General features: G+C 35.4%; 1 protein-coding gene across 1 annotated transcript; it reads right to left on the reverse strand.

Annotated features, from left to right (window-relative positions):
- Positions 1 to 17803: 17803 nt before the first annotated feature.
- On the reverse strand, positions 17804 to 105792 carry LOC131154107 (5'-3' exoribonuclease 4). The gene is made up of 22 exons (XM_058106629.1): positions 105412 to 105792; positions 88468 to 88570; positions 88287 to 88363; positions 84833 to 85024; positions 84532 to 84651; positions 84313 to 84375; positions 84081 to 84224; positions 83792 to 83956; positions 83219 to 83296; positions 62640 to 62726; positions 61789 to 61869; positions 41196 to 41291; positions 26525 to 26595; positions 25910 to 26038; positions 25676 to 25752; positions 25555 to 25595; positions 25387 to 25461; positions 19980 to 20131; positions 19782 to 19886; positions 19635 to 19710; positions 19203 to 19282; positions 17804 to 19054 (listed from the first exon to the last, which is right to left on the reverse strand). The coding sequence occupies exons 1-22, from the start codon at positions 105616 to 105618 to the stop codon at positions 18412 to 18414; spliced, it is 2862 nt and encodes a 953-aa protein (XP_057962612.1). The 5' UTR covers positions 105619 to 105792; the 3' UTR covers positions 17804 to 18411.
- Between the last annotated feature and the right edge of the window lie 38387 nt (positions 105793 to 144179).

Raw genomic sequence — 144179 nt, forward strand, 5'->3', positions numbered from 1 at the left:
ATTTTCAATGTCAATTTGATGCAAACACCAGCCATGAGAGATAGCAATAGATATAATAAGTTGAATGGTGGAGGGTTTTACTACAGGGTTGAATGTGTCATGGAAATCAACACCTGGTTGTTGATGAAACCCTTTTGCAACAAGACGCGCCTTCCGTCTTTCAAAGGAACCATCAGCTAGGGTTTTGGTGCGAAAGATCCACCGGCATCCCCATACATTCATGTGAGGTACAGGCGGTACCAAAGTCCATGTCTGATTCCGAATGAGAGCGTCGTATTCTTTGGACATGGCCTCCTTCCATTCAGTGTGTTTGTTAACCTCAGAAAAACTTGAAGGACCATTTGGTACACCTGCAGAGACAGTGAGACAATTTCTAGTGGAGTGTAGCATGGTTTCATTAGTAAAACTCTGTGGACGAGATGAATTGATGTGGGGTTGAGTGATGATAGAGGAACGAGGTGGGATAAGACAAGGGTTAGGATTAGACAAAGCAGGGGATGAAGGGGGTGTAGGAGAAGGATCAGAGGAAGGGGGTAATGTTGGTGAGAGGATTTGGGTGGAGATGGGGGAAGACTGGGATGAGCTGGGAATGATAGGAGATGGAGGTAAACAAGTGCTTGGATGTGGGCCTAGGATAGAGGAGGGAAGGGTGGGTAGAGGGGCTGGCTGGGAGGTAGATGGGTTAGAAATTGTTGTGGTCCTGGTTTTGGAGAGAGGGAATGAATATTCATTGAATATGACGTCACCAGAAATGTACATGCGATTTGTGTTGAGATCAAGACACTTGTAGCCTTTATGTGCTACACTGGAAGTTCAATTTGTGAGAGGAATATGGTCGAAGGTTGGGCCAACATTCACACCCAAAGACTTTAAAAAACTTGTAGTCAGGCTCTTGATGATAGACCAAGGATTAGGGAGATTTGTTCTTCAGGACAAGAGTGGGTAAGAGATTGATCAGGAAAACCACAATTTCAAAAGCTTCAGGCCAATATGAGAACAGAAGAGATGAATGAGCCAAGAGGGCTAGGCCCGTTTTTATAATGTGACGATGCTTTCTTTTTATGAGGCCATTTTGTTGGTGTGTATGAGGACATGAGAATCTATGAGTAATGTCAAGCTGTTTGCAAAGGGTGGTGAGAGGTTGAAACTCACCTCCCCCATCTATTTGTAAGGTAATGAGTTTGGTGTTAAAGAGTCGTTCAATGAATGTTAAAAAAGTGGTGAAAATATGGAAGACATCGAACTTTGACTTGATGGGAAAAATCCAAGTGAAGTGTGTAAAGGAGTCCACAAATGAAAGATAATATTTATAGTCATTTCGTGAGACATAGTGGGCTGGAACCCATAGGTCGACACATAACAATTGTAAGGGCCTGGTATAATGGGCATGTTTTGATGAAAAAGGAAACTGATGACATTTTTCTAGGCGGCATTCAGAACATTGAAACACATAATCAGTGGGAGATAATGGAAGGTTCTTGGATCGCAGGACTTGAGAGACCAAGGTTAAAGGAGGGTGAGCAAGCCTTCGATGCCATTGATCCATGGAGGTTCGTTCGCCAATATGGGTTGATGGAGATGACGGAATGGTTGTAGTTAATGGAAAATGGTAGAGACCACCACGGATTGGACCAGTGAGGAGGATTTTCTCGGTTGCTTTGTCCTTCACACAAAAATTAGTGGAGTGAAACTCAAAATAACAGAAATTATCAACATAGAATCGAAGAACAGACACTAAATTTTTAGTAATTGATGGAACACGCAGAATATTCTTGAGAAGAAATGAAGAGGAGCTACAGGAGAGGGAGGTATCACCAGAGTTTTCGATTGGAAGGCCATTGCCATCACCACCCGTATGGTCTCACCACCTGCATATGCTTGAAAAGATAAGTTAGAGAGATCTTTTTTGAGATGATGAGTGGCTTCAAAATTAGGGTACCAAATTGATTCAGAAAGTGGAGTCTGAGGAGTGTAGTGAGCAGAGAAATTGCTAGGAGCTTCAAATTGATATGCATGGTTGAATTGTTGGCAGCACTGAATAGCTACATGGCCTGCCTTGTTGCAAACCTAAAAAATCGATCGGTGAGCGATGTAGTGCTGAGAAGACTGAGACGGAGATGACGATCAGCCACCACGAGCAGAGTAGGAGAACCGATTGGGACACGATCTCGACCATGGCATCCTCCATGATTGGGACCATGACCTCGCTGGTCTCGTGTAGACGAAGTGAAATGTGCAGCTGATTCGATAGAGGTAGGGATGGGTCGATTTATGAGAGCCAACCGAGATTCATGGATGAGCAATAGTTGGTAGAGCTCATGGAAGGAAACAGGGGTGGGTCTGGTGGTGATGGAGGTGATGAAGTGTTCGTACGTGGAGCCAATGCCATTCAATAGGTATGTGACAAGCTCTTTGTCAGAGAGAGGGTTATCGGTGGCTACGATGGAGTCGGCAAGAAGACAGACTCTACCAACGAAATCGAAGATCGATTGATCACCTCGAGAGAGATTTGTGAGTTGGAATCCAATTTGGAATTCTTTGGCATGAGCTTGCAAGGAGAACATGGACGAAATTGAAGTCCATAGCTGATGGGAGGTTTTGGAGGCCAAAACGAGACCTAAAATGGAGTTTGAGAGAGAGAGAGAGAGAGAGAGAGAGAGAGAGAGAGAGAGAGAGAGAGAGGGAGAAGAGAAGGATGTTGAGAATCAATTGATCAGTACATCTCCAAGAGTGATAGTCGAGATTGGGTTTCGGGTTCGATTGGGAAGAAGTGGGAAGAAATTTTGAGGGAGGGGCGGACGAGCTGTCAACGAAAGCGAAGAGGTCCTGTCCACAAAGATAAGCCGAGATTTGGGCATTCCACAGTAGGTAGTTGTCGGTGGAGAGTTTGGTGGTGACGATGTGTGAGAAGGATGGCGTAGCAGAGAAGTGAGGGGAAGAGGGAGATGATAGACTTGCTGCCATTGAGGGGGGATCGGAGAGACTAGGGGCTAGGGATTTGAGAAGGCTCTGATACCATGTTGGCAGGTGAGAATTGAAGAAGAGTTGCTGGAATTAGCTGAATGCAGAATGCTATATATTTGGAATTGTTCTCGCATTGTTCTCATTGATAATGAGGGTATATATACACCAAAAGGAATATTGAGTAACATAAAACAATTTGTTACAAAAAGAATATATAAAATAGAAAAAAGGAATAATAAAATGAACATCCATAACTAATTAAAGAGATACTGATTCCTGTTCACCAACTATTTGTGAAAAAGCTTCCTTGTGTGCAGCTGGGTCATATAACTTAATAATAAGCACTAAGAGACAATAAAATAATGGAAGGAATCAAGGACAACGGTTTAAAAGCTGAATTTCATGCTGTTTGACTAACATAAAAAAAATCATATTTTATGTGTATGCTTTGTATAAAAATTTGAAAGCAAGAAAAAGTAATTGAAAGAACTAAAATGATAACAAGCTCAAAATCTGATAAAAAAGACTATTCTTTAGCCTTGACAACTCTCACAAACATCGCCACCTCAATCAATCAGCGCAAAACCCCAATGCCAAAATAGTGTTATGCTTCAAGACTCAAGAGTGCACAAATACAACTCCAAAGTTTGCCCTCGTCTAAAGTTGTGAAGAGAGAAACCAAGGGTCATACTATTATGCTCTTTAGAGGCAGACCAGTGTTTGAGAGGAAAGAAACTGCCTCTTGTGCCAAAAAAGGGAGTTTTCTTAGGTTTTAAACCAACCAGACTTCACTGAATCCAAGAAGGATCCAGAAGCAAACCGGCTGAAGTTAATCTCCAAAATTAGTTAATTCATATTGAGTCACATGTGCATAAATTCAATTTAGGATCAGATTGGGCATATTTTGCGATTCTAGTATGTTTTCTTCACTCCTTCCCATGTCAATAACTAGAATGAAAAAAAATAGAGGAATGTCAACGCATTGGGGAAAAAGCGATTGATCTCAATCAATAAACCCACCAAAAATCTGAATCGTAAAGTATTTAGTGTCGGTGCTGTGGAGAGATATGTTTTTAGATCTTGTAGTGAAATTCCTCCTTTTTTGTAATACATAATAGTAATACATATATGATCAAAAGTATGTAAAATTAAGACTATTTGTATTTGTTATTTGAAACAGTGTGTAGCAGATTGAATTCAAAACAAGGGAGAAAATCAACTTTCTGTTATTTCTCTCTCTGCACGTATTACAAATTGAAGCCTCTATATATATAACCAGAGGAAGAAGATAGAAAAGAAAGAAACAAAAGAAACAAAAAAACAGAATGAAAACCAACTAATAAAACTAACATAACTGCTATATTGTGTTGTAATAATCCCCCTCAAGATGATGTGTAAATATTGTGCACATTCATCTTGGATAAAAGTAATGCAAAAGCTTGATTACCCAAAGGTTTAGTCATTAAATCTGCAATTTGATGAGTGGAAGAAACATGTAAAGTAATAATGAGACCCTCTTGCAATTTCTCACGAACCAAATGGCAATCAATTTCAATATGTTTAGTTCGCTCATGAAAAACTAGATTACTTGCTATGTGAAGGGCTGCTTGATTATCACAAAATAAGAGAGCTGGTTGATGATGAGAATGATACAAGTCAACAAGTACATTTTTTATCCAAATAATCTCACAAACTGTGAATGCCATTGATCTATATTTAGCTTCAGCTAAAGAATGTGAGATGGTTTGTTGCTTTTTAAACTTCCATGAGACAATAGAATCCCCAATGAAAACACAATATCCACTGATGGATCTGCGAGTGTCCAAACAGCTAGCCCAATCTGAGTCTGAAAAAGCTTTTATATGAATCTTTGATGATGATGGAAAAAATAATCCTTGGCCAGGAGCAGATTTGAGATATCGCAAGATTCGCATAGCATCATGTAAATAAGGAATGCGAGCAGTATCTAAAAATTGACTAAGATGATGCACAGCAAATGTAATATCTGGTCTGGTTTGAGTCAAATACAACAATCTTCCTTTAAGTCTACGATAAGCTAAAATATCATCTACCAAGTCACCAATATCTTTAGATAATTTGGTATAAGGATCCATAGGAAATGAATCAGATTTTGCAGCTAGCAATCTAGAGTCTGAAATTAACTCTAAACAATATTTTCTTTGTGATAAAGATATGTCTTTGTTTGATTGGGCTATCTCCATTCCAAGAAAGAATTTTGCAGGCCCCAAATCCTTCAACTTAAACTTAGCACTTAGTGAACTTTTAACCTATTGAAGAAGAGCTAGATCACTGCTAGCTAGGAGTATATCATCGACATACAATAACAAGGCAATGAAAGAATTTCCATTTTTCTTAGTGAACAAAGAATAATCAGCCTTAGATTATGAAAAACCCAATGTAAACAACACAGAAGTAAACTTAGAATTCCACTGCCTTGAGGCTTGCTTCAAGCCATACAAAGATTTTTGCAACTTACACTCTTTTGTCCCCTTTGCTAAGATAACCTGGAGGAGGCTTCATAAAAGCTTTCTCATCTAAGTCTCCATACAGAAATGCATTATTGACATCAAGATGAAATTTATGCCAATTGTGTATTGCAGCAAGTGATAATTAAAACCTTACAATAACCATCTTTGCAACAGGGGAAAAAGTCTCAAAAAAATCCAAACCTTCCAATTGAGTATAACCTTTAGCAACCAATCGTGCCTTGTGTCTCTCTATTGAACCATCATAATTATATTTTGTTTTATAAACCCACTTACACCCTATAGGAGTTTTATGAGGTGGTAGTGTTGTGAGAATCTAGGTGTTATTCATTTCTAATGTAAATAATTTTGTAGACATAACATCTCTCCAATGAGCATGCTGAACAACATGATGATAAAATGAAGGTTAAAAATCAGAAGAAATAGCGATAGAAAATGCTCTATGTGAATCAGATAATCTAGAATAAGAAAGAACTTCAAAAATGCTATGTGTATTATCTAAAACAATAGCAGGATCCCAGGGAGATGATTGAGAAGCAGAAGTAAGTAAGTTGTAATGATATGATTGCAGATAACCAGGCATTCTGTGCTGTCGAGTAGATGTTCGCAAAGGTGGAAATTGATTTGCATCATGTAAGGGTATATTTGTATTAGAAGAAACAGGAGGAACAGATGTAACAGGAGGAATTGTTGATGACAATGGTTTTGAAAAAAAAAATGCTCAGAAAAATCTGAAACTGGCTTAAGGAGAACTAGAACTGGACTCTCTGAAATGGTATTTGACTGAATTGAAATGTCATGTCTAGAAGTCCTATTGAAATCATATGAGAAAGAAAATATAGATTCATGAAATATGACATCTTGAGAAACAAAAAAAAAATTTCTGTTCCAAGTCATAATGTTTATAACCTTTTATTCCAGATGGATACCCTATAAACATACATTGTCTTGGTCTTGAAGAAAATTTTGATTTGGAATGGGTAAGAGTTGATGCATAACATAAACATCCAAAAACTTTTAAATGTTTATATGCTGAAACAAAATTATACAAAACTTCATGTGGAGATTTGTTATTCAAAATTAAGGATGGAAGTCTATTAATAAGATATGTTGCAGTGAGTATGCATTCTCCCCAAAAAATCAAAGGCATGTTTGATTGAAATTTTAAAGATCTTGCTACATTTAAAAGATGTTGATGCTTTCTCTCAATTATAGAATTTTGTTGAGGTGTTTCTACACATGATACTTGATGCAAAATTCCTTTTGAATGAAAAAAAAAAAATTATCATGTTGAACTCTAAACCATTATCAGATCTTACACATTTTATTTTTGTCCCAAACTATGTTTCAACCATATTATAAAAGGCAATAAAAATATTTTGAACTTCAGATTTCCTTTTCATTAAGTAGGTCCAAGTGAATCTAGAATGATCATCCGTTAGAGTAAGAAAATATCTAGAACCATTATGAGTTGGAACAGAAAATGATCCCCATATATTAGCATGAACAAGATTGAAAGAAAAACTTTTATTATATGAATGAATCTCAAAAGAAAGTCTTTTTTGTTTAGCCATAGGGCAAACTGTACAATGATCATTAGTTTTGTCTGAAAAAGTAATATATGATACATGTTTTGAAATAAAATTCAATCGGGACATAGAAGGATGTCCTAATCTGTTATGCCAAACTTTGGAGTTTATGATAGAGTTCACAATATTGGATGTTGGTGAAACCGATTGTTGCAAGATGTATAACCCAGAAGATTTTCTAGCAATCCCAATCATTCTCTATAGGGTAAATTCCTGAATAAAACAAACATCAGGTAAGAAAATAAAAACACGTTTCTGAGATGAAGTAAGCTTACTAACCGAAAGCAAGTTATATGAAAAAGATGGTACACAAAGTACATCTTTAAGAGTTAAACTTTCAGACAGCTTAACTGTGCCAAGGTGAGTAACTAGGACAATGGTTCCATTTGGAAGCATAACAGTAGTGTTCAAAAACTTTGTTATAGAAGTAAAATTATCAACGAAATGAACAATATGGTTTGTAGCACTAGTGTCTATAATCCAATGATGCTGAGATGTTGATGAAGTTACTGAACAATTCAAAGACAAACTAGAAAGTATCATACCTTGGGTGTTCAGTGGAGGATTAGTGGAAATAACATTGGTTGTTTGATGGCTGATGGGTTTATCAAGTTGTGAGTGGGTTAGAGCTAATAATTTATGACAATCCTCTTGAGAGAAAGGCAAATTATTATAAGATTCAAAGGTTGTATCAAGAGGATGGCTTGTAACTTGATTAGCTGATGAAGACTTTCCTTTCTGTCAAGAATTAGTGAATTTAAAACCTGGAGGATAGCCATGTATTCTATAACATTTGTCAATTGTGTGATTATTCAAACCACAATGAATGCAAAACAATTTTGCTTTCCTTGGTTGCTGATTTCCAGAAGCAAACTTGTGACTTGAAAATTTTGATTCTAGCACTTTACTCATAAGAGCAATCGTGTCAATTACCCTAGGTTTGCAAACTTCTCTTTGTTTTTCTTCTTATTGTTTTTCTTCTTAGACCATTAAAGAAAAAACTTTATTTATTTCAGGTAGGGGTTCCATCATTAGAATCTGCCCTCTAATGTGAGAAAAAACTTCATTCAATCCCATTAAGAATTGAATTACATGTTGTTTATCCTGATATTTCAAGAATTCCCAAATGGCATCGCAAGTACATGTTCTTAGTACACCACAAGAACAAGTGGGAATTTGATTATAGTCAGCTAATTCGTTCCATAAAGACTTAAATTTTGTATAGTAATCCCTTACCGACATGTTTCCTTGAACTAACATTGATAAATCCTTTCGAAGTTGAAAAATTCTTGGTCCATTTCCTTGCGTGAACCTATTCTTGAGATCCTGCCACAGATCCGTAGCAATGTTGGAACAAATGATGCTGGCTCCAATCTCTCTCGATACTAAATTGATGATCCAAGAAGAAACCATGTTATTGCATCTTTCCCACATAGCATTTGAAGCATTTGTTGAAGCTGGATGAACAATTGTTCCATTCACAAAACCAATCGTGTTCTTTACTTTCAAGGCCATCATCATGCATCTACTCCATGTATGATAATTTTCCCCAGTGAGGACATTTGAAACTAGTATTGTACCTGGTGAATCACCACTCTGTAAGTGGTATGGATTGTTTTCTTTCACTTGTATTATTCATTAAAATGAAAAAAGTGGACAATGCAGTGATGCTACGCAGCTTTCTTTTCTTTCTTACTCTGATACCATGAAACAGAGTGTGTAGCAGATTGAATTCAAAACAAGGGAGAAAATCAACTTTCTGTTATTTCTCTCTCTGCACGTATTACAAACTGAAGCCTCTGTATATATATAACCAGAGGAAGAAGATAGAAAAGAAAGAAAACAGAAGAAACAGAAAAATAGAATTAAAACCAACTAATAAAACTAACATAACTGCTATACTGTGTTGTAATATTATTTGTACGCAAATCCCTAATTCAAATTGAAATGTACAATAATCTGGTAGATAATATTTTCCTTTTAAACAAAAAAATACGTCCCTTTCCTAAACATTCCCAAAAAAAAATATTCATTTTTTTTTTTAATGTTTGCATCATATTTTATATATGTTCTTCAAATATATAGTATTATATATATAGGTTTTTTAGTATTCTATTAGTATTCTATGTTAAATGATATGGGGAAAAAAAAAAAGGAAGAAGAAATGGCAAGACAAATTGTGTACTCAATGGAGGAAATAATGATGTCAAAAAGAAGACGAGGATTCTCTACAAGAAAGGGATGTAGCGCAGCTTGATAGCGCATTTGTTTTGGGTACAAAATGCCATGGCTTCAAATCTTGTCATCCTTACCTATTACTTATTTTTTTGAACTTCTCTTTTGAGCAGAGCAGTAAGAATGAATCAATTTAGATTGATTAAGGACATAATAATCTTTTCTTTTACGATACCGTATACACAATATGTATTGGGAATTCGCCTTGATTTGGTTCTGTATTGCTATGAATCATATGATCCGAATCCTGAATCACTTGATTCTAACTATGCTTCCATTCAAACTGGATTTTGTGGATCCTTCTCCTATTTGTAGTGGACAAAGTCAGGATTTTATGTTAAGGGGACCAAAATGGATGCAGGCAAGAAGACAATAGTTCAAATTTAAATTGGATGATTAGAAAAACTAGTCTTAAAACCAAGAGTAGGCAGAGAAATTTATAGGTAAACTGTTGAAATTATATATAACTAGCAATTGGATGCACGTAATGCATCTGTAATATGTCATCATTTGACTCATTCATAAAATACATTAATTCTTTAATTTTTTTTTATATTATTTTTTTGAAAAAAAGTTCTATGTGAGTCGTTAGTATTTTATGACTTAAAAAGTGGACATCAGTTTAGGAAGTTATGTGCTAGATATAAGTATTTATATATTAGTTATATGAGTATTTCATATATTTCATTAGTTCTTATTTAACCAATTCTTTATAGGTATGTTTGGTTCAATGATTTTATTTGGGAAACGGAAAAGAAACAAAAATAAGGAAGAAACTCATTTTCTATTGTATTTTCCTTCTATATGAAATACTATTAAAAATGAAATTTTGTTTTGATACGATTAATAATTAGGAAAATCCAAATATTAATGACTTGTAAAATTAAAATTTTGTTCATAAATTTGATATATATTTTATCTTCTTTTTCACTTTCTTTGACAACTAAATATAAGAAGAAAAAAATGTAGATTCCTTGATATTATTTTTTTCTTTTCTTTAATATTTTTCGAGTTCTAAATAGGGTTTATAAGAATTTAAAAAAAAAATACAAAGTAGACGAGAAAATCTAGGAATATCCTTTATTTATAAGAAATTTTATAAATTAAATCAACTATTTTTGTAAATCATTAAGTAATCTCTTTTGACAAGTCTTAACATTATGTCAAATATTCAATATTAAATCAATGCCTATATTGTCAAATGCCAAATCTTGTATATATTATTTTAGAAGTGATCAATATTTTGATATTGCATAAATTGGCAGAAAATAATTCATGTAACCCACTCCAACTAGTGAAACTTGAGGCTTAATTTTATTGTTGTTGTGTTGTTATCAATAATTTAAAGTTAAATTAAAAGATACATATATATATATATATATATATATATATATATTATTATTAGATGATTGTGAGTATGGTTGAGAATTTCATTTGTTGAACATTAGAAAAATTAAGTAAATGATGATTGAATCTAAATTTAATAGCTTAAATTTTTTGAATCGTGTTGATGCTTACCTATGTATCTCAAGCTCGCCAATGATGATTCTCCCAATACTCGTAAGTTTATTCGTTTTTGTCATTGTCTTTGGAATATATATATATAAAATTTGAAAAAGTATATTTTTGAAGAAAAATATTTAAACCTTAAGACTACTTTTCAAAAAGTAATAAATTTTTTTGAAAAAAAAAAAGTTTAGGAAGTTTTTTTTTTTTTAAAATAAATGATTATTGAAGTGTACACAAAACAATACATATTAAAACAAGTCCTTAATTTAAATTTTTTTCGTAATAAGTACTTATTTTTTAAAACAATCCAAAGAATGACTTTACTCTCCAACCTGTTGGGAAAAATATCAACAAACGATCATAGCGGAATAAATCTTCTCCCTATATGCAAGTAAACATAGTGTATCTTTACTTTTATACGTGCTGAAATAATAAGAAAAATAATCAATCACACCAAATCACAAGAACACAAGTAATTTTTTACATGGAAAACTTTCCCAGTGTGAGGAAGAAAAATCACGGGACCTAATCCAGTTGAAAACCTCCACTATCAATCAAATAATAGGTACACCAAGTCTTCTTTAATCTCAATTAGATGCTACAAATATATCTCATCAAGATATCAACAATCTTGACAAATACAAAGAGAATTGGAGAGAATATACCAAATTTGCGGTTACTGTTCACGGGCAAAAATCCCAACTCCCTAACTCCAAATCCGATCTCCATCGTTAAAATTGTAGCTTCTTGAGTCGTGAACCTCTCCTCCAAAGTTCAGCTCGATCGGACCATAGACAAAGCGAGATCGGAGTCTTGATGAAATCTGAGTAGCATGAGAAAAATCACATTTTTCTCTCTTTCTTTTGAGAAGTGACGGTCCCTCCCTTCTCCCCTCTCTTTTTATAACTTCCTTTAGGTTTTCACACTAAAAGGGCTGGGCTTTGGCCTTTTAATAAAGCTCACTTGGGTTTTCTTCCACATGGAAGGAAATAACCCAACAAATCTCCCCCTTTCCAACTATGTGGAGGGAATCGCCATCCCGACGATCGAACAACAAACTTCAAGCTTCTCTCTTGGTAGTAGTTTTGTCAACATATCGATCCATTATCATCTGTGTGAACCTTCTCAAGTTCCAATAACTTAATGTTCAACGCATCTCTGATCCAATGGTATCGTACATCAATGTGCTTCGATCTTACATGGAAACTGGAATTCTTAGCAAGATGAATAACACTCTGACTAACACAAAACAACACATACCTCTACTGCTCGAAACCAAGTTCTCTCAAGAACTTCTTTGCCCATAGCAACTCTTTAATCGCTTCCGTTGCTGCAATAAACTCTCCCTCTGTCGTAAAAAGAATAATGCTCTTCTGAAGTCTCGATTGCCAAGCTATAGCCCCACTAGCAAAAGTTATCAAATAGCCCGAAGTAGACTTACGAGTATCCTCATCCCCAGCCATATCTGCATCTATGTAGCCAACTAACAATGGTTGTCCATTTCCCAAACCAAGTCTCAAATTAGAAGTGCCTCAAAGATACCTCATGATCCACTTCACTGCATTCTAATGCTCTTTTCTCGGATTTGACAAGAATCGGCTAACTACACCAATTGCATAGGCTATATCTGGTCTTGTGCAAACCATTGCATATATCAAACTTCCTACTACTGAGGCGTAAAGAACTCTTTCCATGTCTTCATTTTCCTTATCTGTAGAAGGACATTGCTTTGTACTTAGTCTGAAGTGGATAGTAAGAGGAGAGCTAACCACTTTAGCTTTGTCCATATTAAACTTTAAAGCACTTTCTCAATGTACTCCTCCTGTGAAAAATATAACTTCTTGGCACTCCTGCCATGCTTGATTCTTATGCCAAGAATTTTCTTTGCTGACCCCAAATCCTTTATAGCAAATGACTTACTCAATTGCTTCTTCAATTGGTCAATCATTGAAGCATTCCTGCCAACAATCAGCATGTCATCCACATAAAACAGTGAGAAAATAAAATCACCATCAGAGAATTTTTGAAAAAATACACAGTGATCTGAAATTGTCTTCTTGTAGCTTTGCTCCCCCATAACAGACTCAAACTTCTTATACTTCTGTTTCGGTGCTTGTTTCAAACCATATAGGCTTTTCTTTAGCTTGCACACATAATCTTCTTTTCCTTTCATTCTGAAACCCTCTGGCTGCTTCATATAAATCTTTTTCTCCAAATCACCATGAAGGAAGCCAGTTTTCTCATCCATCTACTCAACTTCCAAGTCAAGACTAGTTGTTAAGTCGAGTACTGTACAGATCGATGACATCTGTACAATTGGAGAGAATATCTCATCAAAGTCAATACCTTTTCTCTGACCAAACCCTTTTACAACTAGTCTAGCTTTGTACCGTGGCAATGAAGAGAACTCATTTGGCTTCTTCTTGAAAATTCACTTGTTCTCCAAAGCTCTTTTTCCTTTGGGTAGCTTCACTAACTCAAAGATGTGGTTATCATGCAATGACTGCATCTCATCTTGTATGGCCTCAACCCACTCTGTTTTGTGTTCATCTTCCATGGCTTCTGAAAAACACTAGGGCTCTCCCCTGTCAGTCAATAACTTATATTGTTCTGCTGAATACTGAGTGGAAGGATGTCAGTCTTTGGTTGACCTCCTGGATGGAATATCTTGTGGAATCTCTGGCACTTTCAACCGCTCATCAGTATCAACATCTACATCACCTCTACCCTGGTGGTTATCCTGAACATCATTCTCAACCTGAGATGAAAAATTCTTCAAAAGAATTGGATCCACATCAATCAAACTGTCACCCTGCTGAGACATAGATTTCTCTACCTTCTCAATATCCTGAATCGTCTAATCTTCTACAAACACGACATCTCTGCTTCTCACAATTTCTTCTCAGCTGGATCATAAAGCGTGTATCCAAACTCATCTTGATCGTAGCCAAGGAACATACACTGTCACATTTTCTTATCAATTTTGTATCTTTCATCTTTTGGAATATGTACAAATGCTTTGCACCCAAAAACACACAGATGATTATAGGAAACATCCTTACCTGTCCAAACTCGGTCTGGCACATCAAACTGTAGAGGAACACGGGGTGTAAGATTCAAAACATGAACAACACTGCTCAATGCCTCCCCACAAAAAGATTTTGGCAACTGGGCTTGTGAAAGCAAACATTTCACTCTCTCAACCAGTGTTTTGTTCATCCTTTCTGCGATGCCATTCAATTGAGGAGTTTTTGAAGGAGTCTTTTGATGTCGAATACCCTCCTGTCAGCAATACACATCAAATGGACTAGAATACTCTCCACCATTATCAGTCCGGATGCACCTCAGTTTCTTCCCAGTATATCTCTCAACTAGGGCTTGAAATTGCTTGAACTCGTCCAACACTTGGTCTTTTGACTTCAAGGTATATACCCATAACTTCCTTGAATGATCATCCATGAAGGTCACAAAGTATCTGGAGCCACCAAGTGTTCTCGTCTTCATAGGGCTACACACATCTGAATTTACCAAATTCAGTATCTCTGACTTTCTCGAATGTGGGGAATTCTTGAAGGAAACTTTGTTCTGCTTCCCTGACAAACAATAAGTACACCTTTACCGAAGTGTACTTTTTAGTCCACATAGTATACTTTTCTTCCCCAATAGAGTTAATCCTTTCTCACTTATATGAGCCAGTCTCTTGTGCCACAACTCTATTGTACCATTATCCTTCATCGCATTAACTATGTCGTTGGAGATCTTTGCTTACAGAACATACAATGCAGAGTGTTTCATGCCTCGAGCCATAACCATAGCACCCCTGGTGAGCTTCCACTGGCCATCACTGAAAGTGCTGCAGTACCCTTCGTCGTCAAGTTTACCTGCAGAAATCAAATTCAAACGAATGTCAGGAATATGCTTCACATCTCTAAGAACTAAACTTGTACCATTATTTGTCTTCAAATACACATACCCAATTCCAATGACTTTAACCAAGTCATCATTTCTCATCTTTATTGTTCCAAAGTCAGCAGATCTATAGGATGTAAATGAATCCTTCCGAAATGTAGCATGAATGGAGGCACCACTGTCAATCATCCAGCTAGTCTCATGGTATGCAACATTTATCATCTCATCATCATAAACAATGAGGAATTCTGCAGGAGTGGTAGTAGCAACTCTATCATCATCATCTTTGTCATCTTCATTCTTCGTTTCCTTCCCTTTCTCATTCTTGTTTTTTTTCTTCAATTGTTTGTAATATTTCTTGATATGTCCCTTTTTCCCGCAATGATGACACTCAACATTTGCTGTTGGACTTGCTTCTGCTATTATATTTGTTCTTCATAACTGTGCTCTTACTTCTCCCCCTCTTTTCTGTAATTAAGATCTCTGACTGTGAAGAGGATTCCTGTGTTTTTCTTCTCATCTCTTCATTTAGCAAACAGCTTTTGGTCATAGCCATTGTGATTACCCCTTCTAGAGTGGGGTTAGACAATGAAGTTCTAAGTGTTTCCCATGAGTCCGGTAATGAACCAAGCAACCATAACCCTTGTATCTCATCATCAAACTTAATACCCATTCCAACCAACTGATAAATAATTCCTTAGAATGTATTCAGGTGATCAGATAAAGGAGTCTTATCCTAGTACCTCAAAGCCATCATTTGTATAATCAGAAACAACTTATTATTTCCAGTCTTTCTAGCATATAACTCTTCAAGCTTACTCCATAGAGAACGTGCATTTGTCTCTCCACTAATATGGTTCAAAACATTATCATCTACCCACTGCCTGATATACCCACACACATGTTGATGTAACAAAATCCATTCCACTTCAGACTTTTTTTTGGTTTTTCAGCACTAAACACCGGTAGGTAATAATCTTTCACACAAAGAAGATCCTCCATTTTTTCATTCCATATGTGATAATTTGAACCATTTAGATTAATCATTCTACTAGTATTTGCTTCCATAACTCAAATTGTCAACCTAACAATCTGTCAATCGGGCTCTGATACCACTTTGTTGGGAGAGATATCAACAAACAATCATAGCAAAATAATTATTCTCCCTATATGCAAGCAAATATAGTGTATCTTTACTTTTATACATGCTAAAAATAAAAATAAAAAATAATCAATCACACCAAGCCACAAGAACACAAGCAATTTTTTACTTGGAAAACTTCCCCAGTGTGAGGAAGAAAAACCACGAGACCTAGTCCAGTTGAAACCTCTACTATCAATCAAATAATTGGTACACTAAATCTTCTCTAAACTCAATTAGAGACTACAAATATATCTCATCAAGATATCAACAATCTTGGCAAATACAAAGAGAATTGGAGAGAATGTATCAAATTCGCAGTTACTATTCACGGGCAAAAATCCCGACTCTCGAGCTCCAAATCCGATCTTCACCGTTCAGATTGTAGCTCCTTTAGTCATGAATCTCTCCTCCAAATTTCAGCTCGATCGGACCACAAACGAAACAGGATCAGAGTCTTAATGAAATCTGAACAGCATGAGAAAAATCACATTTTTCTCTTTCTTTTGAGACGTGATGGCTCCTCCCTTCTCTCCTCTCTTTTTTTATAACTTTCTTTAGGTTTTCACCGTAAAAAGGCTAGGTTTTGGGTTTTTAATAAAGCCCACTTGAACTTTCCTCCACATGGAAGGAAATAACCCCCAAAACATGTTATCTTATATTAATGCATTGTGGGATATGTGTCTGGGGGCAAGCCTTAAAACTAGCACACCTAAATCTAAACACAAAAAATGTTATGGTTTGGGCCGCGCAAATGCTATTTCTAATAATAGAATAGTTATAACCCAATAATTTTATATACTGTTTTCAAAATGATGTTAATATCATAAAAGCAAATGATAATTTAAAATTTTTTTGTGAATTCATCCAGGAAATAAATCAAGAATTTAGAGAATGTGCATTCACTTCCTATTCTATTCTACATTAGATAAAGTAATAAGAAATAGATGGCAGCAAATATTATCTCAAATTTCTGAACTTCTCACCCTCAATTTGCGTTTATCATATCTCCCCATAGCAAAATGAGGATGCGGGAGGAGCAAATGTTCTGCTGTTTAAACAAAATTGAGAATCCTAGAATAATATTTGAATGGAAAATGCAATGCAGCATTTTTTGACCTGGTAGGTAATTTTGGTTGGCAACATAGATTAGGCTCAGAATGAAATCCTCATAGTATTGAGATATAACAGCTGCAAAGAAAGCTTCCTCCTCTTAAATCAAATCATGTAATATATCTTTAACATTGAATAAAAAAATAAAAGAAGCTATTCTCAAATTTTTCATCATGGAAATATTTATTTTTAAATTATTCCATGTTTGATAATAATATAATTTTTTTTTCTGTAAACATTCGCTTGACCGAGCACCTTGTCCTTCCCATTTATGGCAATGGAGAAAATGTCATTATAGTAACAAGGCTGTAACTTCGTTACAGGTTCGAATCATAGTTGAAACAAAACGTAGTAATAGTAAATGAAAAGGTGATAAAAATAATAATCTATTCAGTTGCATAAAATAACTTATTTATTTTTTATTTCTTGATAATTATAAAGTCTCATTATTTTTCAATTTTTTTTACAAATTATATAAAAATAAAAATCTAAGAATAATAAAAAAAAATACTTTTTAACTCCTGTACAAATTTTAAAAATTTAAAACTGAGATAACACTTTTATAATTATTTTAAAATCTAAAAATGACAGTAAGGGTGTTTCTCCACTACCATTTAATGCCAAAGCTCTTTACCATTTTCAGGCTTTTTTATATATTAAATCTTCAAACGAGTGAAACTAGCATGATTACACATAAGGCGTGGCGTTATATTTCTCATTGCATTGCATTGCAACTGTACTGTCAATTTCATTGCCAATCCACCTTACCATAGCGATAGCGCCTGCGAGCACAAAACCCCATCAACAGCAAAAGTGCCTGTTAGACCTTGTACACCTAAATAAATCAGCACCACTTATATTACACAGCATCATATGTGATATACCCAATAAATACTTGGCCCTCAATTTTTTTCGCTGCAGGCGGAGCATGGCTTTGTTGTTCTCTCCAACATTTAAAAATAAACTCAAATAAGAGAAAAAATATCTTACACAATTGTCTTCCAAAGCTTTTATTGAACTCTTTTGCCCTTCCACAACCATGTTGAACCATCACTGCCAGGAATACACAGTATTGTCCAACCAATGTAAGTCTCTGCCAATAGCCAACATGAAATCTAGCCGAGGTTGGGTCGACCTGGTTCTACAATAGTCTCTGGCCCCGTGCCTCAATGGAGCTCTGCGGAGATGGCCTCCAACAAAGCTTCACTTTTTCACCCAAAAAAGAGCGCTCCACACAGATGGATTGGAATAACGAGCTTCACCTGAAATACAGTTACTATCTCAATCTATACGGCAAGCTCTCATTATGAACAAACACGGAATGCATGCAAGGAACTTTATTCAACTCCTGCTCTTGTACGCATTAGCAGTGGGGAGCTAATAGCTGGGGGCTGCATCCTCAAATAGAATAAGTATTGCCAAATCCAACTAAAAGCCACAAGATTCACTGCTGAAGTTCAGAGTCTGGAGGACTCTGGGATACCCGAGTCTTGATCTGATAGACTTTTTTCACCTGCTTTTCGTTGGAAGCAGTTTCTGGTCTAAAATACATTCCAGCACTTCCAGTCGATCTATTAATCCACTTGGGAGGTGGGGAAGGAAGTGGACTCGTATTCTGCACTAACTGTGGACGGAGATTTGGCAGTGAACCTGAACTTGGCATCCTGGGAGATGCTGTTGTATGTGGTCGGGTTCTAGCACTATCTATTGTCAAAGCAGACATCCCAACCCTTGCATTGTGGTATTGTTCTTCATAATTGTGGTTTTGTTCTTGATATGAAGATCTGTATTGTGACCTGATATTTTGTCGGTTGCCCTGAATTTCACTTGGAGATGGTGGAAATCTAGGGCAACTCATTATGCCTCGACGATTACTGTAATGTCCATTCTCATTAAAGCCCCTTTCGTATCCAGAGGGTCCAGCTGGTCTTGGTCTATGAACCGTATGATTGACTGGGGCAGTTTGATACGGTAGTTGAGCATGCAGTGCAGGGGAGAAGGAATTTTTTATATTAAGTGTATTCTTGAGGAGACGGTGAGCTGCTTCTCCCAATAGAGGACCAGAGATTGCCCCAGGTACTTGTGCCCTGAAATAGCAGATGCGTTATATACCGAACACTGAAAAATACAGGAGGACCCTCTCTCTCTCTCTCTCTCTCTCTCTATGAACCCGAAGCCCAAAAGGAGGGATCACAGAAATTGTAGGTAAGTGATGAAAATGCATTCTGTTTTTACCTCTCTCTGCCTAGCTGGCGCCGTCCATTGTCTTCATGCCACAACATGGGGAATGGTTTTATGTCAGAAAGTTGCAAGACCTGCAAATGAACTAAAATATCTTACAAAAAACCACAGCCATTTAATGAAATATAATTCCACTATCTTCAACCGAAAAAACAATACATTATTCACATTGTCACAAGAAACAAATGTGTTTTCCTGTATTGTACCCAACTATTTAAACAAATGCAAACCACAGTAACCCCCACATTTAAACAATCTGCAGTACGTTTCACAATTTTATTTTTGTTTTGTACAAGGTAGTTTCCCACTGTTACGAAATAGGAGGGACAAACTACTGTACTTGCATGTCCACACTTTCGCCTTCATGAAGTAATGGTAATTTGTAAGGATCATAAAACATCATAAATGACATGATTTTTAACATACCTTCCCAGGCATGGTTACCCCCTCAGGAGGTTCTGGAATATGCTTATGATGTGGAGGATTAACGTAGGTAACATTTCTGAAAAACATAAAAGTACTTAGAAAATGAGACTTATCCCCTTGAAGCAACAATGGCAGGAGGATACTCACAAGACTTTGTTAGACTCAATGTCAGGCAATCCACTGAGAGGAGAAGGAACTGTTTCCCTCCACTCATTCCTCTCACATAACCAAAGGAATCCATTCATTCCACCACTGAAAAAAGTCAGGAACAGAATAAGGTCAAAGCAGCCTACATTTAAAGAAGCCAAAACATGAAAACTTAACACTAAATTTAAACCAACCAACCTCACATTTGTGTCAATTGACCAAGCATATCTTTTATCTGGGCTTAACTGATAATAGAACTGGTAGTATGAGAATATTTGTGCAGCCAACGGATGATAAGAAAAAACATACAACAAATCAAGCATCACACGGTTCCGAACCATTTCTTCTTCCTGCTTATACCAAGTCAGAGTGAGCAACTTGAGGCTTGATCATGTTAATATAAAAATGAACAATAAAATTAATGCTAATGCCATTAATTCTTTAGATTATAATACTCCAACTGATCACAATTAGATTGGATTTTTAGGGAAATCCCCAGTCTGCAGACATGCTAGACCATTGATGCATGAACATGAGAGAATTTAAAAGCCAACCAGTTCCCATATAATGGCCCACAGGAAGCATCAAACAACAACAACAACAAAAGGAAAAAAAAAAAAAAAAAAACAAAAGCCTAAAATCCCACTTGGTGGGGACGGCTACATGAATCCTTTTCTTCCAATTTACACAATCATGGGCAATTTCCTCTAACAAATTCAGGGTTATTAAATCCTTACTATCTCATTCCAAGTTATTTTTGGTCTACCCTTACCCCTTCTGTTGTCACTCTCAGTAATTAGCTCACTCCTCATTGGTGTACTATTTGGCCTATATTGCAGATGCCCAAACCATCTATATCATACCTCCCTTACCTTATCTGCTAAAGAAGCTAAGCTTAACTTACTACGAATATGCTCATTCCTTAGTTTATCTTTTTAAGTCCCACTATGCCTAACAATAGGAAGCATAAGCATACCAAAAATAATCACTATCAACCTAACTTCAAAATTTGTGACACATTTCTCCTCTAATTTTCCCCTCTTTTTTCAAAAAGAAATTTGCCTCCTGTATAGGTCCGATTTGAGTATTAGTTTTCTTGTAAATTCTTCACAACACATTTTGCCTTTTTGGGTGTCTCCTAGTTTCCTTCTTTAGCTATGGATAGAATCGTTTCACAAGTGAACTTCCATGTGAAGCTAAGCATTCCCCTGGACTTCGACTATTGACATAATTAATACAAATCAAACGTTACAGGTGAGGAAGCCTTCACAAAGCTTCTAGCCTGGATATCTGCACTCTGTGCAAGTGTTCTCAAGAGGATAATGCCCATCCCTTTCTTGATTGTGAGGTTTCCAGACTGTCGTGCAAATTTCATTATGATTTTTTAAAAATTTTTGGATAGAAGAAGAAATTTCATTCAGAGATAGAGGATGCACAAGGCAGAAGATCAGGTATTTTTCTAAGACACACAAGAAAACAAAAATAAGAAAAGGAACAACAAAGCATCATAATAATAATGACAACCAATAAATCCAAGACTAGATCCCTTTGAAGCAACAAGAAGCAAAAGCCCAAAGAAAAGCCTCCTCCATGCCCAATTTGCAACTTACCCCCATTACTGCCTGTCTTTAATTTACTGTCCACCACTACACTGGCAACTAGAGCTGCATCAAGGGTTTGATAACCCTCCACAAATGAATTAAGAAATAACCCCATCACCACTACGGTACCCTTTAATCTGTTAGCTACGATCTTATTTATTATTTTGTATATACAACCCTCAAACTAATAGATCTAAGATTCTTATTTCCTTGATGTTGGCTACCAACTCTTTCTTCATGACCAAGATGAGAAGTACTGTTGGTGCAACGCAAAAATTGCCCAATGACGCAGAACTATTAAAAAATCTTCTCAATGTCACTGTTGGGCACCTCCAAAGAATAACTCTTTACAATCCTACTTCCTCCTCTTATCATCCCACTTGAGTGTCAATAGTCAACAATTTCGGAAGAAGCTTACCAATTGCACTCCTGAGGTGCATCTTTGGCCTCCCTCTCATCAAAAGGATTTTCCAACCATTTGGCAAAATCTTCAGCTATCAGCAACCAGGCCCACAACCAAAGGTCTCCAAAAAGACTGTATAGAGGCCTTTATAGTAATTGCATTGTAATTGCCAATAACACCCTTCAACTCTGTTATCCTTGCCTTCCCTGCCATCCACCGCCCCCAGTTTGTTAATGAGACTGTTTTTGTAGCAATAATTAAATAATCTACACACACACACAAACAAAAAAAACCACAAAAAAAGTGCATTTCTTTCTCCCCCCTTATGCCAAAGAGCCCTCAATTTTTCTCTTCAAAAGATTTTCCCCATCCCAATTACATTAGCTAATTCCTTCGCCCAGAATCTTTCTCCCTCTTGCTGGAAAGACATAGCCACTTAAGTTTCTTTCTCCTCCAACTCTTGATATTTTGAAGAATTTTCCAACTCCTGATGTCACTAAAGACATCAAGGCATACTTCCCTTCAATCCCCTAGTTTTTATGTCACCAACAACTGGCATATCCTTCCACACTCATCTCCTACCACCAATGTTTCACTAACATAATGAAGGCATGTGCTTTTAGCTACATGTTTTCAAACATAAACAATGTCACCCCTACCCTCTTTTAAACCCCAAATCTGGCAAACAAGAGTGATGATCCGAGGAAGATCTTAAAAGAATTTTCTAACTGCATCAGGAAAGTGCTCCTCACTCCACAGAAATCAAGAAACAATCATTTTTTGACACAAAAGGTTCCTCCCTGAAGTTAGGTAAGGTAAAGCTTTGTCCTGAATGAGTATTCATTAGTGCATTACTGCATTATATTCATAAAGTCTTTAGATTTTTTCAATAAATAGTCCTCCTCCTCACCCCATCTCTTTCATAAGAACAAAGAACGATGTTGAATGCACCTCTGAGTGCCCAAGGACAGTCCCTAAAACGATGCTGAAATCACCCTTTTCTGACAACTCATCCCGAATATGTATCTTGTTCCCGTCTTTGTTCGAACCATAAATTCCTAGTGCCCACTCGAATCCATCAACCTTCCCACTGGGAAAAAAAGAGGGACAAATGGAGAATCCCCCTGTTATGTCATCTTGCATTCCCACAAGAAAATTTCCACACAATGCAGGTTCCTCCAATCATGTCGTTAATACTTTTAGTGAAAAACCAAGAATTTACAATTTCTAACCCTCCACAGGTTATGAACCATCATATTGCATCAGTCAAGCTCATCTTTGTCCCACTCCAACAGTTCAAAAATGTTGATAACTACCCTCTTCTTCCCGTCATGTAACACCAATTGCATCCCAAGACATTATCCTCCTCAACATTGAAAACAAGAGTCTTTCCCTCTTCCCTAGCTCTCATATCTCTCACTACTACTCCCCCCATGTCTGCCATAATTAATCAAGAAGCGTAAACCTTTTTAGTTCCCTCTTCCTGCTGCTTCTGTGTTGAAATTCCTTGTGCAGTCTCTATTCTCTACTTCACTTCTCACTAACTTCAAACAATTAATAATCCCTTTCCTCAATTCCTTTGAAGGAAAAACCCAATACCTAGCTGGCTGACTTCATCTTTCCAAGAACCAGTTGACATCTGCTCAAACAAATATCGGCCCAGTTCCACATGCCCTCGTGGCACTATGTCAATGGGCTCAGCCCACACAAGAGGCCCAATTCTTAAATTTGAAATTCATCACAGAAGTGTTCTCATCTGGCTTCCACTCCCTTGATCATTTCACTCTGCACTGTGTACAACAGAAATGCTTTTTCCTCCTTCCACTACCAACCCTACAGCTCCTTCATTGTCCACAAATTTCTGAATTCTCTGATTGCTATACAGGCTAAGTGAGAAGTTGCACCCACATGTAGGAAGCCTCAGCATTATGACTGACCAAACCAGTAGCCCAACAGAAATCTGATGTGGGTGTTCACCGCCAAAGGCTTTGCAGCTTCCATTTTATTTCTTTCTTTTCTAAACTAACTCACATGCATTTGCAAACTCAATATGCAACAAATAAATATTTTGTAAATATTCCTTCAATTATATATCTGTTTCACATATTACCATTAGCATAGGTGTTGTATCTTAGTTTTCTTTGTCATATCTATCTTACAAATGCTCCCAACCATGAAAACCATCATCACATTCTCTGTTTCCATAAAAATAGCCATGGTCAGATGGCTAGACATCAAATTCATTTATTTTTGTTTGTGTTTTGAGTTTTTTCTTTTTTTTCTTTTTTTTTTTCGGTTGCCGGGGGGGAAGTGGGGACGGATGGGAATTGGAGCATGGAGCAAGGAGCAAGGGGAAAAAACTCACATTCTTCTCCAAACCCCAAATTTTTGGCTAAAGAAACATCCACTAAAAAAGGCAGATTAAAGCATCCTCCCAGTAGACAGAAAACAACAAAACAAAAGGACAAAGAAATAAGATAATCAAAATAACTAGTGAAGGGAAGCTCTGCAAATCCTTAGCAAACCAAAACAATATATACATATTACTCCAAAAGATCCATCAGCAGAGTGCAATGAAATGCCAGAGACAGCACCCTACACCATAAAAGCTCGGTAAAAGAGCCCTTAAACATAGCACTTCCTCACAAAGCCTACCCCTCCTTCGTTTTCTCACAGTTCTTGGAAGTATGTAAACACCAAAAAATTGTTCCAGGTTCGCAACGAAAAAGAACAAAATGAGAACAGATGTGTGCACACATTAGGAGACAAATTTTGTATATCCTTCTCCACTGTATTGTGTTTCTGAAGACAAATTTTGCATGCATTCATTTCAACCTCCTATCTCCCGAAATTCAAAATTCTTAGATCAAGTGCATTCAGGAACAAGGAAGCCTTATCATATCTCAAGACAACAAATCTAAGGAAAATTTAATTCAACTTGGAGGCTACAGCATTCACAGAATTTGCTTTTTATCAGGAGTCAGTCATGACTCATGAGCAACAAGCAAGGAATCATCATGGCAAATAGCCTAAATCAAGAAACCATTGTTTACTGTTCATGCATGCTAAGGGGCTATAAATTCACTGTGCACCTGGCTAAATTACTTCTGAAGCTTAACACGATCCTTCAGAAATAGGCAAAATATTACTCATTTTTTGGGTCAGAGGGAATAACGAGATTCAATGCTGACCAAGCCAATTCAGACCAGCACTCAGAAGTGGGTCTGAACTAAAATTTTGTGAAAGTGTGAAGAAAATTTTCAGGCAGGAAAAGTGTACAACACTCAACCTTTGCAGGCATGCGAGTGCATACACAACACAGCCACTACATGAAACTGTTGCCCAAGTAATACTGTGGTCATCAACTATTAGAGTTAATGTTAGAGGAAGATCTTTCCATTATCAGCACAAATGTTCTACTGAAATCCTTGCACTTTTCTAGTTGTTACCTTTCCTTCATGCCCAAAAGGATTTCCATAGCATTTGGCATTTTGGCTTTATTTCAAAGGACATATCTCGGGCCCATAATTTAATGAATGCAAGAATTATGGGTGCTAGTTTTGCAAAAGCAAAATAAAATCAACAAACGGAGATTAAATACCTTTAAAGTGCTTTCAAGCTTCTTAGTTTCAGCAAGCAATTTCTTCTCATCAATGAATGGCAATTTTGCAACACCCTGAATTTCAGAAATGAATGAATAAAATTTTCAGTTAGGCTATTAAATAAATTTCCATGGAGAAAATTTGTGTAGGAATAAAGGAGAAAGCACCTGCCACGCAAAGCGCTTCCCATTCATGTCAATCTCAAAGTCTGACACCACAAAGGAAAAAAAAAATCTTGAGAAAAGATTTGCAGGAGACAAATCAAAAGGCAGTAATGAATCAATTTACCAGAAGGGTAGAAGTGAAGGATAGGCGATGATGGGTCAGTCATCAATTCTCTGTATTTTTCAGGCAGGGCATGTGCACTGTAACAAAACATCGAATAAATAAGCTTAAACATCACCACATGCAAGGGAAAGAAACTAATCAAAAGAAAAACTGAGCGCATGAAGAATCAATTACAATTGTCAAATATGTCGTTTTAATTGTTACAAAAATATTTTAATTAAAAAATAAATCCACCTTGCAGCTGGTAGGGTCCCCATGAGCTGGTCAAAAGGTTTAAATGGCTCACCCAAGAAAAATGTAATCTCAAGATCTCCAAGATCTTTAAGATCAGAAGCAAAAGGAGCATAATGATATGGATAAAACCTGAAGCAAACAAAAGAGTGCATTGTTAGTTATAAATTACACTCAACCCAATACAAAATGGTGCCCCTCCCCCCCCCCCCCCCCAAAAAAAAATAAATAAATAAATAAAAACTATCATGTTCAACTGTAGCTGTATATAAAGCATGCATTACTTGGGATACAGTTAACAATTTGTAGGCTCGCAACTAGAAGATTCAGACCTATATTTGTCTGAAGAAAGATTTCACTAGTCATAAGCATTTTCTTTAAGCATTTCTTCACAAATTTGCATCAAGAACCCAACAGTTCCTTTGTCTCCACTAATCCACACACTATATGGTGTACAGTAGAATATGACAATTCTTTTCACCACTTCTTTTCTACTTATTTAACAAAAAAAATGCATTATCCACTTAGTATGAAGTAAGCTCATGTGCTATAGATGAAGAAACAAGAAAAGCTGGTGCAAGAAAGTTAAATTTTCTTTTGTCCTAGAGTCAAACTCACCATAGCCAGGAGCAAACACCCTGATAGTAATACTTCATAACCCAACACAAGCCTTCCACGTACTTGAAAACCTGCAAAGAAAACTTTATCAGTCAACAGTGAGAGAATTGATTTTGAAGTTCCAGCATGAAATAAAATAAAAGTCGTTTTAAATGAGAAAAAAAGTATTAAAAAAAAAACTAGAATAGTGCCCACAAATTCATTTTTTTAAATGCAAATTGCGATTTTTCTTTTCTTTTCTTATTTTTTTTAATAAGCAAAAGAGAAGAACACTACAGGCACCAAAGTAATGCAACCAAAGTGCAAATGTGCAGAAATAGGAGAGAGAGAGAGAGAGAGAGAGAGAGAGAGAGAGAGAGAGAGAGAGAAATATAAGGCAGCCTGGGCATTAACAAAAAGCTGCCCATTATTAAACCAATAATATGAAGTTCTAAACCATCAGCCCGCTACAGAATTAATATAGTTTCTGTATCCTCAAGAGCTCCATGATTTCTTCCCATCAGACCAGCCAAAAGACACCCATAGGGATCAAGTCTACAACCCTTTCAATCTCTGTGTCTAAATGCCCATGACCACAATTCTTCAAAGACAAAGCTGGCCGTCACCCATAGAATCCCCAACATAAGCAGCAGTATAGGCAGCAGTTTCCCAAAGATTTCTGCCCCAGTTGCATGCAACTAATAAAAATATGACGCACTGAAAAATACATATACCACTTGTGACCCCTTCCGCTGGTCATCTGGAGTCAAAATTCTCTACCGTGAAGCTCCCCAAGCAGAAAACTTTTGAAAAAAAAAAAAAAACAGTTCTATTGGAGCTCCTGTTAATCAAATAGCTTTCCAATGGGAGGACATCCTCTCTTCGTGATGGTTACTCCTCTCATTAATCCTGAAGAAAACCTTAAAAATCAAAGCATCTTTTCTTGCAGATTTTCCACTTCACATGCCCCCCTTCTGTGCCATAACAAAAATGCGATACAAGCTGTCAAAAAATTAGCAAATCTTTCCAACTCCCAATCCTGAGTTCTTAGAACAGCATACCCCACACAATCCCTCGGACAGACTGAAGCATCAAAGCCACGAGTTCATTAAAGCGTCCCTGTCTCTGGCCAGCAAGAATAGAACAGGAAAGTGATTTTTCAGAAGAGATCCTGCCCACCGTCGTGCCAAAACAGGACGGTAAACCCATTGTTAACTTCAAAATAAAATCTAGAGTCTGCTCAAAAAAGCCCCTCACAACTCTTTCTTATTTATTTCCTCATCCCCATCCCATACAGGCCACCTCTTGTACACTGTAAATCTCAAATACATTAGTATGCTCCATTCTGATGACTCCATACTCTGCCATCCACACCATCCTCCAATGTTCCTCTTCTCCAATGGGAATATGCTCATTTTTGCCCAAACAGACATCAGACCAGAAACTGCTTCATAACATAATAAATAATAAAGCCCTCCTCAACTCTTGCAATCATTTAAATTCAATCCAAAAGAGATAATAGAGTGTTTGCACACACAAAAAATGTGTGAAATGACTTTTCTTTCTTGCAATCTTGTGTATCTTTTCACATTAAAAATCCAGTAATAAGCCCACGATAATTGCCATAATAAGCATTTTGCTAACAACCTCCATCACCAATTTAAAATTAAATGGGGACGAAGAATCCCCATCTTAGTCTCCTATAAGACTGGGAAAAATTGAATGGCGCCACATTGATAAGAGTGGAGGGCATAGGAGAACAGATGCAGTTCCAAATCCTTCTCCGCCTATGTCAAAATTTCATATTCTCAAGATGTAAATGAGAAACTTAAATCAAACATGACCATATGCTTTCACCATATCCAATTTGCAAAATGAATCCTTTGCTTGCTTGCTTCAATTTTCCTTCCACCTTCATTTTCTATTTAATGCAACATGAAGAGTTTGACGCCCCATGACAAGTCTTCAAAGGTCCCACTACTTGCCTTAAACTTCAAGCAAGATCTATGCAATTAATTTGCACATAAAACCACCAGGCTGGTGAGCTAAAACTCTTAAGTTCATAATCCTACCTTTTTTTGTATCAAAATCACAAAAAAATTATTTACGCTATTCACAAATTTTCATCTTTCATGGAATTTATTGAACACCATAAGAATATCATTCTTACGACCAGTTAACTTTCTTGTAGGAAAGGCATGGTAAACCCATCAAGACCCCAGCGCTTGTCTCAGTTAAAATCTCAAGGACTGCTACAATCTCCTCAAACGGCCTTTCCAGCCACCTGGCCTCTTCATCCCCTATATCCTCAATCTGTACATTCAAAGCATGGGTACTTATGGATCTCCTTCTTGTCAGATATTGGGGTTTTGGCAAGAGCAGAAAAGAAAGAGGAAAGAGCTTTACAGTGTAGTGCGGTTTTTGCCATCCTGTAGAACCTTTGGATTGGGTGGAATATGAGAACTTTCAAGGATTGCACAATCTTTCCAAATTTAGTAGTCTTCCTGGCTTTTTCCTAGGCCTATTTGTTAAACGGTTTTCTTAGGGGTTCTCAGTGTCTGATCTTCAAAGGGATTGGAAGGATCCTTTTTGTAACTTTATTGTAATTATTCCTTTTGCTTTCAGGAGAACATGATTCTCCTCTCATTGTACCTTGTTCATTCTCTATTAACATATTTATTCTTATCCATAAACAGCAGCCAAATCTTATTCGCGACTTTTTTTTTTTGGGGGGGGGGGGGGGGGGAGAGAATTGAAGAAATCTGTATTTTTATCCCCTTCCAATACCCAAAGAGCTCAACTTTTTGTCTCCATGATATCTCCTCTCTCCTCCATCCTATAACATCAGCTAGCTCTTTTTTGACAAAATATCTCCTTTGCCAATCATCAAAAGATATTCCCTCCGATTCCTCATTAACATCCAGTTCATTCATTTCCCAAAGAAGGTCCCCTTTCCTCTCTTTAATACCTTTAAAAACCTCACTATCACACTTCATAAACTGCATTATCAACCATTTGATATTGAGAAAATCACATAACTAGCATTACTATCCACACCACTCATTACCCGTCACCTACTTCTACACCAAATAGTTAAAGCCTTCCATAGTAAGCCACACATCCTCAAATAGAAAAGGCATTGGCCCACTCCTCAAACCACCCTTATCCAACCAAATATGATGATCAACAGATATTGGCATTAGGAGAAATTGTAAAACAGCGTTGAGGAAATGTTCCTTCCATTCGGTGGAAATCAGGAACCAATCTAAACTACACGAATTGGGATTCTCCATGGAGTTTGACAAGGTGAATAAATCTCCAGAAAGAGTTATGTTAATCAAGAGTTAAGTTAATCAAGAAATTCACAAAATAAATAAATAAACAACAACAACAACAAGCCTTAAGTCCCACTAAGTGGGTTCGGCTATATGAATCCTTTCCCACCAATCAACTCGATCAAGGGCATTTTATTCGGCTAACTCAAGCTATTAGATCTTTTCTCACCACCTCATTCCAAGTTATTTTAAGTCTGTCCTTCCCCCTTCTGGTGCCATTAGTAGTAATTTGCTAGCTCCTACTTACTGTTGCATTACTTGGCATACATTTCAAATGCCCAAATCATCTAAACCGCCCCTCCCTTATCTTATCTTCTATTGGTGTCGTGCCTAACTTTACTGCAAACATGTTCGTTCCTTGATTTATCCTTTACTGTTACACTACTCATCCACCTTAGCATGCGCATTTCAACTTCTTTTACTTTTTATGTTGTTTCTTAGTTGGCCAACATTCTTATCCATATAGCATAGTAGGTATTATAGTCGTCCTATAAAACTTTCCTACTAATTTTAGAGGCATTCTACGATCTCACATCACACATGAAGCAATCGTCCATTTTACCCAACCTTCTTTAATTCTACGTACTACATCCTCTTCAATTTCTCCCTCCGCACACATAATAGATCCAAGATATCAAAATCTACTAGTGCTATTGACTTCTTGATCATCAAGTTTAATCTTATCTTCAATACTCCTCCTTATGGCTGAAGTTACATTTCATATATTTTGTCTTGTTTCAACTTATCCTAAAGCCTTTAGATTCCAACACTATTCTTCGAATTCTAACTTAGATTCTACCCACTCCTGCTTTCATCAATTAAAACAATATCATCTACAAACATACAGCATGGGGTCTTGCTTTGGATATACATCATAAGTTCATCAATCACTAAAGCAAATAGATAGGGGCTTAAAGTGAAGTCTTGATGCACACTTATTGTGATTGTAAAATCTTTAGACTCTCCTCCTACTCCTAATGTTAGTCGTTACTCTATCATACATATCCTTAATAACATCAATATATTTGTCGCCAAGGTCTTAAATTTTGATTTCGACTCAAAATTCAAAGCTCCCAAAGTACAGTAATTTTGACAGAAATTTCAATTTCAATGTCAATTTTGATTTCGATTTCAAAAAATAACAGAAATCAGTAGTAAAGCATGGAATTCTTTTTGAAACATTAGAAATGGTTAATATACATAATAATATAAGTTTTAGGACTAAAACATTACAAGTTAAATATGTCTGTTGTGTATGAGGTAGAAAAGTTGTAATATAGTACATGTATCAAACGTATTTGTAAGATAATGTGCATTAAACATATTCAATTAATGCAAATGAAATTCATAAATCATTTAAATATTATTTATCATACAAATAATGATAATTTAGACATGAATGGTTGAATAAAATGCTGTTGTAACTTCATTTTTTCTTTTCAAAGGCACTTGTAACAATCTTTTGTTTTGATAAAAATAAATAGAATGAGAGAGAAATTTCACTTCACTCCTAAATCTCTCATTTGAATTCCGAGGAAGTTTTTCATTGCATAGTTAAAATTTTGATAAGTTTCGCTAAAATTTTGAGAGTTTGATAAATTTCAGATGATTCATTGAGATTTTGACGGAAATTATGCAAGACAAAAATCGACTGCCATATCAATTTTGAGAGTGATGGAAACCAGAAATTTTGAGGGAAATTTCGACAATTTCATGGAAAATTAAGATCATGTTTGTTGCATACTCCTTTTTTAAAACCCATCAAAAAAATTCCCTAGATACTGTATCATATACTTTCTCTAGGTCAATAAAAACCATAAGCAAATCCCGCTTCATTTCCCTAAACTTCTCCATTAATCTTCTTAGTAAATAGATAGCTTCTATTGTCAATCTCCCGAGCATAAAACCAAATTGATTCTCTAAGACCCTCACTTCTATGCTTGTTCTTTGTACAATTACAACCTTTTCCACAGTTTCATCGTATGACTAAAGTTTAATTCTGCAATAATAATTGCAGTTTTGAATATCACCTTTGTTTTTGTATATAGATATTAATGTGCTTTTTCTCCATTCACCTATTATTTTCTTGATTTTTCTAATAATGTTAAATAGATTAGTTAACCACACAATTAATTTATCCCCTAGACATTTCCAAACTTCAAGTGGGATGTTATCTATTTCTATAAATTTCCCGCTTTTCATTTTTTTAAAGTCATCTAACTTCAATTACTCTAATTTTGTGAACACATTTCATATTTTGTCTTTTCCTCACTTGTCACTTCTAGGTTTGAACTTACAGTCAAACAGCTTATTAAAGTAACTACACCACCTCTCTCTTATATCTTCTTTAACCAAAACATTATTACTCTCATCTTTTATACATTTTACATTACCCAAATATTTGCACTTTCTTTCTCCAGCTCTCTTTTTATCCTTTCTTTTGTGCTCCTTAATGACTAAACAATGGAATCTCTTAGAACTATCTAATTTCTATCTTGTTTTGCTACTCAATTTTTTTATCATCACAATATTCTTCAAAAATTTCCCTCAATCATTCCTGGACTACAGGTAGTTCATGAAATTTTTCAAGATACTTGATATTTTGATAGAAAAAGAGTTCTTTTGTCTCGAAATACAAATAACTAGTTTATATGTCTCTTACCCCTTCTTTTGTATAGTCTAGCATTTAGAAAGCTAGCTTTTAGCTTTTTTGGCAAACTTTTAAAATTTACAACCTTAAAGCTTTTAAAAAAGTTGAAACCTAACTTTTTTTCCAACAAATTATTATATTCAAAGGGTGTCCCAAGTGTTTCTCAATTATTACAAAATTATCCACGCATTAATTACATTTCATAAAGTAACCATTTTAATCACTTTAACATGAACATTTCAAGCACTTTCCAACTTTTAACCAAACACTAAGCTCATTTTTACAACCACCTGAATCAGTTCCAATTCATTACTTCATTTTTAGAAGATCCTTTCCTCAAGCACAAGGAGCCAAATTAAGCTTGAGTCAACATAACACAAGATGCAGGCATTTGGAAGGATCGACCCAATATGGAGACATATGCCAAAGAAGAGGGTCAACGGAATATTAGGTCCTAGACCTAAATATGCTTAGTTAATTAGGTGTTTATTATGTGTGTGTAGTATGCTTGCAGTAGGATTATGTGTTTTGGGGCTTGTTTGTAATATTTGCGTGTTTTAGGGGTGTGCTCATAGTCCCATGTGGTTTCAAGTATATATTTGTAGATAATGTTTTGGGGCTTGTTTGTAATATTTGTGTGTTTTAGGGGTGTGCTTGTAGTCTCATCTGGTTTCGAGGATATATTTGTAGTTTCTTGTGTCATTGGCTTTCTTAGAAATAGTGTGTGAAAGCCATGTAGCAGTTGGTTATTGTTGAGTTTGAATAGAGAAGAAAAGTGGAATTTCCCTCTGTTGTATCTCTTTACTCTCCTCTATTCTTCCATCTTCTTCTTCCCCTCCCTTTCTTGCTTCCATTTCTTCCAATTTCTCTCATTTGAAAGCAATCTCAGCATGCTGTTCTGCATTATATGATATCAGACCCAAAATTAATCTCTGTTTTTTCCACTTCAATCCCCCATCCTCCATTCACATTCTTTCTTCTTCTTCTTTTAGGTAACCCTCTCCCTCCCTCCCTCAGTGAACGTGAGTTTTCCCCCAATTGTATCTCTTTCCTCTCCTCTGTTCTTCCTTATCCCTTCTCCCTTCTTCCCCTTCCTTCTCCCCTCCATCTCTTCCAATTTCTCTCCTTTGACAGTAATCCCACGATGCTATTCTGCATCATTTGGTATTAGAGCCCAAAATCAATCTCTATTCTTCCACTTCAATTCCATCTTCTTCTTCCCCTCCCTTTCTATCTATTTCTTCCAATTTCTCTCCTTGGATAGCAATCTCATGATGCTGTTCGGCATCATTTCGTAGCAGAGCTCAATTCTTCCACTTCAATCCCCCCATTTTCAACTCTAATTCCTTTCTTTTCTTTTGGTATCTCCCTCCCTCCCTCTCGGTATTAGAGCCCAAAATCAATCTCTGTTCTTCCACTTCAATTTCATCTTCTTCCCCTCCCTTTCCTTTATTTATTCCAATTTCTCTCCTTCGACAGCAATCCCATGATGCTGTCCTGCATCATTTGGTATCAGAGCCCAATTCTTCCCATGATGGCCCCTCCCTCCCACGCTCCCAATTGTCCCACCATTTTACTCTAAATCGTCTGGCAACTCTGTAAACTTCAGCGAATCCTTGTTTTTCTTGATAATCCGCTGGAAAGGCTTGAACATGAATGTAATCCAAACATATGATCCATGAGATTTTGAACTAGAGAGCAAATTGCATTAAATATTGAATGTCCTTTCTGAGTTTTTCTTTACATAAAAACATCCCTCCCTCCCACAAAAACTGAAAAAGAATTGCTTCCAACCATTGTATTATAATTTTTCCCTACAAAAACCTGCAATTTTATGAAGCTATTTGATAGAAGGATTGAATACTTGAGTTTGGTACACATATTGAACGATTTATCAGTGCTACCAGCTAACAATCAGATCAAACTACTTCCATTTGTAGATTGTTTAACAGGGTCTGTTTTACTTATTCGTTCTTGAGAAATTGAGCGAACTTTGTGGTTTGCAAGAATAGATTGAGGATTGTAAAAAAATTGTTTTGAGGGTCCTTGGTGATATATAATTGCAACATGGTGATCAATGTTCAGTTGTCTGCAAAGGTGGAATTATTGTTCGGTAGGGTATAAAACATAGAGAACACCTTGGAGCATGGTTTTAAATAAAGGCCGCGACCGTTGCGTAACACCGTTACATAAAGGTTTTTTGGGTTACCGATACTGTTACACACAGCGAAATCAGTGGGAAGAAAAATCACGGCCGTAGCGGCCGTTACGGACCGCGACCGTTACGTAAAGGCTGCTACGGCCGTTACATAACCGCTACAGGATTGTTACACCAAAAAAATATTTTATTTTTTACTTTTTCTTCTCACTTTTTCTCTCTCTTTCATATATCATTCTCAATATACCAAGTGGCAAGAGGTGGAAAAGATTATAATGAGGATGACAATGATACAAAATTTACTTTTTCTTTAAATACTCACAATAGATGCATTAATTAACAATTTCAAAATACTAACTTGTTAAGAATTTTTTTTTTAATAATATTAGTAATGTGATATTTATGTTCTTTATTTTTCAACTTCAACCTTCTTTCTTTTCTGGCTATTTTATATTTATATTATTCGTATGTCTTATGTGTCTAATAGATTAATGGAGTGTATAATGTATTTTATTTTATTAATTCATTTAGCACACATAAGAATTTATCACAGATAAGAACAATGAGAAGTATAAATACGCGCACACACGTAATTTTCTATCAATGATGGTTTAAAACAAATGTAAACTTGTTGCCCTTACCAAATAACTTAGTTACTCGAACTAAAGGGTCCAAAATACACTAAAACCCTTTCTAAGAATGGCCAAAAGCTTAAAACATGCAAGTACGCTAATATGCACAAGGTTGTGCGTGCTTAAAAAAAATTCACGGCCGTTATACCCGCTTACCGTTATGTAACATCCGCTACTCCTGCTTCCCGTTACACCTATTACCGTTACGTTACGCTACCCGCGATTTAAAACCATGCCTTGGAGACTATTAATAATGCTTTGAACAGGCTAAAAATTGAAGTTGCAGCCTTAGGTAAGAGACCCTTGGATTTCCTACCAAACAGGAAAGTGGTATCACTGCTGTCCCTCATACCTTGAGTTGTGTGAAGGCTGAAATGATAAATTTAATGGAATTAAACTAGAAGTTTCAGATTTTAATGGTGATGGTTCTCCTAATGAATTTGATGATTCAGTGTATACTTTGGAGTACTGTTCCCGATGGTATGACATGAATGAGGCTAGAGAGTTGTATTTTAAGCTGAATCAAAATTGAAGGGAACTGCTTGAATTTGATGGATTAAACAATAGAAGATCTTTAGAAGGAGGAGTTATGGTGAGATTACGTGGGATGAGATGAAGTGAGCAATGCAGGAGCAACTTTTACCTCTCAACTACCAGAAATGTGTTCATCTCTAACTCTTTAATTTGAAGAAAGAAGAAAACAGGAGACAGTAACAAAGTACACTAGTAGGTTCTATTATTTGGCTAGTCTGCTGACATGGAATGGAAAGAGGATGTGATGATAGCTTTGTACAGGAAAGGGTTGAAGATAGCTATTGCCTTCAAGCTTGCTGCATGTCATCTCATTACAGATGGCGATGCAATATTGGTTGCATGGTTTTAAATAAAGGCTGCAACCGTTATGTAACGGCATTACATAACGATTTTTTGGGTTACTGATACCGTTACATGCCGCAAAATCAGTGGGAAGAAAAATCACGGCTGTAGCGGCCGTTATGTAAAGGCCACTACAGCTGTTACGTAACTGCTACAAGACTGTTACATCAAAAAATTTATTTTATTTTTTACTTTTTCTCCTCACTTTTTTCCCTCTCATTCATAAATCATTCTCAATATACCATATGGCAAGAGGGGAAAAAGATTATAATGAAGATGACAATGATACAAAATTTACTATTTCTTTAAATACTCACAAGAGATGCATTAATTAACAATTTGAAAAATATTAACTTAGGAAAATATTTTATTTTGACAATATTAGTAATGTGATAATTATGTTCTATATTTTTCAACTTCAACCTTTTTTCTTTTCTAACTATTTTATATTTGTATTACTCATATGTCTTATGTGTCTAATAGATTAATGGAGTGTAAAATGTATTTTGTTTTATTAATTAATTTAGCACACGTAAGAATTTATCACATATAAGAACAATGAGAAGTATAAATACGTACACACGCGTAATTTTTCTATCAATAGTGGTTTAAAACAAATGTAAACTTGTTACCCTTACCAAAAAAACTTAGTTACTCGAACCAAAGGATCCAAAATACACTAAAATTCTTTCTAAGAAGGACTAAAAGCTGAAAAGATGCAAGCACGCTAATATGCACAAGGTTGTGCGTGCTTCAAAAAAATTCATAGCCGTTACACCCGCTTCCCGTTATGTAACATCCGCTACTCCCGCTTCCCGTTACACCCATTACCATTACGTTACGCTACCCGCTACCGCGATTTAAAACCATGATTGGTTGCCAATCAGATCAAGGAGGATATGCAACATAATCTTCCTATAGCTACATCAACCCTTCGGTTTGAGAAGAGTACTAGTGAAGTTATACGAAAGAAGACAGTTGACCAATTAAGTAAAGTAGTTCAGAATTCAGATTAATACCCATTGGAAGATTCCCAAGCATTCTGGAACAATTTCCAAGGTCCAACCACGAATCAAGTGCTTCAAATGTCAAGGTTTTGGGCATCAAGCTGCACGAAGACCAATCTGAGTAATGGCCGTAGCAGAAGAAGGAGACAATGATGCATTCAAGCGGCTGAAGCTGAAATAGAAATCCCAAATGACTAGGATGGTGATCGCAACATGATTCTGTTTAGTGCTTTGACATATGCTCTCTTCCCACGAGGTTCAAACAAAGAAGGTTGGAGGTAGACTAACATCTTTCTTGAGGTGACTTGTCAAAGGCAACTTTATACTTGGGTTGTTGATCCAGACAGTTGTACAAATGTAATTTCTGAAGAAGCTGTGAAGAAGTTAAATTTGGAAGTCGAACCTAATCCACATCCATATAAAATTGCTTGGGTGAACAATACCAACTTGAAGGTCACTGATTGTTGCTTGTTTACCTTCAAGATTGGTTCAATTGTTGAGACAGTGCAGTGAGATATCCTTCCTCTTAAGATTAGACATATCCTTTTTGGCTGTTTTAAGCATGAGAGATATGAAAATTCTTATTCCCTCTCCATCAACAAGAAGTATAAGTTGATGCCATCTCGAGCTCTTCCATTCACCAAATTGAAGCATACCACAAGTTCCTTTCTTATGAAGCAAGATGATTCTATTCAAGGTGATGAACTCCTTGGTACTTTCCCCAACTCAACAGAATCAAGTTCTTTATGGAAGGAGGGAATTGATGTAGGACGAGAAACTGGTATTTGGATGGATAATTTGAAGGCTTGTGTCAAAGAGGAGGGTCAATGGGTTATTGGGTACTTAGTTGTTTTTGTGCGCGTTTAGTATGGTTGTAGTAGGATTATGTGTTTTGGGGGCTTATTGTAATATTTTGGTATTTTAGGGGTTGGTTTGTAGTTTCATGTAGTTTTTGAGAAATATGTGTAATTTTTTGTGTTATTGGGTTTCTTACAAGCAGTGCCTTAAAGCCATGTAGGAGGTGGTTATCATTGAAGTTGAATTAAGAAGTGAACACAAGTTTCCCCACCAATTGTATCTCTTTCATCTCCTCTCTTTCACTTTCTTCTCCTTCTTCTTCTTCCACACCCCCCCCCCTCCTCAAAATTTCTCCTTTATTCTTCCAATTCCTTTTATAGAAACTCCATGATGCTGTTCCATCACCCATCTCCAGCTCTTCACATTGACAGAGCACTGTATTAAAGTCTCATCCACCCCTCCCAGCACCCACAAATTCGTGTCTCCCAATGAGAGAGGGTGGCTTATTCCAGAGTTAACCCATATCCCCTTCATCGCAGGAGCCATATATTCCTCTGAACAGCCACTCATACCCATATTGTCCTTCAAACGAACAGAAAGTAAGGAATTTCCCCCTAAAAGAATCGCACAGATCAACAATAGAGGGTTCACACAACACAAAATCCAGAAATCTTGCCATTAGCCTGTAAGATAAGGAATTTGCAGTCCCCAACACCCCATATCCATGTAGTATCAACCGTCCAGCTTCTAAAAAGGTTCTTCACAACCACCCTATCTATAAGTCATTGATTTCCCTGCATTTCAGCATAAATACACTGGACCCTTCATGTTCCTCCAAGGAACTATTTCTCCTCCCTCCTCCACACCCCCCCCCCCCCTAAAAAAAAAAAACTTCAGCCGCCATGTTTAATAGAAACTAGAAAACTCTAATATTTTAGGCATTAACTTGTGTAATGGAAAGATTTACAAATATGATCATTTTGTAATTCTTGTTTTTTGTTAAATCTGGTGCTTAGCATGCAAAACGAAAAAAGAAAAAGAAAAAAAAAATGGCTAGAATGAAAATTCTTAAAAGGTACATTTTGTGGGAGTCTCAAACGTGATCACGAGAGTCTGTAATAATTGGGAATGAGATACCATTATTGCCTCTAATTTAAAAATCCTCTTTCAGATGTTTAAAATAAGGGATGACATTGGAAAACCAAATTAATAAAATTTTCCATGAGCAATACCAAGCAAAATAATCCAATAGAATTCACATATATCTCAATCAATTCAAAGTAGCATTATTAAATTTCTAAATGAATGAGCTGAATCCTATTTAAATATGATCCCAATCATAGTTGTAAGTTCCTTTTTTCCACAACTAATTTATTATATCCTGTTTGAGTACAATTCCAGCCATATTGTAAGTTCTTTTTTCTACAACTGCTGCTAGTGTTCTTCCCTTCAGTTCCTTTCCCTCTTCTATTGTCCTGTTCTTTATAGCTTTTTTCTTCAAAACCTTCAAACTACAGTGATTTTACGAACAGACCTCACTGTTTTAAGAACCCACCGCAAAACCTAATCCTTAAGCTTTCACTGCACATCGACTGAACTAGTTGCCAGCAACCACCTACAGAGGTTCATGGTCATATACTTCACAGTTGCCCACTCCTTTCCCTTCATCAAATGCCAGAACTAACTCTGGGTACAACTACAAAACACACCTCCTCCACCAGTGTGCATTCCCCTTGCTGGCAATTATTGGACCATAGAGAACTTCCTTTCTCTTCTTCCCATAAAATCATCCCGACATCCAAATCACAAACCACGATACTTCCGTCCCCAAGTAGATTCTCGGATCAAGACTGATGCATTCCCCAAGTGTCAAGTTCTCCTGAACCCACAATTTCCCTTCCTTCCTTGTTCAAGAAGCTCCTTGCCTTGTGAGACCACATAATCTCAGGCATCACTCGCATTTTTCAGTCATTGGGCTTACTCCTGACATTGTTCCTCGCAGACTTAAAATGAACCTTGGCCTGCCTATAGTGAAAAGCAAGTCCCACTTCACCAAGTCGTGCACTCCTTTTATTCTAAACTTTTGAGCCCAAGCCCAACATATTATTTTTTGGTAACAAAAGAAATTTATTAAGAAAGAGGAGAAAACATACAGCTTCAGAGAGTCCCAAGCCCGACATTATCTCCAAACTCTTTAAAGCCAGCAAAAAGTCAGAATTCAATATGCACACAATCTTAGGATTCAAATTTGAAAAAATATTATTGAGCACGAAGGAGTTGTCTCAAGCACTCCTCCTCAAGTGTCAAACCTGCATCATGTTCATCCTTCAAACAACTCTGGCTTGGAAACCAAGATGCATTTCAGTCAGATTCCTGAAGACTACTTTGCCTTCAAGAGGAGAGCTGCATCACAGGCAATTACATGCAATCAAAAAGTTCATCACCTGTTTCGGTTTCTTTTGCTTCACAACCTTCTCTTTCCCCTTCTCACTCAAACTACCATCATTGGACAATGAAGCCTTCCCTTTTTCAGCTGCAATACTTGCCAGAACCTTCAGACTGTCAAAGCTTCTCCTCCACCCTTTACATTTGAAGTCCACCTGGAATATCAACATCATCAATCCGTGAGGCCTTTCCTCTGAGGACCTTATCCTTCTCTCCCACCTTTTTCAGTGCTGCAACACTTTCCAAAATCTTCCGACTGTCAAAGTTTCACCTCCACCTTCTAGAGTTGAAGCCCACTGGGAATATTAACATTATCAATCCCCCTTCACTGTCTTCATTAATTCCAAGGATCTACCTTTCCCATTCCTCTTTCATGAGAAAACAGCATTCAATCCCTGCTCCAAACCTTCCAGAGCAAAGGTCCCTCACCTTGTTCTGCCAAAGCTCTTTCAGTGCCTGTAACAGCCACTTAAACTCTTTCCTCTTCAGGTAAAGATAAACGCCCATGTTTTCCCAATTCTCAGAAATCTGAAACATGTCTTTAGTATCTCCTTTTGTTGAAGACCTTGCACTCAACAGCCACCTATTTCCTTGCTTCCCCTCTCCACGTAAACATTTATAAAAAGAAAAATAAGTTTGTTTATCCAAGATTGGAAAAATACCGATTGGATTATTTGTTGAAATGCGCTCTAGCGACAGTAGATCCTCAAAATAATAACTAAACAAACAATTTAAAAAAAAATAATAAAAAAGTGTATAAATAATGCCTTTAGGAAAGTAAGGAAACCCACCATGTCTCTTCTGGCTTTATCAATCACCTCTGGACTTGATAAACCTAACTTCTCTTCATAATATCTTTCCTTATATCCTGGGTCCCCTAACCTCACCTGCAAAGAGGAAAAAAGAAAAGCAAAAAAAGCAACAAGAAGAAGCAACCTCAGCATGGTGTGCACAAGCACAAATCTAATTATTGAGGGCACTAGGACCGTAAAAATTGCTCCAAATAAAATTTAAAAATCAAAAGAGAGAGAGGGAGAGAGAGAGAGAGAGAAAGCATGCTACTACAAGCAAAGGTACATAGGAAAATTTTAAAAAATAATAATGTCACAATGTAAGCATCTATTTTTTATACAAAAATTTTCAAAATCATTCTATTTTGATAGATAAATGAATAAATAAACAAAAAGAAACTCTCCGGTCAAAAGTCTACCATAGAATGGGTGGTGGAAAAAGAAATGAAAAATGGATCCCTTAAATAGTAGCACCAACTTAAACACAAGTGTTGATCCAAAATGTAACAATTTATTTTGAAGATCCCAAAAACCATAGGAAATTAAGGGACAGGATGGGAGTGATGGATTTTCAGAACATCATTTTCTTCACCTCTGAGGCCCCATTAACCAAATTGAAATCATGCATTATTTAAATAGGAATATGTTAGTATGAAGGAAAGTAACTATGCATCAAAAAGAAAGAAATAGGTGCAAGATCCAGAGGTTAAAAAATTCATGTACCTAAGCAACCCAAGCAAATCATTATGTAATCAAATTGAAACCACGCATTATGTAATCAGGAACTCGTCATTTTGAAGGAAAGTAAGCTTGCAACAAAAAGAAAGTAATAGGTACAAGATTCAGATGATGGTAAGAACACATATATCCAACTAACCCAAACGAATAATGACACTAGAAAAGGTAAAGAGAGCGTGTTAATTTGCTGATTCAGCTGAACACCACAGGCCCCATCCAACAATGATTTCTAAATTAGATGTTCAATAGGAGATTAACAATTAACAAAACAGACCAAAACCAGTGAAACCAAACAAGATGTACCAAAATAACAAATTGAACCAGAGCTAATCGTTTTTTTTATGTCAGCCAGTTCTGTTTGGTTCTGTTCAGAGAATTAGCAAATCAAGTCTCAGTTTGGTTTTGTGTTTTACAAAACCAGAAGAACCGAATCGAACCAGGAAGCATATAAATGGCACTTCAAAATATAGGTAGCATGTCTTTATTGGCTAATAATTAAGTATGAAGGAGTGCAATTGTGCAAAACACGTGATTATTTCCTATAAGACCTAAAACCTAAAGGAAAAAGCTGACTATTCAAATCGCAGCAGCTAAACCCAAACTGCCACATGCCCCCTCCACTCTCCTACTCTCTGAAACACTAGAACTAGAAGGAACAGAGCAATGCCTGCTCCAGCCACCCACCCCCCAGCAGCAGCACGGCTCTTGACGAGAGCCAGTCCACAGTATGGCCACTGCTGCACACCTCTGCCTAAACTTTGATCAGGCTTGTGAGAAAACCCCTTGGCAGCCCAGCCTTCACACCAGGTAATCTGTAATTTTTTAAATATCCTTTTGAGAGATTTCTTCTAATTTGGTATGATAGTGTGATGTTCTAACTTCTAAGTATAAACTATCCTAAGAACAATATGTGCTATTAACTTACTTATTTGTCAAAAATCTCCTTTAGTGCTGGATATAACCTCCACTAGTCGTGGCTGACCAACCCACAACAGATTTGTCCTTGGAAGCAGCAAAATCAGGATTAATAGACAGCCAACATGCTCATCAATTACTGTAGGATGCCCAAGGACTGCCCTAACACAAACAGAACCTGATAATGTGCATTGGTGTGTGCTACTTAATATAACCTTTTGTATATTAACAAATAACAATGCATAATTTTTATGATTCCCTGTAAATAAAAAGAAAAGGCAGACAAAGCTGCCATCCCTTCTGTACGTCATCTAATTTTCTTGTGACAGTTGTTCTCAACAATTTGATAGTGTGTGAGATGGCAACAACTTGATAGTGTGGGAGATGGCTTATTCTCCTTTTTGTTTATTCCTAATCTATTAATAAAATTTCCTCTTTTGCTATCAAAAAAATAATTTGACAGTGTGTGCGCTATTCAATATACTTATATACCCATCGCCAAAGGAGATTTATTTTAATAATAAACTAAAAATAAAACATTAAAACAGGAGTAGCAAACTAGCAGTGGACAAATGGAGGCCAGAAATAAAAAATGACTGAACTAATTGAGTTTTCAGTTTTATAGTATGCCGATATTTTTTTTCCATTTATTTTGATTTTTTAGGGAGATCTTGTGCTCAAAAGGCTCCCAATCACTTAGGAAAGAACATTTTTTAAAGAAAATAAAATGAAAATAAAGCATGAGCACAGGATCAGAAAAATACAAAATGCCTAAATGAGCTTGAATACTTAAATCTTTGTAGAAATGCTGATTTTTCACATTAAAAATAAGTGTTGCTGCAAACAAATTGTGTAGCATGTCTATTTAATATGCAGTTTGTTAACAATTTGAAAATATGCCTTTTTGAATTTAAAAGATTTTTTCTGCAAAAGAGAAGGAACATGATGTGTCCTCCAAGCCTGACGAGGAGGCCCCTAAGAATTGAGGAACTTCTCCACCAATCCCATCAAGGAGCAAGGCTAGGGCTAAGACCAAGGCCAATATCGGCAAGAGCACTAATCGAAAAAAAGTCTATTGTTTGAAGCCATTTTGTCAAGATTTAAGGTTGTGATCCAGAATTTCCAAGGGCTAATGTAATTATTGTGTTACGGATTATGCATGTCATCCTCTTAGGAATGAGACTAGAATAATGTTTAACCCATTCAGAAATTTGTGGAAAATTCCCTTACAGAAAATCAGAGAAGAGTCAAAAGTACTTTTACCATTTTAGGTCAAAAAAACTGAAATGGAAGATGACGATGTTAAATTTGTGGCAATTAGTTTTAGTATGGAGGCATGTAGAAAGGCCCTAGCTCATATGATAATAGTTGACAAGCAACCTTTTAGATTGTGGAGGCTGAAGAATTTTAGTATTTTTGCAATGTCTTAGCAATAAATTCTCAAATATTCCATCTTGTAATATAGTTGTTAAGGATTGTTCAAATCTAGTGTTTTACAAGGCGAAGGCATAAGGTGAGGCATTTTACCTTTTAAGAAGCGAGGCGTAAGCCTTGGGGTGTTAAGGCCCAAACCTTACGAGAATTTAAATTTTTTATTTTAAAAATACAAATATAAAGTAAACACAGTATCTATTTAAATAAGCTCAAATGACCTCTTCTCATAATGAGAATGTATGTAACCCTATTCCAGTAATATATATATATATATATATATATATATGTATGTATGTATATATGTATATATATGTATATATATATATATATATGTATGTATATGTATATATATATATATATATATATATGTATGTATATATATATGTATGTATATATGTATATATATATGTATGTATGTATATATGAAATCTATTCAAGCAAATTATAATTTTTTTTGTCACAGATTTTAAACTAAAAATTTGTTTAGGACAAAAAACCTGTCTAAACACACAAACCAAGCCAACATCCTTTGCATAAGCCACATGCACGTGGACTGCAATGATATAACCGAATGCCTACACACCTTGTAAAATGAAAAGAAAAAGCACGAGTTAAGGGTGTGGAACAATCAAAAGGAGGCTAAAGAAGAGACTGTCACTATCAAGAGACTCGAGACTCAAGATGGAGAGAGATTGTTGACATGAGAAATAAGAGAGGGGTTCTTAACGACACTCAGTCCCTTTTCCCCCTTTTTTTTCCTGCATTTTTGGAGTTGTTGTCTGCCAAAGACAATGGTGTCAAAAGAGTAGTCTCAGCGGAGAGAACGATAAAGCTTTCGTCGAAAAGAGGCTACATCATCGAGGGAGCTGCTTTGTGGAAGGACTAACTTTGTGGAAAAGGTTTTGTTGTTTTTATTTTTTTTTAAATTTATTTTTAATATTTAAAAACAAGCTAAGGGGGACTAAATGCCATCCCCATAGACTCTAAGGGAGAGAAAGCCTAGTATTGCATATTGTTGGCGTTGTTTTGAGGTCAAGATTCTTTACATAAACTTTTCCTAGTTCAATGTCTATGTTTCGAGCCATTAGACACTTAAAAACAAATAAAACTAAACCGTAACCCAATCAATCCACCCAAGTATCAAATCAATTCAAGCCACATCCAATATGGTTCGACTTGGGTTTGAGCTTTTTCTCAAACAGACCTAATAGGTTTGGTTGGAAAGTTAACCTCAACCAGACCCATCAACTGTTGAAGGAGATAATTCAGGCAACTAGGCTGTAAATAATGCTGATTATGCTGTAAATAATGCTGAAATTCTGGCAGCATTTAAGTGCTCAAAATCAGGCACTTAGGCTGTAAATAATGCTGGATTAGGCTGTAAATAATGCTGAAAATCTGGCAGCATTTAAGTGCTAAAAATCAGGCAACAACTATGTAAATCTCTTCTATATAATGAAAGCAAACCTGATGGAAAAGGCATTCAGACCAAAATTAACATGGTATCAGAACCCCTCTTCTGATTCCATCATTTTTGTTGGCCTAACAAGGCTTAATCTCGTTTTGATAATAACAAATTAAGGTTACAAAGTATGCTTTCAAGTTAAGTTTCAGGGCTCGAGTATTTTATCAAGAGAAGTGATTCTAATTGAAGAGATCTATTGAAAGCTTAGACTTAAAGCTACAAATCATGAGGAACATGAAATATATTGAAGAATTGGTCAAAGCTCAGATGATTATTGAAAGCTATACAGCATGAAAACTTAGGAACTTAGCTGTTTTTATCTTGTTAGTCTCATGTAAGTACTCCTATTTTCAATATTGCATTTGAAGCTCGTAGGATTTGTTTTGGACTTAGAGACCTGATTTAGAAAATGGAAAATATTTTTATAAGGTCGAAAATATGTTTTCCGAGTTAACAAAAACAAGTTTTGGAATTAAAATTTGAAAAATACTAAGTGGTTTAGTGGTCAGGTGACTGATGATTATACATCAAGCGACTGATATGCTACTGCCAGTGTTAATAAAGAAACAGAACAGGGTCAGGCAACTGAACTGCTACTGCCTATTCTGACGCGCTAATTTGAATTAGCTCAGGCGACTGATCTCATAGCTCAGGCGACTGAAGCGTATGTTTTAAACTTTCCTAAAGCGCTGATTTCTTTCCAAATTCAATTGATTGAGTTCCCAAACTTGGAGCAAGCTTGGGGAAAACAGTAACTATCTTTTCTACTCTATATGAAGATTATGTATTTGCAATTTAGGGTAACCAATACTCGCATACAATTCAAAAATTCAAGTTATACACTTAAAATTCTTTTTGAAAAGCTGCTGTGGGTTCTTGCTGAAATCCCTAGCAAAATTCTGATTTGATTCTCTGAAATCTACATCCTACAATCAGAATAATTAAGATATCTTCGTGAGCTTTGATTCTATATTGATTATCTGAAGTATATTCTGCTTTAATTTATACAATTTCTACTAAGCTGAGAGTGTTTATTGTACAAAATTCTTGTATTGTTGTTGTTGCAAACTTTGACGGTTCAGGGTTGTTGAATCGTTGCCCGAGAGGGTGTTCTCGTTAGAGAGAGGTCTCCACCTACAAACGGAGAGAAGGTTGCTTCACCTATTCAACAAAGTGATAACGGAAATCCTCACAGCAAGTTAGTTAAGGCAAGGACGTAGGTGGCTGGCCGAACCTTGTAAAAAACCTTGTGTTCTGCTCTTCTTCCCTATCTTTTAAATTCAGCGCTCCATAAACTGCGTGCATGTTCTGCTTGTGTTGGGAAATTTGCTGAACAATGAGTATTGATTGTACTTATCTCAAGATAACCAATTGGTTTCTTTGAAGGGTTGGATGATTTATATTATTGACTGAATATTCAGACATGTTCTGAAAATCTATATCTGATTGTGGTAAATTAAGGTAAAAACCATTGTGATTGTTTATATTGTTCAAGGTACAATCATCTCATGTATCTTATTCAGATTACTGAATCTTTGAGGATATTTGGTTGTTATTGAAATTCAAATTCTAATATTGAACTGACTAAATACTGAATTAACTGAAGTTTAAATTTGAATTGAAATTTCAGCATTCATATATATCTAGGATTGTCGATTGGTACAGTACGATCGCTGATTAGTTGTTTGTGTTTTGGTGTGAGGTTGTGATTGGATTTAAATTAAAAGAGTAAAAACAAACTGAAATTCCACTAAGTAATTTTTAATTACCCAATTCACCCCCCTCTTGGGATTACATCTTTAATTTCAGTTTTGGTCTTAATCACTGGGTGCGATTCTCATCGCTGTTTTTTTTTTCTCTTGGTTTCAGCAAGTTCTTCTCGCTTTTCGTGGGCATCATCCTTCTCTGTGGCGTCCACTTTGGTGGTTTGGACTTTTGTTTGGGGCTGCCGGAATTTTTCCTTGGTTGCGCACACTGTCCTACGTTGCGGGCTACTCATCTGAGTGTTTTTTTCTTGTGGTGGCCATGCATCTTTGTGGCTGTCGGCAGTTTCTGTGGTGGTCAGCAGCTTCGACGACTCCTAGCGTGATCAACGAAGGTGCTATGTTTCTTCCTCTGCTGTGTCATTTTTCACACAAGGCAGGTATTTTGAGTTAGGCTTCCGTGTTTGATATGGTTTTGTTTGTGGATCTCTTATTATTTGGATTTGGACCTGATTTGAGTTAGGCTTTCCATTTAATTGGTTAACTGCTTGGGCTTTTTTTTTTAGTGTCTTTCATCATGTCTATTGAAAAGACTATTGTTCGATTTACGGGAAAGAATTTCTCTACGTGGGAATTCCAATTTAAAATGTTCTTGAAAGGGAACAAATTATCAAATCACATTGATAATTCTGCTCAAGTCCCCACTGATGAAAAGGAATTTGCACAATGGGAGGTCAAGGATGCTAAGGTGATCTCTTGGCTTTTCGGGACGATTGAGTCTCACCTTGTGACCAATCTTCACTGTTTTACCACGACTCAGGCTATGTGGGATTATCTCCACTGTATTTACCACCAAGATCACAGTGCTCGGAAGTTCCAATAGGAGTTGGAAATTAGTAATTACAATCAAGGTAATTTACCTATTGAACAATTTTATTCTAGTTTTATTAATCTTTGGAGGGAGTATTCTGCTATTGTTCATGCTAAGGTTCCCCCTATGGCACTCACGGCTCTTCAAGCGGTTCATGCTAAGAGTCAACACGATCAGTTTTTTATGAAACTTCGACCTAAATTTGAGCCTGTTCGAGCTAGTTTATTGAACCGTAATTCGGTTCCTTCTCTAGATATTTGTTTGAGAGATTTAATGCGTGAAGAATAGCGGTTATCCACTCAGATGGGTATGACTTCAAATAAGGTATTTTTTGAGACTATAAATGTAGCATATGCAGCACAAGGGCGATGGAGGAACAAGTTGCAGTGTTTCAATTGAGAGGAGGTTGGTCATATTGCTCGTAACTGTCCTAAGAAAATTTGTATCTACTGCAACACCAACAATGGTCCAATAAATGATTGTGCCAACTTTTATGGCCTTAGGCCTGCAAGATACGGCTACTAACACAACTTATTGGATTGTTGATTCAGGCACTTCTAATCATATGGCTGGTAATGTGACGAGTCTCCATGGTGTTCGTAAGTATAGAAGCACGCAAAATATTCAGATTGCTGATGGCGGTACTTTTCCAAGTATTGCTGTTGGTAATTTGGGCTCTTCATTTCGCAAAGTTTTTATCTCTCCTATATTGTTTACCAATTTAATTTCTATTGGGCAATTGGTAGATAATAACTGTGACATTTATTTTTCTCGTGGTGGTTGTCTTGTGCAGAATCAAGTGTCGGGGACGGTGACCGCAAAGGGGCCTAAGGTAAAAGTTAAACTTCACCTTTTTACTGCACATGGTAGTCGTGCTTCTAATTGCTTTGAGATTGTGCATACTGATGTTTAGGGTGTGAATCCTATTATTTCCCATGGTCAGTATCGTTATTTTGAAATGTTTATTGATGATTATAGTCGATTCACTTGGATATATTTTCTCCGCTCTAAAGTTGACGTGTTTCCTGTCCATCAAAATTTTGTTGCGGTTATCAAGAGACAGTTCAGTACTTGTATCAAAACTTTACGCACCAACTCGGCCGGGGGGGGGAGTACATGTCTAATTCTTTTCAAACTTTTCTTCAACAAAAGGGGATCATTCCCAGCATTCTTTTCCTTATACCCCTCAACAAAATGGAGTCTTTGAGCGTAAGAATCGTCATCTCTTAGATGTCGTTGGCACTTTGTTGATTGATTCTTCTGTACCTTCTAAGTTCTAGGTAGAAGCTTTATCTACTGCTGCCTATTTGATAAATCATTTGGCTGCTGCCACTCTAAATTATGATTCTCCCTATTTTCAATTATTTGGAATATCTCCTAAGTATCAATCCTTTCACACTTTTGGGTGTGTTTATTTTGTTCATCAACCACATGTTGAGCATCACAAGCTTGCTGCCCAGTCTGTCACGTGTGCCTTTATGGGATATAGTCCTACTCAAAAAGGATTTGTTTGCTACGATGCTCATGCAAACAAATTCCGGATCTCTCAGAATGTGATTTTCATCAAAAATCAATATTTCTTTCAATCTCAGGTTATTTCTAATACTCCTATTACTCTTCTTCCCGCGTTTGATGACATGTCTTCTTCTATAGAGTGATTGAAATCAGGTGTGGTGTATCATCGACATCCTCCTTCTTCTTCAACACCCCTTCTAGACACTAATCTATCATCTGATTCTACAGTTCCTCAGCATTCCACTCAGGTTACACATCTATCGGATAGGTCTGGTTTTCCTCATACCCCAGCTTACTGTCACTCTCAACATTGTTTCTGTTCCTCACTCATATACCCAATCAGCCACCCAAGCATGTTGGCAGCAAGCCATGCAAGAAGAAATCCAAGCTCTTCAAGATAATCACACTTGGGATCTTATGACTTGTCCCTCTGGGGTCAAACCTATTGGTAGTAAATGGGTATACTCAGTCAAGTATCGGTCTGATGGGTCCTTGGACAGATATAAGGCCCATCTCATGGCTCTTGGGAATTGGCAGGAGTATGGTATTGATTATGAAGAGACCTTTGCACCTGTAGCCGAAATGACTACTGTGCAGATTATCTTGGCACTTGCTGCGTCGTACGGGTGGTCTCTCCGGAAAATGGATGTGAAGAATGCTTTTCTACATGGGGATTTGAAGGAAGAAATCTATATGTCTCCACCTCCTGACACGTTCGCTACACCTTCCTCAGAGGTTTGTTAGCTACGCCGATACTTGTATAAACTGAAACAGGCTCCGCATGCATGGTTTGATAAATTTTGCTCTACCCTACTTGCTTTTCATTTTACTCATAGTCTGTTTGATTCCTCTCTCTTTCTTCGCAAGACTTCTGGAGGAATTGTATTGCTTTTGGTATATGTTGATGACATTGTAATTACTGGCTCTAATACTGAGTTAATTAAGCAATTACAACAGCATCTAAAGGCCTCTTTTCACATGAAAGATCTTGGTCTCCTACAGTACTTTCTTGGCCTTGAGGTGCAGCTTACTCTACTAGTACGTTGTTACACCAGCACAAATACACGCAGGAAGTGATTTCATTGGCTGATCTGCAATCGGGTAATTATGGTCCTACTCCCTTGGAGGTAAATCTTAAGCTTAGTCAAGAGGAAGGCAAGTTTCTATCAGATCCATCCTTGTATCAGTAGCTTGTTGGGAGTTTGAACTACTTAACGATTACTCGTCCTTATATTTCTTTTTCTGTGCGACAAGTCGATCAATTTAAATACGCTCCCCAACATCTTCATTTAGCCACTGTCCGCTGCATTATCCGATATCTAAAGGGCACCTATACATGCGGGTTGTTCTTTCCTAAGTAATCTTCCTTACAGTTGGTGGGGTATAGTGATGTTGATTGGGCCGAATGTGCGGATACTCGTCGCTCTGTTACTAGCTGGTGCATGTTCTTAGGTAATGCACTCATTTCTTGGAAGAGTAAGAAGCAAGACAAAGTTTCCAAGTCCTCCACTACGTCTGAGAATCGTGCTATGTCTTCCACATGCTCTGAGATCACATTGCTTCCTGGGTTATTGGGTGAACTTGGTTTTTCTCAGCTTCATTCTAGTCCTCTTCATGCTGATAATACCAGTGCTATTTAGATCGCTGCTAATCCTATCTTCCATGAGCGTACGAAACATATCGAAGTCGATTGCCATTCCATATGTGAATCCTTTGACAACCGAGTGATTACTCTTCCTCGCATTTCCACCAAACATCAAACTGCAGACATATTCACTTAAGCTCTTTCTCGGCACCGGCATCAGTTTTTGGTTGACAAATTGATGCTTCTTGATTTACCAGCATCAATTTGAGGGGGGATGTTAACGGAGATAATTTGGGCAATTAGGCTGATTAGGCTGTAAATAATGCTGAAAATCTGGCAGTATTTAAGTGCTGAAAATCAGGCAATTAGGCTGTAAATAATGCTGATTAGGCTGCAAATAATACTGAAAATCTGGCAGCATTTAGGTGCTGAAAATCAGGCAACAACTATGTCAATCTCTTCTATATAATGAAAGCAAAACTGATGGAAAAGGCATTCAGACCAAAATTAACATGAACAGCCCTATTATCAAGGACACATGGGCTTCCATTTTAAATTTAAATTATATGCATCTTACTACACATTTTATTGGTAGTTATTAGAAGGCCATTGAGGTTTGCTTATTTGGATAGGGGATTGAAAAATTCTCACTGGTACTTTGGAATATGCAAGTTCTAACATTGTAATAATCCGTTTTTAAAGAGGAAGACAAAGGGATAAAAGAGTAACTATATTGAATCATGGGGTTTTGCATATGAGATGTTGCGCTTATAGTTCAAATGCCATTTTTCGCGGGACATTAAGTGACACAAATGAGACAACTGAAAAGGTGAGGAATGCAGTGAAATATGTGAGATCTTCTCCATCTAGGTTATCAAAATTTAAGAAGTGTGAAAAAGGAAAAAACTGAAGGTAAAAGTTTGGTGTGCCTAGGTGTAGAAACTAGATGGAACTCCACTTATATGATGTTGGAGGTGGCCAATAACTTCTAAACAGCATTCAAACAATTAGAAGAAGAAGATTTTAACTTTTTTCCATTACTTTAAAGACGGAGATACGAGGAAGATGAGGAGAAGAGTCGAAATGGAAGTGAGAGAGCAAGAGGGAGAGAGATGGGGGGAACTTGGGGCCTCCAAATGGTCTTGATCAAGACAATGCTATAATTTTTGTTTAAGTTTCTTGACTTTTTTTTTTATGACACAACTTTGCGTTTGTCAACATCGTTGCATGTCACTTTCAACTACTTTCTTCATAAGTTTCTTATAGTTCAAAACAAGTTAAATCAACTTTGCGAAGAAAATGATTTTCTTTTGTGTACAATGATGGATGATATAAGAAGAAAGTATGGCCAGTATTAGGGAAGTTTGGAATAGGATGAACTTGTTATTGTTTGTTGTGGATGTTCTTGATCCTCTACACAAGTCAAGGAATGTGATGTTTTGTTTTAAAAATTGCATTCAAGTGTCTTGATTGAGGATATGATCATGAGAGTGAAAGATTCATTAGCTCATTTGTACTTTGTATGATTGGCATGCGGCATGCCTTACATTCATATTCAAATATGCGAACACTTAGCGATGATGAAGGTTCTAAATCATTGGAAGTTGATAGGGATGATGAACAAGCTATGTTAGACTCAAAATTTAGGGAGGCACTTGGAAGAGGAAGATTCATAAGAAGTCAAAGGTGGAGAAATGCTTGGTAGAAATTTGTGAAAGTGGAGGTGAGAAGTTTAATATATTGGGTTGGTGGAAGGGTGACTGAAATAAATATCGCATAGCATGAGATGTGTTGGCAATTCCACTATCTACAGTAGCTTCTAAGTTAGCTTTTAGTACTTCAGCTCATATGCTTTATCCATTTCATGATTCTTTATCTCCAATGATAGTGGAACGTCTCATACGTGCTCAAATTGGCTTAGATATTCTCCAATCAATATTAGAGATGCAATGGATGATGCAAAAGAATATGAACGATTGAAAAGATGTAACTAGAGTTTTCATTTTTTTTTTTTTTAAGATTAGTTTGTTGTCAAATAATTTTTTGTATAGCAAGAGAAGAGATTTCATTGGAAAGAGAAACAAAGATGAGAATAAGACATCTCCCAAAAAATTCTGGAAAAATCCATCAAAAAAAAAAAGAAACTAAAAACACAAAAAAAAGTACTTCAAAATATCAAAGCAAAAAACTTCTCCAATCTCATGGAATTTTCAAAAAGGTCATCCCCTTAAAGCAACACCATCACACCAAAAAGAAGCCAAATAGTTAATCTTCTGTCAAACCAGCTGTCCACTCAGTTATATCCCTGAAAAAATTCATGCACTTTGCTCCAACCATAAACCCCACAACAGTGCAAAAATTCCAATTTTCATAGAACAGTCCTATCCTTTTTCCTTCCAAAGCCGACATTCCATCCACTGTCGCTGGACAAACCCAAGCTTTTCCCAACACACCAAAATAAATTATTCTAGATGCTCCAAGAAAAATCAAAATGTAAGGGCAAATGAGGAGAAAACCAAAATTCAAATAACAAAGCACAAAAATATCTGAATATAAGGCCTTCAAAGGTCTCCTAATTTGCAACAAGATATTGGTATTGATTCCATTAAGCAGAGTCAGCCAAATGAAAGCCTTAATATTTGGGGCAGCTTTAGCCTCCCAAATACATGAAAATAGAGGAAAACAAAATTTGGAACAGATCTACAAGAATAAACCCCCGAAAGATCCTAAGCCCAAGACCGAGTATCCCTATCTAAAGAAAGATGATTATTATTCAATTATGGCAACAAGGAGGAAAGTTCCATCATCTCTCTATCATTTAAGAGACCTTCTGAAATGAAAGTTTCAAGAAACCAGAGGGCTACTCGAATCAATCACACACAAAAAAAAGATCATACTATCTTACCCTGAGCTCAAATGGAAGAAGCAAGGAAAAGATTTGGATAGAACATCATTTCTCAACCTAGGATCTCTCCAAAAATGAATCCAAGAACCCCTCCTCACAACAAAATTAATGTGAGGAATGAATAAAGGATAAACTTGAGAAATAGATTTCTACGAACACTCCAAAGAACTTCACAAACTAACAGTGGTGTCCCACCCATTCAAATATTAATTTGTTGTTAAATAATATTATTAGTTTCAATTTTTAGCATTTTAACTTGGGTATTATTTTCTTTATGTTTTTAGAATTGTCAAGAGCTAAGGAATCGATGTCATTGGAACCCACCACCATTGCATGATGCACTCATGCTTCAACTGAATCTGCAAGTTCAATGTTTTATGATTGTGATTCATTGTTATTTTCAACTTTTTTTGTAATTGTTAAGCTGTGGACTAATGGGCTTTAGATTACCTATTTTATGGACTTACATTACCTTAGATAAGTTTGCATTATTTTAATATTCTATGAACTTCGACTTTTTAAGTTTTAAATTAAAATTATAAACGCATGCGCTGTTGGACTTTATTCTTGTTTGGGTGCTTGCAGTTTGTTTTCAGCTGAATTCAACACACTAGTTAAGTAGTTATTATTGGCCTTTGTCATTTGATGCTCATTCTTTGCATGACATCTCTAATGATTAATGAATCTAATTGAATGAATTACACATATCCAATTACAAATTTTGAAATTTCGAAAGAATATAATTTATAGAAATTTTTATTTTTTTTTAACTTCTACCTAAAAATTTAGTTCAATAATTCATTATTGTATATGTTAAAGCTTGATATACATTGTTCGCCCACAACCTAACAACTCAAGCTTTTAGGTAAAGTGGTAATATCCGAGTTGGTTACCAGGAGGTCCTGGATTTTAGTCTTGTTACCAGACTTTATTGAGTGGTGTGTAAAACATTATTGTATTCCCTATAATGGGAATCATCTATCTCTCCATGTGCTGTAGAGCTGCACGTGCGAGGTAGTGTTAAAGCTTGACATACATTGCTGGCCCACAACCTAACAGTTTGAACTTTTAGGTAAAGTGGTAACATGACTATACATAATATATATATACATATATATATATATATTATATAATAAATAGAAGCTCAATTTGAGCATTCCTAGTGTCCAGGAGGAACCAATGTGAATAACAGCATGTAAGTTTGTTTTCTGGCCCACTCTTAATTAATTACTTAATTAATTTTGTTTCTTATCAATGCCTTCTTATGCAAAGTCTCTTCATCCCTCAATGTTGACTCTTCAATTCCACGTCTTCCAAGTTTCCACTTTCCAGTTTCCAATAAATTAAATTTTATGACTTTTATTTTTCCAACCATTCCTTATCTATTCACTTCAAACTCTCTCCTTCGTTCCTATTCTTATATTTGGCAATTCATTTCCCGAACTGTATTCCTGGAGAGCTTGCTCACTGACAAAGAGCAGCAATTGATTGATGTTTTCGTGGACACCGCAAATCCGAAGAAAGAGCCACCGCTAGGGTTTCAGAACATGCTTCTGTCAACCATAGTGCTTGATTACCCGCTGAATAAACTGATCTCTCCTATAGTCCTATTGCAGGGCTTCCAATCTGGACTAGGCCCTATCATTCATGCTTTAATAGCTTCTTCTTTTTTTTCATGTGAAACTATAGATCTAGAACCACCAATGATTTATGTTCGGTAAAATGACAATTCAAATTCTGTGTTATAGGTCTTCTGTGCAGTACTATGCTTTTGTTTAATTGTTGATATTTGATTGTTTTTAACTTTTTCATTTATTCAAATGTTTTGTGTTCTGCTTTGCTGATGCTTTTTGGTATTGGTTTGCCTTTCTTTGTGCCTGGGATCATGTCATCTCAAGGTGAGGTTAGTTTGTGAATTCCTATTTTGGCTGTCAGTGTTCTATGCTTATGGATTTTGCCATTTGTTTCCCTTATTATACATATTTGGCTGTTGCGATATGTGTACATAGTAGTTAAAAGTGCGCCTCAGGAGCAAGGCGCAGTGAGGCGATGAGGCTGCCGCCTCATACGAGGTGGCGCGAGGCGACCTGCAAGAGGCGACTGTAGGTGAGACGAGGCGCAGTGAAGCACGAGGCACAGTGAGGCGCGCCTTGTGTATTTTGAAGCCATTTAAAGGAGAGAAATAGCCCAAGCCAGACTCGTATCCCTCATTCGACTCAAACAAACAGAGCCCTAGCCCCTTTCGACCCTTCGAAGCCCTTCGTGAGTTCGTTTGCGAGCCTTTGAACCAGCCGGAAGCCTTTGCGACTTCGTCTTCGAGCTTCGACCAGGATCGTGAGTTCATCTTCGACATTTTGAAGAAGCACGACCAGCGCGACTTCGTTTCGAACCAGCCAGAGCCCTCGCGATTTCGTCTGCCTGCCTTCGAAGCAGTCGTGAGTTCGTCTGACTGCCTTCGAGCACGACGTGAGTTCGTCACATCGCCTTCAACATTTCGAACCAGCTGGAGATCGTCTTTAAGCCTTCGAAACTTTGTAAGTCTTCTTCTTCTTCTTCTTCTTCTTCTTCTTCTTCTTCTTCTTCTTCTGTTGCTGCTGCTGCTTGCGTCCTGCTGCCTGCTGCTTCTCTTCTCTTCTTCTTCTTCTTCTTCTTCTTCTTCTTCTTCTGCTGCTGCTGCTGCTGCTGCTGCTTGCGTCCTGCTGCCTGCTGCTTCTCTTCTTCTTCTTCTTCTTCCTGCTGCATGCTTGCTGCGTGCTGCTGACTGCTGACTGCTGCCTGCTCTTTTTCTTCTTTTTCTTCTTCTTCTTTATATGTAAGCTTATAAATTAAATATTTGGTAAATTAATGTAAGCTTATAAATTATAACTAATACATAATATTTATTTTTTTTACAGAAATTTAGCTACTGTTTTTTAATTTATAATATTTAGTTTAATTAATGTAAGCTTATAAATTATAACTAATACATAATATTTATTTTTTTTACAGAAATTTAGCTACTGTTTTTTAATTTATAATATTAAGTTTAATTAATGTAAGCTTACAAATTATAACTAATACATAATATTTTTTTTTTTACAGAAATTTAGCTACTGTTTTTTAATTTATAATATTTAGTTTAATTAATGTAAGTTTATAAATTATAACTAATACATAATATTTATTCTTTTTATTGAAATTTAGCTACTGTTTTTTAATTTGTTTGGAAATGCATTATGTAAGTCTTAAATTTTAAATATATGATACATTGTTTTTTCAGTTAGGATACGGGATACCAAGTCTAAAATCTTAAATGGATTCCAGTTTTGGATGTGAGGCCTCGGCAAAGAAAGATCCCGCATGGAAGTATGCACATTTGGAGGATCAAAAAAATAGAAATAATTTGACTTGCAATTTTTGTGGTAAAGTCACAAGGGGAGGAATATTTCAGGCAAAACAACACATTGTCGGAGGATTTCAAAATGTGAAAGAATGCTCTAAGTGCCCTGCTCATGTACGTAAGGAAATTAAAGAATATATGTTGAAGAAAGATATGGAAAAGGAGGAAAATGAGTTATTGCCCGACTTTGATGATATAGATCATTACGGTGAAGATGAAGAAGATGAAGTTCAAAAAATTGACATTCGTGGCAAGAGAGTGCTTACTAGTGATGGAAGTAAAAGATCATACCAATCCAACTTGAAGAAACCAAAACAGAAGGGGCCTATGGACTTATTTTTTACTCCCGATCCAAAGAAAGCGGTTCAAGCTAGGAAAGAAGGGAAGATGAAGCAAACATCAATAAATGAAGTGTGCAAGAAAGAACTAAGAAAAAAGGCAATGGGAGATTTTGCTAGGTGGATGTATGATGCTGGGATACCATTTAATGTTATACGTTTGAGCAGCTTTGCAGTGGCACTTGAATCGATTGGACAATATGATCCTAGAATAAAGCCACTTAGCTATCATGAAGTGAGAGTTCCTTACCTAAAGGAGGAAGTTAGTCGAATGAAAGAGGAGTTGTAGGTCCATAAGGAGGAATGGACAAAATATGGCTGCTCAATTATGTCTGATAGTTGGAGAGATTCGGTTGCTAATAAGGACATAATCAACTTTTTAGTGAACTCTCCAAGGGGATCAGTACTCATCAAGTCTATTGATGCTTCTAATATTGTCAAGAATGCAGATAGAATGTATAGATTGCTTGATGAGATGGTAGAGGAAATTGGAGAATCAAACGTGATTCAAGTGGTAACTGACAATGTGTCAAACTATGTTGCAGCAGGTAAGAACTTATTTTTAGAACTACTTTCTATATTGTATATATTGTTTATTTTAATATTTTAATGGCTTCATTCCTTGATTTTTGAACAGGGAGATTGTTGGAAGCAAAGAGGCCACATTTATATTGGACACCATGTGCTGCACATTGCATTGATTTAATTTTAGAGGATATTGGGAAGATGCCTTCAATTCATGCAACCTTGAAAAGGGCAATTTTTTTGAATGGCTATATATCTATAATCGTGTTGGCGTTGTCAACTTGATGAGACAGTTCACTGGAGGAAATGAGTTACTAAGACCTGCAGTTACAAGATTTGCAACTGCCTTCATCACCCTTCGTTCAATCCATCTTCAAAAGAACAACTTGAGGAAGATGTTTACTTCTGAAGATTGGAATACTACTAAATGGGCAAAGGAGGCGGCTAGCAAAAGAGCAGCTACTATTGTTTTGATGTCTACTTTTTGGAGTACCATCGTTTATGCTCTTAAGTTAACAGGTCCACTTGTTCGTGTACTCCGTTTGGTTGATGGGGAAAAGAAGCCTGCAATGGGATACATTTATGAAGCAATGGATAGGGCTAAGGAAGCCATAGCTAAGGCTTTTGGTGAGAGAGAGGATAAATTCAAGGAGGCATTTGAAATTATTGATACGAGGTGGGGATGCCAACTCCATCAACCGTTGCATGCAGCTGCACACTACTTGAATCCAGAATTTTTCTATTCAAACCCCAACATTTTGCAAGATGAAGAAATTATGACGGGTTTGTACAAATGTATTGCAAGGTTACTGCCAACTATTGAAATGCAAGATAAAGTTTCAAATGAGTTGGAAAAATACAATGCCGCTAGTGGCGTCTTTGGAATTAGTTTGGCAGTGAGACAAAGGAAGACAAAAGCACCAGGTAAAGTGGCATTTGTACTACCTCTTTATTTTTGAAAATTATTTTTGCTATTTACCTAGTAGGTATTCATTTAAAATTAATTTTATAACAGCGCAATGGTGGATGGCATATGGATCAACAACTCCAAACTTGCAAAAGTTTGCTGTGAAAATTCTTAGCTTCACGTGTAGTGCTACCGGCTGCGAAAGAAATTGGAGTATATTCCAACATGTAAGTCATTAGTATATCATGGATTAATTATTAAAGAACAAGAACTACCAATCTACTGCTTTTTAGAATCATTATTAACCATATTACTTTAAACTTTTTGCAGCTTCATAGCAAAAGGACAAATAGGCTATCCCAGCAACGCTTGAATGATTTGGTATTTGTGAAATATAATCGAACTCTGAGGCGTCGATACGACAAACGTGACACCATTGATCCCATCCTCCTAAAGGACATTGATGATAGTAATGAGTGGTTGATTGGTAGAATGGATGGTGATTCTGATGAGGATGATGAACCTGTGTTTGAAGATGATAATTTGACTTGGGATTTTGTTGCTAGAGCTGCTGGACTAAATAACCCCCCGCATCACACAAGATCAAGAATAAGTACAAATATGCCATCATCGTCTAGAGGAAGAGGAAGGGCTTCATCTAGTAGTGCAACTAGTGCTAGGGGTCGGACCACAATGTTGGAACTTGTAGATGAGGATGAAATCCAAGTGGATAGTGCAGAGGAGATGGAAGAGGAAAAAGATGTTGGAGAAAACAGTTCTGATGATGAAGAGAAGGATGATGATATCTTCGCCGACTTAGTTGATGATGAGTGATGAGTGATGATTGAGGAGGATTTTTAGATTTTATATTTTGAAATCTTTTATTGTACTCTTTTCTTTTGATGTTGAACTATGTTGAATTGCTGATGCTTTTGGGCTTCGTCTTGGCAATTTTATTAAATTTCCAATTTTTTTATTGAATGTTTTGGCATTTTAAATTCTAATATCACTAGATATTCATATGTTCATATATAAATTACCCCAAATAGATATTTTACACCATTTTAATAATTGTGCGCCTCACCTTCGTGAGGCGCGCGCCTTCACCTCGCTCCTCGGCTTCAAAGACCCTTTGCGCCTCGGCTCGCCTCGCACCTCTGACTACTATGTATGAGTATCATCAAAATTTTATCTTTTGAAATAATTATTTTAAGTATGTTTGGCCTCTCGATCTGCTATTGGTTTTACGTGTGCCTTTCAGCATTAATTTGTCTTGGTGTTTGAGACATGTTCATGCTTCTTTTTAGGGTGTGATGGTGTTGCAAAAAAAATTTGATTTTGCTTCGGAGACTATAGTTGGGGTTTTTTCAGATAGCTGGCATGGCAGATTCAGTTATCCATGATTAAAAAACAAATTTCTTTTTATGATTAGTATTATTAATTAATAATGTCTTAATGTTTTAATTCTTCATGTTGACTACTCAGGTTAGAACTATTATGCTTTTTTTCCCAAAGGTAGTTGGCAAAGTTAATTATCCTTGATTAGAACAAATATATATATACATTTTTTTAGAATACTATTGTAAATTGCTTCCTTTTCTTTGTTTCATATTGATTTTAACCCTGCATGTGGGTGTTTCATGGTGTTTGTTATTAATGTGACTGGGCTAATCTTTAGGTACGCTGGAAAAATACGTATTAATCTAGACTTGGAATCAATTTGGACTTTTATGGCTTGCAACTGAGGTGGATCCAAGTTTTGGGATTTAATAATTGTGAGGCAGAGAAAAAATATATCTAAGGAATAGGATTTTCTAAAAAATTGAAAACATTGTTCTAAAGAGTTGTTACGGTTTATCAAGGGTATTGGTTGGGAGTCCTGGGACTACTTAAATACTGAGGAGCCTTGGATTTGGATTTGTGTAGATTTGTATAAAATGTGATACAAAATTGAATTAAATGCTTTATTTTTTCTTGTAACACCTCTTGGATGCTCAATCAGCCTCCTCCAATATGAACACAAGAATTATCTTGTCAGACCTCTTAGATACACTTTTAACTTTTTAAGCTCTTATAACCCGATTTTATCAGAGAACGTTCATCAAAAGTTGTTTGATGAACTAAAAACAAGGTCGGGAAAAAGCAGCATTCTAATTAAGAGTAGGACAGAATGTAGTTGTATGCTTTTACCACATATATGGTGGCATGAATGCATAGGATGTCAGTCAGTTCATTATATATTCTCATTTAAGGACTAAGTTATTGAGCCAAGATCACACAACAATTTTTGAGAATGAAACAGGAATAACAAACCTTGTCCACAACTGGAGCCTTTGGCTCTTCAGAGTTCTCTCTCGCCATTCTAAGCCTCGTCTCTTCATTATTCTCAATAGCCTGAAATAAGAAGCCCTTCTAATAATCATTTAATTTACACTTGCTCAAAAGATGTGTGTATGAATAACATATGTTCAAAAACAAAAAAGAGGCCGTAAAACATAAAACAATGAATTTACCAAATGTAGCATAGCATTCATGCCTGCAATCGCCATAGGTTCATGAGGAAATAAAATAACATGCACCTTGTGGATAGTTGCAGAGTATGCCAATGCCCCCCTAATAATAGAAAGCTATACCTTTCCCCGAAAAAGTAAAATATTGAACAAGGAGATGTTGAGGAAGGGATTCATATTTTTGTTATTTCACAGGAAAACAATGTCATCTTGAGCTAGATGTTTTCCTTTGTTCAAGTAGAAAATGAACCCATATTGGATTTTTATCACACTTGCAACTGCTTATATGCTTCTCTTACTCTAGATTGACACCAATTCCATATACCTATAATGGATGTCGAGAGCCCCACCCTAAAGCCAATATGGAGCAAATTTCTCAGTCCCATCTCTGCTACCATCCGGACGTAATAATTCCTCATCCCCATCCCTACCCTCCAGTGATAAGGTATGTTAGTACATTAGCCAACAGACATCCCTAAAACAGTTTGTACTGAAATTATTTCTTCAACCACATTTTTCTTTTATTAGGAAGTTGAGGAACGGAAAGTACGCATTTTCCATACCACTTCTCCTTCTTATGCCATACAACTACCTATCTTTCATGAATATATAAAATGTTTATGACCATATAAAGGAACAGAACAAACAGAATACCTGCTTTATACGAGTCCGCTTCTGAAAAATTTGATCTTCATAGACAGCAACTGACTGAACAAAATGTTCTACTCTTTCCAGCAAGACCTGAACACGCAGAAGAGACAAAATGAGGACATCCAAATATATGCCATGGAAAAAAAAAAAAAAATCATAATTGTTAGATTACCACTTTACCCAAAAGCTTAAGCTGTTAGGATGTGGGTGAGCAACATATATCAAGGTCTCACACTCCCCCGCACATGCAGCTCAATTGAACGCAGAGAGATAAACAAACAATATATTACACTCAATACGGGGAACAAGAAATTTTAGCCATCACAAAATAAACATGGGCAGCAAGACTAGAACCTAGGACCTACTAGCAACCATGGCTCTAATGCCATGTTAGATTTTAGCAAAAAACTTAGGGAGTTAGGTTGTCAGCCAACAATGTATATCAAGCTTTAACAACAACCATTTCAATAATTAACTGATCTCTGATAAAAGTTCCAAACACTAGTATGCTCGAGCTATGAAATCAAAATTAGGCTATCCACCAATACCAAGTCTAACAATTCAACTGAATGAATTAGGCTGGTTTGCTCAGAAAGCCTATGCATGTGCACACCAGGCTCATTCTTACAAGAGAAATTAGTAGGAGAAGCAGCTTGGACCTGCCTATTAAAGCAGACAAGCAATGCAGAAGGACAAACAAATTGCAGGTCATAAATTTTGATAGCAAAGGCACAAATAAATATAAGCAGCTCAGCCTGGCCATTGCTCTTCAACTCTAACCTTAAAACTACTATCAGTAGGATCAAACATTAACCGGAATGAGAAATCTATACAATTTCAAGAGCTCGAAACTGGAAACTTCATCACTTGGATCATATCAGCTTCAGAACTTTATACAATTCAAGAGCATCCCTGACCATAGTATTCTACAAAGTGACACGCAACGCCCACTAGATAATCTAGAAAAAACCTCAATAAATGTGCTATTTTATCTGTACTACGCTATTATTAAGGTGACTCCTTAGTGTCCTTACCCTATTTTCCAAAATTGTCTGAGTATGTTTTATTTTACTACTGAGAAATGCTCACTAAATATTACATAATTATTAGCAAAGGAGAGCAAAGTAATTAAAAGTCCACTTCCACCGGAACATCTCACTATTTATTCTCACCAACCATCAATAGTAGTTTTCCTTCGTTCAATCTCTGCATGCTTCCCTTCCTTCTCCTTGCCTATTTTTGTTTATATATCAAGACAGCACAAATTTGAAAAACACAATTTGGCATTCAGCAGCCAAGTGGAGCACAAGAGGGAGGCCACAAAAGTTTCTCAACCAAACAAATTTCAATAATAATGTTTTCCTCCAAACTCCCCAGTAGCAAAATGATGATGTACTGTTGGTACTGCTGTAAGCATGTAGAACTACAATTAAGCGAAACACTTCCAAATGGATCGGTATATAAGGATGTGCGTGGGCGCTCAGGTGCGTTCTTGATTAGTCAACTCCAGTAAGGTACTTTAACCTCCCGCTGGGTTTGCAAAATGAAATTGAAGAAGAAAAGGAATCAAGAGAGGAATGGAATTGCTTTTGGGATCCAATTAATGTATTTGGTTAGTAACATAAAATGACTGTAGGCATCCAATTTCAATTTCCTTCCAACATTTGGTATTCTTCAATGGCTTCTATAATGAAATGAAAAATAAGACATTTTTTTATTTAAAATCCCTAACACATATTTTAATTTTGTATTACTATTTTTTATTTATAATAGAATTTTTTATTAGTTCTAATATAATTTTTTTATTGTACTTATTATTATTTAATTATTATTATTGCTTTTTTATATTATTAATGCCCTTAGTGTTACTATTATTTTACAATAATAAATATTATTTTTATTGTAGTCATTATCAATGTTTTAAAAACCGGACCAGCCGGTTTAACCCGGTCCGACCGGAACTGGACACATGTCCAGTCTGGGTGAAGGTAAAAAACTGGAGATGGGCCAACCCAGCAGAGAACCAGCCAAACCAGGCTGAAACAGTGCAGACCGGGTTTGACGCCGAGTCAACCCAGTATCCTTATTTCAAATTTATACCTTTTTTAAAAACACAATAATATGAAAAATATAAGAACTGAAAGAAAGAAAGAAACCCTAAGCCTCTCCACCCTCCTCTCCCATGCCCCCGCGGCAGCAGCTCTCCTCCCTCCTCTCCCGTGCCCCTGCAGCAGGCCGGCAGCCGAGCTCTCCTCCAGTCGTCCCTCCCTCTCCCGTATCTCTGTGTCACCCAGTTCGCGCAGGTCTCTTCTGGTCCACCCTTCCTCCTCTGTACCCGTGCAGCAGCCCGGCAGCCCATTTCAGAATCTGATTTCAATTTGTGTTATTTTCTTTGCAGGATTGGTGTCTCCCTGCAGCGTGCGGCAGCCTGGCAGCCCAAATCTGCATTTGGAAGTTCTAAGTTTGAGATTTAATTTGGGAGAACCCCAAACCCTTACAGTTAGGGCTTCAATTTCCTTGTTTATAATTTTGTAAATTTTTTAAATCTGTTGAATTTTTATGTTATCTTGTTGATAATTAGTGGTATCTTTAATGAAATTGTTGATGATTAGTGGTTGCATTCAGTGATATTAATTAGCAGTTATTTTGGAAGTGTTTGGAGGTTTTAAGTTTGAGATTCAATTTGGGAGAAACCCAAGTCCTTACTGTTAAGGCTTCAATTTCCTTTTTTACAATTTCTTAAATTTGTCAAATGTGTCGATTATTTATATTAGTTTGTTGACAATCAGCGGTTTTTTGTTGAAATAATTGATAATTAGAGATTTTTTTTTTCTTAGTTTTCATATATTTAGTCCTTTTTGCTCATAAATTTAGATTGATAAATTGTTAAATTGTTAAACTAACGGTATATTTATAGAAATTTTGTGCAAATTTTCTCTGTTTTCTTGCTTTTTCTCGACAAATAGGGCATTTCAATGGGATCATAGTGCTTCAACTTCCCTGTTTCTTGCTTCCAAATTGGTAATTCCAATATTTATTTTATTTCAAGCCACCACAGGACTTGAAATAAAATGGTGGCTTGAAAGAAAATGGCAACATATGAAAATGTTATGAATGAACCTTTATGTACCACTGAGACGGACGATGCTCCTCAACTGGGAAGACTGACCTAGCATGAAATCATTGTGAACAAGTGGCTGATAGGAAGTTTGTATTGTGGAAAAATATTCAAAGGAGGGCGAATTAATAGGTTTAAACAACATTTAGCTAGGCAAAGAGGGCAAACTGCACCTTGTAAAAAGGTTCCAAATCATGTTAAAGAACAGATGAGGAATTTGTTAAATGAAGTAGAAAATGCAAAGAAAAAGGATGCCTCCTATGGAACAGGAAGTTCTAGTGTGGACAAAAAAATAAGTTCATCTTTATCTACAACTAATTCTAATAAATATGACCAAGACACTGAGGAAAATGAACATCCTAAGAAGCTTAAAGAAGGAAAATAATTACGCGTCACCTCACTGAGCAAAATGAACAACCTAAGAAGCTTAGAGGAGGAAAATAATTACACATAACCTCAGCTTTTTTACCCAGTTTGCACCGGTTCAGCCCGGTTTGGCCAGTTCTCTGCCAGGTCAACTCATTTCCGGTTTTTGACCTTCACCCAGACCGAACATGTGTCCGATTCCGGTCGGACCGGGTTGAACCGGTTGGTCCAGTCCGGTTTTTAAAACATTGGTTAGTATTATTAGCATTTGTTGCTGTCTTAAGAATTTTTTTTAATATAAAATGAGTAATTCCATGGAATGAAGATCGATTAAAGCCTAGCTGGACTAGAATCGTAATTCCCCCATTTGCAAGAATCGTACTTCAGTTGGAATATGACTCCATCCTTGAATGCAAATCAAACGCATGAATGCAATTCCATTCCTTAGATTTGATTCCATTCCAAGCTTGATTCCGCAAACCAAACAGAAGGATAACTATATATTTCATGTCAAATCAATTCCAGTAAATTAAGTTGTTTTTGCAGAATTACAGATAAATTGAGTTTAGAAAGGCACCATAATTGTGCCAATCCATGAACTAAAAACTTTCAAAATCAACAAAAATTAATAACGAAAAAAAAAAAAGGAACTGAATGCACAATACAAAATCTGGAGAAAAATTTCCTGTTTTCCAGCAAAAAAAGTCTCCTCTGTTATCTACTATGTTTTCTTGGCTATTATCAGTTAGCTTTATGTGCATATGGAGTTTAAATGATTGTAGATATAAGGCATATGCTGGTGATTTTTTAACTTCTTTTTGTTTCTGAAATTCCAATCAATGCTATTCAGCTCTCATTTGCAAAATCAAAGGACGAAAACACTCAGCTTCCCAGGTTGGTTTTTCTAGCAAGTAGTGCCCGCCTTGGACCCTCATAATGTTTTCCTATAATGAAAGTCATCACATACAGATCTAATGCAGCTCTTTGTAGACTTCTTCAATTATCTTTCTAACAAATGGAGAGAATGGCCTGTGATTATTGCTTCTTTTTCTGGAGGGGAGAGCAGAAGGGGAGGTTGGGCTGTAGACTTCTTCAATTATTTTTCTAACTAATGGAGAATGGCCTGTGATTATTGCTTCTTTTTCTGGAGGGAAGAGCGGGGAGGTCAGGGTGCAAGCGAAGGAACAAAACATCAAAACAAGCCAGGAAAGAACAGTACAATTCCAATCCCGCAAAGTAGTGACATGAGATGTTTACGTATGAAAAAATTCTTATAGCAGCCGGATTGTGTAATGCTTGAATGACAAGATGGCCTGTGATTATTGCTTTTTTTTCTGGAGGGGAGAGCAGAAGGGGAGGTTGGGGTGCAAGGAAAGGAACAAAACATCAAAACAAGCCAGGAGAGAACAGTACAATTCCAATCCCACAAAGTAGTGACATGAGATGTTTAAGTATGAAAAAATTCTTGTAGCAGCCAGATCGTGTAATGCTTGAATGACAAGATCTAAAATTCTTGTAGCAGCCGGATTCTGTGATGCTTGAATGACAAGATCTAACAAGAACAGTACATATCATATCTTGCAAAGTAGTGACATCACTGACATGAGATGTTGAAGTATGAAAAAATTCTTGTAGCATCTGGATTGTGTAATGCTTGAATGACAAGATCTAACAAGAACAGTACAATTCCAATCCCGCAAAGTAGTGGCATGAGATATTTCAGTATGGAAAAATTCTTGTAATTCTTGTAGCAGCCGGATTGTGTAATGCTTGGATGACAAGATCTTCTTCTTCTATTATTATTATTATTATTATTTAATGCCAACACTAATAATTACCATCAACAATAAAAATTACTATATCATAAAATTATTATCATTGTTATTGTTATTTCTACTATTATTACAATGAATAAAACAACACCACCTAACCTTGAGTCCCACTAGGTGGGGTCAGCTACATGAATGTTTTTCTACCAATCCACCCAATTGAAAGCATTTTTCTCCGCTAGATTAAGAGCTATTAAATCCTTTCTCACTACCTCATTCCAAGTTATTTTAGCCTTTCAGGTCTACCCCTATCCCTTTTCATATCATAAACAATAACTCACTCTTCCTATGTGCTACTAAGCCTTCTTTCAAATGCCCAAACCGTCTGAGCCGCCCCTCCGTTGTCTTATCTTTGACCTGTGCTATGCCTAGTTTATTGCGTATACTCTTGTTTCTTATCTTTTAATGTTATACCACACACATCCACCTTAACATTCACATTTTGGCAACTTTTACTTTTGGTATGTGTTATTCCTTGGTTGCCCAACATTCTAATCCATAAAGCATAGCTGGCATTATACCTGTCTTATAGAACTTTCCTTTAGTTTTAAGGGTATTCAACGATCACACAGCACACTTGACACAAACCTCCCTTTTACCCCACCAGCTTTAACTTTGTACATTACATCCTCTTCAATTTCCCCCTTCCACTTACATAATAGATCCAAGATATCAATTATCAAGTTTAATCTCCTCCATACTCCACCTTACAATATTGAAATTACATTTCATATATTCTATCTTATTCCTACTATCCTAAAATCTTTATACTCGAAAGACATTCTCCAAGTTCTAACTTACATTCCACTTTGTTCCTACTTTCATCAATTAAGACAATATCATCTACAAAAAACAACACCAAGGAATCTCAATATGGATATTTCTAATGAATTTGTCAACCACTAAAGCAAAAAGAAAAAAACTCAAAGTAGAACCTTGGTGTACACATTGTGATTGGAAAATCACTAGATCCCCCTCTTATAGTCCTAACCTTAGTCATTACTCTATTATACATACCCCTAATGATCTCAATATATCTATTGCAAGCTCTTTTCTTTTCTAAAACCCACCAAAGAACTTTCCCTAGATACTCTATCATAGGGTTTTTCTAGGTCAATAAAAACCATATGCAAGTCCCTCTTCATTTCCCTCAAGTCCCAGGCATAAAACCAAATTGATTCTCTTAAACCCTAGTTTCTAGTCTTATTCTTTGTTCAATTAACCTTTTTTTTATAGTTTCATAATCTTAATTGCACAGCAATTATTACAATTTTGAATATCGCCTTTGTTTTTGTATAAAGGTATTAACATGCTTTTCCTCCATTCCTCTAGCATTTTCTTAGTTTTATAATAGTGTTGAATAGATTAGTTAACCATAGACTTCCTTTATCTCTAAACATTTCCAAACTTCAATTGGTATGTTATCTGATCCTAGAGATTTCCCACTTTTCATCTTTTTTGAAGCCATCTTAACATCAAGGGCACTAATTTTGTGAACAAATATCTTTTTTTTAATCTTTTCCTTATTTGTCACTTCCAAACAAGGACTTAAATTTCGGTCGAAATGTCGAAATTTCGACAAAAATTTCAATTTTCGAGGGATTCGACCGAAATTTTGAGCTTTCGGCAAATTTCGTTCGAAATTTTGAAAATTTCGGCTGTTCTTTCGAAATTTTCTGGAAATCATGTGGAAGAAAAAAAAAAATTGGAGGAAGGAATTCCAGCACTATTCTGAGTATTCTCAGTTTTTTTTTTTTTGCTTTTCCCACATGATTGTGCACGTTGTGAAACCCGTGAGCTTATACAGTGAAAAAAAAAAAATCTCGTAGAGACACTCAGCACTCTGCAGATCCATTATTCAACCCAATAATTCCACCGACCACTACACAAATTATTTGTATAAATTAACATGCATTCGGATACATACCTCAAGCTCAAACTCTCAAAGCCTTCTTCTTCTTCCATCTTCAAACTTCAAAAAAGAAAACCCTAGATTCCAAAGTTCTGCTGCCTCCTACTTCCACCTTTGAAGTTCGAACTCCGAAAAGCCCTAGTCTTCGAATCCCCTCCTACCAGCCCTTCGAGCCTCTGCCTCTAGCCTTCGGCTTCACCCTCCACCTCCATCGTTGTCGGCGTCGCACACAGTCGCAGCCAGCCGCAAGAACTCCAGCCTGCAATCTTCCTTTTTGCTGAGGCTCCCGCAGAGCTACAAGCAAGAAACCGAGAGAAGAGAGACGAGAAACGAGGGACGAGAGTTTGGAGCCTCTATCGCCACTCCCTCCACGAGCAGCAGCAGCTCCATAAAATAAAAGGGCTGCCTAAAGGCTGGTTTATATTTTAAATAACATGTTTTAACTTTTAAGTTTTTTTATTTACTCAAAATCCCCCTTGCCCCCAATATATTTACAGCAATGCCCTCCTCTCCCATTTACTATTTACCCCTTAGTTAATGTTACTTACTTACTAGTTACTACTTATTACTTTACTAGTATACTAAATAATTAGTATAAATGTATAATAAATAATTAGTTAATAACTAGTAAATTTAATAACTAAATAAAATTTGAATAATTTACTATTATTGTCTTATTATAGTATAAATTAATAAATTATTTCATTTATTTAAATATATTCATTTTAAAAATTTATTCCTTAATAATAATTTTCTAAAAATTATCATTAATTTTGCAATTTTAATTTAATAATTTAATACTTCTCTTAGTAATTAATTTATCTTTATTTAGCATCTAAATATTTTTATTTTAAAATTATAGAGTAATATCCGAATAATTTTTTTTTCTTTTACAAATTTAGAGTAATTTAACACCTAATCAGTATAGCCTAGTAATTAAATAAATTAAAATACTTATTAGCTTAATATAGTTTAAATTATTTCATTTATTTGACTAATTTAATTTCCATAATTTATTGGTAATTTTGTACATTATCATTAAATTTTGTAAATTTAATTTAATATTTTAATGTTTGTCTTTTTATTAATATTATATTGATAATAAAACATCTCAAATAATTTCCTTTTAAAATTGTTGACTAATTTAACACCTAATTTTTGATTCATTGTTACCTTGTAGGAAAGTAAAATTATCTACAAAAATGTCTGAAGGAAGAAAACAAGATCCAGCATGGGAACATGGATACCCGATGCCCAATGTCAAGAATGGATTTATTTGCAAATACTGCGGAATACAAATGAAGAGTGGTGGTGCAACAAGATTAAAAATGCACCTAGCAAATTACGACCCGCAGCATAATATAAAATTCTGCGACAAAGTACCTCCAGAAATTAAGCAAGAAATGATAATTATTTTAGAAAGAAAAACAACAGCTAAGGCCAAAAAAATAGAAAGAATGGACCAAATAAAAAATTAATTGCGTGGGAACTTGATGCAATCACAACAAATTGATGAAGTTGATGATGTTGACGATATTGCATACCCACCTGACATTTCTTCCTATGAAAGGTTTGCATATCGTCAAGCATTCTATGCTTCAAAACAGACGGTTTGGGAAAGAGACCAATCTCGTAGGTTTGCAGGTAGGCAACAAGGAGGCAGTTCAAGGGCTGGCAGTAGTGCAGGGCAACCTTCGATGAGGCGATCTCAAAGTGTGAGACAGCCAGAAATAGAGCCATATATTTCAAAGCCTTCTCAATATTACAAGTCAGATGCAGCAAAACAAAAAAACTTGAAAATTTTATTCAAAGGAGGTAAAATAAAAGAAGAAATGAATAGGTTGATTTCGAAGTTTTTTATATATGATACTGTTCCACCTAAGAAGGCAAAATCACCTCATTTTAAAAACATGGTATGGGGTTGCCAATCAGCTGGAATGGGAGTCGATCCACCGACACCCTATGAAATCAGAACAAAATACCTTGATTTAGAGGTAAAAGAAATGGAAGACCACGTACAAGAAGTGAAGAAAAAGTGGGCCACGTATGGCTGCACTGTAATGTGTGATGGATGGACAGGCCCTACAAAATTATCCATCATAAATTTCATGGTTTACTCGAAAGGAAGCACAATTTTTCTAAAGTCGGTAGATGCTTCTGACAAAATAAAAGACCATGAATACATATATTCCTTATTAAAACATGTTATGCAAGAGGTAAGAAAGCAACATGTTGTCCAAGTGGTGAACGATAATGGTAGTGCCTACAAGAAAGCGGATCTAAAATTAATGAAAAAATTCAACTTGTATTGGACTCCTTGTGCCGCTTATTGTATTGATCTCATTTTTGAAGAGATCGGAAAAAGAGAGGCAATAAGCATAGTGATCTTGCAGGGGAGACAGATCACTAACTTTATATATAATCATGGATGGTTGCTTGCTAAAATGAGGGAGCACTGTCAAGGGGATATTGTGCGTCCAGGGGCCACACGATTTGCTACAAACTACATTGCACTTGATAGCCTACAAAAAAAAAAGTAGGTTTAAAATCTCTATTCACATCTAATGAATGGGCTAAGCATGCTCTTAGTCGAACAAAAATGGATAGAGAAATTGAAAGTACAGTTCTTAACCATCAATTTTGGGATAGAGTGGCAAAAGTTTGTAACATTTATGAGCCTATATATCGAGTATTGCTTATAGTTGAAAGTGAAGTGTGGCCAACATTAGGAGTTGTGTTGAAGCAATAAGGGTGATGAAAGAGGCCATTGAAATAGGTGCAAGAAGTGCAAAATGCGTTCTCAAAGTCATCAATGACCAGTAGGAAAGAACCCTTGAACATCCTCTTCATGCAGCAGGTATAAAATATTTATAAATTTCAAGAAATTCATATATCAAAATACTTATTACATATTTATATTTTACTTTATTTGATTGGCAGCTTATTTCTTAAATCCAAAATGTCAATACAAAGAAGGTGTTGGGGAAGATCCTAATTTTCTTGATGCAGTTCACAAAGTTTTTAACACCCTTGAGCCACATTCCTCGGGCCTGGATCAAATTGGAAATGAGGTATATTTTTAAAATATTTAAATAAAATAAGTCTTAATCTATGTTTAATTATTCAATAACAATATTTTTTTTAGATTATTATATTTAGAGATGCTAAAAGAAGCTTTGGAGAAGCAACTGCTTAGGGCAACCATGGCACCTGGTAAGTATTTTTATATAAATGTACAATACAAAGTTACAAACTTCAAGTACAATCTACTAAGTAGTAAATACTAACTTGTGTTCTTAAAACATCTTGCACAGCTGATTGGTGGATGATGTATGGATCAAGTGCTCCAATCCTAAGAAAGCTAGCATTGCGCATTTTTTCACAAACCGCATCTTCATCAGCTTGTGAACGAAATTGGAGTCATTTGCACTCATTCACACAAAGCAAAGAAATAGAGTAGCCTACAGCAGACTTCAGCAGCTTGTTTTTTGTTATAACAACATGAAACTTCGAATAAGAGATATGGAGGCCGAAATGGACAAAGTGGCTGAACAAGATCCCCTGAACCTTCTTGACATATCACTAGAATTTGGTGATGAGGATGAGTATCCACTAGGCCATCCCATCTTGATGAACGAGACGGAAGTCCCCATCCACAAACGGCCAAGTATGCACAAGATGACTTTGGCATCGATGTTAATCAGGTAATGGTAGAAGAAGTAATATCTAGTAGTGATGATTCTCAAATGAATCTTGGATCTAGATATGGAACTTCATCCACTACGCCCTCTGGTGGTGATGATGATAATGACGACGATGATGTTGGTGGTGTCGGATCTAACCCCGGCGGTAGCAGTGGGCAAGGTGGTGATGGTGGGGACTATGGAGGAAATGAAGGATGGCAAGATTATAGACTAGAAGTGGAATATACACGTCCTTCCCAACTAGAAGATGAGGGTCCACAAAGAGAAACACTTCCAGTTGATAAGCAGTCCAGTCGTAGAAAAGGAAGAGGGAAGATGCATTAAATAGAAGAAAATACCTTTTTCCTTAGTATGGAATCTATGAGTATAGGAACAGAGCACTACTGTAATAGTTATGGTGGTTATGAATCTACGCAAAACAGCTCCTCACAATCTACATATGGCCAACCGTTTTCACATGCAAATGAGCAGGCACAACAATATGGAAATTGGAAACCACATGTCTATGGGTATGGACAAACAGGTCAAGAATATGGGTATGAGTATGACCAATATGCAAATGCAAAACAATCCTATGGACATACACAACAAGTAGAACTTGCAAGAAAAAATCCTAGCACACGAAGATCTTCTGGCCGAGTAGAAACTGCCATGAACCAGATGACTACAGAGGAGTATGAACAACACATGTACACCTATACTCAATATTTTGGAAATTATATGACATGGAGTGATTATTGTAAACAATATATGTCATCTCGAAATCCTAATGATAGGGATAGGAGAGATGACTTTGAGCCACCAAGAAAGTCCATGTGGTATTAGATCATTAAATGTATAATTTTTATTGAAAATGTAGTTGCTTAAATGATAATTTGTTGCCTTAAATCTTAAAGGAATAGCTTCAAAACTTTATAAACATTTGAATGTTCTTCAGTTCATAGTTTGTTTCGCGATATGCAATTTAATATCCTACACACTAGAAACTTGTCATATATGCATTTTTTTAATGTATTTTGATAACATATTAAGCACAATCATCTATTCTAATATTTCCTAGAATTTTATTGTAAATTTCCATCATTTACTATAAATTTCCGTAATTTCTTTAAATCAAAATCGAAATCGAAATTTCCGTAAATTGAGACCATCGAAATTTCCATCGAAATCGAAATTTAAGTCCTTGCTTCCAAGTTCAAGTTTTTAGTTTTATTTTCATTAGACAACCTATCAAAGAATCTTTGTCACCTCTCTTTTATGTCTTCTTCTTAAATGAAGACATTATCACTCTCGTCCTTCATATATTTTACATTACCTAAATCTTTGCATTTTCTTTCTTTATCTCTAGATAACTTACAAATGTCTCTTTTTTCTTATTTTTTATCTAGTCTAGTATATAAAGTATCATAAGTTCTGTATTTAGCTTCATCAATGGCCTTTCTTGCATTTTTTCTTGCCTCTTTATACTTATCAAGATTTTCTATACATCTACAACTTTGCCATATTTTATACCAATTTAAATTTATCTTAACGGCTTTTTGAACTTCTAATCCCACCACCAACTTTCTTTAGTACATGATTATCTTCCTTTAAACTCACCTAAAACCTCTTTTGTTATCGTTATGATTAGTCATTCTATTCCAAATAGTGCCTACAACTACCTTATCCCTTATTGTACAATAACATTCTTTAATCATCTGATCTTTGAATTTTGATGTATTTTCTCCCTTTAAGCTCCACCCCCTAGTCCCCTTGTGTTGATTTATGTTGCTATTTCGCTTCCATTTTTTAGTATATATATCTAATACGAAGACTCTATGTTGTGTAGTCAAACTTTACCTAGGATAACTTTACAATCCTTACAAGATTGACCACCTTGTTTCCTAGTTAAGAAGAAATCTATTTGGCTTTTATTTTGCCCACGCTTGAAAGTTATTAAGTCTTCTTCTCTTTTTATAAAGCAGGTCTTCAATATTACCAAATCATAAGACATGGAAAAATCTAAAATTTTATCACCAACCTCTTTCTATCTCCATAACCATGGCCTCCATGTATCATCTCACAACCAATATTGTCCTTTCCATTGCATATGTTCAAATCAGCTCCTATGAATGTCTTTTCAGATGTTGGTATTCCTTATAAAATACATACTATATCTTCCCAAAATTGTATTCTTAAGGTTTTTTGCTAAGCCTATTTGAGGAGCATATGCACTAATAGCATATGAAGGAGAGCTTAGGTGCAACGGTAAGGTTGTCGCCGTGTGATCTGGAGGTCACGGGTTCGAAGAGTGGAAACAGCCTCTTGCAAAAATGCAAGGTAAGGTTGCGTACTATAGACCCATTGTAGTCCGCCCCTTCCCTGAACCTTGCATACGCGGGAGCTTTGTGCACCGGGCTGCCCTTCATGCACTATTAGCATATACTATCTCTATGCTATTGCCTAGGGCTATCTTGATTTTAATGATCATATTCCCTATTATTACAATGAATAATTGTTGTTATTGCTATTATTTATTAATTTATTTATTTCATTATGATAATTATCATTAGAAGATATTCTTAAAAATTATTACAATTATATTATGTAGACACACTAGAAGAGTGTTTATATATTATTATCATTATAGATTTAGGGTATTCTAGTAATCTTATTAAAATAGCAAAACAATGCCCACACTATTCCAAGGAATCCTGATGAATGATGAGCCAGACAAACATATTCCTATAAGATAGTAATCCTATCCGCAAGCATAAGATTTTCAAGAAAGTGATACCAAGAGGGCATTTAAGATAACCCAAAGCCAAACTCCTCCTTAGCTTCTTTTTTTTTTAAATTATTTTTTTTTTTTTTTTTTTTTTTTTTTAACAAAAGAGAGCTCCAAAACATCAGTATGTGTTTACATATGAATCAATAATTGTTCTCCGTGCAGCAACCATCTTCATGGACATAAAAACATTGACATTCTTGCGCAACATTTTGTAAAAACAATGCAGCAAGAAGCTCCCCATGCACTATAAAACCACTCCCCTCCCCTCTCCCTATCTTGCACACCACTTTATTGATGTTTAAAATATTTTTATCACTGCCTCTGTAATAATAATTCTGCATTGAATTGAGATAGTTGCACAGGTTCAAGTTTTTTTTAGAAAAAGAAGACAAATTTATTAAACCTGAGAATAGAGTACATGATTGGAGGACAAGAAACTCTTCATCTGTTCTAAGCGATTACCTTGTCAAGCCAATCTTGAACATATTGATTTTCTTTCATGAAATCTTTCCAATGTTAAAGGAATCACAATCAAGACATCTAAGCTTCCGAATTGGCACCTCTTACTTAACCTTCGAGTGCACCGCTGGTAACTTCCCAAAAAGCTCTCCAGCCCGAAGCCTCCTCCCCATCTGGGATGCAGATCATACAAAAAATCCCTATGCGTGAGATTTTTGCCAACAAATTAAATCTCCCAAGGCCATTCACCCTCAACCGAAGCAACAGATGTAACTTAGGATTCTATGGATTCCCACCCACGGATCCAAGGTCTTCGTGAAAAGGAACTGGTGAAGTTCATGTTCCAGCCAGCATCGATTGTCTTCAGAAATGGAAATTGCAAATCTTCATTGTATGGTATTTTCAACAATATGCAAGGCTCAACCATTCTCCTCAAAAAAGAAATTTTTCTTGTGGATCGAAAAGGTGGGTTCCATTTGGGAAACGAAAGTCAGCAGAGAAAAGGTCACAAATAGTGGATTTCAGAGGAGGACAAAGAGAGTCAAAGAGAAATAAAGAAGCAAATTGGATGGAGGTTAAGTTACAAAGAGACCCAGACAATTGGTGGAGAATGTGAGACGCTAGAAGAAGCTTTTGATTTTCAGTGAAGAAAGAGATGTGAAGATGAAAAGATATTAAAGTTCAAATAGGCACCAGACTTGTGGTGAAAATCACAGGACTCGTTTTAGGGATTTGCAGTACTCCAAAATTGATGGAGATTTTGAAGAAGCTTTTGAACTTTTTGGGAAGTTCTCAAGGCACAGAGCATGAAGATGAAAGGACAAAAAGATAATTTGAGTTTGAAGGGGAAGCCACCATGATCGCTTGCTAGCTTTGAGGAAGAACCAACAGAAGGAGTCGTCATACACTCGCAAGCCATCGTCTGCATGACCACTCCAAAAGTTTAGCAGGGAAATGCATGTTTCCACAGTTTTACAGGTTCAAGCGCCTAACTTGTTCTATTCCAGATTTTTCCCATACAACTCACATAACAATTCATGCTAGATCTTCTTCACTTCGTACGTAATTCTAAAATAATAATTATCCCACTTCTTCATTTTGCACTCCATATTTCTTGGTTTAGTTCCACTAGTCAAAAGGTGACTAATGCCACCATCAACATATCAAGTCAAATACACAAAACAATCCATAACTTATCAAATGTTAACACCATCACCAATATATCAAAGTCAAATACTCAAATCCATCTAAAGCTTATCTAAATTCTATAGAATGTCAACATCTTGCCATCTCTCAGCCACTGATATGCAAGGTTTCAAAAGTCAGAATTATTCCCCCAAAATTCCACCATCTCTAGGCCTGTTCATGGCAACCTTGGAATAAAAGTGATTTAACATTATCAAATCGCTTTTATTTTGAACAAGCAACAAGTAGTTGGAGTCTGATCATTGATCTAAAATTAAAATCAACTTTGGAAGAAGCTTCAACCACCAAATTACTCGAAGACATTTTAGGTTCAAAATTGATTTCCAACTAATGATGCAACCTCGCAACCAAGTTCTTGAAGGATTAATTATGCACCATGGATAACTTTTAATTGAATGCTATCCTAAAAGGAACTCTCTCTGCACAAGAATTTTGTGACTAGCAGTGGTGTTCAAGGTAAATCCGAAGAATGCAAGTCAATGAGTCGTACCCTTTACTTCTATTCCTAGTTTGCCCTTATTTTATCCTGTATAGAAGAATTTAATACTAAAGTGATATAGGAGAAGAAGACAGTTAACAGAAGAGCTTTTCTGATCTGGCTGGACGGCTTACAAGACCATTTGAAAATGAGTCAAAATTCATAATGCTTTATGCAAATTTCAAACAGATAATCTCATCTAAATCCTCAAAAAAAAAAAATCCAAATGTAAGTATTTAGAATTTGTCGAAATATCTTACCAAAATTTCCAAAACCTCATATTTTCCATCAAAGTTTTGCAAACATTACACTATATTAATTTTTAATATGGGAGGGTTTCAAAATTCGGAATTTCAATTTTGTCAAATTTTTGTTCCATTGTCAAATTTTCAACACATTTTGAAATTTAAATGTTTTGATGAATTTTGGATGATTTGTGGAAATTTCAAAGTTCTATAAAATGGAAACTATCCTCCATTTTTTTAATAACAAAATAATAACTATTATTATTAAGAAAGGAAACAGGGAATACAACCTAAAAGAGAACAAACAACCCTCAAAAAAATATAAATATAAATGTAAAAATATAAAATAAAAATAATTAAAAAAACTTAACAAACACCTTTAAACCCTTGCCTTCATAATCCACTGAGCATTTCAAATTATCTAATTCATGATGTTCATTCTTCAACTTCCTTTTACCCTCATCCAAGAGAACTTCATTGCTTCCAAGACTATATAACCACAAACCCATCTCATCCAACAAATACTAAGCTTCTAAGTACATCCCATTAACCTCATCTACCAGGTAGGTAAAAATCCCATCCTTGCGGTGCTGCCCCTACCCATTCCATCCTCCTCAAATAGTTAAAATACGCTCAAAAACTTTCCATTGGAGATGATGGCACATACGATATATTCCCACATAAATCAGATTATTTTTCTGAACAATAGCCACGTTTTTCTCGTATATCAATCAACGTCATCCACAAACTCACTAATGTCATCAACAATTATCTGACACATCACTCATTTTCTCCTCCTCAATCTTCCTACTCCTCACATCTGCCTTCTGAATAATATGGGGTTTAACAGAACATATGGCATTTTAGCATTGTTCCTTACATCTTTTTTCATTGTCCCAGAAGAATTATCTTGCTTGTCCACCCTGCATGCAAATATCCTCTCTACTTCCCTTCCCTTATCAGTATATTTATTCCTCCCCCCCCCCCCCCCCCCACCCAAAAATAAAATCATAAGTGATCCTTTTGACATACTAAATATCCTTCCTAGGCCTTAGTGAACCAGCTTCCTGATCAAGCTCTTGTCCTAGAAGCAGCCATCTCGTACTAAGAGCGTATGAGCATCAAGCAAAATCCCAAGACTAACTGAATTACCCCCATACCTATTTGGCATCTGCCCTATATGATCCACCATGTCATTCACCCTGTGCTGCACTGTTGCAGTCACGGTTCCTCTTTTCTACAATATAGATGTGAGTTATACCCTATTCTGCATAAGGGATAAAGCTGTATTCTTCTCCAAATAAAATTAACTGAGCTGGGAATACACAAGCCATGCCTGAAATTTGCAAGGGGCTGATTACCTTTATTGTGTGTGTCTCAAGGTCTGGGCCTCAAAAGGATATCCATTTAGCTCTAACCTTTTTTGGGCCCAAACCAGATCTCCCTTTTACACCTTACAAATCACAAAAAGTTTGTTTCTACCCACAGAGTATTGAGCCTCTTGACTTCCCAACTGGGCTGCATTTTAGACCTGTTCAATGCCTGACCCAGAAAAAGCCCACTCACCCAATAATTGGCCAATATCTAGCACAATAGTAAACGATTCAGGCCCAGATCACTTCAACATTAACCCATGTATTCTCTAGCAAAACCCTAGCCACCTCTACTGTGAGCCGCTCCCACCACGCCCCCCCCCCCCCCCTCTTGCAACTTGCTTACATACTGCCCCATACCACCTCTAATTATCTTCCTCAGAAAGATCTCACCACACTCCATAGACAATTGTTATCCCATGACATAATTTCTTTCCATGACCAAAATTCTCGCTGTTTGTAGACAAAACTCCTCCAATCATCATCATGAGCACCTCCTTGATGAATACAATTTAGAGATTCCACCCAATCCTAATTCCATTAATTTTTCTTTCCTAACCAACCTAATCATCATCCAATACTCTACTTTCCCAAATATTATTTTTTAAGAGAATCTACCCAACCACCCCATCACTGACAACAACCCATCTACAAACAACTGAGCTGCCACCAAAAGAACCCTAACCCATCAATTAAGAATTGAGTTTCTCTCACACAGAAACAAAACTACCCTTCCCTATTCTCTCTGAGCGCAGATTGAAGGATTTTCATTCATCCTTGGCTGTTCTCCAAAACCTATCTTCCCCCATGACACTCAATAGCCATTATCAATCAAAACTATAGAAGAATGAGATCTAGGCCGTTCTCCAAGACCCACCTTCTCTCATGACAATCAATAGCCATTATTGATCAGAACTGCAGATTAACGAGGGCATTGAGCACAAAGAGAGGAGAGAGAAAGCTTTAGCCATTTGTAAATTTCAACAGAAATTTCAACAATTTTGTAGGAATCTAAACCATGTTAGAGACTTTCTATAATAATGATCTACAAAAAAGAGATTCAAGTTATGGTGGACCCCAATTCTTTTCGACATCATTTGGAACCACTTATGCAGAAGTATTTTTCAGAAAAAGTGTTGAATTTACTAAGTGCTAATAATAAGTACTAAACTAAAAAAGGTAGAAAGTTATAATTGAAGTTTGGTTGTTTTTAAAATACGTGGTATTCGGATACTTACTTTTATTATAGAATACTATATGATCATTATTAAACATATCTTAAATTAGAAATATTAATATTTTTAATTAAAAAATCTCATTAACAAATTATTTAAATTACTTATAATTAAAATTTAAATATTTTCTATTAAAAAATAACATAAGATTATTATTTTTAATTAAAAATAATCTTGTTGTTAATGTATATTTAGAACATATTACTTCATACTAAATTATGATAAAAATAATATTACTAATTACATTCAAAATTTTAATTTAGTAAATGTTAATTTAAATTAATAAATAGTTATTGTTCAATCCAAAATTGAATTATAATATGCCATAATGCATAGTAAAATAATATATTGTTATTTTTAAATATATTTTAAATTAAAATATTAATATTTTTCTAATTAGAAATTTAAATGACAATTACCTTTATTTTCTAATTAAAATTTAAATATTTTCTATTAACTAAAACAATATGATATTATTATTTATTAATTAACAATAATCTTGTTATAAATGTATGTTTATAACATATGATTATTACATTAATTTATGTTAAAATAGTATGAATAAATAAATTAAAATTTTTACTAATTTAAACTTATAGATGGTTTTTTTAATCATTGCAGAATTTAATTATATTTTATTAATAATTAATAGGTTATAATGCATAATAAAATAATATATGGTTATTTTTTAATTAAAAATTTAATTAATAATTATGTTACTTGTTGTTTTTTATTAATACTTAAATATTTTTATTAAGTAAAAATAATATAAAATTAGTTTTTGATTAACAATAATCTTTTTCTTAATTTATAGTTATAACATATGATTATCATATTAATTTATGTTAAAATAATATTATTAATTAAATTAAGGGTTATTTGGTATCATTGTCAAAAATTAGAGAAATGAAAACCAAAAACGAAAACCAAAAACCAGAAGCAGAAATTAAAAACTAGAAATCAGAAACTTGTTTGATTAACATTTATAAAACTAATGTAAATTAAAAACTTAATTAAAAAATGCTCATTTTCATCTTTAAATCAAATAATATTATAAAAACATGATAAAAAATAATAAAATTAAAAACAATACACATTAAAAAATTACTATAATAAAAATCAAATTCATTATAATTATTTTACTCAATTGTTGTCCTTTCAAAATTTACTTTACAACAAAATTTTTGTTGATTGTGACAATTGAAAAATAGTAAAAGTATTTTGCAATTGGCTTTATTATTTTTTTAGAAAATTTATGTATATTTTTATTTAATTAAATTTACATTCATATGATCATTTAATTTTGATTTTAATTTAAAAAAGTATAAAATGAATAATTTCATCCAAAAAAAAACTATTTCTAGATATTAAAATTTCTAACAAAGGGTTGCCAAAACAACTGAAAACAATAAAATCTGCTTTTCAGTTTTTTGGCAAATAGTTGAAAACTAGCAACAGAAAAGAAAACTGACAAAATAAATAAATGCATTTTTATAATTTGTTTCTTCACTGTTAAAAAATAGAAACTGAAAATAGAAAACAGCAACAATACCAAACAGGCACTTAGCATTTCTAATTTTTAATATTAATTTAAATTAATAGACACTTCTTCTTCATTAAAGAATTGAATTATGTTTCATTAATAAGCAATATATTAAAATATATAATAAAATAGTATATGATTATCTTCTAATGTATTTTTTAAATTATAAATAGCCACTAAATTTTCTTAAACCTATTAACAGTGCCACTTACAATTGGCCAAAAGGCCACCTTAGATTGATTCTCAAAATTCACTTAAATAGTTCTTAAAAAAGTCACGCAGACACACACTCATTCACTCACTAATCATACATAAGTTTGAAGACTATGAAGCAGAGAAATTACCTCACCAGCATCAGTTAGATAACCACCTATAGCTGCAAAGTCCCTTCTATACACATTCATCAATAGATTTATAGCACCCTGGAAGTTGCACAAATTATGAAATGATAATACAGTACGATGGAAATATTAGACAATTAAAAACCATAAAAGCATCAAATATCAACCATCAAGGAAAGAATGGAATATGGACAATCTCAGGCACACTTAAGGCTGTTTTCAGTTTTTGAAATCAGGGGTCAAAATGACACAGAAAATGCACTTAACAGGGAATTCAGAAACTGCTTTCCAAGAATTCTCCAGAGAACATTCTCCCAAAACAGTAAAAATTTGTTTTCTGTATTTTTGGATGGCCAGACCACTGACAGCCAAAAATGAGCCAAGTCCCAAACTGAGGTGGCATTGTCCACTTTTTAACCATGGTTTTTAGAAATCTGTTAGAGAAAGCTGAATTAAAGGCCCTTAATTTTTTAATCCAGGCATCTGATTATAAATAGAATCATGGCATATGCAAAATCCAACAAATTGGTTAAATAATGATTAATTAGAATTACAAAGTCTCAAGCACCAGCATACCTCCCGGATTTCCAATGTTGGCATATGTGGAAGAAAGTCATTGCCAACAAAAAAGCATAGAAACACAAAATCATCCACGATCCGCTCAAAGTTAATCTTGAATGGAGCGTTGGGAATATCCAAATCATACTGCAAATATTCTCGCAACACCCAGATGTTCAGGAACTGTCCACACAATGAACAAGTTTTCACATCATTAGGAAAATCAGCGCACATGATTAGGAAACAATTCAAAAGAAATTAAAAAATCTTAACGATAAACTATAGAATCAGAGACGGGATATCCAACCTGATATTTCTTCTTGTGAATGGGAGTGTTGTCCACAGCCTTCTCATTCAAATCTTCAGCTTGGCTCCCAGGACATTCAGCAGCCAGATGACCAACCTGACCACAGAGGAAACATTTCCCCTGCTGCCCAGGCAGAGTGATAACCTGTACAAATAGCAACAAAGCTTTTATTTCTATCAGAAGCAACCAATATGTCATGGTATCATGGCATTTTGAAACATTAGCTACCAACCTCTCTTAATATTGAGAAGTGAATTTCATGCGTTGCTAAAGACAGCATAATCAAATCTGCATCCTGAGTGTGAAAAACCAAATTGTCCATCGCATTTCAGAGATGGGAATGGCCATGTGAAAGTTGAATTCCACATGAAAGGGGAAAAAGTAACATGAGAATAATTAGAAGGAAAAAATTTATAAGAATGGAAAGTGGGAAATCAGAAAACACACTTACTAGACCATAAAGACAGTGTCGGGTGTTCGGATCGAAAGCAGGAAGATTACGCTGTAACCGAATGTATGACATTATTTTATGTTCTCCCTCACCAGGAACATTTGAATCGGAAAGAATAACCTTCAAATAATCACCCAATGCAGCCCCGTAAATAAATTTAGACAGAGAAAGTATCCTGAAATCCAGAGGTATACGGAAAAAGAGAACCAGAAGGGATTACTCCACTGGCAAGGAATCATCCGATCTTCAAGGGAGTAAGGGGTTAGGAGAAGAGAGAATTGCCGGGAAATAAAAATCAAACCTTTGTATACCACCAGCCAGGATTGCGGTTTAACCTGGCATGTATATAATATTGCAGCGCCACTGACAGCACAGCCATAAATTGAGTTCCAGGTGTGATCACGTTTGAATCACATGTTTCAGGCTTTTCTTTAGAAGACAAACCTTTACTCTCTTCCTCAAACTCTTCCCTCAATCTTTCCTCTTCAGCTTCCTGAAACTCAAGAAACAAAAGGATAATAAATTCACCAATTCCAGGGCTATTTGGTATCACTATCAAAAATTATGAAAACAAAAACCAGAAACAATAAACTATAAAGGAAACCAAAAACAAAAATAAAACTAAAAAACAAAGACTAGCAGCATAATTGGTTAATATTTCCAAAGCTAGAACATATTAAAACTCATTTTTTGTCCTTTGACGAAATAACAATTAAAATTTTGATTAAAACTAAAAAAAATACAAAAGAATACAAATTTAAAATATCATAATAAAAATAGAAATTATTATTGTTGTAAATCAAAAATAAAATGTAGAATCAAAAAGAAAATACAGAACTCACGGTCAGAGATGAAGAGAAGAAGAGAAGAAGGAGAAAAGAAACAATTGGCTGTTTTTCTTGAAGCACTTGCGTACAGCTCAAGGTCTGCCTCTTATACATTAATAAGAATAAAAAATTTAAGGACAAAAATACCCCACTCACACAACTTAATTACGAAAATAACATATTTCTTCTAACACTCCCCCTCAAGCTGGAGGTACATAAATATCACCCCACCCTAGCTTGTTACAACTACTAGACAAGGCAAGCTTAAATAAAGGCTTTGTGAAAACATGGCCTAACTGATACACAGATTTCTGAGTCTTCACTACCTTCTTCCAACTCAAAATCCCTTACTAAATGACAATCAACTTCAACATGCTTTGTCCTCTCATGAAATATTGGATTGCTAGCAAAATAAATGGTAGCTTGGTTATCACAAAACATATCGATTGGCTTTGTTACCAAGAATCTCATCTCTGAAATAAGAGACTTCAACCACATAAGCTTACTCACACTATGAAACGTAGCTCGGTATTTTGATTCAGCACTAGATCTCGCTATAGGAGTTTGTTTCTTGCTACCTCCCACAAATGTACAGTATACTTAATAGACTTTGATCATCAATAGAGCCAGCCCAGTCTGTACCAAAGTATCCCATGATCTCACAATTTTTATTGCATTTATATATCAAACCTATGCTGGGAGAGCCTTTGAGATAACCCAAAATCCTACAAATGGCATCTCAAAGTGGTTGTATGGGATTTTCCATAAGTTGACTCACCACCCCCACTATAAAAGATATGACAAGTATAATGACAATCAAGTAGATCAACTTACCAACCAATTGCCTACATCGACGTTTGTCTTCAAATTCTAGTCTAACATTCCTGGACAACTTCATGATAAGATCTATAGGAGTATCAACAAGTTTGGCTCCCAAAAAACCAGAGTCACTTAGCAAGTCCAAGGTATATTTTCACTGGGATAGATTCACCCCTTTCCTACACTGTACAATCTCAATACGAATAAAGTAATGTAGAGTACCCAAGCCCTTGATTTGAAATTTAGTTGAAGCCACCACTTAACATCCATAATCCCACTCTGATCGTTAGAAGTGGATAAACCACAAGAAGTACCACTCATGTCTCCTTTTTGTGGACAAAGACCAAATGGTTAGAGTAGCATTGAATAAAGCCAAATGTAGAGACCACCACACTAAATTTGTCAAACCAAGCTCGAAAAAACTACTTAAGAGTTAAGACCATAAATGGTTGTACGCAACCTACATACTTTACCATCCTTTGCCTAAGCAACATACCCTAGAGGTTGCTCCATATATACCTTTTTCCTGCAAATCACCATATTAAAAAGCATTATTCACATCCAATTGGTATAAAGGCCAATCAAAATTAATTGCTAATGAGATCAACACACGAACAGAAGCCACAAGAGATCTCAAAATAATCAATACCATATATTTGGGTATAACTCTTGGCAACCAATTGAGCCGAAAGTCATTCAATAGAGCCATCAAGAAGATATTTGATGGTGTAGAACCAACAACACCAAACCAAATCTTTACCATGAGGAAGATCCACCAAACCCCATGTCCCTCGAGTGGTAAAGGCATCCATTTTTATAGCTATTACATGCTTCCATCCAGGGTTAGCAAAGGAGTCGACACGTGAGGAAGGGATAGAAACAGAAGAAGTAGACGAGCCAAAATAAATGAATAGGTCTAGGAAGGTGAAGAATTGAAACATAATGGGCAATAGGATAAGCAACTAAGGATTGCTGAGCACATCTTTGAGTACCTTTTCGATGAGCAATGGGCAAATCCAAGTCACATTGAGATGGCTCTCCAGAACCAGAAGTCAAAACAATGATGGGCATAAAAGGTGGTTGCACAGTGGTAGTGATGCTCGTGTTTGCTTTCTGTCATTCATAAACCCTAAATTATTTCTCTGGACCATTAACAGTCAAATTTGGAAGAGTAGAAGATTTATAGAGAGGGATAACAGTAAGAAAAGGACCAACACACAAGGGGGGGATCAAAAAACATTGATGGACTCAAAACATATTCACCCAAGGAGGATCTATCACTAGAGAAATAAGGTGTTCCCTCAAAAAAAAAAAAGGTGACATCTGCACTAATATATTTCCTACAAGTGTGGGGATCATAACATCTATAAGACTATAACCCTTTTGTATTCTCGAGTACCCGACAAAGATACATTTATCAGCACGAGGAGAGAACTTGTCTTGACCCATATGTGGAACACGAACAAAACATGTGGACCCAAAAACACGAGGCACAATAGAGAGGAAGAAGAAAAGAAAGAATCGGCGGTTTTTCGAGGACCTCTTCTGTACAGCTCTAGGTCCGCCTTTTATATACTACTAAGAACAAAAAGATTTAAGAACAAAAAATACCCCCACTCACACAACCTAATTACTAAAATATCATATTTCCTTCTAACAATTATAATTATCTAACTAACTAATAATAATTCAAAACACACTTTTTAGTGCCACAAGAACAATCCAATACATGACAGTTGAAAAGTAGCAAAAATATATTTTGAATGATTTTAGTGTTTTTTGCAAATTTTCATAAATTTTATGGATATTTTTGTATTATATTTTAAATTCACATTATCATTTTATTTTAATTTAATTTAAAATTATATATAAAACGGATGATTTAATCCACAAGAAGTTAATTCCTGATATTAAAGGACTGAAAACTTAAAAACATAAAATCTTATTTTCAATTTTTGTGAAACAGAAACAAAAAACTAACCACAAAAATAAACGCACTGCCATAATCTGTTTATTCACTGTACAGAAACAAACAAACAAAGGGAAAACAAAAATGATACCAAACAGCACCTCTGTCTATGATGAAACATTAAGATAAGAATGTCTTACAGCCTCAGCAGCATCTTTGGCAGCTCTAAATCGCCGAGAACGTTGCTGATTCATCTTAGCTCTTGGTGCGACTCCATCTACAAAATTCAGATTTAAACAAAATAGATTCACAATAATGTGATTATAGGACAATCTCCAGAAAAAAAAAAAAAATTGATCAGAAATCTGGAATTGTGCTGACCAATTGCCATATAAAGAAGCTTTCTTGGGCGAATCAATGAAAAGAGATGGTCGATGTAATCAAATATCGATTTAAATACATCATCATATGTGGCTGGCGCAGGCTGCAAAGAGAATTGAATGTCACAGGAGTTCAGTTTTCTAATGAACAATAAAAAGACACAACAGAGGAAGAGGTTAAAAAATTTCTTAACTATTAAACCCAAAAGAAAGGAGACATATATATATATATATATATCTCAATTATTAAATTCGCAGTAACAATTCATCCAACACATTTCTCTGTCACAAACACTGCTGCATGTAGGCAAAAATTGTCTTTAACCAAGTGTATTAGGATAGAGGAATATCTCATTAATACCATATTCAAATATCAAAAATAGTAGAGCCAGAAAGTAATTTTCCCCATTTGCAGAATCGATATATTCATTCTCATCCAAGCCAAGTAATTCTTCAAAGAAGACTATTGCTACCAGCCTACCTCTTCTTCCATACAGCTACATACAAACAATCATGTAGCTTTTTATTTGGATTTTTTGGGTGGGCGGGGGGAGAACAAACTATTTTGACCATAAACAATGTTTGTGATAAAATATATTTTGCCTTTACTCTAGTACGTTCTTCTACCTCAAAAGAAACTCTAGCGACGACATCTAAGCAATACCAGTCACTTATTATTTAGAAGTTAAGACAAATATTTGCATTCACAATACCATCCATAATTATTCAAGCGAGAAAACTTGGGTTGGCCTTGCCGCATGTGTTACTATTTCATCCAGTCCTCCCAAAGCATAACATGCATCATAAGTTCCACACCACAACATCACAATGATTAGCATGCAATTTTCAGCGATGTTTTATATACAGGTGTCAAAATGCTCTCTCCACATTCATCAACATAATGAGTCAACTTCAATATTCACAACTATCATCATATGACAGGTGTGGCATGCACATGCACAGATTGACATGCTAGAATCATTCACACACAAAATATCCAGCATTATTATTCGAAATTACCTATTGATTCAACATAACAGGTGATTGTGCAATCACCATCTTCGCTATTCTCTTTTGCTATATATTTAATTGAGCTTGCTATCCTATTAAGCAGAATAGGGAATAGCATAGACACAAACACTCTACAGAGTAGGATAGCTAGATCAATTACAAAAATAGCAAAAAAGATTTAGGTGAACCTCAGCTAGTAAAGAGTTGGTGATGGGATCAAGATGTCCAAAAAACCGTGAAGACAACAAATAATTTGGCATAAAACATTGCAAAAATATAGAAAAATGGGAAACTTTGAAAAGAATAAAGAAGCAAGAAAAGATGCAAAAAAAAGGCCAATAAAGAAGCTAAATATAGAGCACATAATAATTCATATACCAAACTAGATACAAGGAAAGAGGAATGAGACATATTAAAACTTGCTAGGGCTAGAGAAAGAAGACCAAGGACTTAAGTGATGTAAAATGAATAAAAATTGAGGATGATAGCATCTAGATTAAAGAAGACGACATAAAAGAAAGATGGCAAAGTTACTCTCATGAGTTGTTTAATGAAAACCAACTACAAGGCTTTTTAAACTTAACTAACACATGAGGACAAGACTAAAAATTTTAGATGTATTCCCAAAATTAGAATTAATAAAATTTAAGTTTGCATTAAAAAATATGAAATATGGAAAATGACTAGATAATATCCCAAGTGTTTGGAAATGCCTAAGCAATATGGAATTATTTGGATAACTAATTTATTTATCACAATTATAAGAACTAAGAAATGCAAGAAAAATGGAGGAAAAGCACTATAATACTATAAATAAAAGTAAAAGAGATTCAAAATTGTAATAACTATCATGTAACTAAAGTTATGAGTCCTACAATTAAACCATGGGAAAGACTAATTGAACAAAAAATAAGGATAGGACGAAGGTATCAGAAAATGAGTGTTGATTTATGCCTAGGAGATCAACTACAAAAGCTATACATAAAGAAAAAAAACGTCCTAGACTATCCACTTTAACAATAGAGCAAGTCCCCCACATTACCAAAGCACCACCCGCTCAAGAAGGTACGCAAGCCCAGTCCTTATCGCAACCTTCCCAAATCCCTCTAACTGTTGGGTTTCACTCCTATGTGGAGGATAGCCTACATGTATAAAATGATCCATTTGGAAGTCTTGGTCAATGCCCAAGTGGAATCCATGTCCAAGTGGAACTGAAGACCTTTGTGCTTAGTGGTATCCCACTTGTTGTCTAGGAATGGAGTGGTTCATTAATTAGTTGGTTGTGGCTTTCTTTGGAAGATGGTGGGTCATCTTTGGAGAAGCAAAAACACTTAATTTGGGAAGCTATTGCTGCAAGAAAGGAAGCTTCGTAAATCCTTGGGGCAACCAAGAAAAGAGTGAGGGAGACAAAAAAAATAGTTTGCTGAATTTTCAGGATTGATGGTGCCTGCGCAGTCAGCTTGATCTTGACAACCGGATGGTGGTTTCTCGTCCGATTGAGATGAAATTTTGACAAGTTGTTCGCAACTCATCCTTCTTCATTCTAGTCAGTCTGATTGTCAATTGGAGCTTTGTAGCTTTGGTCTCATGGCTTTGACAGCAGCCCCTGTTTGGGGTGAAACCTCTCCATTTCTCATTCAAGTTTGATTCCACCTTAATGGCGATGGCTCATATTATTTTTTATGCCAAGAATTTGTGATTCTTTTTTTTTTTTTATCAAAGGTAAAAGTATATTGATCAAATATGAATAATTACAGCTCCACTGGGCATTCTTGATGATTGTTGTTGATGTATGCCTCTAGTTTTAACTAGGAAAGACCTATTGTAACCTACTATTTTGAAATAGTGGAAGAATGAAAGTGGACTTCGGTCCCATGGTTTTTACCTTCACACCAAAGGGTTTTCCACATAAATCTTGGTGTTCTCTTTGTGATTGTGTAGCTGGTTTTTTATGTTTGGTTGCTAGGTATTTCTGTTTTTGGATAATTAATTATTTTACTTAGTGTTGATTGGACTAGGGGAAGGTTTATTTTTGGGCCATTGTGTTTTGGACATCACCTCCATAACCCCCTCTTCCCCAACAGTGGTATCAGAGCTTGGTTTCTTTGTAGCCATGGAGGTGAACACTAGTAGAATGATTAGTTTGAATGGGAGTAATATCACATTTGGAAAGGAAAAATGGAGGACCTACTTTATTGCAAAAATTATCATGCTCGGATGCTCCTATTCTTGGTGAGTCAGCCAAGCCCAGTGATAGATTTAAGGATCATTGGAAATTGTTAAATGGGCAAGTATGTGATTATATCCAGCAATGGGTCGAAGATAATGACCATAACCATGTGGCCGATGAAATTGATACACAATCACTTTTTGACAAAGCTAGCTGGGCTTTATGCTAGAAAAACAGGGGGAAATAAATTGTATATGATAAAGAAACTTATGCATTTGAAATACAGGGATGGTACTCCTAAACTTGATCATATGAATGAAATGCAAGGAATTATAAATCAGTTGGTGTCTATGAAAATTTCTTTTGATGATGAGGTGCAGGCTTTATGGCTTCGTGGTTCTTTGTCAGATAGTTAGGAGACTTTTAGAGTTTCCATCACAAACTCAGCCCCTAAAGGAGTTGTATATATGAGTTTGGTAAAAAGTAGTTTGTTGAATGAAGATCCAAGGAGAAAAATTGCAGGTTCGTCATCCTCTCAATTAGAAGCATTTGTAACAAAAAATAGGGGAGAAGCAAAAGCAAAGGTCCTAATATCGTGATAAATCCAGAAGCAAGTCTCACTCAAAGAAATACATTCAATGTTTTGTTTGTGGTGAGGAAGGTCATATAAAGAAAATATTGCCGAAAGTGGAAGAATGAGCAAAGAAAAGAAAAAGAAAAATATGACAAGAAAGATGAAGATAAAACAGAGCTACTACGGTTTCTGATGGCTTTCTTATTGTTTGTGAGAATGATGAAATTAATCTTGCTTGCCAGGAGACTAGTTGGGTAATAGACAGTGGTGTCTCCATTCATGCAACATCCAAAAGGGATTTCTTCTCGTCATATACATCGGGTGACTTTGGTGGTCAATGCAGTGGAGAATGATTCAAATACAGAGTTATGGCACAAAAGACTTGGGCACTAGTCGAAAAGGAATTGAATTTCTACTCAAGAAAAAGCTTTGAAAGGTATGTCTTTGAAGCCTTGTGAACATTGTTTAGCTGTAAGCAGCACAAAGTATTCTTTAAAGTGCTCCTCCATCTAGAAAATTTAAATGTTTTAGATTTGGTGCATTAAGATGTTTGTGGCCCCATGAAAACTAGAACACTTGGTGGTGCATTGTACTTTGTTACTTTTATTGATGATCATTCCAAGAAAGTGTGGGTGTACACCTTGAAGACCAAAGATCAAATGTTGGATGTGTTTAAACAATTCCAGGCTAGTGTTGAAAGAGAAACAGGAAGAAAATTGAAGTGCATCAGATCAGATAATAATGGTGAATATTTAGAGCCATTTGATGAGTATTGCAGTGCTCAAGGCATTTAACATCAAAAAGCTCCTCCAAAACTCCTCAGTTTAAAGGTTTGGCAAAAAGGATGAATAGGACTCTGATAGAGAGCGTAAGATGCATGTTATCACATGCTAAGTTGACAAGATCCTTTTGGGGTGAGGCACCGAGTACAGCAGTCCATTTGATAAATCTCTCTCCATGTATTCCCTTGCAATGTGACATGCCAAAAAAAGTTTGGAATAAGAAAGATGTTTCTTATCATCACTTAAAAGTGTTTGGCTCCAAAGCTTTTTTACATATTCCTAAGGATGAGAGATCAAAACTTGATGCAAAAACGAAGTCATGTATCTTTCTCGAATATGGACATGACAATTTTGGGTACAGGTTGTATGATCCATTTGAAAGGAAATTGATTAGAAACAGGGATGTTGTATTTGTTGAAAACCAGACTAATGAGGACATTGAAAAAGTTGTTGAAAAGGAAAAGACAAACAACAATGACTTGGTTGGTTTGGATCCAATTCCTCCTTCTATAATTTCAGATCAAGTTGGAGATGATGCACATGATGATTGGGGTGATCCGGGTGATGTAGCTCCACCTACAGTTAGTGATGAGGTAATTGAGCCAGCAGTTGATTGTAGAAGACAGAGTGCTACCAATTTCATCTAATATACCATTGAGGAGATCATCGAGGGACCGTCAACCCTCAAGTAGGAATTCCCCACATGAATATATATTGCTCACAAATGCGGGAGAACCAAAGTGTCCTCAGGAGGCCATAGAACATGAGCATAAAGAAGAGTGGTTAAAGGCTATGCAAGAAGAGTTGAAATCCCTACATGAAAATGATACTTTTGAGCCGGTAAAGTTGCCAAAGGACAAGACTCAAGAGAGCTATGAAGAATAAATGGGTATACAGATTGAAGACTAAAGAAAATAGTTCACATCACAGGTACAAGGCAATGTTGGTTGTGAAAGGCTTCAGCCAAAAACAGGGAATTGACTTTGATGATATTTTTCCTCCAATTGCGAAGATATCATCTATCAGAGTGGTGCTCGGTTTAGTAGCTAGTATGGATTTGGAGATAGATCATATGGATATGAAGACTACTTTTCTCCATGGTGACTTGAAATGAGAGATCTACATGGAGTAACCAAAGGGTTTTCAAGTAAAAGGAAAAGAAAATCTAGTTTGCAAGTTAAATAAGAGCTTATATGGGTTGAACCAAGCACCAAGGCATAGGTATAGGAAGTTTGAATCAGTTATGAAGCAGCATGGTTATGGAAAAACTACTTCTGATCATTGTGTTTTTATTAAAAGATTTTCTGACAGTGATTTTCTTATTTTATTGCTCTATGTTGATGATATGTTAATTATAGGTCATGATATGTATAAGATTAACAGGTTGAAGAAAGATTTGAGCAAGTCTTTTTGCATGAAAGACTTAGGGCCAGCGAAGAAAATCATTGGCATGGAAATCGCTTGTGATAGAAAAGCCAAGAAGCTATGGTTATCACAAGAAAAGTATATCTAGAAAGTGCTTGAAAGATTTAACATGGAGAGGACTAAGGCAGTTAGCTCTCTTCTTGCTAATCACATCAAGTTGAGTTCCAAGCAATGTCCTTCCATCGAGAATGAGACGGAAGAGATAGGAAGAGTTTTATATGCTTCAGCACTTGGAAGTTTGATGTATGCAACCATTTGCACGAGGCTAGACATAGCTTATTCAATTGGTGTTCGTAGATTTCTCTCCAATCCTAGTAAAGAGCATAGGAATGTTGTGAAATGGATTCTTAGGTATCTCTGAGGTACTTCCTCCTCATGCGTTTGCTTTGGAAGTGGAAAACATTTACTGGTTGGTTATACAAATGCAAACATGACTGGAGATGTTGATACTAAAAAGTCTACATCGGGATACTTGATTACTTTCACAGGGGGAAGTTATGGCAAGTTGCAGAAATGTGTTGCTCTTTTTAGTACTGAAGCTAAGCTTATTGCTGCCACTAAAGCTTGCAAGGAAGTTTTGTGGATGAAAAGATTCTTGCAGGAACTTGGGTTCAAGCAAGAGAGGTATGTGTTGTATTGTGATAGTCAGAGTGCGATTCCTCTTTGTAAGAATCACACTTTTCATTCTCGATCAAAACATATTGATGTGAAATATCATTGGATTGGAGATGCACTGGATTCTAACTTGTTAGAAATTGGAAAGACTCATACTGATGACAATGGTTCAAGCATGATGAAAAAATTCCTATCAAGGGAAAAACATAAAACATGTTGCATGATTGCCGATATGGTGAACTCCTCCACATAGTCATGAGGGGGAATCTATTGGGTTTCCCTCCTATGTGAAGGATGGCTTACATGTATAAAATGATCCTCATGGGAGTCTTGGTCAATGCCCAAGTGGAATCCATGTCCAAGGGGAAATGAAGACCTTTGTGCTTAGTGGTATCTCACTTGTTGTCTTGGAATGGAGTGGTTCATTAATTAGTTGGTTGTGGCTTTCTTTAAAAGATGGTGGGTCATCTTTGGAGAAGCAAAAACACTTAATTTGGGAAGCTATTGTTGCAAGAAAGGAAGCTTCATGTATCCCTGGGACAGCCAAGAAAAGACTGAGGGAGAGAAGAAAATAGTTTGTTGAATTTTTTCGGGATTGAAGGTGCATGCGCAGTCCGCTTGATCTTGAAGATCGGATGGTGATTTCTTGTCCGATTGAGATGAAATTTTGACAAATTGTTCATGACTCATCCTTCTTTATTCAGGTCGGTCTGATTGTCATTTGGAGCTTTGTAGCTTTGGTTTCATGGCTTGGACAGCAGCCCATGTTTTGGGTGAGACCTCTCCATTTCTCATTCAAGTTTTATTTTCCATGCCAAGAATTTGTGATTATTGATGATTGTTGTTGATGTAAGCCTCTAGTTTTAGCTAGGGAAGACCTAATGTAGCCTACTATTTTGAAATAGTGGAAGTTGGAAATGGACTTTGGTTCCGTGGTTTTTCCCTTCACGTCAAAGGATTTTCCAAGTAAATCTTGGTGTTCTCTTTGTGATTGTGTGGCTGGTTTTGTGTGTTTGGTTGCTATGTATTTCTATTTTTGGATAATTAACTATTCTACTTAGTGTTGATTGGACTAGGGGAAAGTTTATTTTTGGGCCATTGTGTTTTTAACATCACCTCCATAACCCCCTCTTCCCCAACACTAACTACCCTCCCATCACATTCTCAAGCTTGGTCTCCGGAATCAAAACCATATCAAGGGAGTATCTAAGCAGGACCTCATTTATTAACACTTTATTATGATGATTTTCATAATTTCACTTATTTACCGCCCTCCCCTATAGTTAATAGAAGAAATCAAATTCTTAAATTCTTTCTGCACCTTCTTTTTTTTTTTCCCACTTATAAGTTCTAGGACTCACTAGCAATTTCATCTCAATCCCTACTAGACTAACTAATTTCAAACCTAATAATGGATTGAACAAGAAAAGGAAGTAAACCTTTTCCAAATTTGGACGAGTTCAGACTAGCCATAGAACAAGCTGCCTCTTCATTGTTACCCCCCCCCCCCCCCTTTTCTTTTTTTTTACCAAAGGAAAATCAACAGAGTCCACCATATCAAAATTAGGCTCAGGACAGGGGACAAGGACCCCTTATCTATCAATTCTTTCACCTACTATAAATTGTGCTTAAAATCATTAGTACCCCTTGCACAATTTCAAAGAACAATTGAATACATTCTCCCCCATACAGCTGTGTGCTTTGGTAAGGTTTGTCACCCTCTCCTAAGGCTTCCAGTCCCTCTCCTTTGAAGCTTTCCTATGTTAATTGAGCCAAGGCTTCCCTTTCATTCAAGGCTAAATCAGCTCTCAACTGATCCACCAACAATTCCTTCTCAAATTCACAAAAGTTGTTCAAGTCATCTTCCATATCGAAAATCTCTTCTACCCCCCCCCCCCCCCCAAAAAAAAAAATCCCAGGAATCTCCAGATTCCTTTCTAATGTCCCACTAGTTGAATGGAAAGATAGTTGTGGCTTGGAATCGAGCGGTGCAATCCTCATATTCTCCTCCATCACCTTCAGTTCTTCCAAACATTGGGTTTTTAATACCTCTCCATTCAATTTTTCTTGAGAGCTTTGCTCACCCTCCTTTTCTAACCTCCCCCCCCCCCCCCCGGGGGCGGAGCAACTCCAATCCACCTAACTAACTCAATTGACCGCTAGAAGGGATACTCACTTCATTGAGTCTTAAATTCTTAGGTCTAGAAGGTCTCATTTCCTCCTCTTAAATTGGTTCTAATACCCATTAATTTTACCCTTTTCAACCCATCTGCAAACAGCCCTTCTCAGCCCATTATTCAAATGTCGACGTTCGCAATCCCTACTGCCATCATTAGGGGAGAAATTATTCCCGAATTGCCCAATCCTTCTACCCCTTATCGGATGCTCTTTGACAACTTCAGAGAATGATCTGTTATCCAAAAGCCTCTGAAACACATTCTATTTCTCCGAGGTCTACTCCCAAAAAACTATGTTCTTAGAGCCGCAATCCGCACATCTTATAATGTGGTTCCCTCAATGTCAATAGACAGCTTCCTCAAAGCTTCTAAAAATTTGTGCCATCCCTCGCTCTAATTTCCTTCTAGAATGTGGAGTGCCTACCTTCAACCTCCAGGACGGTGCTTCTCAATACAAATAAACCTACCCCTCTCATTGCTCCTCAGTTCTACACGAATTTTGTCTCCCTCTCTACAGAAAAGAGCACCCCCCCCCCCCCCCAGGGCTCACCCATTCGCTGCTTCTAATAGACCCAAACACATCACCCCCAAGGGTATCAAGATCCATAATCCCTTTTCAATAAGTTAAAAGAGAAGAATCTCTCAGCAAATTCAGACAGCCTGAAAGTTGAACTATCCAAGTGGTTAGCACTGAAAACTTTTCTCTCAATCTTCACAATAGCATGTCCGAGTATCCCCTTCCTTTACCCATACCCATGAGCGATTAGGCAGCCAAAAAACAGGCACAATTCCACTAGGCAAGAGTGCATGAACAACAAGCAAATTACCATAACAGCAGGCACAGCAAATAACCAAAAAAAACCAACTAGCCCTTGGCAGGAAGTCTGAGAGTCTCCCAAAGTGAAGATAGGAGGCTCCCAAAGCCATGCTGACGATTAGCAAAAAATCTAGTGGGTTTGCAAGACCTTCTATGACGCTGAAGAATCCCAAACAAACACTATCGATGGGACACAACCAAAGACAATAGCTGAAAGGGACACCAACAGACAATCAACACAGACAATTCTAGTTCATAGTAATCTCAGTCAAGCGAGAGTCACTAAGATGGGAACGCTCTGGAGTTGCTGAGATACACTGCTCCAGTTCGATTCTCACAGCCAAGGAGGACTTGCTGCAATGATATGCTAGAGTTCAAAAGTGGAACTCTCTGAAGAGGCTCAAGAAAAGAAGAGGAAGCAAGGTGCAAAGAACGGCCCCTTCAATTGATAAATCAAATAGCTGAATTTCGTATCGCGAATTTCACAAACTTAATGAAGCTCACAGATGGAATTACAACCACCACAAAGTCCTCTACGATCACTTCTTTACTTCCGGCACAAAGGAGGATGACCGCAGAGGGTCGGGCTAAGGTTTAAGGAGATAGAGGAGGACGATCACGGAGGGCTAGGGTTCAAGGCGATAGGTACGAAGATGATCAAAGCAAATTCAGTGAAAGAAGATGAACTTTGTTGTGTAAAGGAGCGCTAGGAAATGGTTAGAGGATGGAAGAGCCATCCTCGAGAACTCGAAGTCTAGGGATAGCAGCGCAAAGAGGAGAACATCAAGTTGGCTTTGCCTTGCTGGTGTCTGTGGAATATTCATGTATGTAAAATTAGCATATTTTACATCTCAAGGAATTATTCAAGAGTCCCTTTGGGTGGTATTCATAAGTCAATGGGAGTCCCTTTGGGTGGTATTCATACAACTTCTTGGGATTTCCATTTCTTGCAAAACTCATAAAAGGAGGTGGAGAAGCTATCTTCTTTGTTATTGTGGTTGGAGAATTGTCTTCATTCCATTAGGAAGAATAGTCATTCATGGTCTATAGATTCTTCAAAAGTTTACACTCACAAATCTTTTTTTTTTTTAACATCTGACTAATTGTATTATGTCCTTTCCACACCATAAAAGTATTCGGAAGGTCAAAGTTTCCCAAAAGAATCAAGGCTTGTAATTGGTTGGTTATTCTTAATATGGTTAAGAACAACAATATTGCAAAGAAGGAGACCTTCAAACGCACTTTCTCCTAACATGTGTTCTTTATGTTTTGATAGTTCATAAACAATTCCTCATCTGTTTCTACATTGTTCAAGAAGAAATGGGGTGATGTAGGACAAGAAGCCAAACCATGGTTTCACCCTTGTTGGAGATTAAAATAGAGAAGAATTGGACAAGGGTTTCATGTCTAATTTATCTGCTTATTATGTGTATTTAGTGTAGTTTGTATGGTATTATGTGTATGTTGGGGCTTGTTTGTAATATTTGTGTATTTAAGGGGTATATTTGTAGTTTCTTGTAAATTTTAGGGGCATATGCATAATTTCATGTGTTAGAGACTTTCTTATTGCTAGACAACCACTTCACCTAAAAGCTTAAGATGTTAGGTTGTGCGCCAACAATGTATATCTAGCTTTAACACTCCTCCACACGCAGAGCCCAGCAACATGAGAAAAGAGAAACACACGCCAAATAACACCCATAATAGGGTACACAATAATTTTTAAACACCACACAATAAAAGCAGGCAGCAACAAGACTAGAACCCAGGACCTCCTGGTAACTAGCATTGATACCATGTAAGATAACCGCTTTACCTAAAAGCTTAAGTTGTTAAATTGTGGGCCAACAATGTATATTTGGCTTTAACACTTGTAAATAGCGTGTGAAATTCATGTAGGAGCTTGTTGATGAATTAGATTGATAAGTGAAAATGTGTTCCCCCCCCCCCCCCAAATATATCCTCCCTCTTCTCGTCTTCTTGTTCTTCTTCCCTTCTCCTCTCCTACACTCTCTCATGGCTGCAGATCCTTGATATCGTCTCGCATCATTTGGCATCAGAGCCCAAACAATGATCTCCATTCTTCCATTTTCAGTCCCCTGTTTTCCTTCAAACCATCCTTCTTCTTCCTCCTTACTTCTTCTTTCTTCTCTTTCTGTTCTTCTCTAATTCTCTGTTCTGCCTGCAGCAGTCTCTATTCTCATCTTCTCTCCCTCCCCTTTCTTATTTCTTCTTCCTTCTCTCAATTCTCTCTGTCTCTCTCTCCATTAATTCTCCTTCATTTCTCCCTCATTTCTCTCTGAATTCTAAATTCGTTCTCAGTGCTGTTCTGCACATCTCTTCCCTCCTCCCTTATTCTTCCTTCTTCTTGCCTTCTCTCTCCTCTCCCTTCATTCTCTCTCTCTCTCTCTCTATGATTCTGATTTCTTGTTCTCTGCTCTAAAATTTCAGTCCAAAAAGCAAAAAAAAAACTGAAGAGCAATTCTGCACTTCTTCAAAAATTCCAGTCATGCCCTATTTTTTGAACACCCCTTTCCTGGAAGATTGACAGCGCAACCTCGCCACCATCAGAAAAAGAACCCACCGAAACCCATACCCTGCAATTTTATCCCGTCCAGTCACCAGTGAAGCCCACACATCGGCTAAACATCTCCCAAGTCCCATCCAACAGCCCTTTGAAATCCCTAACTTCTTGTGCTTTTCTCGTCACACAACCACCACATTGCAGTCCCTACTCCCTGATCTCCCTTCACCCCAAATTATTTTCTAGTTGGCAAGTTGCTGCCGGCGACTCAGCCTCACACTACGACGACATGCATGAGAAAAGTTGCTGGTATATCCTGCAACTACCAAAATCACAAGAAATTGCTCCAGTCATGATATTTTGGATTTCTTCCATGATATTTTGATCTGCTAGCATGATATTTTGATTGTGGATCTAATATTTTGCAAGCAAGCGTGGTTATTCAATACAAAAAGCAAAAAATTGTCACGGCCAGAATCAAAAATCAGGTTTTATTGCTGCGGCGCTGCCTTTTGTGATTTTTCAAATGTGAATTCGTTCATTTCGGCACAATACTCAAGATCAAAGGTGACTTGAAGATAGTTCTTGAAAATTAGGAGCCAAATTTGAGGCTTTGCATGATTAGATCAAGAATTGAGGGCAAATTGTGTCAAAAGACTTTTGGTGATATATAGTTGCAGAATATATATGTATAAATCCAGCAATATGGTGACAAGTTATTGTAAAAAAGAATGCCATTTGTAAAACTTTGGGAACAACTTCAAGCTTTTACACACCTTTCTCAAGTGTGGAGAAAATGTTTGCAAAATCATCATTGATGGAAGATGCCCTATGAATGTATTCTCTATGAATGAGGTCAATTATATGCAACTTTATCTGAAACCTCACCCAGTGCCTTATGAGATATCTTGGATTGATAATTCTACTATACATTGTGAAAGATGTTTGGTTCCAATCAACATGAGTGATTATCTTGATAATGTTTGGTGTGATATCATACCCATGAATATTGGCCATGTACTCCTTGGTTCTACTAGGTTTGATGAATTGGATGCGAATCAAGGATATGAGAACACATATGTTGTCCACTATAATTGTAAGGAGATCATTTTGAGGCTCGTTCTACCAACCAACCAAGACAAAGAATCTGCCAAACTTACTCAACTTGAAGACTCCACAACAAAGGAACTGCATGTGTTTGAAGAAATCCAAAGTCTTTCAAACATTCCAATTGTGAGTTTGTCATTCTTGATTTGTTCATTGATGCCAATTCTCAATTCAAGTCTATAGTGCTGCAAGTGAAACATGGTTTCTAGTATCACTCAAGCACTGGCTTTCAAAGAGTCCAAGATCGCTTCTTACTTTTGATCCTTCAACATTTCAAAATTTGGTGATGGACCAATTGACTAAGAGTATTCAAAAGGAGGTTCCATGGTGTATGTTGTTTGCAGATGATATTGTATTAATTGACGAAACTAGGGATGGAGTAGAGGCTGAGTTAGAATTATGGAAAGAAGCTTTGGAATCTAGAGGCTTTAAGATAAGTAGAAATAAAACAGAATATATGAAATGTAATTTTAGTAATGATAGGAGGAATATTGGAGACAAAGTTAAACTTGATGATGAAGAAATAAATAACACTTGTAGATTTCGATACCTTGGATCTATTATGCAAGCTGAAGGAGAAATTGAAGATGATGTAATGCATAGAGTTAAAGCAGGTTGGGTAAAATGGAGAAGTGCTTCAAGTATTCTATGTGATCGTAGAATACCCTTAAAATTGAAAGGGAAATTTTATAGAACAGCTATAAGACCAGCCATGCTATATGGATCAGAATGTTGGGCGACGAAGAAACATAATATCCAAAAAGTAAAAGTTGCCGAGATGAGGATGCTTAGATGGATGAGTGGTATAACATTGAAAGATAAATTAAGGAATGAACATATTCGTGGTAAGTTAGGTGTAGCTCCTATAGAAAATAAGATAAGGGAGGGACGACTCAGATGGTATGGACACTTGCAACGTAGGCCTTATAGTGCACCTATGAGGAAGAGTGACTTAGTTACTGTGGGGTGCAGTAGAAGGGGTAGGGGTAGACCTAAAATAACTTGGGAGGAGATAGTGAGTAAGGATTTAATATCTTTGAATCTATCAAAAGAAATGGTCCATGATCGCATAAATTGGCGGAAAAGGATTCATATAGCCGACCCCACTTAGTGGGACTAAGGCTTGGTTTTGTTGTTGTTGTTGTTGTTAACATTTCAAAATTTGGGGCCCAATTTCTTCTAATTGGGGGAGATTTGATGTAAGACAAGAAACCAAACCATGTGTTGACCCTTGCTGGAGATTAAATTGAGAAGAATTGGACAAGGGTTGTTTTGTTTAATTAATTAGTTTATTATGTGTTTAGTTTAATTAGTATAGTATTATGTGTATTTAAGGGCTTGTTTGTAATATTTGTGTAATTTAGGGAAATGTTTGTAGTTTTATGTAATTTTAGGGTATACGTGTAATTCCATGTGTCATAGGCTTCCTTATAAATAGTGTGCAAAAGCCACGTAGGAGTGGTTGTTGATGAATTTTGAATTGATAAGTGAACGTGTTTTCACCTAATAACTTCTTCCCTCTCTCTTTCTTCTTCTTCCCTTCTCTCCTACATTTTCTCATGGCTGCAGATCCTTGACTCTGTCTGCATCATAGGGAGTTTTGCATCTTCCTTCTCCTTTTTTTTTTTTTTTTTTTTTTACGAACAAAAAACTCATTAGGGAGGTTTTCCTAGACACAGCCACCATTGAAAGAAGGGGGGAAATAGTATAATAGGAAAAAGTTTTTTAAAAAAGGGAGAATAAGATATTCTCTCAAAACAAAAGAAAAAGGAGCAAAAGAAAAACTCCTAAAAACAAAGACTACAGATCGGTTCTACTCAAGCAAAGCCACCCAGTCACACTGCAAACCTGCTAGAGGAAGATGACACAAGAAACCATTATGGAGATGGTTGGAACAAAATGTGCGTATATTTATGGGGAAAAAGTTGATTTTCTCTTTGTTTTGGTATAGGATTTATTATTTTGCCTCATTTGGTGTTTCGCTGCTGGTTGCTTTAAAGGAGTGAGGCCTTCAGATATTCAGTTGAATCAGCTAGCATTTTTATTTTGATTGCTGTCTTTTTCTTTATTTTCTTTCTTTTTTGTTTTAGAGGAACTTTTATTCTGCTTATTGTATATTCTCTCTCTTATGGTGAAATCATTTTCTTTTCTTATCAAAAAACGAAGCCAATTGAAGGACCAAATCACCAAGTCAATGCAACAACCTTAACAGTCTTAGTTGAAATCAATATAAACTACAAAATAACACTGAAACTCTTAGAAGAAATCATTAAAAACAACACCATATTTTTTTTTTTAAATAAAATACAAGAAAATTAATGACCTTCACAGCTTAAGTTTACATGAATAACATCATAGTGGAGAAAGGACATCTAAATCACCCACTTCAAGCCAATAAAATTAGTAATTACACAATGTTTGTGCAACAGCCGCAAAATTCTCATTCCAAAGCATTGCGGACTGAGGTGTATAAACAATCATCACAAGTATAGTCATGGACAATATGGGTGCCTATTCGCCCCAATAGCCACAAAAAACACATGCACAAGCATGAAGAATTTATTCAAAATTCACACACCACCAAGAGGCAAACCTAATGTCGAAAAAGTATAAACTAAGACATAAGTTTTTGAAATAAACAATTACCTCGGGCAAACCAAAGATCAACTATAAGGTAGTGTTTGGGAGCATGGATTTCAGGCCTGGATTTTGATTTGTATGGATTCGGAAGAAATTCAATGCAATTTTATACAACGTTTTGTCCATATTCACACAAATCTAAATCCAATACCTGAAATCTACACTCCCAAAAGTAGGGTAAGAATCAGACCCCGTCTGGAATGTCTTAAAAAAACTACTTTTTTCAAAAAAAAAGTACTTATTAAAAGTACATGTGTCGATAAGTAGTGTTTGTTTTACACTTAAAATAAATACTTATTTCAAATAGTAATTTTCTAAACTATTATTTTTTCAAAGAAAAATATTATTTTCTAAATAAAATATTTTTTTATGAAAAAGAGTACTTATTTGAAAAAGTACTCATAACAAGTAATCCCAGACAGATTTTAGATAAGTACTTTTCAGATTAGTACTTTCCTAGAAAAAGTACTTTTCTATAAGTGATTCCAAACACTCCCAGCGACCCAAGTATCCACATGGCAACCATAAAATTATCATCTTAAAATAGCAGAAACTCAAATTGAAACTCTTGAATGCTCTATATAATTAGTATAAATTGCAAACTCTCTCCTGAACGAAATGCCAAACAATATTAGCAAGATTAAATTCATGTAAAAATAGCATCAGTGCCTCACAACATATATTTTTGAGGAAAAAAATTCATCAAATTTCAGAAGCATATTCTTGCTTCAAACATTAAACGACCATGCAATTTTGGCTACAAGGAGAAGTAGAAGTTCAAGATTGTTTTTGAAACAGCCGTGGAACAAACTATACTTCGCCTCCGGAGTGAAAGCAGGCGTGATTAGTGACTGCCGTCATTCATGTCAACAAACATGCTATCAAAGTCATATAACACGTATCAAAACCACATGAATGACACCCAATTCAAGTATTTAGAACACAACAAATCGTGCGATCATCTTAAAACAGTATAAAATTCGAACGTCTAAAAACTAATTCAGAATCACCGTCTTGCTTCCGACAGCTAAAACAAACTCATTTCCGCTTCAAAATTAATTACGCTACAATTGCTTCGAAAAACTGTAAAGAGCAGTGATTACCTTGCCTTCGGGGTGAAAGCAGGGATGAATGATGCCATTCATGTCCAAATAGAGATTATCGAACTCCATGCCATTAGGGTTCCGCTTAGCGACATCGATAGGCAGGAGAACTCCATTCTCGCCCTCCGCTGGCTCCTCCTCCACCACGTCGGTGATGCACCGAGGGTAGCGATCTGCAAGCCACCTGTAGAACGCCGGCACTCCCATGGCTGCTTCAATCGGCGTCTAGAGTTCAGATCGAGCCCGCGTAGTTACGAACGCCAGAGAGAGAAAAGTGGGGTTGCAGGTTGTTTGGCAGAGGGTGAGGTGTAGGACCCTGTAGCTGTCTTCAATTTCGTGTTTAATCAACTGGTGAAACGTGTAGGAGTGGTGGTATCTGGGACACGTGGTTTGGTTCTTAGAATTGGTTACTGTGGTCTGCGGAGCAGGTGAATTTGGCTACTTTCGGTGTGGAGTTCTGGTACGAACCCGACGATGGATCTTGAAAGACAATTGCAGCGGTCAACGCCTAGTTGTGGCAGAAAAATCAGGTGGTTTCCAACTTTCATCAAGGTAGTCCCACACTTTTGATGGAGACACGTGTTAAAGAGGAAATATTTTTTAAAAAATATTATAATTATAAAATGTCACTATGTATTAGGGTTGTCCAATCTCTATATATCCAAACCGGACTTCTATTTAATAAATCAAATTGATCGTATCGATTCAAATATTTTCTAAATTGAAATTGAACCGAATATTTAAGTTAACCGATAGTTTGGTTAACCAACAGTTTAGTTCATATTCGGTTCCAATATCTAATCTGAACCGACGTGTCATAAAAAGTTTATAAATATAAGTGAAGATAAATTTAATTTAAAAAAAAAATATATTCAACAATAATAATTCAGTTTTCAATTCTTTTTTGGGGATTTTAATTGTAGATTCGACAAGGTAATAGACCCAACAAGGTGATGGCAGGGCAAGGTAGCAATGAAGGTGGGCAGATCCAGCGACTACATGAGGTAACAAGGTCGAGAGCAAAAGGTGGGCTAGGACTCGCAAGTTATCAACTACATCAACAAGTGTGACGACTGAACGAGGGAGTGGAGACTAAAGGTCGTAGATATCTCAATTTGTATATGTCTACATATATGCTAGTCGGTGTCACCGCTCGGTATGGGTCATGTGGCTAGAGAGTAGAGATGGAGATTGGAGAGTGGAGTGGAAAGGCGGTTCGAGTATGAGATTGAAGATGGAGATACTACGAGACAAACAAGTGAGTGGAGAAGAGACTATAGAAGTGAAGAAAATGGGTTGTCCTTTTAGAGTTTTAGAGTTTGTTTTATTTTATTTTTTTGATCTTGAGTTTTTATTTAGTTAGTAGTTTTTAATTTTAAAATGTCATATAATTATATTAATATAGTCAAATATTTATATAATAATACTATAAGTATATATAATTGTATATAATATATATAATTATTAGAATTGGTCCGATTTGGGTAACCGATTAGGGACCAATACAAACCGAAACCAAATTGATATTCAAAACTTTTAAAATATCTGAATTGAAATCGAACCAAAAAAATCAGTTCATCGAAATTTCAATTCGATTCGATTTAGATTTCCAGATTGAATCGATTTTCGAATATTTTTAAACAACTCTACGATACATTATAACTTTTTTTTTTCATTAAAGATGGAGAGAGATATTAGTGGAAATAATTGTTTAATTTTGAAAAAATATAAAATGTTACTTTATTTATTATAACTAATAGGGTATACACCCGATAGTTATTAACAATGCATGATGACTTTAAACCAAAGAATCAAGAATTTCATTCATTATGCATGTAAAATTAATTTAATTTCATGTGTATACAAATAATAAATTTAATTACAAAAAAAAAAAAGATAATGAGAGAGCATTGTGTACAATGATAAATAATACAAAGCACATATATGATTTATGTTTAGTGCATTAAAATTTTTTTCCTAGTTTGTAGTGGCATGACACTAAATGGTATAAGAAAGGAAATGTCCTTTCTTTGATCTATTCTTTTATTTTCCCAAAATATCCTCCTACTTTACATTAGATGGCAAAAATACCCCTTCACTACCCAATCCCTTTTCACGCGTTCAAATTCCATTAACTGCCTCATAAATATGTTCCTTCTTCCCTCCTCCATTCTTTTCCTCATTCTTCTCCTTTCTTATTTATTGATTTCAGTTATAAAATATACTGCAGATGCCCGTAAAGTAATCCAATTTGCCTTTGGGTGTCTACTCCACCACCTCCAACTGATCACAAAAGATGAAACAGCGGCCACAATTTTCATCCTTGACCAATTTTTTTGTTGATTGTCAAGTTTTTTTTATCGGTGATTTAATGATTGGCTCTTCCATTTTTTCCATCGAACTTTGCTTTTGTTTCTCATTGTGATTTTCCAAATTAATGATGGTCAAAATATATGTTGTTACTACTGTAATGATACTCATAGTCATTGTGACTTTTTGTATATTTTTGTAACGGTTATAATCTTATCGACTTTCAAGTTAACAAATAAATAAACCAGGATGAGATTGTTGGGGGGAGAGATATAGAGAGATCAAAATCATTGGCTCACATGGAGAGGAAAGGGCTTCGTGCCTTTATCTAGTGTTTTTTTTTCCTTTCTTTAGATGTTATATTCACTATTTTATTAAAAAAAAAAAAAGCAATAATAATTATGAGGATTTGTCCCCATTTTGCTTTTGTGAACCTTGTTGAAGGTGAGAAGTTGCCTATTATTTCCATTATTAAATGTTACATTCATTACATTCTTAGTTTTATTTATCTATTTACTTTTTTTGTGTCCTTGAAAAGTCAATGGATGTGAGAGTCCTTATTTGTTATTTATAAACATGGGATGCACATGCTTTGTAACTTTTAAGATATTTTTGTTTATATAATGATATTCTTAAATTTCAATAATCAATTAGATAATATTCATGTTTCTAAAATGTTTGATATACCCTAAATATATCAAGGACAAAGAATCAATCTGCCATAAAAGAGCATTAAGGCACAACAACAATAAGGGTCATCGTCACTCAATGACAGCTATTCTATCAGAGCAATTGGCGTCAACTCCATAAAGACTAAAGTGATTCACACCAACACTGTAATGGCTAGAGTGATCCACGCCAATCGCAATACTGACAAATCTCCTAAGGGTCAAGCCTCGCCAGTATAAAAGAGGGGACTGCAAAGAGGAAAAGGTATCTCATTCTAATCCAAATTTACTATTGCTTACAACCTCTCAAGCTAATCCCTTACTTAAGCATCGGAGAGATCCCCCGAAGTACATCCTGGATCCTCCAAGCCACCCTTGTTTTTCGTCCTTTTCAGGTGATCGAGATCAAAGAGTTCATCGGAGGTCATTCGATATTTTTTTCGCAACAATTGACGTCGTCTGTGGGAAACACTTTTGAGAGGTTTTCTTCCTACTTCCAATCTTCGATCCTTGAATCATGACAATGTCCAACAATTTAAGATCAGAGCCTGCTGCGGGTGATCAATCACCCCAGTCCATTTACTCCACACCCGGAGACCATTCGGGAGTGACAAGGGAGGAATTCCTTATCTTCCAAAGGAGAATGAAGGACATGGTAGCCTCCCAGAAGAAGATGGAGGACATGTTCAACATGATCCTACACCAAAAGGGTCATGGAGAATTGGTTCCCCCTCATTAACTAGAAAATCCTGCATCATACGAGAAAGTGGCGAACCGGAAGGAGAGCAATGGAAAAACCGACCCCGCTAAAAAAGTTGAAGACGCGAATAGTGTAAAGATCAATGAACAACGATCGAACAAGCTGGAGGAGAGGATCAATAAGATTGATCAAATAGAAAAGATGATGAAGGAGGCCTGCACCAACCCATTTTGTGGAGAGGCCTCATTGAAGTCTTCAGATCCGCCCTTCACCAAAGAAGTGATGGAGGTCTCGCTACCAAGTAAGTTCAAAATGCCAACCTTTGAAAGGTATGAAGGCTCGATCAACCCGGTTGATCATCTGGATACCTTTAAGGTGTTAATGCAATTGTAAGGTACATATGATGCCATCATGTGTCATGCGTTTGCTGCCACCCTTAAAAGGAATGTCAATGTATGGTATCAAACCCTAAAGCCTGGATCCATCAACTCCTTCTCTAAGATGGAACAACAATTTACTGGGCACTTCATCAGCAGTCGCAAGATAGCAAAGACCTCAGCTCATCTGATGAGCCTGGTTCAAGGAAAAAGGGAGACGTTGGAAAAAATTCATACATCATTTTGTCGCTGCTACCCTAGAGATTCGCAATTTAGATCACGGGGTAGTATTGGCGGCCCTAACCACAACCCTCCAACCTAGGGACTTCTTGTACTTGCTAGGAAAAAAACCCCCAACCAACATGGGAGAACTAATGGCATGGGCGCAAAAGTATATCAATATGGAGGAAGTAGTGAACAAAAGGAGAGACCGAGCTTATTTAAAAAGAAAGAGTTGGAGGGATGCGGGGGAGGCCTCCAAAATAGGGAAGAGGCAAGAGAATAGCAAGCTCCAGAGCAGCCCTAGGGGGTTAGGACATACAAGTAAGTTTCAGTCCTACACTCCCCTAAATGTCTCGCATATCAATGTCCTAGGGGGTTTTGACCCAATCTATTATTTCCAGAAAAGAGATTGTTCCATAAAATTGCATCTCTGTTAGTCATATCTTTGAACATTTTATGTGTCTCTATTAAATTATCAAATTTTACATACATATCTATAAATGCATTCTCTATCACGCTATTTAATTTCAGCCCAAAAGATTAGCAACGCTCACAAGGCCCAAAGAACAGCCCAAGTGTTAAACATCGCTCATGAGACGGAAGAAGACCGACCCAAAAGATGAGCAAAGCTTATTTTGCCAAAAGATGGCCCAAAAGATGAGCACAACTCATTAGGCTAGAAGACAATCCAAAAGATGAGCACACCTCATTAGGCAAAAAAAAATCAGCCCAATAGATGAGCATAACTCATTAGGCTAAAAGATAGTCCAAAAGATAAGCACAACTCATTAGGCAAAGTAAGACCGGCCCAAAAGATGAGCATAACTCATTAGGCAAAGTAAGTTCGGCCCAAAATATGAGCACAACTCATTGGGCAAGAAGACGGCCCAAAAGATGAGCACAACTCATTAGGCCAGAAGACAACCCAAAAGATGAGCACAAATCATTAGGCAAAGTAAAACAGGGCCAATAGATGAGCACAACTCATTAGGCTAGAAGACGACCAAAAAGATGAGCATAGCTCATTAAGCCATAATACAACCCAAAAGATGAGCACAACTCATTAGGTAAAGTAAGACTGACCCAAAAGACAAGCACAACTCATTAGACTACAAGACAACCCTTGAAGTGCTACTAAGCACAAAAAGTCTCACAAAGAGATGCTCGGTACAAAAGCCTCGTAAAAAGCTGCTCAACACAAAAAGCCTCGAAAAAAACTACTCGGCATAAAAGGCCTCGCAGAGAGCTACTCGACACAAAAAGACTCGTAGAGAGCGGCTCGAAACAAAAAGCCTCGCAAATAGCTACTCAGCATAAGATGCCCCGCAAAGAGCTACTCGGCACAAAAAGCCTTGTAGAGAGTTGCTCAACACAAAAGCCTCTCAAAGAGCTGCCCAGCATCAACAACACTTCGAAGAGCTGCCCGACATAAAAGACACTTTGAAGAGCTGCTCGACATAAAATGTTCCTTAAAGAGCTGCTTGGCATAAAAGACGCCTCGAAGAGCTGCCCGACACAATATATCGGCTCGAATCAGCCGACGCCATAACTTACTCGGCTCGACAAAGCTGTGCCCACGTCCCTCAGCCCGGATCAGTCGACAGTCCAATGAGTTTGACTCAGTAAGCCATGCTTACCCCAAATTTGGCTCAGATCAGCTAGTATTTCGTCGATCTCGAATCAGCAAAGCCATGCGAATGTCAACGTCAGCTCAAATCAGTCGATACTCAAAATAGTTCGACTCAAAAAGCCGTATGCGCAGCAACCTTGGCTCAGATCAGTTGGAGCTTCAACGGGGTCGGTTCAGCAAAGCCACACACACACAGCTCATATCAACAGACATTCCAATGAATTCGGCTCGCTACACTGCACATAGAAAAAACAACCCTTACAAGCTGCAAAAAAAATAAAATAAGTGGATTTGTCATATGAGCGACATAGGCACCACTCTTGCGGTAAGGTATACTCCCTATTTTTCCTCAATTATCCTTAAACCTCCAGCCAAATCGATGATCGGACACCACCATAGGGTCCTAGGTTCGATCATCATCATGTTGGCCGGAGCAGATTTTTAATTTGGGTTTCCTAGGTACCACTCCAAAGTTAGGGTAGGATAGTGGAAATAGGTCCATTAATTATTTTTAAAAATTAATTAGTATTGGGAGTGTGTGGGCCTAGGAAATATCAAAATAATTATTATTCTGGGAAGTTGAATTGATTAGTATGTGAAAAATGTGAATTTCAAGTTTTTAGCGTCAAACGCTGTAGGGCGTAGAATTTGGGTATTTTAGCGAAATCTTAGTAATCCAAGTAAGGGCAATAAATTATAATAGTAATTTGTGATTATCGATTGAATAATTATGTGAAAATTAAAGTTGTAGCATTTTCCCTGAAAACTAGTATGCTCTGAGTATCAGATGAAATTGTGTGGCATATGACAACTACTGAAATGTATTATATGATGTTGTGTATTTTTTTGAGAAATGATGAAATATGAAAGTACAGGTATGTGTACTTGGAAATGATAAAATGTGATGTATATATGTGAGTAGAATGATTTTTGTGAAAACGAAAAAGTATGAATATTGATTTGATGGTGTTGAGAAGTACTGAAAAAAGTGAAATGAGTTATATGTTAGCATGAGAATGAAATGAATGTTGAAATGAGAACAATGAAAGGGGAATACTGAACTATGAGTTCTGAATTATGAATATGGAAATGGGAAATATTGCAATGTAAATTCTGCAATATGAATATTGAATTGTGAGAATTAAAATGTGAAATTCTGAAATGTGTATATTGAAATATGAATATTGAAATGTGATTGATAAAATGCCAATACTGCATAATTATTGCGGGTATGTGGTAATGATAACCCTAATGGATGGTTATGGAAAGCCTAATGATGTGTTGTGGTATTAAGCACGGTACCATTACTAATGGTGATGGTGCAACCACATGGACTCTTGGAGCGTGTGGCGTGACAGTCGACTGAACTATTTAGTAAAGTTGTTGTGCCCACTAAGTGCAGATCAGGGCTATAGGTTTGTCAGTCGTACTACAGATGTGGGATTTATGATATGATATTTTGATCTAATCAGGTCAGCCAACTGCTGTTAAATCCAGCCTTCGAGCTGCACAACCCTGACGATGGGGGGGAAGCATGGCGTGGAAAAGAAATCCTCGGGGCAGCCATAAGTTACAGACGCGATGTTGGGTACTGGGTACTGAGGATACTCATGTGCTGGATAGTGAAATGGAAATGGAAATGGAAAGTGAAATAATGATAAAATGGGTTGAAATGAGAAATGAAAGAAATAATGAAAAATAAGAAATTGAGAATGATGAAATTGAGAAATAAATTTGTGTGAGTTAATAACATAAATAATTGAGGTGAAGTAAAACTCTTCACCTAAGGGTTTATTAAGTAAGGTGAGTGCCCTGATAAGTATCAGTTGTAGCCAAACCCGAGTTAATCGAGTAAGGTTACAAATGATATCAGAGCAGAGGGAAGCTGCATGTATGGGCGTGTAATCTTCCCTATTCTCACGAACTTCACTGGTAAACATGGGTTGCATGTGAATGGTTTTGAAAATGGAATTAAAAGCTTATGAAAACTTGTGTTTTATATTTACATGATTATAAGCATATATCAATTTATTTTCACAGATGATATGATGATTTAAAGGAGTATATTATAATATAATGAAACTCATATTATCACACACTGTAAATAATTTATTCTGTTTTACTGAGATGTGTCTCACCCATATATCTAAATATTTTAGGAAATCGAGATAGACTAGGTGATAAAGCTCTGAGATAGTGGGGAGCTAGTACCCTAATATACAGGGTGAGTGTATGAACTAGGGAGGGGTAATTCCCCTAGTGTATTTTGTTTAATTTTGCGGATGTATTGAGATATATACATTGATCTGGTTGGGATAGCACTCTGGTATATGTATTTGCTGTGGTATGTAAACATTATGACTTCCGCTGTTAGGGTTGTATGTGTGACTGTTTACCCAGTACCTTCTTCGGGTAAGGTTATATAGAAATGGTATCAAAGTTATTGACGTGGTCGATGTGTGATGATTTATTTATTATTGATTTTAAAAAAAATGGTATGAAAAATTGGGGCGTCACAGCTACAAATTTGGCTCGGGAAGTCGAGTGCACAGTAAAAACTGGCTTGGACGAGCTGACATCGTTACATCCTCAGCTCGAAAGCTTCGTACTCATCAATAACTAGCTCGGTTGAAACCGGCACCACCACGATCGGCTCGACAAGCCACATAACAAGCAGACGATCAGCTCGGTCGGGCTGAAATGATAGCGAAACCGGCTCAAGTAAGCTATTCATCCACCAACTCGGCAAGAACTTTGGCTCAGTAAGCCAAATATGGGGAGGCAACTCGCAAAAAAAGAAGAAGGTGGAGACAGACAATACAACTTTTGAACTTTGGGAGCAAGCTCCCCAAATTCGAAACTAAATGGGGGGGCAACTGATATACCCTAAATATATCAAGGTCAAAGAGTCAATCTACCATAAAGGAGCATTAAGGCACAACAACAATAAGGGTCATCGTCACTCGAAGACAGCTGCTCAGCCAAAGCAATTGGCGTCAGCTCCATAAAAACCAGAGTGATTCATGCCAGCACTATAATGGCTAGAGTGAAAGGTTTGAATAAAGGTTCTTGTTTTTTGATAACTTTACTTGATTCCCCTTTTTCGTAAATACTATTAGTTTTAACTTCTAATTTTCCTTCTTAAAAATTTTCTATTCTTGTTGTTTGGTTTGCAAGTGATTGCAGCATTTGATTGGCATAATTGTTTTGACTTACTAATTAATCAAATTCATTATTAGCATTTTTAACTTCTTTAAAAGGTGATGCAATAACTTATGTTCCCTTATATGGAATTTTGAAAGAATCTTTTGGCGGATGTGTTGAAGAAACGTAATTATTATCTAATAATCTCCACTTATTATTATGAACAACATTAATTGTTTGTCTATCCTTTAGATATTTTAAAAATAAAATATTTTTTTGAGTTTTTTGCATTTCTTCTAACCATTTTCTATCTTTATTTTCTCTCTTTCTTCTTTATTATATTTTTCAAAGAATTTGTCTCGGTTGTTTTTATTTAACTTAAGCTTATAATCTTCTCTAAGGATTTCCATATCTGGCTCGAACTTCTTGCTTATGGTTAATAAATTTTTTCTTTGACTTTCTGAAATTAGGAATAGCTTCCCAAGAGGGGGTGAATTGGGTTCTTTTAAAATTTTTATTCCCCCTTTTTTAATACTTACTTGTATTAGTATGACAACAAGAAAATAAGTTAATCAACTAATAAACACAGACAAGAAACTGATATTTAAATAAACAATCCAACCAATTGAAGTAAAACAATTTAAACAAACTTGTAAGAGTTTTAGAACTTTTATTAGCTGCCCTGTAGAAATTTGCAACCTTGTTTGAATGAAATCTTTGTTTACACTTCTCTTGATCAAGATTTTTACAGAATAACGAACGTACTCCCTTTTGGGTTTCCACAAACGGTTAATCAAAACGTACTTTCTAAATATCAAGAGTCTTCCTTTGATTTTAATTTCAAACCCTGCTGTTTGCACTTTAGAATATACAAAAATATATTGTGCAAAAAGTAATGAGTAAAGAAGAAAGAAAGACACAAAGATTTTACGAGGTTCGGCTTCAACACAGCCTACATCCTTGCCCTTGGCAAAATACCGAAGGGTTTCACTATAGCACTTCCTTTACTGAGCGGAACAACACCGATTACAATCACTCCTTTGCTAAGGCTAGAGTCCGCCTTCTCCAAACAATATATCCTCATTTGGTCAATGATCCAAAAACCTAGAATCGTCCAAAATCTACATGCAAAACAATAAGAAGGTTGTGTATAAAGAACGCTCACACAAAGAGCAAGTTAGTACAATTCAAAACTATGTACTTCAAAAGATAAATATCAAGAATGAAATACACTTTTGAAGCTTAGGAATGGATTTCACCAAACTCCCTTTTCTCCATATGAGAATTCAGCAGTATAACTTCAGGGATTGATGAATGACAATCTCAGAATCATAGCACTTTTAGTTTTGCAAGAGATGAACAAGATGAGATTTGAGAGCAAGAGAGCTTATGAACAATTTTTAGAACTTGGCGTGTTTTGCATTAGAAAACCATGTATTTATAGACAATCAAACTTGTTTCCTTGTTGCTAAAGTTTCCTTGGAGTGTTTTCCAAGATTTTAGAAAGTTTGGAGCCCAAGTAACGGTTATATAAAAAATAAAGTTTTTGAAATTTTTGCCCATTAACAGTGTTCAAATGGCTGAACACTCGAGTTCAGTCATCTGAAGTTCCTGAGCTGTTTAAAAAAATGAACTAGACATAGGGTCAGACGACCGAAGATAGGGTTTAGATGACCGAAGAGTCGGGTTCAGACGACCGAGGTCCAAGTTCAGTCATTTAAACTGCTACTGCCAATTTCTGTTTCTCACCAGAAAATCTTCAGACGTCTGAAGTAATTCTTCATTCATCTGAACATGAAGTTCAGTCATCTAAAGTTGTTACTTCAGGCATATGATTGGAACTTCAGTCATCTAAACAGATTGCTTTCTGATCTTTCTTTTTCAATAATGAAAAATGGTTTGCTCTCTTTCTTTTATTCTTTATAAAACTTATTCCGGGGTATTTTGAATAGGTCTCTAAGTCCATTAAGATCCCTTAAAGAGTTTCAAAATATATTTCAGTAGATATTTAAACTTTGAAGTACTTACATTTGATTTCTTAATACTTTATATGCTAAGTTTGAGAACTTCATTCTTTTTGCTTCTGAAGTTACTTGGATATTTGCTTGAGCTAGCTTTATCTTCCAATGCTTTGTCCAGTAATAAGCTATTTTAAGCTTCTTTTTGGATCATTTGTTAGTTTATCTATCTCGGTGGTCCACACTTGATCCTTGTTTTCCTGAAACATCAAAACTTAAACATTCCAAGTTAAAATGTCATTTGTTTGTTATCACCAAAACTGATTGACAAGCCTAGTCAGGCCAACACTTTCTTCTAAAACTTTTCTTTGATCTTCATCTAAATCTTGACACATAGTTAGAGAAATTGATCCTTCAGAATCTTCTTGATAATAACCTTGTGGTACTTCTGGTTCAAAATTGATTCCTTTAAGTTTATAAAATTTATTAGGTTCTGTATAAACAATTGAAATACTCTTTATTCCTAAATCTTCTGAAATTTTTGAACTTGAAGATTGTCATACTACTTTTGATTAATAGAGATCGAAAATTGATTTTGACATTTCCACTTGGATCTTGAATAATATTTGTAGTCATAGTATTTTGAATTGATTGAATATTTTCATCATTATTTTCATTAAGATTGTCAAATTCCCATTCTCCCCCAATTTGAATCTCATGCCAAAGAATTTTCTTTGGTTGAGATACTAACGAGGTACGTTCATTATTAGCTTGTAATAGCAATGTTGATCCTTTTGGACTTTCTTTGATTGCATTTGGAAAAATTGTTGAAGTTGTTAATTTATAATAAACTCCATAAATCTTTTCAAGATTTGAAGATCTATTATCCATATTATAATTTTTTGTTTGAATATTTAATGTTAAAAGTTTGTATATTGATTCGTCATGGAGGTTTTCCCTAATATTTGGATAACATTCAAAGTAAATTGGACCTTCATCTATGTTTGATTCTAGCATTCCTAATAGGGAATCATTGAACTCGTGGTGTCTGGCGTCTCTAAGTAAGACATAGACTGGCTTATTAAGACCAGATCTTGTGAGAGGAAATAGTCCTACTTGGACCATTCCAATATAAATCCTATCATATTTCGATCTAAAGGCTTCTAAATCTTCTATACTTAAAAGTCTCTTTTGCTGTCTAGCTTCATTTGTTACTAATGATACAAACTTATTAATAATTTTGACTAAGTATTCTTCATTAATTTCTATTGAACCATTTTGTTTAATTATTTGAGCTTCTGTTCTGGACATTTTCCAGATTTTTTTTGGATATTGTTTAGGTAAATCTTTACCATTCCAATTAGCTAATCTTATTAGCTAATTAGAATGGTAAAGATTTAATAATTTTAGCATCTATAATATTATTGAAGTATCCATTACAAATCAACCTTATACCATTACATAACCCTACTTTTAAATCTAAATTTCTCAACAACACTATTGGTACACCTTTCTTAAGCCGCAATATATGCGGTGGTAACCCACCTGTTAAAATTGAGTTAAGAATTCCTGTCTATACAAATAACATGAATCTCCTTCAACTTCATCAAAGGAATGTAAAACATATCCATGACTTGAAAATCTGAACTATTATTTTATCATTCAACTAATCAATGTCATAATTTTTCAAAGTTAGCAATCATCTATCTACCATGTATTTCGCATCATTCAAATAACTTTCCAAATTTAAAAATGCATTCTCTATCAATTGATATATAAAGTGCTCACCTTCCGATTTTATCATCATTGAAGTTGAAATTCTCATCATGTCATCTGCAATTGTTGGTCCGTGTTAATCACCAATCCACTTTAAAAACTTTGAAAATATGTATCATCACGTGGACACATGTTTTACTTCAAATAAAGCAGTTTGACATTTTCCTATAGTAGAGAGTCTATAACACATACATTTAACATGTGACACCCCGAACCTGGTGGGGTCTAGGGTGTGACTTTCCATAAATAATTAAATATAAGCAGCAGGAGTAATTTAAAACCTCAAATATTATACACCAAATTACTGAACAACTGTATTTACATAAGTATCTCCAATAACAATATTTACATCATATGAAATATAAGAACATTTTTAATTAGTATTATATAAAATTTATTCTAAACTATATTCTCTAATCCTGCCTAGATGCTCGCAATGCCTAATTTACAGTATGTCCTGCATAGCTATCTGTAATGTGAAATAATAGTTGGGGTTAGACAATGCTCAATAAGTAAAGATTAGATTATTATCAGTGTGTGGTTAAGATGAGCTTTACAGTATAAAAATTCATTCAATAATTTAACTATTAAAAAATGCATTTGAATAAATAAAAATTATTTTTATCCAAATAGATGTATGCATATAACTATATATACTTTCCTTTATACCTTTCATTCACATCATCATTTAGCCCTACTAAACGAGGCTCTGTTCACAAATACATGTATACTTTTCTTTACTGAAAATTATCGTGTAAACCCTTTAATTATGACCATGTATAGCTATATATATGCATACTTTTCTTTCATATCATTATTTAGGCCTAATAAATGGCCCTGATCACATAAATATATAAATATGTATAAAAAACTCCTTTGATTTGTGGGTGTCATGTTTACCCCCATGATTGGGTCTTGCAGTCCGAAGACTGGATTTAACTGGTTGGCTGACCAAACTAAATCAAACATCATCTCTGTAATTCATATCGAGTGAGACACATCTCAGTAAGTCAAAATAGTTTAATACCAGTGTGTGGCTATCATGAGGTTAAGTGTACAAAATATAATCATCATTTACAAATTAATCCACAATTATGAAATCATTCTCTATCTCTACTCACACACATGCAACATATTTAACTAAAGAGAGTTTCCAAGGATTAGGGTGATTACCCGCCCATACAAGTAGCACTCCTCTGCTCCGATACCTTTTGCAACTTATGATTATAACTGAAGCATATTAGGGCACTTACCTTACTCGGTAAGCCCTTAGGTGGATAATTTATCTCGTACTCACACACACATTCAAACAAAAGTTTACTGGCAAAAGTTCCAGAGAATAGAGAAGATTACCCGACCATATAAGTAACTTCCCTCTACCCTAATACGTTATGTAGCCCAATATGACTACATCTGATATTAATAAGGGTACTCGCCTTTCTTAGCAGGCCCTCGGGTGGAGGGTATACTTCACCCCAAATAAATATAATACTACAATATATAATACATATTTACTTTACTTTGTATCTATTATCTATGTATTACTTATCTTTTCATGTTCTTAGTATTTCACTTCACATAGTTCACTTTCACATTTCACATTACTCTGATTTTGCGCTACTATGATTTCACACTTCCACATTTCATATCATCCACATTTCACATTACTCTGATTTCATTTTATTCTGTATTCACGTATGCATTCACACGTTCTGTTCTCATATTATTCACTAGTTACATTAATAATTATGCATTTAGAACTCATTACCAGATGGATAATCACTGTCATGCTTCCCCTCATGACGGGTTGTACGACCCGAAAGCTGGACTTAGCCCTAGTCGGCCCACCAGAGTTAAATCAGAAAACAACCTCTTCAGTCTGTAAGTCAGATTGACTTTCCCACACTAGTATAGACTCTAGGGGGAATCTCTACCCTATAGAGCACAATCGACCATCACATCTCCACACTCTCCACGAGATGTGTCGGTGCACTAATCTCTGCCAAAAATCATGCACAACAGTAGTGTGCCTCACTATGGTCCACTGGAGTTCTTAAATTGTACATTGTAATTTAACATTCACATTCAGCTCTGATTAATAATACACATGCAAATAATCCCAGTGCATTCAATATTTCCAACATGTCATACATATATATATATATATATATATCACAACTCAACTTAGTATTTTGATTTTACTCATGCCACACATTTCAAATAATAAGCATAATTATATCTCAATAAAATAGTAAGCCAACCCATATTCATCGTTCAGATTACTGAAAATAGACGTTTAATATCCTTCTTAATTATCCAGAAAATTCATTATTTTCCACATTTCATTTTCACAAATTATTAATGTCCATCCAGTCCCATATCGTCTCTGTGAGCAGTTCCAAAGCCAGTATAAGATCATTTTAGCTCTCTCTCCTTAACACCTAGGTTTTGAGGATGAGTTCCCTGACATGGTATCAGAGTTGGGCCTTGGGCTACTTAGCTCCTCCATGGGCTGGACTTCTCCTCGCCTCACTTCCACCCATGGGTTCTTGTCGCCTCATTTTCCCTATAGGCTCAAAGGGGAGTATTAATGTCCGTCCAGTCCCACATCGTCTCTATGAGTAGTTTCAAAGCCAATATAAGATCTTCTTAACTCTCTCTCCTCAACACCTAGGTTTTGAGGATGAGTTCTCTAACATGGTATCAGAGTTGGGCCTTAGGCTGCTTAGCTCCTCTGTGGGTTGGACTTCTCCTCGCCTCATTTCCATCCATGGGCTCTCGTCGCCTCATTTCCCCTTTGGGCTCGAGGGGGAGTATTAATGTCCATCCAGTCTCACATCATCTCTGTGAGTAGTCCAAAGCCAATATAAAATCCTCTCAACTCTCTCTTCTTAACACCTAGGTTTTGAGGATGAGCTCGCTAACATGGTATTAGAGTTGGGCCTTGGGCTGCTTAGCTCCTTCGTGGGTTGGACTTCTCCTTGTCTCATTTCCCCCCCATGGGCTCTCGTTGCCTCATTTCCTCCCTTGGGCTATTGCCTCATTTCTTCTATGGGCTCGAGGGGGAGTATTAATGTCCGTCCAGTCCCACATCGTCTCTGTGAGCAGTTCCAATGTTAGTATAAGATCCTCTTAACTCTCTCTCTCCTTAACACCTAGGTTTTGAGGATGAGTTCTCTAACACAAATAATATCTACACAACCCTAGGCTCAAAATCATAATTCAAATGGTTGACTTTTTCTTTTAAAACTCACATGATATATATATATATATATATATATATATATTTATACACACATATAATTTCCATTCAAACCGGTAAATTCACAAAAACTATTGGCTTAATCTATTCCTCTTACCTGATTTTCAGAAACTATGCCTGCAGAGATTCCGAAATCATACCTGCGGCGCCCACCCGAACCCTGTATTCATAAATCCTAGTTTATCAATTCCACCCGAAATAAAATACTATTTTAATATTTCCTAAACTCATAAACTTCAAATAAATAATTGAATTACCAAAAACCACAAATTTGCTCAATTTCCTAAATTTTACCCTAGCCTTAGATTGGTGTCTAGAAAACCCAATTCAAAAATTTGCTCTGCTAGACTTGTAGAGAAACGTTCCTAGAACCACATGGTGGTTTCAGATCGTCAGTTAGGTTGAAGGTTTGAGAGAAATTGAGAAGAAAGAGTGGGTTTATCTTACCCCAGGAGTGGTGCCTATAACGCTCCTATGAAAAATCCACTCCAATAGGAATGTCGGTGGCGGAGAATGGAACCCAGCGATATTCTTCGTTTTTCGATCGGCCGAGTATTGGAGAAGAAATTGAAGAGAGAAGGAAGAAGGGACGGAGGGAGACGTGAAAGTTGGAGAGAGACACAGAGAGATTGGCGAGAGATAGAGAGGGCGCTGGACAGGATGAAGCAAATGGAATACAATTGGATTTCAAATTGAAATCCAATCCATTTAATTCAATCACTTATATTATTGTATACTAACAATATATATATATATACCCATCATATTATTTACTTAATTAATTCAATTAAATAACGTTTAATTAATTTATTAATTCAATTAAATAATAATTAATTAATTAATTAATTATTAATTAATCTTGATTTTTTTTTGGGTTACTACATTTATGGTTTCCTTTGTTTCATGAGCATAATGTGAATAAAGTGTAGCTTAGAAATGTTAGATTCAAGAAAAAAAAATAATTGCCAAATTTTACAGTATCTTGTCTTGTGTCAGATGGATTTTTATACAAATTTGATGATTACCAATATTTTTGTATAGATTTGGTGAATTGATCATTTTATGGTCAGTTAGCTTTCATTGCTTTGTTCATTTTCTGCAGGCCGTGGGTGATAACTGAAAAGATACCAAGGCATGGACTATTTAAACCATTAATTGGGAACCTAGAAGAAGTCCCTAGCAAGTTATTTCATTCTTATTTTTATTATTTTTTTAGGAAATATCATCAAGTATAAAAGTGAGATTTTGTGCTAGTGTTAGAGCTCTATTGTGGAATTGCATAATTGATTTTATGAACCTCATCTTGTTGTAGGAATTACAGAGCATAAATGCTATAATTGACGACGAATTAAAGCTCTATCAGTTAAAAACTGCAGAATACAGGATAGCTATGTGGCTAAGGGATTTATTCATGGAGTTTACAGATCATCAGAAATGACTGCACAAGAGGCTTGCATTGGAAAAGAGAAAAATCTTGGACCCGTCTCACCCATAAGTTCATGTGGATGTGTTATATATACTTGTATTATGGTAATGATCAATGTCCTAATTTTTGTCTATACTTTTGTTGTAACGACCTGCTTTTTCATACCATTTTTTTTTCTCATAATATATATATAAAATGTATAGCAAATCTTCCTATAATACCATTGAAAACATCTCAGGCCCAAAGGAGCACTGAGGAAAATTCTACTAGCAATACATTCATAAGCAGCGATAACATAAAAACTATAAATAATATTTACAATACCCGAACTCCAAAAATCTCAAAATATACATCACAAAATACCCAATGACATCCATCAAAATCCTGGGTTCTACCCCCAAAATCACTAACACCACATCAACACTTACCCTTCCAGAAAGGGCAGCGCAAAAGCTCCTCTACCCGCGAGCCTGATCTGCTCGCCTAGCTAGATCACCTAAGAAACAGTAAGTCACTAGGATGAGACAACGCTCGGTAAGAGGAAATATGTTATTACTAGTGTGTGGCAACTGAGTTACACATTTAAATTACTAATATAATACTGAAATTGTGAAGCTGCTAGTCTAGTATACTGTACAAATCACATTTATTATAACTTAAAATACAACTAAATAACTGAGTTTTCTAGTCACACATAATTCTAATATTATAATAAAATTGTTGCTACACTGTATATCTGTATGTATATATATATATATATATATATATAAACATCTGTGATAATACCCTCGGAACTGAATGTTATGATTTAACCCCTCATGACAGGGTTGTGCGGCCTGTAGGCGGGACTTACTCTGGTTGGCTTACTAGGCAAGTCAATTTATATCTTTATCAACAATTTGGCCCACTGCAATCTCTCTAGGCATACTACTACTCTATCTCGTCTAACCCGCCACCTCAACCCAGCTTTCTGGGGAGACTGCAATTTCTCTTGGTACAGTTAGACAGAACCCACACACTATCTGAAATACGTGGTTGCACTCTAATCTAAAATAGCAACGGTACCGTGCTTGGCTATCTGAATCTGACTGAATATTTCCACAGGATCTAACACTATTTAGTACTAATATATATATATATATATATATATATATATATATATATATATATATCTTGCTCTTTTTACCATGATATATAAATAACCATAACATCTTTAAACTGCTCTGAATAATCTAAATTTCTGACTGAATAGCTAAATAAACTGAATAACTGAGTATTATGGAATTGAAGTCATGGCATATTGAATAATACTTATAAATCATATTTTCTGAAAACTGATATCAATATTTTCCTGCTAGTAAGCTGTAAAATATAATATTTGTAAAACTGTATAAATACTATACTAAACTGTAATAAACTTATGCCACACCAAAAGAGTAATTAAATCCCATGCTAAAAAATGTGCATCCACTAATATAATAATAAAATTCTTGGGAAATTGAATAATAATACTAATACATACAAAATTTTCTGATAAATTTTCTAAATTCCTAGCATAGCATATTTCTCTTACCTGACTACTGAAAAGCCCCTACTGTGTCTAGTCCTACACCCACAGGGTTCCCCGTTCAACATCCTGAAAACAATATCTCCTTGAACAAAATTTTAGTATTTCTTCGAGTACTACATTTCCTACAACTGTGGAAAAGTCAAATATTAATTAAAAAACCTTACCCTGAATTTGGGACGGAGTTCAAGTCAGCCCCACCAACGATCCACTCTAGTAGACTTGAAAAGAACTTTTCCAGGAGTGTCGTGGTGGCCTCGGATCATTGAACCGACAAGAATCTGGCTCAAAATCTTAGAGAGAAGAGGGAAGGGACGTATATGAGAGAGAGAGAGAGAGAGAGAGATCTTCACGTAAATCTGTAGAAAAATTTAAGTTTAGGCTACTTATACACCTGCACTCGTCGACGAGCCACGTCACTTTGTCGATGAGGCCACTAAGGAAGTTCATCAATGAACGCTTATTCTTAGTCAACAAAATTCAGAACTGAAAATAACCTCTCAGTGTCTCCTCATCATCGAGACTCATATCCCCGTCAACGATCCTAAGAGGCCATTTCGTCGACGAACGTATTGTGTTCGTCAACGAGACCCTGTTTAAATCCCAAGTTCAATTTCCTTCTCTCTCCTTTCCCTTATTATTTAATTATTATAATTCCTTCGAGTCTCTATATTTGTACTCGTTGTACATGGATTTTTGGTTCATAACATGCACAATGATCTTCGTAGCAAATCTTGCTATGAAATACAGTCCAAGCTTGAACATCTTCTCGACTAGTTAATTCTCCACATTTGGGTTTATGTAACTAGATATTGTATAATTATCTATATATTCAATAAGTTCAATGTTCATATACATGTTATAAAGCTTTGTGTCTTATTTTTACAAATCGAGTGTGGTCAATCCTGAGAAAATGTCGATTAGAAGCAAGCTTAGAATACAAACAAACATAGGGAACATAGTTCAATTTAAGCATCCAAGTGTTTAAGTCGAGCATACAAGATCCAAATTGAGTGTAATTTGTCTTGACACATCTGTGACATTGAGCTCAATGTGCTAGAGCTAATGGAGCCCAAAAATTCTATGTCAATTGAAAATTATGCACTTAGAGGCGAACTTAGTACACTTCGTTGAATTTAACTACCCAAGTGTCCAATTTGGGCATATAAAGTCCAAACTAAGTGGAGTCAGTCCCAACATGTCCGTCACATTGAACTAGACATGCTGGAGCAGATGTTGCCTAAAAACTTTTCCCTAGGAGTTTTTTCCCACTTAGAAGCAAAGTTAGAATACAAACATAGTAACCTTAGTTCATTTTAGGCACTCAGGTGTCCAATTCGGGTATATGAGGTCCAAACCAAATGGAATCAGTCCCGACATGTTCGTCACATTGAAATGGATGTGTCAGAGCTGACAGTGCCCAAAAATTCCATGCCAATTGAAAATTATACGCTTAGAGGCGAATTTAGTACACTTAGTTGAATTTAACCACCCAAGTGTCAAATTCGAGCATACATGGTCCAGACTGAGTGGGGTTAGTCCTGACACATCCATCACATTGACCTGGACGTGCTACTAACAGTGCTCAAAAACTCCTTCAAGAAGCATTTTTCCCACTTAGAAGTAAAGTTAGAATGCAAACATGGTAAACTTAGTTCATTTTAAGCACTAAATTGTCCAATTCGGGCATACGAGGTCCAAACCAAGTGGGATCAGTCCTGAAATGTCCGTCACATTGAGATAGACTTGCCGGAGCTAACGGTGCCCAAAAAATTCCCCCGTGAGCTTTTTTCCCACCTAAAAGTAAAGTTATAATACAAACAAATTTAGTAAAATTAGTTCATTTTAAGCACTTAGGTATCTAATTGAAGCATACAAGGTCCCAACCAAGTGGAGTCAATCCCAGCACATCCGTCACATTGAGCTGGACGTGTTAGAGCTAACGGTGCCTAAAAACTCCTCCTCGATTGAAAATTATACGCTTGGAGGCAAACTTAGTAAACTTAATTCATTTTAAACACCCAAGTATCCAATTTGGGCATACGAGGTCCAAACTAAGTGGGGTCAATCTTGACATGTCCGTCACATTGACCTGGACATGCCGAAGCAGACGGTGCCAAAAAACTCCTCCCCGAGAGATTTTTCCTCACCTAGAAGTAAAATTAGAATACAAACATAGTAAACTTAGTTCATTTTAAGCACCCAGGTGTCCAATTTGGGTATACGAGGTCTAAACTGAATGGGGTTAGTATCGACACATCCGTCACATTTACTTGGACGTGTCAGAGCTGACAGTGCCTAAAAATTCCTCTCTGGGAGCTTTTTCCCTACTTAAGCAAAGTTATAATACAAACAAATTTAGTAAACTTATTTCATTTTAAGCACTTAGCTTACAATTTGGGCATACGAGGTCCGAATCGAGTGGGGTGAATTTCGACTGATCAAACTTAGTTAGTTACAATTGTATCATTTTTTTTACACTATGTCATAATGTGCGATCATTTTGCTATCAAATCATTTTTAATTATAGTATATACATATATGTTGAAACATTGGATACTAGTTAATTTCTTGTATAATTATTATTTTGTAGGGTTCGCACTGTCAGAATACTACGACAATGCCAAGCACTATAGTCGGGTCAGATGCGCACAACTTTTAACTTTTCCTATATTTCTTGTTATCTAAACATAATGTAATTTATATATTTTAATTTTAATTTGTATTTGTATGTATTTTAATTTTGAACAATTTATATTTTTAATTTTAATAATTTATGAATACTTTAGTAATTGTGGTTTAATTTTATGTATGCTAAAATGTAATTATAGGTTTTTATGGGAATTAAAAAAAATTAATTATTTCAAAGTATTAGTCACAGTTTTCAAACCATCACTAATAATGACAGGATGAAGTATTAGTCACGATTTCTAACCCATCACTAAAAGACTAAAACCGTCACTATATAATCAACATTTTATGGGCTAAATTTCGTCACTAAAGGCCAAATATTAGTCATGGTTCTATAATCGTTACTAATAGCATATTATTAGTGACGATTTTAGTAACCGTCACTAAAAGTGTAACATCAGTGACGGTTTCTTGACCATCATTAATAGTATCGTATTAGCGACCATTATTAAAACCGTCACTAATACTTAGGTTTTAGTGACGAATTTGAGCCAAGAATATATTGATTTTATAGTGACAGTCGTAGACTATTAGTAACAGCTTGTGTCTGTCACTAATACTCCATTATTAGTAACGATTTGTATAATTCGTCACTAATAAATTTGTCACGGCGAATACGGTGACAAATTTAAAATCGTTACTAATACTAATAAATTTATGATTAATACTATTATTGACGATTTTTTTATTATTAGTGACGGGTAACTTTAAGGCATGCAAAAAAAAAAGGGTGGAGATAACTTGCATGGGAAAAGAGGCTTGCTTTAATGCAAGCCGACAAAATAAGATAATGGGATGAGATTGTGCGTGCATATGTGAAGTGAAAGGGGGATTGCCAGCAAATGTGGATTAGATTGAATTTAAATTCATTCTAATCTATTGAATGCATATATATCCTATTTAATAATATTATATATATATTGCTTTTCTCATTTAGTTATACACTTATCATTTATACACAATATCATTATAATATTATTTATTTTATTTATTTGTTATTTATCTGATTCCATCATCCATATCCTTATATAATATTATAATAATATTATTATTAATTAATTAATTTTATTTATTAATAATAATATATATTTTAAATTTTTCTTTTTACCCTAATCATGTATATATATTTTTGGGGTCATCGCATTCTTCTCTCCTTATAAAAATTTCGTTCTCAAATTTTGTTAAATATAGTTTTAAATAAAAATATATTATTTAACAAAATAATAAATTTTAAAAATATCTTAACTTATTCATTCTTATCCTGATCATGATTCACACCTACACTATAGTAAAAATTATTCGTAAAGTCTATAGAACCTATATGTTTGGGCTTCGATACCAGTTGTGACGCCCCGAACTTGGTGGGGTCTAGGGTGTGACTTTCCATAAATAATTAAATATAAGTTGTGGAAGTAATTTAAAACCTCAAATATTATACACGAGAGTACTAAACAATCTTATTTATATGAGTATCTTAAATAACAATATTTACATTATATGAAATATAAGAACATTTTAGTTAACTGGTATTATACAACATTTATTTTAAATTATATTCTCTGATCCCGCCAGATGCTCATTATGCCTGATTTCCAGTACGTCCTACATAGCTATTTGTAATGTTAAATAATTGTCGGGGTGAGATGACGCTCAGTAACTAAAAACTAGATTATTATTAGTGTGTGGTTAAAATGAGTTTTACAGTATAAAAATTATTCATTTAATACCGTGAGCCATATTTACTGATATATAACAATCTATCTTCTAGTGGTAACACTTGGTAAATATCAAAGTACTCACTGAGATTAAGCACTTTTCTAGCACCCTACCCTATACGATAGGCCTACTCAACAAGTCTTCCCAATTCAGCAAGCCCATGGACTAAAGTCTCGAGGATTGGGGCATTACGTATCACCGTTCCCCTTGGTCTTGATATCACCAAACATATCTCTTATATATGTGTGACAACCCAAATAAAATGGAATTTGAATAATTAAGAGGGAGAGAAATAGAAATAGTAGGAGGCCATAGACTTCGTCGACGAATGCTCCGCGTTCATCGATGACATTGCATTTGGGGGATAAAATGATTTCAAGAGATTGCCTGGGTTCGTCGACGAATATAGGGGTTCGTCAACGAGTACAGAAGAAAATTCGTCGACGAATACAGAGCCTCGTCAACGAGAAAATACCGAGAGGGGTGCTGAGGCAGCCTGAATTTCTTCAACGAATACAGGGTCTCGTCGATGAATTTAACGAAGGACTCGTTGACGAGGTGATGTGTCTCGTCAACGAATCTAACCCTATATATATATATATATATATATATATATATCAAAAATCTGATTTTTATCTTCATTCTTAAGCCATCTTCGCCCTCTCTCTCTCCCCTTCAGCTCTCTCTCTATCTCTCTCTCATCATTTTTGGGTCAGATATACGTCAAATCAACGATTTGAAGTCACCACGACGTTCCTGGCGAAGTTCTCTACGAGTTTGCCAAAGCGGATCGTTGGGAAAACTCAGTTGGAAATCATCCCTAAGTTGAGGTAAGGCTTTTTAAGTCAAATTAGACTTTATGGTAGTTATAGGAAATGATGTACGCATGAAAATACTGATGTTTAATACTGAGAGTTTAGAGTTTCAGGGTGTTGATCAGGAAATCATACAGGGGTTAGCTTAAGATATTTTAGGGGCTTTCTCAGTAGCCAGGTAAGGGAATAAACTAAAGTAATTAATTTCCATGTAAATTATGATTAATTATGAGTAAATTTATTTTTAGAAAAGCTCATGTTATAATTGTTTATTACGAATGAAATGTACAATTGGGAAAATACTGCTATGATGATTAAAATGTATATGTATGTATGAGATGTCAGAAAAGTACAATTTTAGAATATGAAGTATGACTTTTAACAGCACATGTGTGGCATGAATATTATTTTTCGTGAAATGTATTATGATATGAAAGATTTTACGAGCAAAACATGTTTTCAGGTATTATGAAAAGATGAATTATGTTGTGATGATTTTGATGAATATATGATAAATGTTTTATTTTCAGAATGAATATACCTGAAATGATTCTGGCGCGAGGCTATGTATTTATGTTTTCGGCACGAGGCCGTATTTATGATTTCTGGTCGAGGCAGTATGTATTTATGATTTCGGCGCGAGGCCGTATTTATTTATGATTTTGGTACAAGGCCGTATTTATGAAAATGATCGGCACGAGGCCGCTATTATATCGTGTATTATATGTTATCAGAATCCAGATGTCAGTTTAGTTTAGTTCAGGAGCTCGGTACCGTAGCTATATTGTAGATCAGATATCTACGCCAGAGTAGTGCTAACCATCCCACGAGGGGATGGGAGATGGATAGTCGATGTGGCTTTTAGAAGAGTGTGGACGTTCACCTGGAAGTCCGGACTAGGGTGTGGCGGGCAAATCATACTTACAGACATATTTGACTCAGTAATGGTCGGCCAGCCATTGTCGAGTCCCGCCTTCGGGCTGCACAACCCGTCATGGGGGGTAATACATGACACCAGCTAGCTATTCATCCTGGGTATATGTTTTTAGTATTATTAGTATAACAGATGTTTATGTATGATATGACTTACTAGAAAATATGAAAGCATGTGATTTTTCATTACGATATAATGAACGTTTATGAAATATGAAATCTACTGTATACATATAATTGCATTAAATATTTATGTTGCCACACAGCTGTATTTAGTTTACTTTCCCTTACTAAAAAGTGTCTCACCCCCGAACTTAATTAACTTTTCAAGAAACCCAGAGAAACCGGCGGGTCAAGGCCGTCGTTGAGTGAGTGGAGCTTCCCTACTAGAAGGGTAAGCGTTGAACTAGGATTAGGAGATTTTTGTTGTACAATCCTAGTGTTTTTTTGATTTTTGGAAGATTGTAAATAAATACAATATTTTGGAAATGTAAATAACTCTGGTATTATGCTTTATGGATGGATGTTTAAGATTTTATTTTTACTACTGCTTAGGTTTCCACTGTGATTGACAGGTGTCCCCATTACCCACGAGTTCGAGTTGACCATTTTATTTATTATGTGACATTTTATGTTAATAAATTGAGGGAAGTTACAATATGTAATTAAAATAACATCGTATAATTTTAACATGCTATATAATTAAATAAAAATAAGCTCATGTCACACGATCTTTGTGCTAAAAGTATATATTTTTAACAGAACATAATAATACTATAAATTATTCCAAGATAAATAAACTTGAAAACATTTTAATAAAAAGTTAAAATAATCAAGCTCACTTACCTTGATCTGTTTCGCTAACGCGAATAAATAATGAATTCCTAAAATGAATTGGAAAGAGCAAAAATTTCAAGGGTATAAAATTCTCTATCTGTCACTAAATCTTTTTTCTCACTTTTTCCTTCAATTTTCTTCTTGAAATTTCTTATAAAAATAAACTTAAGATCTGATCCTATTTATAAGAGAATTGGGGTAGGTATTTTTACTGTGATTATTTGCATGCAGATCCAGCACATGCATGCAGGTGGCAGGGTGGGGGTGTACGTGTGTATGCACAGGGATTTGCATGCATGAATTGTAACGACCTCAAATTCTTAATATATAATGTAACAAATTAAATGAAAAAGTCAACCCGAACCCGTAGGCAACGGGGACACCTGTCAATCACAGCGGAAACGTAAGCAGTAGTAAGTACAAAATTTCAAACATCCAACCCATAAAACATAATACCAGAGTTTACTATATCATCAAATTACTGTTCCTATATAAAACTTCCAAAAAGTCAAAATAACACTAGGATCATACAATAAAAATTTTATGATCCTAGTTCAACGCTTACCCTTCTAGTAGGGAAGCTCCAATTACTTAACGGCGGCCCTGACCCGGTGATCTCTCTGGGTTTCCTGAAAATCAATTAATGCTCGGGGGTGAGACACTTCTCAGTAAGGGAAAATAAATTAAATACAGTTGTGTGGTAACATGAATATTTAATGTAATTATACATATACAGTACATTTCATATATCTGTAGATATTTATCATAACATACTGAATAATCATATGCTTTCATAATTGCTCATAAATCATATCGTACGTAAACATCTGTTATACTGATAATACTGAAAACATACCTAAGATGAATAGCTAGCTGGTGTCATGTATTACCCCCCATGACGTGTTGTGCAGCCCGAAGGCAAGAGCCGACAATGGTAGGCTGACCACTCCCGATTCAAATATGTCTGTAAGTATGATGGGCCCGCCACAACCTGGTCCGGACTACTAGGTGGACGTCCACACTTCACTGAAAGCCACATCGACTATCCATCTCCCACTCTCTCGTGGGGTGGTTGGCACTAATCTAATCATAAACATCTGATCTATAAGCTACGGTACCGAGCCCCTGAACTGAATTAAACTAACATTCGGGTTTTGATAACATATAATACATGATCATATATAACATCATTACGGCCTCGTGCCGAACATATCGTAATTACGGCCTCGTGCCGAACATAACATAATTACAGCTTCGTGCCGAACATATCATAATTACGGTCTCGTGCCGAACATATTGTAATTACGGCCTCGTGTCGAACATAATATAACTACGGCCTCGTACCGAAATCATTTCAGGTATATACATTCTGAAAATAAATCAATTATCATGTATTCGTCAAAATCATCATAACATAACATATCTTTTCATAATACCTGAAAACATACTTTGCTTATAAAATCTTTCATATCATAATACGTTTCACGTAAAATAATATTCATGCCACACATGTGCTGTATAAAATCATACTTCTTATTCAAAAATCGTAATTCTCTGGCATCTCATACATATATATACATTTCAACATAATAGCTGTATTTCCCAAATGTACATTTCAACCATAATATGCAAATATAACATATGCTTTTCTGAAAATAAATTTACTCATAATTAATAATACTTTACATGAAAAGTAACTGTTTTAGTTTATTCCCTTACCTGACAACTGAGAAGAGCCCCTATAAACTCTGGTCTCACACTCGTAGGATTTCCTAATCAATATCCTGAAACTGAAAACTTACAGTACTAAATTTCAGTATTTCGATGTGTACACCATTTCCTATAACTACCGTAAAGTCAAATTTGGGTTAAAAAGTCTTACCTCAACCCAATGATGATTTCCAACTTGCTTTCACCAACGATCTGCTCTGGCAGATTTGGAGAGAACTTCCCAAGGAGTGTCGTGGTGACTTCGAATTGTTGATCCGGCGTAAATCTGGCCCAAAATCAATGAGAGAGAGAGAGAGAGAGAGAGGGCCGAAGGGGAGAGAGAGAGAGAAGAGAGTTTACTTAGTTATGAAGTTAAAAATCCAAAATTTTCAATTTATAGAACTAGATTCGTCGATGAGCCACGTCATTCGTCGACTAATCCTTCATTAATTTCGTCAACGAAATTCAGTCCTCGTCGACGAAATTCAGTCTGCTCAAAACGCCTCTTGGTATTTCTTCGTCGACGAATTCTCTTAAACCCTTGTCGACGAATCCCCTGTATTTGTTGACGAAACCCTGATGATCCCCCCCTTGGTTATTCCTTCCAAAGTGCATTCGCGTTCATCGACGAAGTTGACTTCCTCCTTCTATTGCTGGTTTCATTTCCCTTCCTCTTTATTATTTAAATTCCATTTTTATTCGGTTTGTCACATGGGTAAAGGTGACTTTAAGACATGCGAACAAAAAGGTGGAGGTAAATTGCATAGGGAAGAAGACTTACTTTAAAGCAAGCCAATAAAATAAGAAAGGGGTTGGGTGTGACGCCCCAAACCCTAGTTGGGTCCAAGGTGCGACTTTCCATAAAAAAATTTATATAAGCAGTGAAAGTAATTTAAAATCTCAAATATTATACACCAAAGTACTAAACAACCATATTTATATGGGTATCGCAAATAAAAATATTTGTATCGTATGAAATATAAGAACATTTTTAACTAGTATTATACAACATTTATTCTAAACTATATACTCTAATCCCGCTCAGATGTTCGTTATGCCTGATTTCTAGTATATCCTGCATAGCTATTTGTAATACAAAATAATAGTTAGCGTGAGACAACATAGTAGGTAAATGCTAGATTATTATCAATATGTGGTTAAGATGAGCTTTACAGTGTAAAAATTTATTTAATAATTTAACTGTTAAAAACCATATTTGAATAATTATAAATTATTTTTATCCAAATATACGTATGCATGTAACTATATATACTTCCCTTTATACCTTTCTTTCACAACATCATTTAGCCCTACTAAACGGGGTTTTGTTCACATATACATGTATACTTTTTTTTATTGAAAATCATCATGTAAACCCTTTAAATATAAGTATGTATATATATATATGACCTTGATCACATAAATATATAAACATGTATAAAAAACTTCTTTGGCTTGTGGATGTCATGTTTACCCCCATGACTGGGTTGTGTGATTCGAAGACTGGACTTAACTGGTTGGCCGACCAAACTAAATCAAATTGTAACATCATTTGTAAGTGAGATTTTTCTATCACGTCTTGATATGAAATCAAGTGTGCACTTAAGACAAATCCGCTGTCATCTACCAGCACTTACACAACAGTGTAGTTGTACTCATACTCATCTATAGTTACGATACTGAGCATCCGCAATCTCCGAACCATTAGGGTTCTTAAAACATACAATTATAATTTATGTAATAAAAATAATATCATAAAAATCCCATCATTTCTTAATTAAAATCTCATCATTATTTGTTTGTAATTCATGTAATTAATATAACACCGTAAAAATATCATACTTACTCATTTATGCAATAAGATAAGCTGTTGCCACACAATTTGCGTATTAATCATTATTATAATTTGATAAATTACCTGAGAAAAATTTATAATATTTATTAACAAAATAAGCTTAGGGTTGTTTAAATAAAAAAGGTGTGATCAAATCCATGCACTTAATTTAAATCAGGTATATTTATGAAATTTATGACATAATCTAATCCACTTACCTTGATCCGTTCCTTTAATGCAAATAAATAATGAAATCCTAAAATAAGTTTGGAAATAGTGGGAGGATAAAAATTTTAAGTGTACAAAAATTTTCCGTTTACTACTAAATCTTTCAATTTTTTTTGAATTTTCTTGTGAAAATAAACTTAAAATTTGATTCAATTTATAAGAGAATTAGGGTAGATATTTTTGTAATTTACTTGCATGCACGCATGCATGCGGAGAAAGGAGGGGAAGAATCAAGGATATGCATGCAGTAGAGATTTAATACAAGAGTAACAAAGGAAATTACTAGAACTTGCATGCAATACCAAGTGTAGAAAGGGGGGGGTGCTTATGCTTGATGTGGGGATATGAGCTTGCATGAGGAGTGGGTATCATTTAATGCAAACAAATAAAAGAAAAAGGGAGGGGAGGGGCTACTTTAATGTAATGATTAGATTTGAAGGTATAAAAAATAAATATTTTTTTACTACATGGGAACTCCAGCCACCAACAAGCCATTCGGACCTCGTAGTGCGACACCAAACTTACAAATCAGCATCTTTCCCCTAGGTTTCGCTGATTAGGTAAAGTCCGGAATGCGGATACGGCTTACATGCATTACTTGGACGTTCGATCAACCTAACCCCCGAGACACATCTTCATTACCATCTACCATCCCCGCTCACTTACAGAAAACTCTCATCATCCACAATTCTCGCTGACTCACAGAGCGAACTCTCAGCATCCACGGTCTCTACTAGTTCACAAACTAAATTCTTACCATCCACAGATACAGTTGGTTTCGTAAGTGTATCTACTTGGAATTGAACTCCCGATGCTCTTTCTTACGTGTTGATGTCTTTCCACCGCACCATGTCCGTGGGGGCAAAAAAAATAAACATTTACTTTATTTATTTTGAAAAAGGGAAAGGAAGACAAAGATAAGATAAGGAAGCATTGATTAGGGGGGGATATCTTACTTTGCACGGAATAAGTAAAAAGGGAAAAAGGTAAGGGGATATATACATATCTTATCACTTATATAAATATCTCTATACACATATATATAATACTACCTATTATTTTACTTAATTAATCACCTAATTAATTATATATATATATATATATTGAATTATTACAATGGGATTGTGTGTACATATGTGAAGTGGAAAAGAGATTGTTTATAGATGTAGATCAGATTGATCAACTGAAGGCATACATATCCTATTTAATATTATTATTATTATTATTATATTACTTTTACCATTTAGTTATATACTTATCATTTATATGCAAATAGACATTATATTATTATTATAATATTATTTATTTTTTTTATAATTTGTCTAATTTTCTCATCCATATCCTTAAATAATATTATATATATATATATATATTATTATTATAAAAGGATAAAAGAGAGAGAAACAGATGTTGGGGGAAGAGGATAATATATATATATATATATATATATATATTATATTATAAGAATATGGATCATGGAATCAGATAAATAATAAATAAAATAAATAATATTATAATAACAATAATATAATACCTATCTGCATATAGATGATAATTATATAACTAAAGGACAAAAGTAATATATTTATATATAATAATAATAATAATAATAATATTATTATTATTATTATTATTAAATAGGACATGTCTGCATCCAATAGATCAGATTTAATTTAAATTCAATCACATCTGCTAGCAATACCCTTTTCACTTCACACATGCATGGACAATCTCATCCCCTTTTCTTATTTTGTTGGCTTGCATTAAAACAAGTTTCCTTTCTTATGCAAGTTACTCTCCACCTTTTTGTTTACATACCTTAAAGTCACTTTTACCCAATTCATGTATGCAAATCCCCGTGTATGTGCACGTACACCCCCACCTCTGCCACCTGCATGCATGTGCTAGATCTACATACAAATAATCACAGTAAAAATACTCAACTTAATCATTATCATATATTACGGATACCTTAAGGAGCATATCGAAAATCAGAGTGGCGCAACGAAAGCGTGGGTGAGATTAGAAAGAGGTGTTTAGATTAAATATTAAATTAATTATATTTTTATATTTTGAGATTTTTAAGAATGTTAATTTTGATATTGGAGATATTTTTGTAATAAAGTAATTAGTACTTTGATAATCAATATATTTGAGGTTATATTTGCTTCTGCGGTAAAACTATTTATAGGAATCCACGTGAGTTCGGGTTACTAAATATAAATATTGTAATAAAATCTTATTATTATTCATAATAAATCGGGTAATAAATATAACATCGTAACCATCTCATACTTACTCATTTATGCAATAAGATAAACTCACATCACACGATTTGCGTGTTAATTATTATTATCATTTTATAAATTACCCGAAAAATTTTATAATATTTCATAACAATAATATTCTCAAGTATATTTAAATAAAAAACAGGTATGATCAAATCCACATATGTAATTTAACTCAAATATATTTAAATAAAAAAATGGATATGATCAACTCTACGTATTTTAATTTAACTCACATATATATATATATATATAAAGCAAATATAATTTGATTCACGTACTTAATTTAAATTCGGTATATTTATGAAAAAATTTCGACATAATCTGGCGCACTTATATTGATCTATTCTTCTAACATAATAAAATAATGAATTCTAAAATGTGTTGTGAAATAGTAGGAAGCAAAAATTTTAAGGGTATAAAAATTTTTTGTTTCCCACTAAATCTTTTTCTTCACATTTTCCTTCAATTTTATCCTTGAAATTTCTTATGAAAATAAACTTAAGATTTGATCATATTTATAAGAGAGTTAGGGTAGTATTTTTACTATAATTATTTGTTTGCAGATCCAGCGCATGCATGCAGGTGGACGAGTGTGGGTGTACACGTGCATGCACAGGGATTTGCATGCATGAATCGGGTAAGGGTGACTTTAAGGTATGCAAACAAAAAAGTAGAGGTAACTTACATGGGGAAGAAGACTTACTTTAATGCAAGTGAACCAAATAAAAAAAGGGAATGAGATTGTGTGTGCATATGTGAAGTTAAAAGGGGATTGCCAGTAGATGTGGATCAGATTGAACTTAAATTCAATCTGATCTATTGAATGCATACATATCGTATTTAATATTTTTATATTATATATATATATATATACACATATTACTTGTAACGTCCCGACCCCAGTAGGGTCTGAGGTGTTTACTTTTGACAAATGATTTACAGCAGAAGTAAATAAAATTCAATTATTAATATACTATAGTGCTAATTAATTGTATTACAATCTTATTAAAAATATACAAACATAATTATCTGGTATTATACTAATTTTTTTTTATCTAATTTTTTTTTTTCTATTATCGCCCGCATGCTTGATATGTTTGATTTCTAATATGCCCTTCAAAATTATCTAAAATGTAAAATATAATTGGGGTGAGACGATGCTCAGTAAGTAAATAAGGCTAGATTAGTGTGTGTGGTTAAAATGAGTTTGAATGCATCAAAATTCCGTACCAATAAATCTTCAATTTTTATAACTTTAACATATATTTGAAATAAAAATCATAAAGACATTTATAAATCTTTATAACTGTAATTGTAACCGTAAATGCAAACTGTAATTGAAATGTAAATATATAAATTTTTATAACTGTAACTGTAACTATAAATATAAACGGTAAACATACTCTAAATATAGATATGTATAAATAAATGCATGCATACATATATAATTACGTAATTGTAAATAGTAAAAATGCAACTGTAAATACATATACGTATAAGTGTAAATACATACTATCCTTTACGCCTTTCTTGTAAATCACCATTTGGGCCTTTTTAAAATGTGACCTTATTTTTATAAATATACATATATGTTTCTTTACTCTATAGAAATATCCCTTAGGCCTGTTAACTGTAAATCATGTTTAACTCTATGATAAGATTGTGTGGTCTGAAGACTAGACTTAGATGGCTGACCGGTCAAACTAAATCAACGTACATCATCATTAAGATTTTTCCTATTAAGTTCTGATCCAGAACCAGGTGTGTATTCATGAGAAATTACACTATCATATAAAATCACTCTATAAACAGTGTCAGTGCACTATGATCCATTTAAACTTTAAGTTACGATATTGAATATCTGTAATTTTGTATTCTCTAAACCATAAGAGTTTTGAAAATATCTTATTATAATTTATGTAATTAAAATGATATCGTGAAAATCTCATCTTTACTCATATTTTCATGAAACATGTAATGTAAATAAATAAATAAACTCATGCCACACGATTTTCATGTAAAAAATATTTTATTAAATAGAAAGTAATGCTAAAAATTAATCGAGTGGTTTACAACATTTTTCTTTTGACACCCAAATATAAACGCGTGTATAATAATAATAATAATAATAATAATAATAATAATAATAATAATAATAATAATAATAACTTTGATATAATTAAATATACATCAAAATATACTCGAGTAAAAATTTAATAAAACTCTAATATTAACAAATTTACTTACTCTGATTAAACCCTGTGAAATGGTTACAACAAATATTTAACTAATGATAATAGAAAAAGTGGAGGAGTGAAAATTTTAAGTTTAAAAATTCTCTTTCTACCACTAATCCTTTCACTCACTTTTCCTTCTAAAAATATTTTTCACGTAAAAGTTGTGAAATTTCAGTAGAGAGAACTTCTCTATTTATAGACATAGGGAGGGACCAATTTGCAATTAGCATTTGGTGGAAGGGGGTGGCTATAATTTGATAGTGGGGTTGCGGCAAAGTGTTGTGACGCATGCATGGGGTATGTCTGTTAGTGGAGAAAAATTAATTTCTTAGGAGGGGGTGGTTGCTTGTGAGTGGTGAGTGGGTAGAGGACAAACTAATTAATGGGATAGAAAATTTGATTGGAGAGAAGTGAGACTACGAGAATAAGGAAAGAGAGAAAATGAAGAAAAGAAATGAGAAAGGAAGAAAGAAAAAATAGGGGGAGGAGAGAGAAAGGAAGTGAATGATGGGAAGGAGCTGGTCCCCTTCTAATTATTATTATTATTATTACTATTTTATCTAAGGTATTGTTATTTTATTATTTACTTAAATTGGTGTGTGAAAAATTATAAATGGTAATAGGTTTTTTAATAAAATATTATTTTATATATATACTTATATACGCATACAAATAGTGTATTCTCTATTTATCTTATGAAATTCTATTTTGATCAGACTGACCTCTAGGAAGCGATTAAACCACAATGGTCTCTAACCACTCGCTAAAATAAGGTCTTTCTTTGACATCAAACATGAAATCATGGATCCTAACAAAGAAACACCTCCGTACTAACCATCTTTATTATTTTAATATTGTACTAGAGTAGTGTTTGATAGTAAATAATCAATTAAAGTTTACATATATTATATTACTACATTTTATATTTCTAGGGACATTATATTACTTTTGTCTTTTAATTATATACTTATCATCTATATGCAAATGGGTATTATATTATTATTATTATTATTATTATATTATTTATTTTATTTATTATTATTTATCTAATTCCATCATCCATATCCTTATATAATATATATATATTATATATATTATATATATTATATTAATTAATTATTTTATTTTATTTAATAATATTCATGTTTTTTTTTTTACTTTTTCTTTTTACCCTAATCATGTATATATAGTTTTGGGTTCGTTACAAAACAATTCTGTTTTTGTACCCCTTGTTACAAGATAACGAACTTATCTAAAATCTTGGTCCATTGTCACTACTTTACCTCTAAATAATAATTAATATTTATTTTATCCTTTATTGTTTTATCCAATGCTTTAAATGTATGTTTAAATGTATGTCTATTTGTCATTAGTGCTTCATCTCAAACAATGGCTATTACACGCTTTACTAGTTTTGTCAAGTCAGATTGCTTACTTATTGAGCATATAAATGATATATCAACATTTATAAGAATTTTAAATCTAGAATGTATAGTGTGTGCTACAACTCTAGAAGTCGTCATTGCAGGTACAATATGACATTTTTTTCCTTAATGATGCTAATATTATACAATAAAGAAATGTATTTCAAATACCCTTGGGTCCACTAGCAAAGAATATCGTTCATCATTTGTGTACTACGACTTTAACAATTGTATTGTTATGTAAATTTTTTATCAATATTCACTATATATCGATTGCACCCAAGTGTTCATCAGTAACAAAAATTGAAGCTCATATTATATAATATTTTATGGTAGAGAAGTGCACTCATATTTTCCAATGACTATTGGTAAATCAAAATTAGTGACTCGCTTGCCATGTTGCAACAATATATCATTCAAGTTGTGTAGAAGTATACCAATACGCGTTGAAATAGTCATGGTATTTGATGACGGATAATCTTCAACCATGTGTGTATGAATTTCATCCCAAAGATCTTGTACCCCGGTAGGTTGACAAAATACCAATAATGACATTTTAACAGTAGTTGTTTCCTGCATTCATTGTCGAATATTGTTATCATTTTCTAATGTCTCATGATTCTGCTGATTCATTGAAGGAATTATAGTATTTACCATTTATAATCAGTAAATCATGAAAACTTGTAGGGTCTCTAATATGATTCAAAATAGTGCAAATATATAAGTTTACCCCTTTAGATAGTGAAATTGTATATATTTTTTCCAATAACTCCTTTCCTATATATTCTTCTGTTCAAAATTTCGAGTATTTTATCCCATCGATAAAGTTTTTAAAACTCTCTATACAAATACTATCTTGCTTCTAGACCAGATTCGTTATTTTTTAAAACTTGAGTCAACATTATTCTTGTGTTTTATCACTACTTAAAACATTTTCGATTGTTTCATAGATAGAAAATCACACTTGATGCGATTGGGCAAGTGAATTTGGTGTCACTCCACTAAATGATATATTTATTATAAGTTGAACCTAAAAATACACCAAAATGACTATGGGGCACACACACATTGCATATACAAAATCTAGAATTTCATTATAACTTGGTATTTGACGTATTTCTAATGATACATTATTCAGACCCTTATAAACATGTATATATATTTGATACTCATGATGGCATAACATTGATTGTGATCCCTCAAAAAATGTATATACGAGTAGAGTATAATAATAATAATAAAATAATAAAAATAGTTATTAAATTAATATTAATACGAAGGTGTTTCTTTATTAGGATCCTTGATTCCATGTTTGATGCTTAAGAAAGATTTTGTCTAAGCGAGTGTTTAGAGACCATTGCGGCTCAGTCACTCCCTAGAGGTCGGCCTGGTTAAAATAGAATTTCATAGGATAAATATAGTAGACACAGTTAGTGTACATATATAAGTATATATATATTAAATAATATTTTTAACTAACATACATTGTAGAAATAATAATAATAATAGTAATAATAATAATAATAATAATAATAATAATATAGGTGTCCTTGTATACATTTCATAAATTTCGTAAAGTATGTGATATTTTCCACATCTAGCACATATGAGATCTTGAAGTTGTGTGGGGCTCACAAGATCGTGTGAGGCCTATTGAAGTTGTGTAGGGTCTACATGGGACTCGAAATTATGCGGGGCCCACATGAGTCTTAAACTCGAACTTGCTTCTTCTTTCATAATAAAAAATAAAATAATATAGTTGATAGTGACTATTACTGTGCTCATTCTAACGTTCACACTTTTTTCACAAATAATATGCACAGTAAATATATAAAATAATGTAATTAATAATGACATAAATATATATATATAATTATAAAATAATAATAATAATAATAAATGGGATGGGGACAGAGCCCATCCCATCATTTGTGTACATGCTTACATGCATGCATGATTAGTTATATAAAATAATAAAAATAAGAATAATATATAATATATACAAGCTAAAGGTCCCATCACCCACTTGACCACTCACTTCTCTCTCTCCCCCTCTTTCTTTCTTTTCTTTTCTTCTTTGGGGACGGAGCCCATCCCATCATTTGTATACATGCTTACATGCATGCATGATTAGTTATATAAAATAATAATAATAATAATAATATATAATATATACAAGCTAAAGGTCCCATCACCCACTTGACCACTCACTTCTCTCTCTCCCCCTCTTTCTTTCTTTTCTTCTTTCCTTCTCCCCGTAGCCCCCACTCCTTCCTCTCTCTCTCTCTCTCTATTCATTTTCTCTATCAATAAGCAATAATGAATGGGAAGGGGCTTTGTCCCCCTTCCCATCACCCACTCACCACCCCCACCCCAAAAAGAAATTCATTTTGAGATTTTTCTTAACATACTTCATGTATGCATGTATGCGCATGCACTTTCTGCTGCCCCTGACAAATTTAAATTTTCATACAACTCTTCCCCACTGCCTATAAATAGAAGATTCTCTCTACTAAAATCTCACAACATCTATGAGAAAAATATTTAAGGAGAAAAAGAAGGAAAATGGAGTGAAATGATTAGTAGTAGAAAAAAATTTTTTTTTTTAGTTAAAATTCTCACTCCTCCACTTTTTCTAGATCTTATTTTAAGAGTTAAAAGTTTGTTATAACTGTTTCACAGAGAAAAATCAGTGTAAGTAAATTTGATTATGTTATGTTTTTTATTAAATTTATTCGAGTTTATTTTTACGTATATTTAATTATATCAGTTTTTATTTTATTATACTTGCGTTTATTTTGGATTAAGAAATATTCTAATCTACTCGGGTAATTTTTAGCATTTTTTTTATTGAAGAAAATATTTTTAGTACGAAAATCATGTGACATGAGTTTATTTTAACGTTGCATGTTTCATAAAAATATGAGTAAAAATGAGATTTTTACGATATTATTTTAATTGCATAAATTATAATAAGATGTTTTTAAAACCCCTTATGGTGAATAAAGTTCA

Source organism: Malania oleifera, chromosome 4, assembly GCF_029873635.1.
Source record: "Malania oleifera isolate guangnan ecotype guangnan chromosome 4, ASM2987363v1, whole genome shotgun sequence".
NCBI classification, from domain to species: domain Eukaryota; kingdom Viridiplantae; phylum Streptophyta; class Magnoliopsida; order Santalales; family Ximeniaceae; genus Malania; species Malania oleifera.

What these genes read in the sequence shown, in the direction of transcription:
- LOC131154107 (XM_058106629.1), bottom strand. Translation starts at nt 105,618, where the DNA reads ATGGGAGTGCCGGCGTTCTACAGGTGGCTTGCAGATCGCTACCCTCGG. An exon ending in GCTTTCACCCCGAAGGCAAG is followed by an intron (nt 88,571 to 105,411) that starts GTAATCACTGCT and finishes TTCTCTTTGCAG; the next exon opens with CCTGCGCCAGCCACATATGA. An exon ending in GACACTGTCTTTATGGTCTA is followed by an intron (nt 84,376 to 84,531) that starts GTAAGTGTGTTT and finishes TTTCACACTCAG; the next exon opens with GATGCAGATTTGATTATGCT.